Source organism: Pelecanus crispus, chromosome 10 (genome assembly GCF_030463565.1).
Source record: "Pelecanus crispus isolate bPelCri1 chromosome 10, bPelCri1.pri, whole genome shotgun sequence".
Lineage (NCBI taxonomy): Eukaryota > Metazoa > Chordata > Aves > Pelecaniformes > Pelecanidae > Pelecanus > Pelecanus crispus.
This window is the reverse complement of record NC_134652.1, coordinates 18,895,148-19,039,326: the sequence shown is the minus strand read 5'-3', so window position 1 is coordinate 19,039,326 and position 144,179 is coordinate 18,895,148. Positions and strand designations below refer to the sequence as shown.

Here is a 144,179-nt window from a genome sequence, read left to right as displayed (position 1 = left end):
TGTGCAGTTTGCCTTGGAGAAAACAGTAGTCAGGTAATACAGGTGAAAAGATCACAAAGTGCAAAAAACATTACAAGACAGACCTGCGTAATAAGGCAGAAGCCTATCCATTCATCATAGAACAGGAAACCAGAAAAATAACAGAGCAACCTTCAAAGTTGAGGAATTTTATTTCAGTTGGGTATCTTTATGCAAAAAATATGGAAGTATCATTGAGTTATTTAAAAATCCTATCCCATGTATGTTTTCATTCCTTACTATTAAAACATGCATAATACTTTTTCTCTAATATACTCATGCTTCTCCAGCAGGAAATGATACCAGGATTATGTTTTCATTTCTACAGGACAGCTCAAAACAAAACAGAAGTGCCTGCATTTGAGGGCAGCATTTTATGTATTGGATAATACAAACAGTTTCAGTGTTGTACATCCATTTTTTATTTCATCTTTCAGGTTCCCCATTTCAACACGACCCTCGGACCACAAACCTTGCATAGAGTACAATGCTTGGCAGATGATTTTACACTCTACAGAAAAGAAACAAAAGATAAAAAGAGATGACCACGTGTGCTTAGGTATTTTATAAAAATACTTATGGATATCTTGTAATTAAAAGTGAAGAGTAAGTCTTATAACAGGTGCCCAGGAATTTCTGTGAAAGACATTCATATGAAAGATTGGCCAGCTTTCAATATGGAATCTGGTTCTATTTTGTCAATGTTTTTAAGATGGCATTATGATTTATTTAGCAGCAGCTGGAGATATCATTACTAACATGTGTGCCCCTCCCAGGGTAAGTGTCAGAAACACTCAACAGGCACCTCAGATAGAATATTAATGTTTTTGGATGTTGCTACTATAGACAGAGAAAGTCTATACGTGTAAAGCAAGAGAAGCAAAAGAACTGTACCTGTGTAGACAGGAAATACAACAGAGCAGAAGGACTCAAATCTGTACAACAATTCATAAGCATTTTTCATCCAAAACCTCAGGAATTTCAGACTGTGTAGAATCCTATGTCTTTAAAGAGTTTTCCTTTAAAAAGTTGAGATAGAAACCATACATAAAGCACAGTAACTATACTAAAACTCCAGTAGTTAGGACATGAGTTGAGGATTTGAAAATCTATGTTGAAGTATGTCATTCACCAGAAGGCTGGGGCAGTTATAAACTGAAGCATGCTGAACCATGTGTGAAACAGTAATAACACCACTTACTTTCCTCGTTAAGAAAAACGCAAAGAAAATGCACTGGGACTGCAGTACTCGGGTATTACATTCATAGTGACCACACATAGGACAGACCAATTTTAAAATACATCTCAGGTGGTGCTGTTCAAGAAGCTGCTTAGTAGTTCAGGAGTGAAAATTGCAAAAGAACGCTTGAGCTCTGTATAGTCATGGCACAGAAGCACAGCCATACTGACTGAATTAATGCATCTCCACCAGGTACAGATGGCAAACGTGGAAGAGTTGCAAACCTCTCAAGAGCCTATAAAAATATTTAACTTTAGACAGTTACCAAAAAAATTATTCAAACCCTGGAAAAATGCCATCCTTTGTGCCAGAACAACATGAATAAAAAAGTTAACAGAATCGGTGAACTCTGGGTAAAATCTTTTAAAGAATAAGGAATAACTCAAGCGGACAAATACAAGGAAATGTGGTACCATTTCTTAAATGTTTTTAAATAAAAGTTAAACACCCAAGGAAGAAGGAAAAACAAATACCACTCAGAGATTTACTTTAGGGAGCTCACAGAATATATGGTAGAAATACTCAATCATTAAAGTTAATGAAGAGTAGAAGAAAAGACCAATGTGAGACAGATAATCTTTCATATATATATAAAACCACAAAGAACTAGAACATATTGTCCAGTTGATGCTACTCTGCATGCTGTCTAAAGGAAAACTCAATAAATCCTTTATTTAAAATCAGCAAAATTAGAACTGGGGGGAAAACAGGGAGAGAGAATACATTATTTCTAATGTTATTCTAAATAACACAAGGACCATCAAAACCAAACAATAATTAACATTTGTGAAAAAAGCCAAAAGTTGAATTGCAAAAAGAAGTTCTTTCTTTCCCTCTCCCGCTTCCTCAATTAAGACCAAAAGAAATTGGAGACCTGGAGATTTCTGTAAGGAAATAAGGATAAGAAACACCTTCCCAGTGCAGAAGCAATACCACGGGAAGCAATGTGGCCAATCCTGATTGCTACTGCACGTTTGGATGCATGTGCCTTGGGGAAAGCTGGCTTTCCCCTGGTCATATCTTAACATAGCTCGACTGTTGAATAGCAGCTGCTGAGTGAGTAGACTCAAAACTTTAGAGGCAACTACTGCTAAACTTTGAGAAACTCCAGATAAGTAGTGGGTTTCCTTCTCCAGCACACCTAGACTACCGTGAGTGTATTGTTAAGAGTACTTTAGACTTACATGGGATAATGAAGCTCTAAAGAAATTATATGAGACTGACCAGCTCAAACTTTTTGCTGGGGGGAAGATGACCATGAGCTGTTTTCTTCTCTTTCCCTTGGACTTACTGATTATCAACAATCTTTCTCCTTTTCACTTGTGAATGAACTGTTCATTGTTGGAAATGGATGAGAAGCAGATTTTTCTGCTATGCTGCTCGGAAGACCACCTTCAACACACCACTGCCTTTCTGTAATCTTTAATAAGCATCGTGTCACTAACACAGCCAAAATTAAGAGAGTATAGAACAATTAAAGCTGAACCTTAATCTGCTTAGATTTGGCAGGCTTCAAAGTACATAACATACCTTTCCACCCTCCCAAAGCCATGTACTGGAATATGTAAAAAAAAATAATTGGAAGAAATTTTGACAGCAGGCAGATGTTATCTTCAGTTCTGTGAAGCAATTGGATCTGTGACCTTGGAATAGTATCTATGTTTTAGGAAGACAGTCTCTCCCTTCCTGTGTAGTCAGCCTACAATTCAGATTTGAATTAGATTTTTGATGTGATATAGCTGATGAGGGCTACTACCTTCTTTTGTTGCCCACCATTTAAAGAAATGTATGGTAGTGAAGAACACATTTTTAGCTACATAACCTTGTCTTACCATGATTTCAAACCAGCAATCTTTAAAATACAACTGGAATATAATTATTCCTAGCATTTGTTCCTTATTACAGATCTCATTATAAATTATAGCTCACTTTGTAAACTGAAGAATATGTCATGTAGGCACGAAATATACTTATAGGTTTTTAATTTTAATAAATATGTTTTCGTATTTCATATTTCTTCTGCCTAAACAGCACTTTTTTACCAGAAACAAATACTTCACTCATGTAATGACAATATTTATCTATCTAGTTAACATCACTGGCATTTTATTACCGAACACAGCATAAAATATAAAAGGAGAAAGATTTTCCACTTAAATGCAAAACCCCAAGTGGAAATATGCTTTCTGTCATTTTAAAGAAGGAGCTGCAGCATTACAAAGGAACACAAATGTGTGAACTTTTTTCTTCCCTTGTCTTGCAGCTGATCTACTTAGATGGGTCATTTTGACATCCCTATGAAAGGTATGAAACTCCTGCATCAAGGAAATTGCCTATGATTAAGGGATAATGTGAAAGGATGTTTAATCTTTTTTTTTCTAGCCCACCTAACACATGTTAATGACCATCAAGAGTTTTTTACCCTTTCTTGCTAAATGAAAGACAAGACTTGCTATTGTCTTCTAAAAAAATGACCTTATCCATTGTTCCTGATGTATTTGACTCAAAACACAAATGTGTACACAAACACTAGAACAAAATAGGTAGTCTATCTGTTCGTGTTACATGAATTTACTAACTAGTCAGAAATTATTTAGCTAGCAGTGATTTGTATTTTATTGAAAGAACAATATATATGCAAAATCAAATTACTAAACATGAGATACGTACACAGCAGAGACAAAAGCTTACCGCTATATGTCTGTTGTAAGAAATAATTTGGCATTTAGTTATTTTTTCATTTCTGATTTTTACTACAAAATATTAATATGAAATTAATGGAATGTGTTAGTTTACGGGGGTGGGGGGCGTGCTACAAAAAAGGTATACTTAATTTTTTTTCATGTTTTGCACATATCCTCACTGTTGCTGACAGCTCCACTAACTTTGAATTCACTCTATTGAATTCACCCCATTATGGAACAAGTATATATAGGTTCACTTATTGTGTGATTAATGAACATGGTACATATACATAAGAGTTTAGATTATCCTATTTTTATGCCTGTGATTTAATTTCATATACCTATCACAGATCCAATTGCTTTACATTTTTAAATGACTTACAGGAAAAAATACCTTGTAAGAGTTAAAGAGGTAAGAGGACAGTAGCTCAGACTGAACTTCTAGGAATCACTGTAAAACAATTCCCCTAACAAATTTTGGTATTAATTGCTTGCATTCTAAAACATGGTAATGACTGGTTTTGGAAGATGACTTATGAGGCACATTCAGCAACATGTAACAGGAAAAGATCAATTTTCCTTTATCAAATGCCAAAGAAGAAAGCTGAGGCTTTGGTCACTGTGGAAATGGATTATGTAGTTAATCCATTAAAGGATTATGGAAAAGGAGAACTATTCCTGCACCACAGGAATAGAGATATTAAAGATTAGTATAAACAATATGCTGTTATATAAATATTTATTTTCTCAAGTAAGTCAGATGTTTAGCAGTGCTACTACAGCATTGGCATACTTCATGATTTCTTCTCCCTTCTTTTTAGAGAACATCCAGATTAAACAAAACATCCCCAAAAGCCCTCAGTTGCATTTTTTAATTATTTACATTCAGATTGGCTATGTTATTAATTGTACTGCCTTCTGGAGTACGTGAAGCTGGGTAAGGCAGGTATAAAACCTAATGACTGCTGTTTCATGTGCTTGGTTTCAAACGTCCCTGAGTTTTAGAAGCAGGACATTTTAAAGAGAATCACTCATTCAACTCCATACTGAAGGCGTAAGACTAATATTTTGAAAACCTCTAATTCAAAGACCTGTTATCTTTGCTTGACCTTATTTCCTGTCATTGGCAAGAAGTGAGTTGCTTCTATTCACTCTAATAGCCATATAGTATAACCCTTGCTGTGAACAACTGCTATTTATGCATCCCTTTGTAGAATGCTCCAATCTTGGGAAGTCATATGTCTGCCTCAGAAGGGTCATTTACAAACAGCCTCTTGTTTGACCTAAGGGATACATCACATTGCCTCGCCCTGTACTTTTCACCTTGTATACTGTTCTTCCTTCCTCTTATGTTTAGCACGGCACAGGTGGTTCTGTGGTTCAAAACCAGGTGTCTAAGTCTGAAGTCATCTGCAGAAATGCTTATCTTCTTATAAATTTGAGCTGGATTTCAGAAGTTATAAAAATGCAGTTAATTTCTTTGAGGAGGAAAAACCTACTTATCATGGCTTCTTTCCATTTTGTAAAGAAAAGATTCTTAGTGCCTTATCAGATGTATTTGTCATCTGACCAAATATGAGTCCAAACCACATATTAATAATTTTCTGGAAAAGGGAGTATGTCATTGATTAAAAAAAAAAAAAAAAAAAAAAAAAAGGAACAAACAAGTACTAGGAGTCTGTATGTGAAGAATTATAAACCTTTTCCACTATTGAAAGAATGGCTAATATACAAATGACAGGAGGTATTTTACAAGAGAGTCCAAGCATGAAAGCTTTTTGAAGCCTCTCTACTTTTCAATTCTATTTTTTTTTAATAGTATACAAATAGCTTTGTATAGGTAATTCTATCTGCTTGAGGTTGTCCATAGCAGAAAAAGAGAAAATTCCTCTTTTCCTTTCTCAATTCTGTTGTGCCTCACAAAGATCTAGATCTCAAAAGAACATAAAATCATAAAACGACACAGAAATGAAGGCATTAGTGTATACATTAAGGCATTAGTATATACCTCATCCCTACGTAATTAGGAGAATATTGATATTTCTTAAAGCATGTTCTTCTATTAGACAGATCAACTATGTCAGGTCCCTATTACAAAGATTTGATCAGTCAACAAATAAAGATGATATTTTGCACAACTGTAGCCATGAGAATTTTTTCATCAGCTTTGAAAGCATTTAATAATTTTGATTCTGAGTGGAGAAACAAACAGACAAAAAAGCAAGTCAGACAAGCATTTTTAAAAAAATACCCTGCTACTGCATTCTATCCCCTCTGTTATGGGATGAATTAACTATTGAATATTGCACTGATGTACCACAAAGCTGCACCTGTTAACAATACCATCATCCATATTTGAAATGCATACATTTTGAATTTTTCCTGACAAGTTAAGGACTGTTTCATAGGAAATTGTACAGAACTAACATATGAACCTCAGCTCTACCAGTGAGAATTCATAGTAAATATATCAGAGTGGGCGAGACATTTTATGATGGTTTGCTTTGAAAAAATAACAGAATTTCTGGGCACAGAAAAAGCCTGCAGCGGAGCACTTGATGCTATGCTTCATAAGTGGTTGTTAGTTAAGGTAGAGAAGGTAGGAGTTGAGAGGGTTGTGAGGTGGATGAGAATTTTGCTAGGGGGAAGGTGCCGAAAGGAGGAATATTTGGTCAGAGTTGGTTAGAGGAGAAATTACTACTGTAATTTCTCAATTATCAGTTTTGTGACCATCTCGTTTCACAAGATGACAAAAAGCCAGAGGGTGGTGGTGTCCAAAAGAGAATGATCAGAATGGCACAAAAGAGAAACAGCTACTTTTGAAGACTGCAGTAGCGAAAGCAGGATGAAAAGTAATATATGAAGTATAAGTATATATTTATGTCAGGATGAAAAGTAATATATGAAGTATAAGTATATATTTATGTCATGGCTTAGCCCCAGCCAGCAACTAAGCACCACGCAGCCACTTGCTCACTCCCCCTGCCCCAGTGGGATGGGGGAGAGAATCAGAGGAGTAAGAGTGAGAAAACTCCTGGGATGCGATAAGAACAGTTTAATAATTGAAATAAAGTAAAATAGTAATGATAATAACAACAATATTATAATAGTAATAGTAATACTACTAATAATAATATACAAAGCAAGTGATGCACAATGCAATTGCTCACCACCCATCGACCGATACCCAGCCAGTTCCCGAGCAGCAATCGCCCCCCACAGCCAACCCCCCCCCCAGTTTCTATACTGAGCATGACGTCATATGGTACAGAATAGCCCTTTGGGCAGTTTGGATCAACTATTCTGGCTGTGCCCCCTCCCAGTTTTCTTGTGCACCTGGCAGAGCATGGGAAGCTGAAAAGTCCTTGACTAGCATAAGCAGTACTGAGCAACAACTAAAACATCAGCATGTTATCAACATTCTTCTCCTACTAAATCCAAAACATAGCACTATGCCCTCTACTAGGAAGAATATTAACTCTATCCCAGCCAAAACCAGGACAATTTAGCAACTAATAATGAGAATTTAAATTGGACTAAGGGTCTCATCAGATGGAAATGACAGTAGGGGAAAAAAGATCAGGAGGTATTACCTGATCATGGAAAGACTGAGTCGCCAACATGATATGGCTGTGAAAAGCCAAAAGTGATCCTGGAATACAAGAGGCGAGGCATTTCCAGTGGAAATAGTCAAATATTCGTAACACTGGAGAAGGTGTTGTCCAAGCCTCATCTGGAATACTGTTCACGTTAGCCCACATTTTAAATTAATCTTTGTTCAAAATTGAATGACCGAAGAAAAGACTTGCTGCACTGACAAGATCCTGGAAAAGAGAGTGAAAAGACTTGTGTGGTGCAATAGAGTGAAGTCAGCAAGGATAGTTCTCTATAAAGAAAAGAAAAAACAAATACTCAAAATGGGAAAAACCTTTTTTAATTTTAAACCAAAATTAGTGCAAGAATAAATAGATACATTCTAGCTCTGAGCAATTTTCTTTCTGGATTTCAAAGAAGGTTTTAACTATTAGAAAAGTGACGTTCAAGATGAGCTTTCTATTAAGAATAGAGGAAGCAAAAAACATACCTGTTTTTAAGATCAGGCTTGACACATTTGGGAATGGGTTTTGTGACCAGATAGTAGTTACCTGCAACGGCAGTGTCAAATGTCTCTTCTAGTCCAGCACTATGATAACACATGTTGCTTATGATAAAAAATACTAGCTCTGATATAAAGATTACCACATTGTTGCCAAAATAAAGTTATCTGTAAAATAACAGCTGCAAGGTATTGACACATTAATATAGTTTCTCTCAGAATTAAAATCTAGAAACAACAGTTCTTTCTCTCCCCACTTCCTCCCACCACTTGCATCAGCAGATACTAAACTTGGCAAGAACCACTTCACCAAGCAATAGTAATGGTAGGAATATATTAAACAAAATGTTGGCCTGGTCATATTGAACGTTCCGTATATCGTTACTTCCAAAAGAAAACATACCGTAGGATGTGGTGAAGTGTAGAAAGATCTTTTTTACAGTCAGTGCGAATATTTTAGTTCCTAGTTTTTGTGGCACATGATGATATTATGCTAAGGAGTTATTGGTCTGTAGAGTATGACTTACTGCCTAGTCCTGCTGTTTTAACTCAGACATATCACTACTCCTTTTTAGACAAGGCTATTCTTTTACATGAATTGTGCATTTGAGTAAGGAATGCAAAATTGGATCCCCATTAACTACATTGAAATAACATGAACAAACCAAATAGGGTATGAGAGAACAAGGAATTTGTATTTTTGCATTGATTCAGTCCATAACACAGCTGTTTTCCAGATTTAACCCTCATATTCTGAATTCTCCTACTACTTGATAAATCACTCAGAAAGGTTCAGGTCTATGAATATCTTTTATTCAATTCCTCTTTCCAGGTATAGATAATAAAGTGGACAATGTTCACATTCAGGCACAGAAATATTGATAGCCCATTAGGAAATGTGAGCATTTCTGCAGTAAGCCAGTGTTGCTGCTTCTTGCCCTACTCTTGTCAGTTTTAACTACTATTCCCAGGACCACAATGAGTAAATACGCTCCCCACTGCATTGGTCTATACTGTCATCATAGGAAACAATTGAACTAAATCACGGAGGGTAAGACTTGAGCCTTTGGAACTGGGGTCCCTAGGAGCTTAGCTTTCATCCTTTGAAGTATTCTCCTCCCAAAAATCAAACTCACTCATCATTAGAAAGGTTGGGTGTTTGTTATCCAGTGCTAAGGCTGTAGATGGCAATGTAAAAAGCAGATAGAGTTGAATGCATCAACTCCACACTCATCTAGCCATCTCACCACCATGGTAGCCAAAATGACAACATCAAGCTCATCCTCAGCCTAATCAAGCTTTCTTCAAAAGACGTGCAACTTCACAAAAGGTGTAGCCAAGCCTCTCACTTTCAGACGAGCACCCCAATTCCCATGTTAGAATCCTGCTTCCTGGCCACACCAGTCACTACTTATAATCTTACTCTGGCACAATTGTTCTAGGCAAAGTCAAATTTCTCCCCCAGAGCTGAGCACTCTACCACGCTGCCAGAGGCTCTGTGGTTAGGAATGCTTTCCCAGCAAGGGGGAGAAGCATGTCACCCAGCCAAGGTATGACTTACGTTTCCTAAGTCTTGGATGACAACTTTCATTAGTAGGCAATTAGATGAAAAGGAGACACCATTGATTTTTCCCCTCTTTCAGGTGACTTTCTGAGTATATCTGGTAGAAAAACAATGCATCTATGGCCCTCAAGTCCTGTAGGTTATTGAGCATGAAGACAGAGCAGAAATTACCCTTTCAGACTCCTAGTCCATGCTACAGATTCCTAGATGCTATGACAAAATTTAAAATAGTAACAAAATAAACAAGGATATTTTTAGGACTCTTTATAGGACTCCTGCGTAAAGACTGGGTTGCTAGAGAAGTTCTGCAACAAATTTTGGCTAGATACAACCTGACTGTTCAAGTTCAGGTGGAGTTTTGCTACCAACTCAAACGAGGTTCTCTCCCATGTTATACGTTGCTTGTGTACGTAACATCACATGGTCCCTGTGTTAGACAATGCCATCTTGACATCATATCAGTATCAATTATCAATTGACTTGATTTGACTGTTTTAGCAATTTCTTATCATCAGTTTAGAATAAAATATGTAACAGGGATTGTTTGATTTTGTTGTTTTGAAAGAGTTGGGTATAATTCAGCAAAAAGGTAGAAATAATGCAGCAGGCTACAAATACCGACAAGGGCCCAGTTAGGATTCATTTCTGAATGTCCACCTAAAATTGCAACCCATCAGAAGTCAAGTTTTTCTTCCATAGTCTTCTATACACCTACATACCTCTTATCTTTTTGGTAATTCAGCCAGTACCTGAATATATCAGAATCTAGAGCTCTTAACACTTCTGGTTTTCCAACTTTTTTGTATAGACAGTTAGGTAGGGTACTGTGACATTAGGTGCAGTTGCAGTGCATTAGGTGGTGTGAACACAGTAGATGCTACTGCCTTCAGCTGAATGTTACTTATTCCTGAAGGATTCAGAAATTAAACAATCGGGTGCCAGTTTTTCTCAGTAGAACTAGGCAAGCTTTTGATCTCATTATGATCTCCAGAAGCTGCTCCTGGAAGTACACTGGATGTGAAAGCCCTCCAGAAATTGATTACCCTGCTTTCGAAGTGACATAGTTACCTTCTTAGCTTCAACTTGTGCTGCAAAGGCTTTCTGCATGGTGGAGACACTGGGCAAGGACAGGCTAGTGTGCAGAAGCTGGTCAGGAGAAAGATGCAACACCATCTATGTTCCTCAGCCTGCAATTCTCACACAGCCAATGTGTTTGGATGAATGAACTTGGCTTCTTGTAGAAACTGTCAGCCTAGGAAATAGAAGCCATATACTTTCCAGTAACTTGGAAAATAACCACTCTCTCTGTGAGGGAAAGGGTCTGATGATCAAAAATGCTTCCTATTTAGCATTCAGCTAAATTTAGCACTATTAAGTTATCAGGATGTGAGCAGATACTGTGGTCATATAAAACTAGAGGGGGTGTTTTGTGCCTCATATACCCCAAAGAAAAAAAAATGTCCTAAATGAAAAGTAATCCTTAACCAACCTTTCACATACCTACAGGTGCAGGTAGAATACACCATTTGCTTAATAACAACATGAAATTCTTCTATTGAGTGCTCAGTCACCCATAATCCTGAACATACCAGTCTGTCATAACTGGCACATACTAACCAGAATGTTCATCTGGAAAAAATATATGCCACAAATTACCTGTGACATGCTGACATTTTTCCTTACCTCATTTGCACTTTCAGTTGAAAACAATTAGCCAACTAAACTATTGTTAATAACGTTGCGCAAATACTGTGCATATTACTGGTTGCACAGAAGTCGTGAGAAAACATTCAGAGTTTTGTCTGAAAAACCTGATCCACTGATCACTTTCTGCTACCATAAAATCCTTCTGTTCTGGAATTACTAGCCAAAGTCAGATCCTGTGCCTCCACAGCTAGCAGGCAGAGCACAGCCTCCCTCCGTGGGGTGGAAAGAAGGGATATGTAATACTTCTTACACAGCTCCCCTTACAACAAGCTGATAGTTTGTGTAAGCCTAGGCACCTTCCCTTCAATGAATCCCATCTATTTCTCTTCTCACAATTGAATGGACACACTGATATTGCTACCATAATTTTACATTCAAATTAAAATAAAATACATATACACAGAGTTCTGTTTTGTTTTCTCTTTAATTTTTTTGTGAAAATATATGTAAAAGACTAACAGAAACAACAGTTTCACCTTCCCCAAAACAATTCAATGACTCCGTTTCTCTACCTGATGAGATTAAAAATGCCATGAATCCCAGACGGGTGCTAGTGTCATTGCTCAACGCACTTCTGGAAGATGCTCAAAGTGACGAGCACAGCAAGAGAACTTACACAGAACATAACAGATGAAAATCCAGCACAGAAAATAAACAGAGCTCTGGACTCAAGCAGCTAACATAAAAGAGCTGTTGGTACAGGTTTGCCTACAATGGCTTTTTGTGCACTGGCTTGGCCCGCGTGCACCCGCTCAACAGGCAGTCTCTTCCTAGTGCCAGGACTTTCTGATAACAACTTTGAACAGAGAAGGGTTAATGGTGAGGGACATGTGAACAGTGTTTAAGACATCGTTTTACTGCATCGTACACTAATGATAATAATGCCCACCATCCAGTTACATGTCTTCATAGCTCTTACGATTTCAAAGGAGAAAAGCACTTTCTGCGGGGGCAGAGAGAGATGAAGAGATATACTGAAGGCGACAAATAAGGAATCAGCAATCCCAGGAGGGGAACCAAGCCCCAGCTGAGCAGTCTGGGACCTACTCAGAATATGTGGAAACCTCTTTTCTCTGCGGTAAAGAGTGGTGAAAAGGGCACATACATTTGTCAATAGGTAGTGCTGCACTCCATGTCAAAGTGGTGCTATAATTGGCATCCAGCAGCCTCCGCATAAGGCCACATGGTTAGAAGAAATTGCTAAATTATTTGACTTGTAAACCCAGTTTGAAATGCTAACTGCAGAGTATTTGTCTGAGTGATAAACTCTTTAAGGAGAAACCTTTGATCTCCAGTCAAGTAAAGACCCTTAAAAGTCCTGAAGTCTGGAGTAGCCAGCCCTAAAGACCTTTGTTTGCAGCCATCACTGGAAGAGGGGGAGGGAAAAAGCATTTTGCACAGTGATTGCCCAGAAGTTTGGCTTTGCTTGTAAAGCTGGAAGGTGAAAGGCCGTGCAGCTCCCTTCCCTCCCCCCTACAAAAAAAGGTTATCCAGCTTTATGGTATAAGGCAGTCCTTAACTTTAAACTAATGACTTGGGCTTAGCAAAGATCTGCAAAAAAGGTTTATAGACAGTGAATTTTCTTGTCCATGAAAAAACATTTTTAAGATCAAATTTGAAGCATCCCATGGTATCCCTTAAGTACAGCATGTTGCAATACATATTTGGTTTCTAGCACTGAAATGGGAAGGAGTTCCATCTGCATGCTAGTTCTGGTAGAAACACTTATTCACTTTGTCACCGAGTTCAGACCAACAGGGCCAAAGCTTGCACGCGTGCTAACTGCCATTCTTCAGCATCACTCCAACTAAAAGCAGCAGAGCGCTGGGCTGCCACTATAGTCCTTTCAGCAGAGTAAGAGGACAGTTGAACCATATGTGAAGTCTCTCCTGCCACCGCACAGGCAACCTCTAGGGGAGAGGAGACAGGCAGGGTTACTAACCCTTTCTGCCTCCTGAGTTTATTCATGGATAATATTCTTAATTTCCAAAATTCCTTGTGGCAGAAGGAACTAGAGTTAAAAAAAAAAAAAATCTACCAGAAATTGGTAAGGCCTGAGTGTCACTCCTCCTACTTCCTCCTGTGTCCTTTCACCACCACCACCCCCCGGACAAAAGTTCACAGCTGACTAGCAATGTCTGTGAATGGCAGATCTTTTACTGCTAGCTTTAGCCTCTGCTGAGCTCCCAAATGGGATGGTGTTGCTTGATGGGGTCATCTGTTTACTTAAAACAGGACTGGGATCAAAAGTTCATTTTCATAGACCATTAAAGGACAATGATATATTAACAACTTCAGCCACTGCTGAGTCGGGCTGGATGTGACTCGTAGGTGAATGACACCATATGCCAGCCACCCTGTTTCTTAAAAGATTTATTTCAAGTACCTTCCCTATACCTCTCAGGGAATAATGAAACAACCGTCTTCTATACCAATCTAGAAGGTGTACCTGTAGGCAATCTCTGACACATTATCTTCCCCTTAGAGGTCACTAGTGATTCATTACAGCATATTTACAGGCATCCCACCGGCCACTTGGATTTGTTTCAATGTATCAGTAACACTCAATTTCTGGCCAGCAAAATCTTACTCATCTTCCACTTTTTTGGTCACAAAGAAAACTCTGAGAGACTTAAACTTGTGGAGCATTAAAGTCAGCGCTTGTGATCCAGACAGCGGGTGAGGGAGAGAGAGAAAAAAAAATAACGAGAAAGGGTGAAAATTTAAGTAATTTCCAAGTCTTCAGACAGCAGAACTGAAAAACTGAGCAACAATTCATATTGCTTCCAACAGGCAGCCCCCCTGAAAAGTGGAACAAATATAACAGTGAATGCTTTTTGGTGTGAAAGCCTGAGTTATTTAGGCTTTTAAATTATTTGACAGTGGTTTTGCCAATTAACCATAAAAGCTCTGGTCCAATCAAGAGTTAAGGCAAATTTCTACAGAAACACAAAGGAAGATTCCTTAATCAAATAGGGACACTCAGAGTATGCAGCTGACTGACACATCTGCTGAAGGCCCAGAATCTGCCTGTAAAAAATGCATTTTCTCCTGAAAAAATGTGGGGTTTTTTTTCATCATGGCATATTTAAACACTCAAGAGAAAGTAAGGGCCCAGGTCACCAAATCCCACCCTCCCACACACAGCCACCCAGCGCACAGCTAACTCCAAGAAGACATGGAGCCCTGTCTGCAGCTTCAGCATGCAGGACAGTGCTGCCCAGCTCTCCAAACCAAAGCTTCAGGTATCTAATGACAAGTTGTAAGGCCTTTGCTCAACTAGAGGGAGTTTCTCCCTCTGTAGTACAGTGTCTTTTGACTACCTCATCAAGTCCATTAGAAAACGCCAAGGAATGGTGTAGACCAGTGCCAGACCCTTCTTCAACTGGAGGAAAATCAGAAAACTGGGAAGGGAGAAGAGGGAAACCCTTGTGCCCTGGGCAGCACCAGCACAGCTTAAGGGACTTCTGCTACGGTCTGCAGATCACACAAGTGTCTGGTAGTACCCATTAACTGCTTTCAGCATAACAATGGCTCTTTCTCATCCCTGCCCATCCTCCCTGTCCCAGTTAAATGAGCTATTTCCCAGACAAATAAAGACTGGAGAGACTGCCTTCACTAGGGGTAGGAGACTGGGGAAGGGAACTCAGATGGGAGTGATGGGAGCCTACTGACAGAGGTGGGGAGACGGAGCCACCCTGCGCACTGCAATGGCAGGTGAGGGGACAAGCCTGCCACTAAGGAAAGCCTGGCACAGGGAGAGAGGTGCAGGGAGCATGAAGGGACATGAAACCACATTCAGCCTCTGTCCAGCGATCTGCAGCAGGGAAGGGAAGCCACAACACAGGGGCAGATATTAGGGATCAGGGACACGCAGGAGGTCAAAGGAGGATGGGGAAGGAGGAAGCTGACAGGGAGGTGGCCCTGGTGCCTGCACCAGCTCAGCCTACAGGACCTGCAAAGTACACAAGTGTGCCGTAAAACTAGCAGGCAAAGGGCTAGGTTTCCACTCTCCTCACTTGCTGTTTTCTCAGCATACCTACATCGTCTCCATCCAAAGAAGCTGAGCAGGCAGGAGGGCAGCCACACTGTCTTTGTCCCAAGCTGGTGGCCTGACCCTGCTCCTGCCCCTTTTCTACTTTGGCTGCAAGGACAGTGCATCTGATCCAGAAACTTCTTTTGAAATCCTTGTGCTTCCTCCAGCCTTTGGGAAAAAGCAAGCAAACAAGGGGCAGCAGCCACGTGGGGCACACACTGTGCTTTAGAGATGACAGGTCAAACTTCAATTCCACAGCATATCTGTGTTTTGTTGCCTAGTGTAGGTAATGTGACGATAAAAAACATTTTATGTATTTCTACCTGACTTTATATAGCTAGATGTATAACTATATACTTTTGTATAGTGTGGGTAAATATTTCTATGTCTAACCTGACTGCAGATAAAGCAAGCAGACAGTTTTAAGGAATTCAGGAATACAAGATTGATTTGTAATATCACTATTGCATCGCCACTTCTGCTGAAAACAACTGTTCCAAAACCACAACCAACCACAGCTCTGCTATAGCAGAGCCCAGAAGTAGGGCTTTGAAAAGTATGAAGTTCAGTATATGAAGAAAGAATAGCAAGACAAAGTCTTAATTTGTTAAAAGACATTGGGCCAAATCTTTCTCTACAGAAATGGTAATTATAAGAAAGCAATTATCAAAATAGTTCAGAAAAAAACACCTCGAGTCTGCATTGCTGTAAGCCAGCTCAAGTGTGATAGCTGTAAAGTAAAAAGCTTTGGGACCATACATAGATACTATGATGTATCTAACAGCTGTAACTCAACAGTGACATCCCAAGCATCTTTGCCAAAGCAACCACCCTGGGGATTGAACCTACTATTTTCTCCTATAAGAGTTTTGTTTACAACCCTGCTCTCCTCTTCCTGGGGGTAAGAAACAAACCTCTCTGTAAAGTGTGAGGTTGCACCTTTCTTGAAACAAGGCTGCTGGCCCTATGAAACTCTGAGTGGCAGGGCACAAGGAGAGAAACCCCTCCAGTGCTGCACAGCTGCTTGCTCGGCTGGCTGAGCTGCATTAGGGGTGAGTCCTGCAAAGGAGACTCATCTTAAGGCTCTCTTCTAACACAGAGGGTTCACTGGGAAGCAGCTGTCAGCGAGAACGCTGTAGCAATAGCATCTCTTTTGCCACCCAGAGGGCAAGGCTAGGACACGTGGTGGCAGTCTGGCACGTTCAGGGAAGTTCTCTGGTTTAGCAAGGCTGCCTGTGAGGTCTGCTGGGTTTTGTAGAAGATGAGATGTAATGTTGCATCCTGCCCAAATCTTTCACACCAATCCTTTCCCCGCCTTGTGCCTTTCCTAAACTCCCTACTGTCCCACATTCAGAGTCAAACTACAGAGTAGGATCTTTTGGCATGAAAGATAGCCTGACACTAAAAGTGTGGCCTCATGGGCCACTGCAATGCAAATCCTGTTTTAACAGAAATTGTTCATTGCCATTAATATACAGGAACTAGAAGATTAATGCACCACTGTATTGTTACAACCCAGAGAGGGCAGAGAGCCCTGGGAAAGAGAGTGAAAGTATATTTGGGAACATTTTGAGAGTAGACCTCCTCAAATGTAATCCTCTGCCGAAAGGATGAAGCTGATCAGCGCTGCAGTCAGAACGTTACTGGCAGGTGCTGACTCAGCCTTTCCCGGATATCTCCTTCCCAATCCAGCCACTCCTTAACTCCCTGTTGCACACGTACTGATGCTTCTGTACGCAGGACAAGCTTGCTTGTACATGCATCTCTGCTCACCCTTTCCACAGGCTGCAGTAGCAAGGAAGTTAGCTGAGGGCATACTCGGAGGAAGAACGCTTGCAGGAGAGAGTTTGCAGCACAGTTTCCCCCTTTTCTCCTCTAAGTGCACTCTCTTCAATACGCCCCTTCTTAACATTGCTGTGATTTTCTTTTTCCCTTCATGCTGTAATACTGGTGCTGAATTTTGATGAGACAAAACCAGGTGCAGCCTGTGGCATTTATTTATTTAGGAGGAAATGTAACATTTTGGTAAGTATTTTGGAGTTACGGAGAAGAATGCTAGTCAGCTGCTTCTCTCAATCCAGAATGAGTTCTTATATTTTTATGTGGTCAATTAAAGGAAATACTTGCCTTGAATCCACAACTGTATTTTTTCTTTAGATATTCCAGACACTTTTGGTCTTACATTAAAGTTAATGTTATCTCTTTATATAATTCATACAGTAGCCACAGACACCAAAAAAAAAGTTAATTTCTTAACTGTAGCTTTCCTCTTTTTATGTTTGCAATTTCAATTAACTGTTCTAAATAACTGACAACATGGAATATAAAACATTCCCACAACAATGTAGGTCTAACAGCAATTACGTTGATTTACTCTGGACCATGTTAAGTTCAGGGAGTAGGATAAAGAGACAAGAGTTTAAAACTTCTTTCACACTGATGTAATAAATTCAGTACATTGCTTTAAAGTTAGGGCAAAATAGCTGGTAACTGAAAGTCAAAAAAACCCTTGTTTTGTTTTCCACTGTGATAGAAAACAATAGATTATGGGAAAGTTCTTCAGAAGGTGATCAGAGGAAAAGTTCACCAGCATCTATCATGGACTGTGTCTCTGTGGCCTGCTGGGATAGGAGGGAGGGACATAAAGGTGTCAGCAGTTGAACTGATACGGTAAATCACAGTAGGGCTAGTAAAGCGCAATGGCAGCCTAGTGTAAATGCCTTCAGACTTCTATTTCTTCTCCGAGGTTGTACTCGGGACACGTCCCCTCTTTGTGACCTTATCTCTGGGGCAGTGGGTTGTGCACTGGTCTCTCCTCTTTAGTTTACGAGGGCTAATCCATTTGCAGGTTAATAAAAGGTGAAAAGAACAATCACCAAGGAGCCACCAAAATAAACAAGTAGTACCTTTGACTGTTTAAGGATTCTCGGTTTTCCTCATCAGCATGTTCAGCCGTCTCCTCTCTCTCCTTCTAAATACTTCGATAATAAGTACCTCTAAACTCTTGATTAAAAAAAAAGAGTACTAGCAGTATGCAAACCAGGAGAACAAAAAGACGATTCCATAAAAAGTGGATGGTTCCACTTTGAAGGCATGTAACTTGTCTCTGTAAAATGTACTTTTCTATGTACATCCCCATGGATGAAATTTGGAATTTTTTCTAGAAATGCTGACTGGCAATTAGTGCATTTCAGTGACCAGCATGCTTGCTGTCCCAGTTAGAGGAAAGGTTCCCTCAGAAATGTCACAAATCTGAGCCATTTCATTTCATTTCATACAATGAGCAAAAAGGTCACGACATGCCATTACTTCAAGCAATCTGTTGATAAGATTAATGAACTTTTCTCTCTAACTGCTAGATTTATAATGCATGTGCTAGCTTGCTGCAGTGCTGTAGGCAGCATCATTAACATCAATAATGTATATTTAATATAACGACACCAAAGAGCAAGAGAAGGTGGGACAAGAAGGATGACACCAGGGTGAAAATCACCTGTACGTTATGCAGCCAGGGCTGTGGTGGGGTGCTGGAGCGGTGGGGCTCTCCGCCTCGCTGGTGGTTCTCCTTTGTTCCCACCCTATCTCCTTCCATTCTTGTCAAAGTTAAGGACAATTCACAAAAGAGGAGGCTATTGCCAGGTCAGGGAGCAGTTTCCAGTTACTCTGTGGTCCCTAGGCTTCCAAGGAAAGCTTCGGAGAGAAGCAGGGTGTTTTATGAGTAGGTGTATGATGTAGACTTGTAAGTGAGAGGAAAAAAAACCCAACCCTATTCACACAGGCCGGCACTACTATAGCTAGCAGGGCACTATCCAGTCCCTTCCTTCCTTTTGCATAGGATACAGACAAGTTGTTAATTCAAAAGGGCGTAGATATAAAAGAAAGGCTATTAGGTAAAGCCTACCACAGCCCTTGCTTCTTTCAGTCAATTAAGTCAGCAAGCCAAGAAAACCAAGACCTATCATCATTCCACTGCAAATTCAGATCGAATCCCGAAAAGATGTTTGTCCTGCTGACATTTCACACAGAAAACCAGTATATTTTTGAGATACAGATATATCAAATTCATGTTGACCCTATACATCTAAAGCAGAAAAAAACCCCAAAACTAAGTTAGCGCTCTTCCCTCGAAATAGTGATTCCTGGAGGAAGCTACTTCATTTAAAGCAGCATTAACAAAGGTGACTTAACACAATCTAGGTAGATGCGTGCCTGTGTACATCTCCTCCTTAAACTGTCTCAGCTGTACCAGTGCTCAGGACCCAGACCTCCGTATTGGGATCTTTGCAGCTCCCAGCCACCTCAGAAAGTGACTGACCTGCCTCCTACCCAAAAGAGTGCAAATGGGACTGCCTTTTAGTTACTTTTATCTCTGGCGAGATTCTGCGAGGGGCCCTCAGCTCTGGAATTTATTCCCCCCTTTGCTCGAAAACAGCCTCCAACAATCTTTGACCTTCTGGGTAAGCTGTGAGGCCCAAATCCAAGGATTTGTTCTGGGAGAGGCATAAGAAAGGCTGGCATTTGTGGGTGTGGTAGGAAAGCACGTTGTCGATAGCTGATTTAGTCCTTGGTTTATAATTTTCTCGTGTTGGGGCAGTTATCCTGTATGGCAGTGTAAACTTAACCCATGGAGACTTAGGCCTTCCTAAATGGTCATAAACTGGGCGGGAGGAGCGTTGAAATCAACCAGTGTATGAATGATTGTGTGTTTGTGAACAAAATGACCTGGCAAACAAGTACATCGTAAGTCACTTTTGCTAAAATGATCCTTCTAGCCTTGCAAATCACACAAGTTCTGCCTGTCTCTCTGGGGCACTAACAGCATACACAAGCAACACAGCATTGTTGGGACTGCTGATAAAGGAACACGTAACACTTTAATTAACTGAGAATACTTAATATGTTGCCCTGCCTATGTTGCAACTGCAAGACGAGCTGTAAACACCTATTAAAACAACACTATTATGTCCTACTACCAAACTTCTCATCTGTCACCTTTTAAATATTTTAATCTGAGATTCTTTAAAAGCTGTCTCCGCTGTTCTTACTCTCTGGATGTAAACAGATTTGTTAAATATGTTTTTTCTAACCCACCCACGAAGTTACATTCATTTACATAACTTAATGAAGGCTGCATTATTCATTGAACTTCTCATATAACATTTTTCATAAGACATTACTAAACAAGTGAAGCAAGCCAGTCTAGTAATGAGCCTTCTCTAAACTTGCTGCCAGTTACGTTTCCTTTCTCCTAATCTATCACTCTAATGGTTGCAACTAATAAACTTTTTGAATCTTTGCTGCTAATCTGTATATGTTCTGCATTGCATGCTGGATGTATAACTTGACAGAGAATTTACAATACAAACCACCTGGCAAACAAAACTATCTGAATTAACAAATGCTATCCAAACCTACCGACTCTTTTTTGTTATAATAGAGAAGACAACTACATGCAACATAGTACCTTTAAGCCATAAATTAACTAATTAATTTAGGCCTGGAGCATACCCTACTGAGCAGTATGTCCCAGACACAAGATTTGTGACTGCCTTTTATAATTTCAAAAACATTGCCAAAAGTCAATAGATTGAAGTTTGGTTTACTTCAACGTTCAGCAGAGACACAGCCTTGTATAGGATCCTATAGGCTTGCATAGGATCCTGTTAGACTGTTCTAGGAAAGTTGGTATGTAATCATTTTAAGGTAAAGAAATTCTGCAAGGGGTCGCTTGCACTCGGGCTGCTTAATCTGTATGTGGGACTAAATCAAGAGTAGTTGGATTTTCAGGGAGCCTAAGCAGTGCAGCTCCCTTCAAGACAGATAGCAAATTTTGAGAATTTATACCTCATAAAAATAAATTCTAATGCTTAAAAAGAGAGAGATGGATCTAGGGGTCTAATTTTACGCATATGACTTTTAAATGACTGGGGCATAACTTTTATCAGCATCCACCCTGAACACCTCTGCCAATGTGTAGAATTAACAAAACACAGCAGTGTTCTGTTCTCAAAGATGACTAGATGCAGATTTGTAAAAACAGATTTAAAAACTTCCTATAGCTCTTAGGAAAGTACCACTTGAAAGTCAAGGATGGAATATTTTCCATATTATTAAGTATTTTTCTTGGTACCTCTCCAAAGGTTATTTGAAATCACTGACCAGAATAAAATAAGAAAACATACAATAGATTGAAATGGGGTAGAAAGAAGGGCAACCTTTTTGTTGGCCTCTCATCCTGCAAGGTCCAGGAAAAGACCCCTGTGGTAAAGGCACAAAATAAAGTAAAATGCCAGAGAGTAAGTGCACAACCTTAAGTATACAAGGCTTCAAATGATACTGTCACTTCAACAGATGCTTTTAGGAACCAAAAGAAAAAATCCTTTCCTGGCTCAGCTGCTGAAAGTGACATGAAAGTAACATATCCTAGTTTCACTAGGACAAAATAAATAAATCTGGTCATGTTATTTTTAATCAAGCAAGTGTTTTTTTTTTTTTTTTTATGTCCAATAAGTCTTCAGCATTCATTTGCACACTTTTTCCTCACTCATACAACCATTATCAAAATTCACTAGTACCCGTTCTGAACATATCTGGAAATACTATTGCCTTTCAATCAGGAATCGATTTATCATATGGCCTTCCTCAATGTCAATTTACACCAATGTCATTCTTTGATGTCATTTTTATTCAGGAATGGCTATAACTGTGGTGTTAAGAACCACACATTTAGCATTGCATAGAGACTTCAGAAATTCTAAGCACCCGAGATGCTGCTGGCTGACAGAAGCTACTCTTTACATGGGTTTAGGAGAAGCGTGGGTTGCAGCAACCCAGCTTACCCTCAGAGAAGAGCCAGCATGCTACATATAAATCATGACTTTTTACTCCAGGACCAAAGCATAGCACCTACTGAATCGTGTGCATTTTTTTTTGGAGAGAGATGTAGTCAAAGATTTTCCCCTTAAATGACAGGTTAACTAAGAGGTGGAATACGAAATACCCCAAAAAGGCCCAATTAAAAGAAGGGAGTGAGTGCTCCCCACAGAATCTGTCCCCTTAATATGTTTCAGTTTGTGAGCCTTGGAGCACCAATCACTTACCATAACACATGGTAACACTTGCAACAGGAAAGCTGGAGCAGGGCTGTAGGAGCTACCTGGTAGCAGCAGAGCAGGCTGAAGCAGCCGCTTCCCCTTCCTGCCACCTCCGCCTCCACCACAGCACCCCTGTACAAACAAGATTCATGCAGGGAGCTGGAGCGAGGACCCGGTGTGCTTGAAAAACAACAGGGGTTTTTGGTAGGTAATTTTTCAGCAAGAACAGTTCCTGGATCCAGCATAACAAAAGGAGTAGGGGCAGGAGGTGCTGGAGCTGCTCAGCCCCTAAATAGCAGCCACAGGCTTGGTGGGTGCCCACACCAGCGGCTGCTGAGCAGGCAAAGCTACATCTGATCATAGCAGAGCTCACCTGAAACTGGTCTGCAGCCAGCATCTAAGCTGTCAAGATACAGCTGCATAGAGGAGATTAGCAGGGGTTGTAAAACCTGCTCAAGAAGTTGGGCAAATATTTTAGCAATTAACCCACACTGAGCTCCGTATTACTGCAGCTACGCTGCTACCATTTCTTGGGATAGCTTGTTTAAAGCTAACTCCAAGATGCCTAAATTACACAGCAGTGACAGACCGTTTAACTACAGAGATAAATTATACAGGGGCAGTGCCTAACGTAGGTTGTGTTGTCATGATTTACAACAGCTGAGGATGTGCCCCCAGATGTCAAAATCAAATTAAGTATATGATTTTTTTTTTTCTCCAAACATAAAAGCCTTGCAAACTTGACTCAAAAAATAAAAAAGGAAACAGAGAAATTCTTGTATGACCTTAGACTTACACTGTGAAAGAGTGTTCATATTCTCCATACAGCACTTAGATTCCCATTCTTTATAAAAACAAAATGTAAATTAAAATAATATGAAGACCATGCAAAAAGTTCCCACATATACAAGTCTTCAATTAAAAATAAACAAAACATTTAAAGAGTATCAGCATCTATTTGAATTTGCAGAATGTTGTAATGTTAAGGAAGAAAATGTTAACGAGGGATACCAAGACAAGAGTCTTGCTGTTCTCCAGACTTCAGATCGCCTCCAAATCAGGATCAGGGTTTACAATTTTCCACTACTATATTGGTAATAAAGGGGTCTTAAACTGAGATTATTCATCAAATCCCTGAAAAACATAATGGTACAAGAGGTTTCCATAGTAAAAATTATTTAAGATCTTAAACATTGCCAAGAAGACTCAGGCACAATCAAAAAAGAATATCTTTCGTATTTTAAGATTACAAAAAATGGAATATGAAAAAGTCTCGATAGTTATGCTCATCTGTAGGTTGTATCTAAGGTCTTACATTAGAAGCTTATGCATTTAAAATGCTAGCTGGAAAGACATCGAATGTGTTATAGAAACACTCCTTAAAAAAAAAAAAAAAAAAAATCCAAAACCTCATAGATGCTATTAAACACCTGCAGTGATTCTGAGCAACTTAACTCCACCCTTAATTTTGACCTTGGGAGAACATAATTAAAAAGTGACTGTTTTCCAGGAGCAAACAAAAAAAATTAAATTAGTCTATATGGTCCTATAAGCATTTGTGACACTGAATTACATTGGTTTACTTTGTAGATGTTTATAGAGCCAGCCTATGTTGTTTGACTTTTGAGGGAAGACTAATAGGTGTAGTAAGGGGGTGGGGGGAGCACAAAAAACCTTATGGTTAAGCCAAAACAGGGGTCATGCCTAGGGCATTTTATCTGCCCTGCTTACACACCCCCGGGGAATTGCATCTCAACAGTTGATTCCCTGTTAATCAATTCACATTAGTGCCTGCCTTTTAGTTTTCACTTTGCTGAATTCCAGGAAAGAAGTTCTTAAACCAAATGCATGCTCTGTCACTGACCTAGTCAGAGCTGTCGCATTTCAAGAAGAAATCACAGCAGATTTTATTTGCTCTACCAGCTCGTAAGAGACACCTTAGTAAGTAAAGATTCATAGCCAGCAGACTCAACACAGAACAAGATCCAGTGGTCAGCAGTAATATGGGAGCAGAGGACCTTCATGGCATTTTTTTTTCCCCCCTCAACCTATTTTCTCTAGCTACAGGAAAAGACTCATGTTACACATTATTCTTTTGCTTCCCTTTACTTTCTTATTTACTATGGCTCAAGATTGTGTGCTTGCTAAGGAGACCTGTAGCACTTGCTATCGCTCCATAGTGTTTTCAGTGAGTGTGTATGTTTTTGCACTCCTCTTGCCACTTACAGGCTAAAACTTAAAACAATTTACTATTCACAAGTGGGAACCACATTGGGGGTAGGAGGCAGAGGAAAGTTACGAGCATAGAAATAGCAAAAAACTCATTCACAAAACTAGATCTGACTTTACATCCAGACCCATTGGTTAAGCTACTCTCTAGCATACACGCAGATCTTCATACAGCAGATCATAAAAAATAAACTTTATTATCAAACTTAAAATTCACACATTAAACATAAGATCTAGACACAAATAATACTGAAAACATCCTCAAACAATAACGATTTTAGGTAATTCGGAGGAGCAGCTAGTTATCAGTTTCAAACGTCTTTAAGAATAATTCTTAATACACACACCATGGTCAAATGTCTTCAAATGTTTAGCTGGCCAGCTTTCAGTAAGATTTTTAAATAGGGGAAGACTTATTTCTATAGAAATAACATTATCTAATTATGAATCAGAGACCCATAATTGTAGTGCTTGGGGAAAAAAATATCATAGCCTTTTGAAATATTTAGGAGACATAAATAACTATTGTACATTTACAAGTTTAAATATTTAAAGGCCTTCATTACTATAAAAAGTTGCTATGTACATTTAGATGCTATACAGAAATCCAGCCGGAGGCAAGCACTGAGCTCTCAGATTTGGCCGCTGAAACCTATGAATTTGGTAGGCAGATTGTCCACAGGGTACACTATGGGGCCTGTTTTCATCGTAGGAGGTCCATTCAGCAGCTGCCAGTCGCAGCTCCGAGCCAACTCCACTGTAAATATTTTTAGAAGGACTTTTGCAAACTCTTTGCCCACGCAGCTCCTCAAGCCCCCACCGAAAGGAATGAAACTGAACCTAGAAGAATCCTCTGGAGATGGAGACATGAAGCGATCCGGGTTAAATTCATCCTTGTTGGTAAAGAGGTCTGCCACATCATGGGTATCACAGATACTGTAAATAACATTCCAACCTTTAGGGATCTGGTAACCCTATCAAAAGAAGAGAAAGGAGACATGAAGCGCTTTGCTCTGTTAAATAAGGCGAAGCGTCAGCATGGGACATGTCGGTGCACCCCACCTCCCCTCCTGGCTTCCTGCAGGTCACTAAGGTGGATGGGCTACGTGAACGCACTAGTACTTTGCAGCTGCGCTGAGGAGTCGAGCCCAAGCCCCGCTTACATTTAGCTCAAGGGTCTTGAGCGCGATTCGAAATCCTCCAGGAACAGGAGGGCTCAGCCTGAGGGTCTCTTTGATGACACAGCCCGTGTACTTCAGCTGCTCCAAGACCTCCATGTCCAGCTGCTTCTCTTGGTTGGGACTGCACAGTAACCCCTAGAAAGGAAGATGCTGCCATGACTTTTATGGAGCAGGTGGCCAGGGCTCCTGGCACTGCAAAGCAGCTGCCCCTCAGCGAGTGGCGTTTTCCTGCCAGCCCCTAAAAGAAGGGCACCACCTGGGTCGAGGGGAGCCCTGTCTGGGACACCTCTCCTGGAGATACCTTCCCACTGCCCGCTCCTGTGAAATGGCTCCAGGGGAGACACACACCTTCACCTGCAGCTCTTTCCTCACTTTCTGCAGGACATCATGGTGCAGCCCTAGGAAGGCGATCAGCGATGTGGCAGCACTAGCAGTCGTTTCATGGCCCCCAAACAGCAGCTCTGTGGCAGACTCCTTCAGCTCCTTATGCAGAGGACAGAGGAACACAAAATAGGTTTCAAATACATTATCTCCACCAGGCCCACTCCACCACCACATCACTGTGCATCACTCCCAGGCTGGAGCAGACACCCAGGGCCCAGGATGGGGGTGCTGCTTATGCTCCCTGGAGACATGGCCCTGGTCCCGCGCTCCCCATCAACAGCCTGGTCGCAGCCTCTGCACCCCAGTGCAGTACACGAGCTGGTCTATTGCATGGGGAGAGGGGGCCGAGCCTCCTGCTCTCTCCTTCTGGCCCCACAAGATAAGCATGCTGCTGACAGAGGGGCTGGGGGAAAGGGACGGATCTGGCCCTGGGGAACCCCACCTGCATGTTGAGCTGCTCCCCGTTGCCCTGCGTGTGCTCCATCAGCAGCTGCAGTGCATCCTTGTAGCCGCCCTCAGGCTCCTTGCGGGCCATCTTGGCGCGGATGTTCTCCTCAATCTTGGCGTGGATGATGTTGCGCGCCCGCAAGCCCTGGCCAGGCGGCAGGGAGAGCAAGTGGGATTTCGGCCAATACTGCTGTCCCTCCCATCCATTCCCCGCTGCCCTGGCTGCGGGGGCACCCCTCTCCTCCCGGCCCGCCAGGAGCCTTACCCGGTAGAGCCCGCTGAAGGGCACGTCAATGGGGAGGGAGAAGAGGTTGCGGATCATCTCCTCGAAGGCCTCCACCAGCTGCTGCTCGCCGTCGGGGCTGGCCTGGCAGGGCTGGAAGCCCAGCAGGATCCTCATGGCGATGCGAAACATGAGGCGCTTCACCTCGGGGTACACCAGCAGGCAGGGCCCGGCGGCACCCAGCCACTGTGCCAGGCAGGCGCTCACCTCCTCCTGGATGACGGGCACGTAGTGCTGCAGGGCGTCCCGGGAGAAGGCCCGCATGATCACCTGCCCGGGGGGACGAGGAGGAGGAGGAGGAAGGGGACACAGGCTCAGCCGCCGCGCCTGGGGCGGCCGCGCCCGCTCCCCGCCCGCCGTCGGGGCCGTACCTTTTTGCGGTGCTTGTGCTGCCCGTTGTGGAGGTTGGAGAGGCAGCCCGAGCCCAGGATGGTGCGCACCGAGGCGGGCCACTGCACGGAGACGAGCCGGTGCTCGCCCAGCAGGATGTGCCGCACGTTCTCGGCGCCCATCACCCGCACCGTGGGCCGCCCGAAGAGGTGAGTCTTGTAGATGAAGCCGTATTTCCTGCGCTTCATCTGCAGGAATTTCCGCCTCTGGACAGGGGAGGGGAAATAACAAAATACATTTTAGAAAGGAGGAGAGGCAGGGAGAGCAGCTCTCTCCCACCTGGGCACGGGAGCCCGGCGAAGCCGCGGCTCATCCCTCTCCCCTGCAGCCAGAGGAGGAGCCGGGCGCTTCTCCGCGGCATCGCCTCCCCTTACCTGCAGCACCATCTGCAGCGTCTCCCCGAAAAAGGGGAGCCCCATGGTGCCCGGGGGCAGCGGGAGCGGGCAGCTGGCGTCGCGGCCGCTCACGCAGTACAGGTCCCAGAGCTTGACGGCGGCCAGAAAGAGCAGAAGGGGCAGCAGGAAGGTGCACAGGGCGCTGGCGACCAGGGCGGAGAAGCCCATGGCTGGGGAGCGAGTCCAGCCCGGCCCCCCGGGAGCTGCGAGTGCGCGGGCCCTGCTCGCCGCGGGCCGCCTTTTATACCCTTCCCAGGTTGCTGCCCACCCTACCTTGGTCCGATAAATTAGTTCACCCAAAGTTCATCTTTAATTGCGGATTGCGGCCTGGCTCCTCCCCCCGAAATCTTTAACCGTTTGCTCTGCGCGGCGCATCCTGCCCGCCGCCGGCGAGGGAAAGGTGCTGCCGGCCGCGGCTCGGGGCCGGCTCCGCGCTGCACCGCGCTCAGCGAGCGGGCGGCGGGACGCGGCCGACAGCCGGGGCCCGGCCGCCCCCTCGGATTTATCGCCGATGCTCGATAGAGACCAGCGGGTTGCGCCGAGGCAGAGAAACGCCCCGCTGCAGCGCCCGGCAGCCCGGAGACACCCACCCCCGGGGGCGCTCCCCGGCCGGTGCCGGCGCGCTCTGCAGGCTGCGGAGCTCCTTCGCTCGCCCGCTGCTGCCGCCGGCCGGGAACGGCGAGCGAGGGGGGCCGGGAGAAGCCGGGCCGGTGCTGGTGGGGGCCGGGCGGGCCCCCGCGCTGGGGGAGCCCGGTGGCCCGTCGGGCAGAGCCGCAGCTGTGCCGCCGCGTCGGCGGAGGAGCCTCCGCTGCCCCCTGGCTCACCTCGAAAGGCCCGGCTTGTATTTCTGCCCGGCCGCGGAGGACGGAGCCGCGGGCAGCAGTCCGTCTCAGCCTCCCGGTGCAGGTTCAGGCGCGGGTCACCGAGGGAAAGGGAGGTGAGCGCGGAAAGGAAACACCCAAGCCGCCGTGCCCGGCTCCTCTCCCCGGGACCTGCTGCCCGCCCTCGCCCGGGGCTCGCCGGCGTCCCGGGGCCGTCGGGGCTGCGCGGCCGGGAAGGGGCGCTCGGCACCGGCCGGGCACGCCGCCTGCAGCCGGGGCGCGGAGGGGCTCCCTCCCGGAGGCGGCGGGCAGGCGCCGGGGGTTGCTCTCCGGGATGGAGCGGCGGCTGCGGCCGGCGGGGCTGCGGGGAGGCTGGGCTCGCTGGGCTGCGGGAGGCGCCGTCCGGGGGACGCGGCCGCTGGGGAAGAGGCGCCGGGCGCGGCCCGCGGCTGCGGGGCGGCGGAGCGCTCCGCTGGGCACGGCTGCTACCAATAAACTATCGTGCTCGCTTTTTTTTTTTTCCCCTTTGCGTTTTTGTTTCCTTTTCCCTTCCTTGCTCCCAGATAAGCTCAATAAACGCTGGAAGTTGCGTGTGTGCGTTTGGGGGGAAGGTGTCACTTTTAATTATTATTTTCCTGCCAACGCACCACGCGGGACCCTCCCTCCCCGTACGATGCCTTGCGGGAGCGGGGCTGCCCGCCCCCGCAGCCCCTTGCCCAAGAGGGCCCCCGGGGGGCACTTCCTCGCCCCCGGAGGCGCGCAGCCCTCGGGGCTCGGCGCGGCTCCCGGCGCGGCTCCGCGGGGCCCGGGCGGCCCTGGCCGGCAGCGGCGGCCGCGCCCTGACCCGGCCCTCTCCCCTCGCCGGGCGCTGACCTGCTTGTGACCTACAACACGGACCGTGACATCTGCGTGAACCCGGCCGGCAACCGCGCCAAGTTCACTGTCTATCAAAATAACGAGATACGGTGGCCTGAGCACCGATAATTGCCACAGGAAGGCTTTATTATCTCCCCAGCTGTGTATTCCCCAGCCATCGGCTCGAAAAGAATCAAATGGTAAAGAGTGAAAGGGATAATTAAAAACATCTTGGAAGGGGGTCAGCAAATTAACAGCCTAATATGAACAAACTTCGGTTACAAGTAACAATTATTACACTTCATTTGTAAATGCTCGTGTTTATCTGCAAACAAAATCAGTTTCAAGTCTTTTTTTTTAACTAGATTCACGTTACATTTTTCGGCGGGTGGCTATGGGGCTCGTTAGCGCTCGGGGTAATTTTTAAGCGCGTTGCTGGAGGAGCCCCAGCCCTCCTGCACCCGGTGCTGGGCACCGCAGGCCCAGCCCTGCCCGCAGCCCTGCCTGCGGTGGGAGCCTGCATCGCCCACGGGTCGCAGCCACGCTGGCAGCTCCTGCTAATTAAAGTTAGTCATTGCCACTTGCAGCCACCACCTACTGATTTCACCTCTGATAGCCACAAAGATTCACCTTGCAGGACAAGGTCGGCAGGGGCAGAGGCTCTGGTTCACTACGGGGTCGACCTGCCAACAGCACTTAGCTCAGCCCTTCCAAATTCCAGATTTGACCTGTCGCGTTTGGGAGCCACATTCTGCCCCCGGGAGCGTCGTGCTTGCTGCGCAGCCCTCTGACAGCTAGCAGCAGCGCGCACCCCGCCGTAGTGCCCCAGCACAGACATGCAAGGGGGGCTAGCCGGGGCGAGGTCATTTGTAGCCTGGCATTGAAGCAGGACGATGACAGAGATGCAGGGGACAGGGGAGCACTCCAGAGCCTTTCCAAAGCGGCTCTGTCCTCGTGCCACGTTTCCGCCCTCGCAGGTCAAGCTGCTGCTGGTTCTTCACACAGAGCACCCCATGCCACCAGGCCCAGGGTGCGCTGGAGGGACAAGGTGGATCGTTTCCCCCATGGCTTTCACGCAGGACACGTGACAGCGAGGAGCAGAGATGAAGCTGAAAGGAGCTTATAAACACACTGCAGTGGAGCAAGGAGCTGGGCCCAGCTCTGTTCTCAGTGCACAAGCAACAGGACTCACTTCATTTTACATGGGTGAGAAATACCCCGTGTCTCAGTGAGGCGGGTGGTACTCAAAAACCACCCAAAAAGGTGCCCTCAGCACCCAGGCTTAGCCCCAGGGAGTACCCCTTGGATAGACCTACAGAGCTGCTCTCCTGGCACTTTCCCTGGCAGAGCTGGGCTGCAGGAGGTGACACGGTCAGTCTGGCCAGCCAGCCACCACGGAGCCTGTGTCACCTGGCAGACACCCCCTCTGCAATGTGAACAGCATCATCAGGAACAGGGGACTGTACCACAAATGAGACATAACCAGAAATGTCTGTTTTCCAAATGTTTATTCCCCAAAGCCCCCTCCCATGCTTCAGTCCAATTCCTCGGTCAGGCTGTGGAGCGCACCCTCCAGGGACCCTGGGGGGGGCTTTATGGCAGGCCCCGAGCAGCAGCACGGTGCTCAGGCACAACATACACAGCTACTACTGGGTGAACGAGACATGTCCTCTTTGTGCCAGCTCTAATGGGAAGTGCAGGAATGAGATTAAATATTTACAATAAAAACCACTTTACATCCTATTATTCTAGCTACAGCTGATGTCATGGATTGGGCAGCCCTGCCTTGTGTTTTCCTGCAGAGCCCCCGCCCCCCTATCTGCCCTCATTTTACATCTAAAAAGCTACAGAGTGCAGAATGTTCGTCCTGCCTCTCCTATAACACACCCACAGGAGATAACCCTGCGACAGAAAAGCTCTGGGAGCCTTAACTGTGGGGCTGGGAGTTTTGCTCCCCATCCCTGGTGGCTGAAAACCTGCGTGGGGCAGGGGCTGGCCGAGCCCCCGTGGGGGATGCTCCCTGCCAGCAGCTTCAGTGGCTTTTGCCCCGGGGTCAGGGCTGAGGCTCACCCAGGTGCTCAGGAGCAGGACTCTGCAGGACCCTCCCTACCAGCTTGCACACCAGGAGAGGAAAATTAAAAAGACCTTTGGGGTTTTGCTCTGCAGCGACCCAGTGCCAAACCCAGGCTGGGGCAGCAGAGACCTGCCCCCGGCAGCCGTGGAGGGGCATGAACTCCAGGATGGAGGGGGGCGGTGTACCCCTGGCTCAGGCCTTGCTGCCGCGGCTGGGCTGCAAGGGGTGGAAGTAGAGCTGCAGCCCGTCATCGACAGGGTGCACGATGGGCACGGTCTGCATGGCGGGGTAGCCGGGGGTGGCCAGCTCCCAGCGGGCAGTGCTGACCAGCTCGATGGCCAGCAGCTTGAGGATGGCCTGCGCCAGCTCCTTGCCGATGCAGCTCCGTGCCCCGCCGCCAAAGGGGATGTAGTGGAAGCGGCCCGCAGCCGCCGTCCGGGCGGCACCAAATCGGTCTGGGTCGAAGCCATCGGGGGGGCTCTGGTAGACGGCGGCTGTCTCATGCGTGTCACGGATGCTGTACATGACGCTCCAGCCTTTGGGGATCTGGTAGCCCTGGGCAGGGGAGAGAAGAGGGGAGGAGAGGAGCATTACATACCTGTGCAGCCGGCTGTGCTAGTGGAGGATGAGCAGAGGGTGCCTGGGGACAGCCCCACCACATTGCCCATCTGCTCCGCAGCTCCTTTCTCCCCAGCCCATCTGGGACCCACAGAGGTTGCTGGGTGCCACCTTCCCCCGAGCTACACTGCCAAGCACCACCATGGACGCAGGGTGCTTGCAGGCAGCGGCAGGCAGCAGCTCTCTAGCAGCCCGCCGGCATGCGAAGCACTTACATCCAGCTCAAAAGTCTGCAGTGCCGTCCTGTAGCCTCCGGAGACGGGGGGCAGCACCCGCAGCACCTCCTTAATCACACAGTCCAGGTAGCGCAGGCGGCTCAGCTTCTCCAGGCTGATGTCTGAGGGGCAGTGACAGTCCTGCCCCAGCGGCATCCGGAGCTGGGGGCCAGCGCAGGGACTGCTTTGGTGGAGGGTGGGCTCCGGCAGGGTGCAGGGCTGGGGGGGACCTTCCTCCGCTGGGCCCGGGGGCTGGCTCTGGTCCTCGTGAGCATCTTCGGCCGTGGGGCAGAGAAGTGGCTTCTCGCTGTCCCCGCTCTGGGTGGTCAGGGTGTCCGAGCAGGGTCCTGCAGAGCAGCACTCACACCACTGGGACAGCTCATGGGACATCAGCTCCTGCCTTATTTTTTCAATCACTGAGGGGTGCTTCATTAGCAGGAGGATCAGAGAGGTGCTGGCACTAGCCGTGGTGAAAAAAGCAGCAAATATGAGTTCAATCGCTGACTCCTGGGAGAGGAAGGAAGGTGACAAGTTTGAATGCCATTTTAAACTGGTTGTGATTCAGACTGTTCTCACCTTTTGCAGGTTTTGTCCCTGTGCAGAGGGCCCTGGCCCCCACCTCTGCCAAACCTGCACCCACCCTGGGTTGGCAGGGACCAAAACAAGACACCCTTTTTCTTCCATTTCTGTACGAACTGGACATCCACTTGCCAAGTGACTGATGCGGCAATACCACCGAGATGACTACACATCACCTCCAATCCAGCTCTTCTGAGCTTCCCTCCAAAGATTTACAAATTTTAAAGAAGCATTTTAACATGCCTTTTAGCATACTGAGTGAAGTTCATTTCAAGCATTATGCTTTTTACCTTCCTCTGCCAATTCGCCTTTGCGCCCAGCTTTTACCTTTCTGCCCAGCCAGGGGTTGCGAGGTGGTGCATTTATGCATAAATCCTAGATGCGCTGACAGCTACAACAGGTTGCATTTGATCCATCTCCAATTATAATCGACCATTTGCTTGTCTGGGAGGGGACTCAAACCAACAGAGTTGAAAGCAGAAAGATCTCCCTGTTACAGAAGGTCAGCCCGGGAGGTGCTGTAGCTGGCAGGGAGCTCTCCCGCAGGGATGCACACACCAGGCAAAGGACTTGCTCACTTTTCAAGCTTTACAGCCTGAAGCACAGCGGTGTTCCTGATAGCTCCGTAGCAGATGAGTCCATAACAAGTTAGGAGGTTACCCAGCTCTGATGGACCACAGCACAGTCAAATCCGCAATATGTGCCTTGTCCCGGCTCACAGATCCCCACGCAGCCTCCCAGTCTTGCTGGGACTGTCCGCAGGGTCTACATGGCACAGCACATGCCAGGTTGCTGCGGGCTGTTTGCAGCACCCTTTGATCAACTTTTGGAAATAGCGTTTGAAAAGTTAAGAGTTGCCCGGAGCTGGTTCATGGCATGTCACGTCTCTGACAGCAAACATAAAGCTCAAATTTACAGCACCATCTGAAAGTGCCAGCGGCTCCACAGCACTGGGCTGGGAGCACTGAGGCCAGAGGCCAGACCCAAAAGTCACGGGAGAAGCCCGAGGGAGGAGCACAGGGAGCTGCCACCCTGGCAGGAGCTGGGACCTGGCTGGCACTACCGAGCGCTAATCGCTCCAGCCCAGGGGCAAAGCGGAGCAAAACCCCCCAGGGAAACAGAGCAGTTTCCTTTCACACAGCTATGTGTCTGGATTTTGAATTGTTCTGACATAAGCTGTTTCTGGAGAGGTGCAGCCAAAAACACAGGGAAGGACAACTGAAGCCTGAAGGTACCTGGAGCCAAGTCTGGTAAGGTCAAGGATAACGCAACAAGGATTACTCTTTGCTACCATCCCCAGTGCCACGTATTGGCTGGACTAGAGGCTTTTGCCAAAGTGCAGCTCTCAAGGGAATCTTTCAGCCGAAATAAAACCTCTGAAATAACAGATCCCTGTCGACCCCTATCACACCTCCTGCAGGCGTTAGCAGGAATTTTTACATTCACAAGGTAGCAGACCCAGATGAAAAGCAATCTCTCAGTTCCACCACTTGCAATTAAAACCCAAGACATTTCAATAACATGCAAGGAATTTAGGGCAGGCTCTGTGATTTGAAATAACAGCCCTTATGCCTCCCTGCATCAACCTCTGACAGTGCTGCTACAGAAGTTGTGACGCTGAGCTGCTGACTTTCCCTCCCTGCTTTTACAAGGCCAACATAACCGGTGACTGGGAGGCAGCATCTTCCCACAGCTTCACCAGTGCTGTCCCCGTGGTTCGGCCCGACTCCCTGTCCTGGGAGGCAGGACTGGCGGCGTTACGGTTCCACCCAGCCAGCCAGTGACAGCACTATTACGTAGGATGGTGGTTTTTTTTTTTTTTTTTAATCCTTCCAAGGCTTTAAATGTTTTAAAGCAGTACTTTCGGCAAAGTGATTATCTTTTTAATGACCTTTATGTTCCAAGTGTTCTGCTGAGTTCACGCCAGCAGTGTAAATCACAGTGTATTTAGGAAAATTTCTGGGAAAACTGTCCTTCAGAATTCCTTGAACAAAAAGCAAATCAGCAACTAGTGCGTGCCAGTGTCTCTCAAAGTCAGATGTATCCATGATTCTGAGACAGCTTTGGACTTTTTATCCAGTTACACCATTTCACTGGATGAGAGCTCTACTACTGTTTTATTAGAGTGGAGAATATTGCCACAACTGCAAGCACAGGCAGTTTGGTTCACAAGTCATTTTGTTAAATACAGACAAGGTAGAAATTTTCTAACTGTAAAGGTACAGGACAGCATATATACTATCATTTGAATCGGCTGGCCCGAGGCCACTGCCATGCCACTCCATGTTACGTTCAATAACCCCTTATTCCATTTGTGGTCAGAGTTAGGGACATGATGAGAGATCACATAATTATTTGTGTGTAATATCCGTGTGAATACTAACAGAGATTAATCAATCTTAATCAATCACATTTTTAATCTGGCAATAATCTTTAAAAAACAATTGTATTATAATAAAAAACATTATATTAGAATAAATAATAAAATAATTATAATAAATTTACTTTAAGAATATATGCTGGTTCTAATTGTATCTAATAGTTGCCGTAAAGTTTTTCAAATTTTTTAGATTTAGAGATTACACTTTCACAAAATATTTATAAAACATTAGTCTTTAGACAGTTTTCCTTAAATACCTAAATACGTGGTAAAACTATGTATGTTCAATACTTTTAAACTATATTAAAATACTTTTAAAGTATATTCAGCTGCTGTACCCATGCAAAACTGCTTCAAAACTTGTTATATAAATGCAATGTCCTCTGTCATTCCCTGACACCAAGTGACCTGGAGCTATGAATGATGCAGTACTAATGACAATTTTTTCCTAAGATCTTTGGCAAAATACTCTGCACATTCAGTTGGTAGTTTTGGCTCAGTAAGGACTACTGGGGTCATCCCTAAGTCACAGTGATGCATCATGTTGCATCATAGCAATCCACAAGCTAGATGATCCAATTAATGACGAGGTGATAGGGAATGACCCAGAATCCATCATTCCCTCCCTGGACCCATTTTGATATATTGTCTCAGAGATTTCTGGGCTCGTAGGCCGAGGTATACGGTGACATGATCTACATGCTGCGCTACGCCAGATGCCGGGGGATGTTTGAGGAGCACATGACTAGCTCTAACTATTTCCAAGACAGTACCTTGGAGGTCACCCAGTGCACACTGACGTACAGAGCCTTAGCACAGCCACGTAACCCTACCGGCATCCTAAGTCAGGCTGAAGCCTGGTAGCCATGAAGGTGAAAGGTAGAAGAGGCATTTACTCCCTTTTTAAATACCAGCTCTCTTCTAATGCAGAGAGACACAACCCTACAAGAGCATATGAGCATGCCGAGCCCAGGCTTTCTTGCTCGTGCTGGAGATGGTGTCCTCCAGCCGGTTGGTAAGAGGAGGGCAGGAGCCGGTGGGGGGTCCCCACACAACCCTCCTCCTGCCCCTCAGCCCAGGTCTCTCAAACAGCCGCCGAGTCAGAAGGGACACCGCAAGGGGTGTTCTCCTTACCTTTAGCTCCTGCATGGTGAATTCTTTGCCATGCTCCTTGGCACTGTTTATTATGAAATCCAGAGCATCGCTGTGATCTTCTGGGTTGTTTCTCTGCAGTTTTTCCTGTATAGCCTTCTCCATAAACTCATGTAGCATGTCCCGTGCTTTGATTCCCTGCGGGAGGCAGACACAGTTCAGGAGAGCCTTAGGAACCGCCGTGCTCTCCAGAGAGACAGGGGACCCCAAGTGTGCCAATCCTTAATCCCAGGATCTGTAACAGCAAGAACTGTTGAATCTGTTGCCCAGCCCCAGAACCTTGCAAGAGGCAGCAGTTTGGGGGGAACTGCTGCAAATTCTGTTGCCTTGCTGTTGTGAATCTAATGCAACAAGTCCTAAGAAACACTCTGAGAGGAAAAGACAGCAAACCCATGGTACTGAGTCCAGAGGCATCTGTGCTGAACAAACCCATGGTCATGTCAGGTCCAAAAGAAGCTTGTCCAAAGGGACAAGAAGAGGTAACTTAGTAAAACTGAGTTCAAGCAGCAAGGCACATCTGAGACAGGAACAAACGAGTGGCTTTGACAGGGTATAGTAGATAAAGACACATTAATCACACCCAGCTCATCTCCAGTTGCATTGCACTCCTGTGTGGCAAAACATTTAGGTAAGACCTCAGCAAGTCAAGTGATCAGCAATCTCTTTGCAAAGTGGGATGGCTGGAGTCACAGAGTGTGTGGCTCTGTATCAAGATGGCTCCTGAAAAAGCCAGAAGGACAAGAGAACTGGGATGAAAAATGGCCATGACCAGATGTTGGGAAGAAGATACAAAGGCTGAGATTTGGGGTGGGAAGGATTGGACAAAGGAAACAGGGCAGGGAGCAAGGAGCAAGACAAAGGGACCTAAATGGAAGTTGAAGAGTTTGGTCTGGGGCCAGACAGGCTGTGGCTGACCTGAGAGAGGGCAAGGAGGGATAGGATGGGGGGTGAAAGCTCACACTGGTGACAACCTGCAAAGGGGAACTGGACAGGGAAAACAAGAGCTTTGAACTGGTGAAGAGCAGCAGGGAGGCTGGGGGAGAACTGGGACTGGCTGGGTAAGACGATCCGGTGAGATGAGCTCACAGTGGAAATGAAAGCTTGGACAAGACCTGGCTAAAAGGGGCAGGAGACTTGAGCTGTGGTAAGGGTGGAGAACCCCAAGCCAGAGGAGGCAAGGCAGACAGAAATGGGAGAGGAGGGGTGGGACGCAGGATGGATACCTGGAGCAGGAGTGTGGGGAGGCAGGCAAAGAGGGGCAGGGCAGCAGGGAGGAAACTGTGGGTGAAAGAGGCAGAGACTGTCCCTCTGCCATGTTCCCCTCCAGGACCCCTCGCTGTCTCTCTGCTGCTGGGGGACAAGGCACCGAGGGTCTCAAGTCCTCAGCCTGCCCTGAGGTGCACAGGGAGTGCTAACCTGAGGTGAGCTGTGCCCACGTGCCTTTGTGCTCATGCCCACAGACCCCTCTGCTGTGGGCTGGCATGAGTCCGGGACAGGACCAGACATGATGGACTAAGAGCCAACAGAGGCAACGTATGGGGTGAGGGAGGAGAGGAGCCCTGCGCTGTACAATGAGCTGGACTGGAGGTGCTGGAAGCCATCCAGGAGCAGGTGAGAAGCGCAGAGCGAAGGGGAGATGGCTGGGGTGGGCAAGACACCAGGCCCTCAGACCCGGAACGGGGTGCTGCAGATGTCCTGGCCCATCAGAAGTGCCCCTTGGTGGGCCTGGGGACAAGGGGGTCTGTGCCGCCGGGGCCCGGGGCCCTACCCCCAGGCAGAGGGAGCGGGGCAGGCGGCAGTACCTTGCGCAGCCCGCTGAAGGGTATGTTGAGGGGCAGGGAGAAGAGGTTCTCCACCAGCTGTTCAAAAGTTTTGGCCAGGTCCTTGAACTGCTTTTCCTCCAGGCGGAGCCCCAGCAGAATCCGAGCTGCAATGCGGAAAGTTAAGGTTTTAGTGGAGGAATAAACTGCGATGGAGCCCGGCTCCATGCACCAGCCCCGCAGCTCCCAGCTCACAACCTTCTGGATCCGCGGCAGGTAGCTCTCCAGGGCGGTGCGGCTGAACACTCTGGCCAGGATCTAGGAGGAGAAGGGGGGAACAGAGGCAGGTGGTTAAAGCGGGGGGGGTCCCACGTGCCACCGAGGCCCAAGCCTGGGCAGGAGGTGCCGCCTGGGCTGCGGGCCCTATCGCGAGGCTCACCTTGCGGCGCTGGCGGTGCAGGTCACCGACGGAGCCGAGCAGGGTGTGGGAGCCCAGGATGATCTGGGTGCTCTGGGGCCACTGCGTGCTGACCAGCGTGTGCTCGCCCAGCAGGATCTTGCGGATGTTCTCAGCGCCCGTCACCCGCACCACCGGGCGGCCCAGGAGGTGGGTCTTGAAGACGTTGCCGTACCTCTCCCGCCGGGAGCTGTGGAAGCGGGAGCCCTGGGGACGAGCCGCAGGTCAGCCCGGGGCTCCCGCCAGCCCCTTCCCACCCCATCCCCGTCCCCCTGCGCCTTACCTGGAGCAGCCAGTGCAGGGTCTCGCCGAAGAAGGGCCAGCCCATGGAGCCCTTGGGCAGGGGCAGGGCGCTGGCGCGGTCCCTGCTGAGGCTCCAGCGCAGCGCCCACAGGTGCCGGCACAGGGCGCCCAGCAGCGCCAGGGCCAGCAGCGCCAGCGCCGCCGCCTCGGGCCAGGAGAGCCGCGCCGGCATCCTCCTCCCGGGCGGCGGGGCGGGAGCGGGGCGGCGGGTCCCCGCCCCGGGGGCTCGGGGCCGCGGGCGGCTCGGGGGGGCGGCCCGGCGGCTGTCAGAGGCGGGGGCCGGGCGCCCCGCGACTCCGCTGCCGGCGGCGGGCGCTCCGCGGCTGGCCCTGCCGCTGCTGCCCGCCCGGCCCCGCTCGCCTCCTGCTGCCGCTTCGCCCCTCGGCCACATTTATATAGATATTGGCCACTTACGCCCGATCCACCTTCGGAGATGACGTATCCGCTGCATATTTAAGCGGCGCGGCCAAGTGCGGTGATTGGAGCGGGAGAAGCGGGGACAGGGGCTGAGGGGCGCGGGGCCGCGGCCAGGGCGAGCGGGGGCGGCGGGGGCAGCCCCGCTCCTCTGGGGCCGGGGGCCCGCCGCCCCTCTCCCGCCGCCCCGACGGCGCGGCACGGTGCTGCACGGCACGGCACGGCGCTGCCGGCCACGTTGCCGCCGCCGCCCCAGGCAGGCCGGCTCCGCGGCGGGAGGGCTGCGCCTCGGCGCGGGTGCCCCCCCTGCCCCGCCCGGAGCCCCCCAGGCACCCCCTCGGGCCAGCCCTTCCCGCCGGCCGGGGAAGGCAGCGAGCCCCGTCCCGGGCCCTCCCGACCGGGGAGCGTCCCAGCCCCGCTCCGCAGGCCCCGCCGCCCCGGACTGCAGCGGCAGCCGGGCCGGAGGGGGGATCCCGCAGCCCCCCGGGCCGCACCCCGCCGTCGGGGCCGCCCGGCCCCCCGCCCGCCTGCCCCGGGGGTGAATCACCAAAGCGCCGGGACCTGTACAGGTCCCAACGAAACCCGCTCCGAGGCGCGTCCCAGTGCGTGGAATTAAACGGCAATACGGGCGAGGTTTATATTACTGTATTTAGACCGTCAATAACTTAAAAATACAGCGAAATTGTACACTATTTTTACACGTTCCATTTGGTTTGTACTTGTTAGACATTCTCTTTGTGTCTGAGATAGCCAGGAGGGGACAGTGCGAAGAGACGAAATGCTGATCGCTGGGATGGGTCTGGCGGCAGAAAGCGCATACTGACAAACAGATGCGGCACGAAACTAACAGTGGCAAATCTATTCCTTACTGCAACCTGGGGAAAAGAACCCGGGATCTTAGAAAAGTACAGTTAGAAATAGTAACCCTGAGGAACAAAACGAAACAAAACAAAATGTCACATTATAAAGAACTCAAATGGTTATTTACATTCACAACCTCAAGATTAAACCCTTTTGGAGAACAAAGCCTATAACCCCTAATGCTAAATAAATATCAAGTCTAGTTCTCAGGTAGTTTTCAAAGGTACTAAAAATCAGAAGATCTTTTTCATACCTCCAGACTACAAAATCTGGTATACAAAATTATGTCCCATCACTTTAAGGCTAATATACATTGAATGCAGGAAAATGACAGGCGGCATCTGAAACGCAAGTATCTCAATGCTTAAAAAACATTAAATTAGGATTCATCCAGAAAACAGCAACTCAGGGATCATTTCTCGAATAATTCCTACCGGGAGCAAAATTTTGGACACCATGTCTGCAGATAGTTAAATAACGTATTTACAGTTCAGCTGTTCCATGTACAATAGGATTGAGCTGGGTTTTATTGTACAGTTTTGTTTTTTTCACCATTTGTTTACAATATACAAAATAGTATTCGATCCGTTAAAAATACGTACAAAGAATTGTTTGCTGAAGACCCCGTGTACAAACCATCTGCTGCATTTTATCTTTACTCCGTCAAATGAACGTCCTAACTGGTATCACTGTTTGCTTAGTAGAAATAGTGGCTGAGAAATACCTCTTGGCGCGATGAGATACCGTCGATTTAACAGGCCTATGTGTGCTGGGACATACCATTCACTAAACTCCTAAGTTGCTTTACTACAGTCTCTATTAGCTTCTGCTTGTCACGATCATTCTTCCTGAACTGTGCAAAAATGTTATTCTTTTTGCTGGAGTCTTTCATTCTGGAAGAATAAAAAAGCAAATGACACAGACACATTAGAAACGTAATTTGAAAAGGAGAAAACCTGACTATTTGAATAGGCTTACTTTTGTTCCTCTTTTGATCTGTCTGCTAATAAGAACTGAAAGATTACAAAACCTGTTATCTATGCATTCTTAAATTAAACTTCCACAAAGCAGAACTCATTTTAACAAATATTACTTCACAAATTGCCTGTAAGTATTAAGCAAGTATCGCTTCGGCAGGAAACTGGCCCTACCAACTGCGTTAGGAGGAAGCAAACCAGAAAACCCGCTGGTATCCCCTGCTTCCACGGTAAGCTCAGAACGGGCGTGTTTTGTTCACCGCCAAATCACCCGATACCGTTACTGCTACTCTCCCGTATCAACGGACTTAAAAACGAAATTCGGGAAGTTCAATAAATTGAAGCAACAAGATTTTGTAACAGCACAGGCGATACGTACCCTCTGTGAACTCTGCAAAATCCGCATTCATCGCAGGCAGGAGAGGAGAGAAAACACCGTTAGAAAACGCCTTTAAATCAGAGTGTATTTGGATGCCGTTTTCAAAAGCAGGTTGATGCTCGGCCGGCGGCAACGCGCCCTCCCTCAGCCCGCCCTCCCCAGCCCACTCGCCGGGCCGCCCGACACGCTCGCACCGGCTTTGCCGCGGCGGAACCCCACGCGTTTCCCTTCCCTCCCGCGGCAGCGCGGGCGGCCGCCAGCTGCCACCGGGGCTCCGGCGCGGCCCGCGGCTCCCGGCAGCGGGACGGCGACGCGCTGCCGCCGGGCTCCGCCGCTGCCGGAGGGCGGCCCCGGCCCCGGCCCCGGCCCCGGCCCCGCAGCCGCGCCGTGGGTGCCAGGCTCGGAGCGCTGCGGCGCCCGGCCCTGCCCCGCCGGCCCCGGCCCCCGGCCCCCGGCCCCGCACTTACTTCTCCAGGAGCGTGAGGGCCGTGCTCGGACTGACCCGCAGGTACTTGGAGGTGGCCTGCCCGTAGTCAGCCAGGTAGGTGGACCAGTCCCACACCATGAAGAGGTCCAGGAGCTGGCGGGGAGAGGCGGGTGAGGGAGCGGCTCTGCGGGGCGGAGGCGCCCGGGCCCGGCCGCGGCCCCGCCACCTGCCCGCGGCTCCCGTCAAGGCCTGCTCGCCGCCCTCCGTGCGCTGCGAGGCGGCGGCGCAGGTCCGGGCCGGGTGTGTGTGTGGGGGGTGTGTGTGTGGGGGGTGTGTGTGTGTGGGTGTATGCGCTAAGGGCGTCACGCTTTGCCGCTTCGGGAGCTTGCTTTACCGTGGGGAGGGAGACGAGGACACTCGTGTCTGCTGCTGCTCACAGCAATTTAAACCGGAGGTTCAGGTAGTCTCAACTGGGTTAAACGAGCCCTGCTGCGCTCTCCGTGCTGACTGATCCCCGTGACTCAGCCCCAAGCCCTGGGCACACTTCTGGCCCAAACCAACCCCAAACGCTTAAATGGGGGAACAAAAAGCCTCCAAACGCAGCCCTGCGTCTGGCCACGGTTTCGAGTCGGGCACTGGCTCACAATCTCGGAGCTGCTGCTCAGCAAACCAGCCTGCTTTCACAAGCAGACGCGACGCCTGTCCTCCAGCAGCCAGTACCCTCGCAGCCCTCAAGGCCTAATTCCCCCTCCGCCATGACGGGTGCGGGCCAGGCGCTGCCAGGCGCCCAGCCCAGGCTGCCCGGGGCCAGGGCACAGGCGGCCCCGCTCCGTGGAGCTTTTCCCACGGCTACCTGCGGGCTGGCGGGCCCCGCGCCCGTTGACATCAATGGCGGGGTGTCCCGGCTTCCCCCCGCGTCTGAGGGCCGGCCTCATCCTGCCGCAGAGGGCTAACGCGGGCTTGTCCTCGGGCCGCCCGCTGTTAGCCAAACCTACTGTTAAAATAAGCACGGGGAACCATTAGCAACACTTTGCCCTGGCTCGCAGTGCCCATGGCTGCTCCGCTGAGCTGGGTCCCGACTGTCACCTAGAGCCCCTGCTTGCCTGGAGGCCTTGCTATGCCAGTAAGCCCTGGAAAAGTGGGACGGAACAGGATTTTCTGTAAACACAAACACTTTAAGAAACATAACTGACTACTGCAGGTCGTACCATTTTACTATTTAAATAAAGAACCCTTTTCAGTTTAAATATTTGCTTCTGCTAAGCCAGACCAGAGCTGGTACAGCTGGCAGAGCTGCAGCAGGCGCCCGCTCCTCTGACTTCTCGGGGTACGCTAAGAGCAGGACTTCACCTCTGACAGCCTTGTCTTACTCAAACTTTGCAGTCTGAGAAAACATCACAGGTCTCCAGTAATACTCATCCCCAAAAGTCTAATACCAACTTAATTACAAAATAAAAGAATACACATGGACCTCACAGCTTCAAATCTATATGCTTTTTTTCCCTCCAATTTTTTCCACTTCCTAACCCCCTTCTTATTTTCAAATAAAGCATCTAATATAAATACATTATTTTCTAATTAATTACTCCTTACGTATATTTGTAGTATAGTCTTTTATGAATACACAGTAACATTTCCTGGCTTTATAATGGGCCTCTGCCACAGTTACTGCTCTGTCTTTCCAAAGTCCTCCAGGGACCATTACAACCCTCAGTGACATCTAGATTTTACATTTGGCTATCTCCTTTGGGTGCAAGGTGTATAAAAAGCAAGGAGGCTATTTCATTTGCTGCTTACTACATATTCATGATAGCTGTCAAGGTCAAATGCAAATAGTTCTTTCTCACAATGCCTTTCTCAGGATGGGCACCATCAATTCTCCTACTGAGCTGGAGAGAAGAGAACACGCCTTTAGTCACTAAGCAAACAGGCTTGGGAAGGCTCTGATAACTCAGGAATTAGTGGCATTTGTGAAACCCATGGCCTCAGTTGCTGCTGCATGTTACTCATCATTTCTTATTACCTGTGTTACAACAGTCGGTAGTGCCCAGTCCTCATAGAGGCTGTACGACATATTCAAAAGCACGATCGAAAGAGCAGCAAGACAGGACAAGCAGACACGCAACACAAGTTGGGAGGATAAAGCTGACAACCACAGGAACCCAAACTGTATAATCTGGAGACCTCACGTTCCCTCTCTCTGACAGAGAAGCAAACAGAATGCATTAATAAATTACCACTAATAACAGTGCCACTTGTCACGGGCTCCACATGGCAGATGGTCCTTAAGAAAGGACCGTGCCAATGCTCCTGCAGCAGTTGTGTTCAGTAAATCAAAGGTGAAAGATTTCATTCCTTATCCCTATTGTAACATTAAAATTGAGGATTCTGGGTAAATCCTAAACAACCCTGAAGCTCTGTATCCTGTTAGCAATGTGCAGCCCAAAGCCATCGATGACTGATACAATTACAGTGCTCACAAGTTCAAACAAACTTTCCTGCCAATATCGCACGAGCGATTTTCATACCATACTTGCACTGTTTGAATCAACGGTCTGATTGTGTCGCGGCTCTGGGACATTTCAGTGATAGCGATGGCTGGGGTGGAAGATTACACCTCATTTGTCACCTGACCAAACACAGGTAGGCATGTAGAGCTCTAAACAGACCATGGAGTCCATTGCTTTTCAACACATGAGGTGAAACAATGTCCCAAGAGAACATGAAGCACATTCTGTGCTCTCTAAGACTGTCCTGCCTCTGAAGAGTGAACACCCTGAGAGATGCTATCGGCAAGGGGGATGTACCCAGAGCCCCTTCCCTGCTCCACACTTGGTCCAAGAGCTGCAGACAACCGGCCTCATGCTAATAAATCTCCTAAGTTAAGGCAGCTGTCATGACATATGGCAGGCAACACGAAGGACCAGGGACATGCAGTCAAATGACACATGCAACCCAATCATAGCTCCCTCCCCTCCTTCTGCACACGTGTTCAGGGGCTGCAGTGTGACAAACGTGCCCTGCTGCTGGAGTAAACGCGACAGAGCTGCAGACACTGCTGGAGACCGGACTGCTGCTGTGCACAATTATGCATTGTGCGTTTTGTCCCCCTCACAGCTGCAGTTCTGCACTGTGGCATATTGCTGGACATAATGGGCTTTGACAGCACGTACTGTACGCTGTGGGTGGGCAAGAGCTGCCTGGTGTGCAGCTCTTCGGATCTGTGTCCTGGCCATTCATATCACCTGCATCTGACTTGGCACTTGGCGGATGTACAGTCAATGCAGGCACTTTGCGAGGGGAGCAGGTTGGCGAGCAGCCAACGGCAGCAAGGACAGTCTAGCAGAAATGAGCTGCTGGTCCCAGGACCATCACACATGTATGAGAAATAACTTCAATCCACCCATACAAAGCTTCCCTCAAGCGCAGCCCCAAATTCACCTTCGCTCCTGCAGCCATGCTGCAGAGGTATCGACCCTACAGTCTGCTTCAACTTCTGCTACTCTGTTCCTTCCTGATTTACACTGCCTTTTGCTAAAAAAATATGTGCCTTATTTAAATGAAGCACTTGAATTCCTCTTCCTCGTATAGAAAGACTTCTATTAAAGTGGGACTGTCTTGGCCACAGGCATATGATCTGGAAGACAGCCCATCCATTCAAAGATGCAGAAAAGTATTTGGGCTACTCATGTGATTTGAACATACTCTTGGAAAGACAAACCTGATAATGCAGCACTGGCCTATCTAATCCTTTGGTAGATTATTTTTAATACATAAAATTATTGAAAATAAGAGAAAAGCATGCAGCTGCAAGAAGTCTGTTGTTTAATTAATGCAAACAGATAGCTACATGAAATTCATCATGAAAACTTGGCCAACTCTTCCATAGAGGAGAAAAAATCCACCCCAATTTTTCCCCTATATTTTTGCTGTATTTTCATTCACAATAGATGCGTATTAAAATAATTTTATAATGTGACAGGGACTAGGTGTGTGTAAAACCACAAGGAGAGGGAACAGCCTTTGGTAATGTTACACAGTACTTAAGGTGAAGATATCATGGAAATACTTTGTGGATTTGGCTTGATGTGCTGACATGAGTCATACTACAGAGATGTAATATGTGGATTTGTTTAGTTCCACTGAAATGAAAGAAGGTTATAATTCTCTGCAGTTCTAAATACTGTGATTACTACTAATGTGGAAAAAGAAAAATTGTATCAAGGACAAGTCTAATTGTAAAAGCGTTAATTTTGCCAAACAGATTATCAGCTACAATTAAAAAAAAAAAAACAAACCCAAACACAACCAAGATTTAGGGGATTTAAGTTCAGGTGAGCTCACCCCACAGCTTCTCAGTTGTGAAGCATGAAGTACAGGAGAACTTGCTGGTTCTGTGACACTAGTTCTTATTGTGGTAATTAGAATCAACCTATTAAAGGCCAAATTAAAGCAACATTTCCCTACTACTATTTTATCCACTAAAACTGTTGCTATTACCGAGACAATAACTGAAAATCAGACATTGTCTAGCAAGGAATGGTCCACACTGACATGCGCTGTAGTAAAATACGTGCACAGAGTAGGTCCTGGCAATAAATATTTTCCTGCCTCAAAAATCAATCAAAATCCACACAGTGTAGCACCTCACACTGGTGCTGCTGGCTGTGACTTCTTCAAGGTTAGAATGTGCATCATTTGCCTTGAAATTACAATAGGGAAAGTGTTTGTTTTGCACATGCATCTTTCCAAAGTCAACATGTACGGGAAATACTTCAAACTGGACAGAAAGGCAATCTCTCATGCTACTCTCCGGGTCTGGAGGCAGTGCAGACCATTAGTTGTTGGTTAGCTGCTCAGCCCCACCTAAGGAGTCACCCGAGAGTGCTCTGTCAGAACCAGCTTATAATGTGGCTGAAACCCTGTGAAGCACCTGATAAACTAGATATATATACTCTGCTATGCAAGAACAATGGCACTGTTGTACTCCCTTTATCCCGTAACAACCATGAAAAATAAGAATAAGCTGAGACAGGCAACACCATACCTGAGAATTTCATAATGAAGCAGAGTATGTTTCCCTAGGAGCAAGGGAACAGATCTTCAAGCCCTTCTGATTAGGAATAACTACCAAAAGAGTTTGCAGAGAAGCGTGTGCATCTGCGTATGTGCATTGTTAGCAAAAAAGAAAGGAACATGGGAAAAGCTTTATCCTTTCTAGTATACCAGATGGAGTGTTCAATAGACTGTCCACTTACTTACAAGATAGATGGGGTACACACTTCGGCTTTATTTAGATTTGCCTCTTCTAAAGGTGTGATAGAAGGGAAACCTTTGTCCAACATCTTGGGACCATCAAGGCCGATGATCAGAGAGCAGCATGCTCCTTTTACTGTATATGAAACAGTGTTGTCCTCTCAAACCACCACATTATCAGTCATGTATATACTTCTAACATTATAGATAACTTGAGGCCTTTGGTTGCACTTCTACACTTGCATTGTGAATGGTGCCCTACAATACGCTGATATTCTAACTTTTTGTTCCTGTCTATTTATTTTCTAAATTCCTTTTATGTATCTAACATAAGCTCTTTCTGCTCAAAACAAGCACCACTTGGGAAAAAAAGGTGTTTATATATACTTACATAAAAGGTCACAGTCATCTCTTACATTATACAGATAACGCTGCTGTTTAGAAGCACTTTTATTTTGCTGTTAGAAGACTTTTATTTTAAACTCAACAATCTTATTGTAAAAGGTACTAACTACTTTTCAGTTAAAAGAGGTTCTACTTTAAGACCTTGATAGCTAACGGGCTTGGTTAACACAAAACATTACAATATTGATGCCACAGGGTGGGAAAAAGGTCTTAAGATTTTAGGGACAGGATTCTGGTTTCAAATAGGGCACTTGCCACCTATTCTTCAAGTTCAGAATTCTTGCCTTTGACCAATATCTAGGTGACATGACCATGTTTGGATAGAAATTAATGGCAATCATTGCTCAGTAAAGCTTTGTCTTTTATTACCTAAAGTCCTGAGTAGCTCAGCCGTTAGTCCCGTATTTAGGCCATCTTGTAATTACGTGAGAATTTTGTGCACTGGGAACCGCTGGAATCAACCATCCGGCCCTTTCAATGCTGTTTCAACCTCTTGTCACATCCTCAAATATCATACAGATGCCCCTTCCTTTTTACTTTTGGGCAACTGTCAGGAATAATCTTAGAAGAGAACGCAACTTTGGGAACTAGCTATCCATAGAGTCAACAGAGGGGCTTCACAGAAGGAAATGGGGGCAGTGTCCATTAGACAACACTAAGCATGTTGGTTATACTAGAAAAAAATGTAATTTTAAATTATCAAGGTAGCTTAGTACAAGTTGGAATAGTGCTGTTTTCCCTTCTGAAGTATCAAGAGCGTCAGCAAATAGCTTTGATTGTACAACTAGGTACAACCAAATGAGTTGTTGTACACTTAATATCCTGCTTACCTATCTGTAAAGCCAAATATTCCATCAAAAGAAAAGTAATACTTTTAACGTGCCACTGTCATTTATGTCCTTCTGGCCCACTCTCCTTGCTCACAAGCCGAATATTTCTTATGCTAAACAGTTTATTAACCCCTAATCACCCAGTTGCTTCTGGACTTGATTGCATGTGTAATTACCTTTTGTCAGGTACAATTTGCCTGATAAACATGTCAGAACACTTGCTGCTTAGTCTGTTGAAACAGATAAATGCTGTCTTTCCACAGCCTTGGGGCATAATTAACAGGGAAAAAAAAGGCAGTTATAAAAACACACAGAAGCTGATTCAGTGAGGCAGGAGCTCACAGCATGCAGCCCGCCAAGACCCACTGCCTGGCCCGCTATGCTTGCCTGAGCGCTTATTGAGTTCCAGCCTGCTGTGACAGGGCAACAGGGGCAGCCCGCAAAAATTGAGATTTAAAGTAGGTTTCCACGTGAACTTCAAAAAAAGAGTGGGATGATGCCTGTTTGGAAAAAAAAAAACCAACAAAGTGAAGCAGCAGATAATGATATCGGTAGAGTCCCTGTCATCGTTACGTGTTATACACTCAAGTAGACTCTCTGGGATAGGACCAGGAGGTGAAAAATTAGAAGGCAGAGAAAAAAAAACAGGAAAAGCAAAAAGGGCAAGATTAAAAAAAAAAATACTTTGTGGCATTCTTGGGCTCAGTTGCTTCTGATTTCTGCCCTGTAGTGTTTGCAGGTTATGTACCCATGCACTACGGGGAGTGCAAAAAAAGAAATCCTTACCTGACCTCTGGATAACCCAAACAGGAGATTAGCCCATTTCCAAGCAAAGCAGGTTGTCACACTGTTAGGCCAATTGCTTCTATTGACACTTTGCATAAACATCTTACAGAGGGTGATCAGAAAGGACTGTTATGCCATTAACGCTCTTTTTATTTTTTTATACCTAAGCCTTACAGAATAAAGGCCTTTCTGAGTAAGGGATAACAAAAGGGTCAAAAGGTCACAAACATTCTTTTAAGTACGTAAAAATCGGGGAAGTTTAGATTCATTGAAAAGTGCAAATTGGAACTTTTTTTGCATGTTGTGACATTCCAGCACGCTCAGCTTTTTCTAATTTCACTTTTAGAAATTCATTAATCTACTTAATTGCGCATTTTTACTTTTAAGCAAGAAGATGCTACAATCTTCATTTTAGGAAATAGCAAGCTGTCTAATCTTCCCAGCTAATCAGTAATCTAAATAGATTTAGACATTACCATTAAAATCCTCATGTGGAACAGTGTAAAAATATATAGAATTTTTTCTTGAGGTGGTATGACCGAACAGTCTTTCACATAGAGTTTTCACCAATAACTTACACAGCGTATGGTTTGCACTGCGTACAGCAAAATATTCTATATTTTCCTTTGTTTTGTTTTTGCTTTGATCAGAGATGGAAACAATCTCCCTTTAATAGTATAAAAGCCACCTGCTGGGCACCACAGACTACAGCTAATTGGTAAATTCTTTGAAATTTAGATATAATGGATTTTGACCTCTTTAATTAAAAAAATCCCAAGGCCTAGAATACTGGTGAAGTCTTCTGGGAAATGAACAGTGCCAAGCATATACGACTGCAAGCTATGCCGAATCTTTTCTTAGCAGAGAATACAGAAATAACATTGCAATTTTTTTCCTTGAGGATGCGTGGCTTTTGACCTAGAAAAAAAAGCCCCATGACGGTTAGCTACGTATCGTTTAAGTCATTAAGATAAAGGAATAGCAAATATATTAATATTTCAATTATTACTATTTGTATTGGGGTTTGGAGCTAAAAAGCTCCCAAGATGAAGGGGACTTCTTCATTTTAAGCACAGTAAACTCACAAAAGCCACTCACAAATGTCCCACTCCTCAACATTTTGACCCCAAGGAGCTCACGCTGTACCTATATACACCTTTTATTCAGAAGAACAAATGGGTTTGATGACCGAAGAGGAAACCTGTCAGCCAGAATCATTGTTGTTTCGTAATTTCTGACATAATGTTAATCTTTCAGTGGAGCTATAATCTCATCGGTTTGTGAACTCTGAGGCAGCGCTGTCTTCCTTTCGTTAAAACATTTATTTATACTCTGCCCAGCATAATGGGGCCATGGTCCATGACTGGGACTCACAGGCACTGCAGTAACACAGCTACACAATGACGACACTTTCTTTTTAGTCTTTGCTTATGTTTCATGCACAAGTACACATGCATATACATTACACAGGTATACACTTATTTCCAACGAATTAACAAAAAACCCCTGCACAAACACGAAGATAACACCCTGAGTCGTTCACCAAATGTTACCTCCCTGTTTATTAAAGCATGCACACCATGAAAGCACTTGCTAGATTGGAATTAAAACGTCAAGGACCAGAATCAGAACTGGACAAAGACAAGTCTTGTTCACTTTAAACACTTCCTGGTTGCAATGGAACAACAGAAGTATTTCTAATAGAGATATCTAAGTCCAGCTTACAGGGAAAAAAGACAGAGTTTGCTAACTGTAGAATAACACTGCACCAACCAAATGCAATTATCACTTCATCAGCTGGTGTTCGTTACTGCTGACAAATATCTTGTTAGCCTGGTTAGCAAGTCTGCCTGCCACTTGCCAAAATATTTTGTTTTGTTTACTCCTGGTGACTTATTTTGTGAATGTGGTGAATTTTAAAATCCCCCCTACCGATCACATAACTGGAATAACACACATTGGTCTTGTATTTCAAAGTGTAAATTGATCTCTTGATCTGTGAATGTCTCCCTATAGTTTATGCTACCCTTTTTCTGGATTGGTATAACAAATGCATTTTCAAAGTGATGTTATGGGGACTTAGCTATGCAATTCCCATTAGTGTCAATGGGGGTCGCAGGCTAAATTCCTAGGCAATGCTTTGAAAACTGAGCCCTGGATTTTCAAAGGAAGGATAGTTTGTGTTAGAAAGGCAGTGCCTTTCAGGCTTTAAGCCACTGCATTAAAACGCATTTTTTTGTTTTTTTGTTTTTTTAAAAAGCACTATGCATTTAGAAATTGTGCCTAAATTGGGGACATCTAAATGTTCACAAGAATGAAAAAGTTTTATATTTCAGTGCTTCCATCTGTTTCAAATTTATAAGTGAAAATCCTATCTGTCACTATCATGAATGTTGCGATACAATCTTTAACACATTTGTAAGTGTATAATGTATAAACTCAGAGGTTATGACAGCTGAACCACTGGGAATTGTTATGTTAAGAAAAAAACAGAAGTTATTTGTGTTCAATTAAGTCCTTTATAACCTAAGTTCTCTGAAAGGGCAGAATTCTTTCCTAAAATCTGGACTTTGAGGTATGCTCTGAGAGATGGCTGGTCGTCTTGTATTCATGAGCAAGCCCAAAGACATTTTTTTATTCTTTGGCACTTCAAATGAACTTAGGCCTGCCTTCGAAAGAAAATGCTTGCTGTTGGAGTCATGTGAACAAGCTTGTTGTTGTTACCATAACCAGAAAAACACTCACAACGTATAACTTTTACAAATCCCATTAAAACTTCAAGCAGACCACGATGTAACATCTGAATATAGTCACTGAAAAACAGTCACTGAGGCAAATATAAATAGCTAGGCCCTATGCAATGCACAATATAGCAACAAGTAATACCTCTTCAAAGAAGATTTGTTTAATTACAGTGCAAATGTTTATTATGAAGTGTGTTGTTGTTCATCATTAAAGAGTAAGCTGGACTAGTAGCAAAAGAACCGTCTTTTGAGTCTAGAAACAGGGAAGAGTTTGAAAAGCAGGAGCCTGGCAGACTGTCAGGCTCCAGAGGGCACGGGCTCGGGCCAAATTGCTCCTGTCAAGCCCGTTAGCCCGTACACGAAGTCCCTTTAGACAAAGCATAAAACTATGTCAATGGTAAAATTTGTGTGGATTAAAAATTGTGTATTATGCAATGCTCAGGTCATTCACCATTTGTTTTTGTTTTTGAGCTTCTGACACAGAGGCGTACAGGCTCAAACAGCACACAGGGGTGACAAGTGCAGCCCCCCAGAACAGGACATCTGCCTCTGACCTGAACAACACTTTGAAAATAGAGTTTCAGCTGTTAAAATTATGAAGCATTTAATATAGCACAGTTAAATTTAAGCTATCGTTTTCACTTGGCTTCCCGTTTGTTTTTTTTTTTAAACACAGGTTTGCCAGTAGTACTTAAAACATTGAAATTTACCAAAACCATTATTAACTGAAAAGACAATTTTTACAGTTTAGTTTATTTAAGATTAAATTTTCTATAAGCATTTTTTTCAACTGCACAAGACTTATAACAGGCTTGCTTTAAACTATTTGCTCATCTATGAAATAATTCCACACATGATGTGGCACAGTACCTTAAGTTTCTTAAGGATTAAAACTGTATCATTTGTCTCAATCCCTCCTGTAAAAATCCATTTGAGATGTTTCACTAAAAAGATGTATTCAAAAATTTCAAAATCTAATGTTAAAATTAGATTTTAACCACCTTCTCTGGTTTAGAGAAGGTGGCACTAATTAAAAATCATCTAACTTGGTGTAACTGGAATAATATTTAAACACAAAGCATGTTCACTTCAACTTCCATACTATGTCCTCCAATTGAACACTCTTGTCCGATCTGTCATATTTAATATTTAGCAGGATCCACATGAATAACTCTAGATGCCTGCAGTATCACCAGAGGTCGGTATATATGCTCTACCACAAAGTCATTATCTGACAAATGCTGTTTTGAACTAACTAATCCAAACTGTCCTTGTAATACAAGCACATCTAATCCATAAAGTCAGGCTGCTGCACCCTAGAACTACATATCCATAGTGGTCTGCCCAAGTATAATTACAGCTCCAAGTTTAAATTTCAGTCCGATTACTGCCAGAATTGAAAGAAGGAGTTATAGATACACAGCCCTGGCATGCGAATGTAAACTGATGCCTATGGGAAGACAAGTAAGCATGGCACAGCTCCACGGCATCAGCCTTGTGCTCACAGAGGAGGCGAAGGCTTCAGCTCTTTGTGTGAAGCTCCAGCTCACTGAATTGACCCAGGAAGCTGCCAACCTGGCCACTAGGATTTAGCGATTCAGTGGTAGAATGGGATATTTCCTTCTCCTAGCTTTCCAGTTATTTCTTGCCGTCTTCTGACTTGGACCAAAAACACCAGAGGAAATTACATTTAAGAAAAATACTGAAATTGCGGTGTTACAGAGATTGAGGCTTCCAACCTAACAGGAAGACATACATCAGGACTATAAGGTTTATGATCAACTCTTGAATATGCAGCATTTGGTCTCCACAGAGGTCCATCATCTCCACTGAGGAAACCTGGGGTCCTACAGCAGGTGGGGGCAAGTAGTTGGTTTCAACACAACAGTCTGATTATTTTTTAATCTATAACTTTTTTGTTTCGTTTGGTTTATTTTTAAGAATTGTGTGGTTCTCAAAAAGCTGCAGATCTAAAATAAAAAATCATATTCTTAGTGCTTCCAGATTCTTCTCTTAATGGTGGTCATCAAAGCCCTCAGCATTTTATATACAAGGCATCTCTCTGAAAAGCCTCTGCAGGAAGCAGATACAAATATAGCAACTGTTCAATAAAGTATCTCAGCTGATCTTATGTGCCAAGTTAGAATACATGGGAAGCCGCTAAAATCTAATACATAACAGGCCAGAAACCAGCACCATTTTGTTTGCATCCAGAAACAAAAATCCAATGCAATCCATAAGACACAGACACTTAGAGATGTGCTCATCATGAGTTTACTGTAAACAGATAGTTATTTCTTCCGAAGTAGTGCATTCAGGGTATGGCTGCATAACCACCCTTCATAGCAGATGAAGTTACATCCCTTAGGGAAAGCTATACTAGACCTGGGAACCACTGGACAAGGAATTCCACAATCAGTAGCTCAGGAATGTAAATATAGACAATTTAAAAGCAAAGCCAAAATCACTAGACAAAAGTTTCATATTCTTTCCCAGACAACCTTCACTTTCTTCTTCAGCTACTACATGATGTTTACTTCTACATTTATATCTATCAAACGACTCTAAAAACGTTTAGCAAATACCACAGCCATATAAAATCCTGGTACTTGTTTTTGTTTTTCTTGTCTAGATAACTTGGTTTAGCAAAGGCTTCTGAGCCCAGCAAGTTGCAGTAACAAGAAACCCGGATAACTCAGAACTTGTTTTTTGTTGTCTTTTTGCAAAAGATCTTTCTTCTCCTGCTGCTATGTTTGCAAACGTATCAGGATAAACCCTTTCTGCTTAATGTCAATAGTCCATTACTTCTTTTCTAAGAAATACCTCTTCAAGAAATTATTCTCCTTAGAAGTCGATCTTTTCCCTTTAGAATATGCCTTTTCTCCTCACTTCTCAGGTGACAATATTTTCTTAAAATGTTTTATCTGAAAAATTATTTGTTACAATTGCTCTGGAAGACAGAGTAATTCCAAACTACATGTCATTTGTAATAACTACTCTTCATATTTTAGCTCCAACAGATCCCAATATACATAGAACTTCTGCTGAGTAATGATGGCACAATTCAGCCTCTTAATGCCTCCTGCAATTTGAAAACCTCTTCCCCTGATTTTACTTGCCACTTTGAAATGTCATCCCTTTCTGGTGAGTAATCCTGTGCTAGATTCTTTTGCTTCTTAAACGAACATTATTCTCACCCTTTATTGACTGACTGCATCTATTATCACATGTAAGCAGTGTTAATCCTCTAGTAATTAACACCCTTATTAAAGTAATTTTAACTCAAAGAAGTTTAAATTGCATTATTGCTTTTATTTAATTAAGCTACGGGGACTGTTTTACACTGTCATTTGAGTTTTCAGCTTGTGCCTTTTCAATCTACCAGTTGCGCAGGTTCCCCCTGCCCCCCCAGTTACCTGTGTATTTCTGTCCAGGAATTGTTCAATATTCTGTTTCACTGTGAAATTTTTAAACTCCCCTCTGTATCAATGGATGCAAGACTTAGACACTATACTGAATATAGTACCATTCCCAAAACTATCATTTGGATGTGCATTTCAATGATAATATCAAATCCATCCTTCTGCAGGGCTCAACATCTTGTTAGTGCTTAAAATGAAAGAGACAGTTTCAATGTCCTTCTCATACACCCTAAGGAAGGACAAAGATTGTTATTTAAACTTTAGACTGGCAAAAAGAAAGGAGAATCTGAATGCACTGAATTGTACCACTTAAAAAGGCTGGCTCAGCACTTTTTCTGTTACTTTGAACATAAGTCAGGTTTTAAAATTGCATTTTTTGTGTGTCTCTACTGCATGTTCCTTTCTACGGGAAAATATCTGATGGCCTGCGTTCTCTTACAGACCTCAGGTAAGCTACTCAACTGGCATGTTTGACACAGGGTCAAAAGATGAAAACTATCTTCTGGTTTAACTGCATCATGTTACACTGTGCACTCTGGAAGAGTGTGGGCTAATTGTGTGTCCTCCTGGAACGATTTCCTGGAGGCACACCACTGAAACTGGGAAAGCTTGCATTCTCCTGGGAATAAGGCAACCTGATGGTTTCATGGACTTTATACACCATTAACTGTGTACTGAAAGTCCTTTCTTTCCTTTGGGTAAAAACATCTCTTAAAATTTCTACTGTTTAAAAAAGAAATGCTCTTAATGGGTCTCAGCATAAACTGTGGAAAATGATAAACATAGAAAGAAAAGGATAAGAACAGTAAAGTACATTTATAGAGAGGAACTGACTTTTTCTTTTTTTTTTTTTGTCCTTCATCCCATATCTTTAAAGTTCTTTTCTCACCATCATCCACTGCTTCCATCTACTCATCTTATGCCTTTTTTTTTTTTAATTATTTCTTTGCATTTCTGTTCTTAGTCATTCTTTTTTCTCCCACCGTCACTCTTTACGATTGCAAGGTCTTCTAAGTTGCACTGCTCCTTTGCTACTAATGCTCTAAGGAAGTTCTCTCCAAAAGTTTTTCTTTAGGTTCTAAAACATAAAACATATGTGAATCTTCTACTTAAACTTTTTTTGTTATTTCAATATTCTTTAAAACAGTGCAACTTGTAAGATGACAAATTGCTCCAAACGTGACACACCCATAAGAGCTACATATGTTAACATGGTCTAAGACAGTACGATATAAAACTGTGCCTAAGAACATGCTGGTTCAGTCATATTGCTTATAGTACAATTAGTTCACTTCATTCAGAAACCAGTTATTTACATAACAGTATGAAATTAAATAATTTCTTTTGCTACCTATGAGTATCTTTGTACTAACAGAAAGAAGATATGAGGGTTTCATCTCCCAGATTTCACTGACTGGAGGCAGAGAGTCATAGTAATTTTTTTTTTTTTTTTTTTTTTTTTTGTGTTTTTCAATTAGTATTTCTGCAGTGCTAAAACACCCAGCTGAAGATCAGTGTCACATTATGGTACACATTGTACAAACACTTTTGAAGATACTATTTTTTTTTTCTAAGACACTATGATCCAAATGAGTAAACATTCATTAACTACATTTCACTTACTCAAGTCCTTGCCATACTACATCTATGCAATTCCTTCTTTGTGTTGTTATTGTTCTGAAGCAGAGAACAATTCTTGTTTTCTTGTTGTAAAGATTGCTTTGATTTTACTGGGCTTTGCATTTGCCCTATAGTGACTTCCAAAGAAGAGATGGACTAACTTTCTTTTTCACAAAATAAACTAGCAAAAGGAAAAAAATGGGATATTCTGCCTGCTGCCTGTGATTGACAGATAATTTAGAGAAGGAATGGAACCTCAATATGTTGATTGATGCAACTGAAAAACTAGTGAAGGCAAATCTGTAAGGTTAAGGGGTTAGTAGTGTTGCCCAGTATATACTACATACCAGTGATACTGACAGCTTAGCTAAGGCAGGAGGATGTAAGCGATTTTGAGGCAGAAATTATTGAATACAGTAATGCAGCTACCAGTCCCATCGCTCCCTGATGGGAGACTAGGACTCAGAGATGTTAAGAGAACACAAATAACAAGTAATTTGACAGAAAACACTAATTTTCTTCTCTTGTGTTGTTCAATTAACAATGCTAATTCATTACTCATAGGAACCACATACCACCTGCAGGATTCAGAGGAAGTCCTGTGGAGCTGGGGGCTCCAAAATTGAACTCCATCCATCAGCTCAGGGCTACAGAAGGGCCCAGACACAATGGTAGAGATCCTGCAGCAACTGGCTGTCAGCAGGAAGACACTGGCTTGATATAATGTATTCACAAACTTCAGGAAAGTCATGCACCCAAATCTTCCTTCCTTGCATTTACATAATTTTTTACATGACAAATACAAAGGCAAGGATCAGATGGGGAGCAAAACTGCTAGCAGAAGAAAAATAGAGGAACTTCATTTCACTGAATAACTTCCACTGAATGGCATGTATGTCAGTGACTCAAAGAAAGCGTAAGTAGGAGTTTACAAATATAATAGGCACATGAATCAATTTCTTCTAATTCAAACAAGAGATTTGTTAATTGAGAAATTATCTGAAAGTGAACCTTCTGAATCTCTTCTACCAACAGGTCCTTCTGCAAAAGAATAAAACCTTCTCCAGGTAAAGCTTTCAGTGCTTCCTCTCATAATGTCCTTGGAAATGACTGCTTCATAGATAGTCTCCCAGACACATAGCATGCCAGTTATTGAAGAAATTTAGTATCTTGCCTAAGAAAACTGAAGCCTTTGGGTTCTGGCATTATGGACAGGGTATAACCAGGATATGCACTTCAACTACCAAGGATACACTTTTAGTGCCATTTAGGTCATGGTCTTACAGGAATTTCCTCTGTAACTGTGGGATGAGCTTTCTTGAACGGAAAGGTTTTCCACAGATACGAAGTTTTCATCATAACAGCAGCTCTGTAGGTTTTGAATGAATCTGTTAACTATTTCTAAACCTTGTCTTGTGAAAGTACTGATGACTAACAAGAAGAGCTGAAAGCTGATTAAATGTGACAGTTGGTAGTATTCAGATAGGGACTCAGATATGTCCATCTAAATAGTCTTGACAGCAGCTTTTCCCTACCTTTTTTTTTTCCCTTGGTAATATCTGCTTTGATCAACCTCTCCAGTGAAACTTCTAGTAATTTCTATGATGGTTGTGTTTACAAGCTGGAACTCCCCTACACTGCTCTAAGTAGTCAAATATTTCAGCTGCACATGACAAATGAGATCAATAAATGCCATTTCCTGTCTCGGTTCCAAAAATTGTAAATTCACCTAACAACAACAACCCCTCCCGCCTCCTGTTCAACTAAGGCTTATGTTCTTATGCAAAGGCTGTTATCTGCAGGTCTCTAAGTCAAACTGAGCCAGTGCTTCATGAGTTCTGTCATTTTCTAAACACATAGTACAGATTTCTTGTCAGCTCATCCAATTCTTGCATGTATCTGGTTTGGTAAACAGAGAACAAAGATAATTCTATCCCCTAAATGAACTAGTTTAAAGAAAAAATTATTTTCTTATTTTTGATAACTTCCATGGTTTAGGTACCTACAGCATTCTTTACTGTCAACTAGGAGATGACATTCAGTTTAAGCATTCAGTTTCACCAGATAGTCTTTTGTGCACGATCTACTCTACTTTCCTCTGGAGAAACTGGTACCTTTTTTTGCCATAGATGGAGGAGTGTATCTTGTAGTTAAATGGCCATATGTATATTGTTTTTCTTAAGTAAGGTATTGATAGGACTACTGAAGTGAAGTAACAGCATTTGTACACCAAGTTTTTAAAACCTGTTTTCAGGTATGCCCCCTCATTGTCAGTAAGCCAGGATCTTGAGCGAAAACTTGTACGCTATCAGCATGTTATTTGCACTTCTCTAATGAAAAAGGGGCATTCAGATGTTGAACTGGATGCAATCTGTTTGCACTGAATTTGATGAATGATTTAATGTCCCAAAGAACACACATGCACCTAATACCTGGCATGTGTGCTCTTAGTTCCTGGCAGTAACAGGGTAGGAATACCTACTGCCAGGAAATTACTTCCCTTCCTGCTTTGATTCTGCAAATCCTTATCAAGATAGTGTATCCAAAGCCATGCTTGTTTTTGACCCCCTGCTGCTAATTTCTGTGCATTTGTTTCCAAAGCTTCCTAATTCTTACCAGCTGGCAGGTAGAAATCCCATCTCAGTAATGAGCTGGCTCGTTTCTGTGTACAGAGCACTGATTGAGATCTTCCTCACAAATATCTATACACACAACTTGTGATCTGAGCCTACTGTGATTGCCTACAGGCTTCACAGACTCTAGTTGAAAAGGAGAAATCAAAAGTAAGGATTCAGTTGAGGAATATAAGTGCTTACAAACAAATCGTCATGTTTCTGTGAAGAATTCCCATTTACTGGTAAGAATATAGTACTCTGAAAAGACATAGTGTGTCACCTGCAAGCTGGATAACACCCATTTAGCATGCAGTCATACTCTAATACTGTGTCATTTTGAACACAGGGATGCATATGCATACTACCCCTGTATGATGCAAATACATGATATATTGAGCCTTGTAGCGTCCCTGTTCTGCTCACAGTGTGCCTCAAGCCCTCTTTCTGCTTTAGTGCAAGTCAGTTTATGGAGAAGGGGAAGGCCAGCAAGAGCGTTGCCTTCCTCCCTGAGCAAAGTGAGGGTCTATGGTCTGAAATCCAGAGAGGTGCAACTCATGTTTCATTGCTGTCTGAAATCTGAGCTCCTTTCTTTAGCTGAATAAGCAGCATTGCACTGAAAACTAGAGAAGCACAAATCCCATTACATAGCACCCTGAGGCTGGGCTTCATGTTACAGATGTAACATGTTCCTCTGCTTGTTCAGAGAAGCTGGGGAGTGCATGGCGGGGGGAAAGGGATCGGTAAGCATTGTGAAAGAGCCTCTGTGAAGATGAAAGTCTCAACAACGATTTTCCTCAGGAAGCAAAAAATGAAATATTCCGTACTACTTGCTAATTACAAATTCAAATTGTTGCCTTATGAAAGAGAGGCTTACTTTTATCTTTAAACTCTGAAGTTTTTAAGACTTTTAGGGATTTCTCCCTCTTGAAAAATCCTGATGTTTTTTTCAGTTCAAGACTATTCTCTGGAGTAGAGGCCAGGGGTGGGTGTTCCCTACTCATTTCAAAGCCTAGGCACTGTGTGGGCTGGCAGCCTGTAAAGGAAGCCACGGCACACCTTTAGAGCCCTCGACCTCCAAGAGTCATGGTGGATAGGTTTGTCAACAGGCTGCAACTTATTCTCTGAGGTCTACTGAAGGGCTCAAGAGCATTCTCCACAGGGAACACAGATGGTGAGAGCTTTGGCATGCTGCACGTTGGGGGAATCAGAGACAAGCCAGAGCTGAAATGCAGTTACTACCACAGGAAACGAATTTAAATTAAACACTGCAAACAAAACAGTGGGGAAGACTGAGCTGCCTTCAGTGGCAGACAATCCTGTGGCCAGGATTGAAGCCCAGTGATCTGTTACTCAGTTCCTACCTACAATGACTTACTTCTGAGTTTATCAGAAGGCCAGTATCATCTCTCAGTGATGAATGAGAAGCAAAGAAGGGAGAGGACTATATTAAGTACTAGAAAGAATTTTCTCCTTCAAATAAACTTACATCTCTTGCGTGCAACACTACAGTCCAGAAGGTTAGCAACGTTTCTCACCAACAATACGCCAGAAAATGCATTACGAAGTAAACGTACAAGGAACCCAAGAAACTATCAATGTAATTTCCATTATGCTTTGGAATCAAAAGAAAATGTATTATACTTTTAAATATCAGTTATCAGTTTTTAGAAGGAATACATATTGTGTATTACCAATAACTGCAGCTCATAGAATTGCTTATCCACATGCCTATTTACACACATCATGAACGAAAGTCTGACAAAATATATTTTCTAATGTTTCCATAGGACATTATTCTGTGTATTAATCACATCGATTGCATTATGACTTTATGTCTAATTTGTCTCTAATGTTAGCAAAATGTTAACAGAAATTGCTGAAAATCTTCCTAGAATCTTCTCCCATACCTATACAGAATTTACGGACCTTGTCATTCACAGCCCTTGGTCTTCCAGACTGGGGGACACCACTACCACACTGTAAACTCTGTGTTACCATGTGGGTCGAGATACTGCTATGGTGGTTGCTTAACTCCAGGGTTACCAACAGCATATGATTTTATTCACTTGAGACGGCTGCCCCATTGCACGACCAGCACTGACAGCAACTGGAGGGTATTAACAACATGTACTTAGGGCCAAAAGAACACAGATGAGACAGAGTTCTCCTCACCCCTGGCAAAATAAGGAAATTCCACAATCGTCAAGCTAGCTGAGTACTTGTCTGAGTTCAGACAGTAGAGGAAGAAGGCCTGTTTGAAACTGAAATAGTGTTCATGGCGGAGAGAAATACTAGAAGCAACTTGTGAAGTCAGAAGTGGAAAAAAGTCAACCTACATTTGCAGCTTAGGTTATAGCTCTGCAGGCAATGATTTGATTTCAAGAATAGGCATCTGTTACCACCCAGTTGGTTAAGAATCTGGAAACTTGCACTAGCAACTGTTGACCTCTCAGGCTACCAGGAGGTTATCGTTCCTGTCCACCACACACTACACTGGCTCACCAAGTAACGCACAAATTGTAAGATTCAGGCCTTTTCCTCACAGTATTTAAGTGTCCAGGACATCCAAGAAACTGCCTCACATTCCAGAACTGTAACCCTAATCTCTTTAGGCAAAAAAGAATGGATCATAACCAGGACAAAACTAATTCATGTCAGAGGCTGAGCTTCCTCAGAGACTAATTCAAGCAGGACAAACTAAGACCTGTTTACTTTTGAAGGTTAATTCCAATTGACCTAGGATCTGAATTGGTTGCAAATTTCCCTGAGTTCATTCCACCTCACTTTGGCCCACTGCACTATTTACCCAGGCTCCCTATATAGACAGTAGCAAGAGATTATCTTCAGAGTGTGATGCAGGTCGCAGGAGAGCTGGGTCATCTTCATGAGATGCCAGAGACCATTCTCTTTAAAGGAGCACATGCCACTTTGATAATCACCTTGCTGAGCTGGCCTGCCCCTCAATGGCTTTACCTAAGTGGGGTGAAAGGGTGCACATAGGTATGACCTCAGGTTATACGCTAAGACAAGTGGCACGAGGCATGACACAATTACTGCAGCTGTACCGAATGATGAAATCTATCCCAATTTTCTTAGCAGCTGCTTGCTGCTTTAGGAGCTGCTAAACTAGCTAGAGCTGCAAGTTTCTAGATGATCATGGCCATGTGATTCTCTATTACCATGCACTATGTGTGATTAGCCAAGCACACCAAGTCACCTCTGTAAGATGCTGAGATACTATGGTTATGGGAATAGCACAAAAATCTTTACTGACTAGGGTTTCTACAGATTACTAAGATCTTTAAGGAGCATGTTAAGTATGACAAGAGCATAAGAGAGGATAGTATAAGGAGAAAGAGGTGGCTTATCATAGGGGACAGTGGTATGTGCCTGCCCCTTCCTGATTCCTGGCCTTGGAGCTTCCTGCTACTACCTACTGTTCTCTTCTTCGAAGCCACTCTTTCTCATGCCAACTGTTTCGCTTTCCGTTTGCTCTTCTACTTCTGTGGATGGAAGAAGGAAAGAAGTGGGCTTGCTGGGGACAACATGCTGTCCATACATTGTCTTCAGGGAAAGACGGAGGATCAGGAACAGTTAGGATGAAAATACCTATGGCAATTCTTTTCAGAGCTGCTCCTCCCCCTGTGGTAATCATCCAAGTGTAGCTCTTCCCTCTCTGTCTTCCAAGCTGGCTCCTTGTGACTTGACTTCTTTAGTAAAATGTGCTACAATATTCTACTGCCCAATCCTCATTAATCTTACACACTGCCCGAGTACAACAGAGAGAGAGAGAAAGCTGTTGTTGAGATAACTGGCTTCCATTAGCAACCATGTGATTGGCAGGACGATAAAGTCTTTTCCCTTGCAGGTCAGCTGCTTTTTAAGAAGAGGGCAATCCTGCTGATCCATCTTTTAGCTACAGTCTCTCACTGAGTCCCAAATCCCCTGCCTTTTAGCTTTGATACGGTTCAAGCTTTCCCCCTTGTATCAGCCCCTACCTGTCATCAGCTCCTCTGTACCAAACAGCCAATATCAGGAGTTTGACCTCAGGGCACAGTCCGGGTGGGCAGGTAAAACCTGACCACTGGACCTACTTCCTTATCTTTCATATCCTGCAATTCATGAAGAAGTATCAAATTCAAACTAAAAAACAGAAGCATGACCTTTTATAAGAACTTTCTGAAAAAGGCTCTGTTGCCTTTCTAAGTATTCTTGAAAAGAACTGTCATCCACCCTATTAAGATAGAAATGGATCACAAATAAGGAAGAGAGGGAAAACACCGCAAATCCTTACTAAACGGTAAATGTTTTTAATGTGTGCTTGCAATAACCTTTTGGTGAGACACGCAAAAATATAGTAAAAACCAAAACAAAACAAATGTACTAGAACTATTCTACATCTATAAGCTCCAACTGCAACCCAATAGAGTTCCCCAGACTTTTGCTGTTTATAAAGTATCTGAGATTGATTAGATTCCCACAGCATACAGAGCATCCTCTATAAAGCATTACTTGCATCAAGAGAATTCTAAATACAAGTTGCTAACATAAACTGAGAGCTATCATAAGCAACATAATCCCTATTTATGTGACATGCTTGACAGTTGGTGCTTAAAACATACAAAAATATTATTTATTTCCTGTAGCAAGTATGTACACACCCTGCCCTCCTGCATAGCTGGAAATCATGTTTTCCCTTGAAACAAACATAGGCTCTGCAAGGATTTATACCACTTAGGTAGATGACAGAAATGGTGCCAAAATCTCTCAACATCCTTTCCCTTCAACTGAACTGACTTTGTACAAATTGGAAGATGTTTAGTCATTTCTAACATTGATAATAAAAGGAGAATAAAAAAGAATCCAAAAGAGGAAGGCTGCTAGTCTAGGCAAGACTTGTGGTATTTGAAGTCTGGCAGAGTACCTCTTTACATACTGAATTCTGGAACTCCTAATGTACAAGTATCACATGAACAAATCTTATGGCCACAATCCTATATCCTCCTCACGTAGTCCACGCTCATCCCATTGTAGATATTGTTCATTGTTATATTACTGTGAGAATGTAACAGACAACTCTACCTTTTAACTTCTTCATTTAAAAAGACACTTCAATGAAGTCCTTTCTAACTATTTGGAGAAACTGGAATACTTTTGCCTCAGGAATTTTCCCTTCTGAAATGCCTTTTCGTTATCTTGCTGTGAAAAACCTACTAAACTATTAAAAGCAAAAATATTCTTACTATATAGATAATTTGGTATGGAATTCTTTCTACATTTCTGATGACTTTGACAGGCTCATAATGGTGCTGAAAAACATCACCAATATCCGCAGAAAGCTAAAGACCCTCCATGTGCAGTTAATGATTCATTTTACTATTTAAATGACACTTATACTCACAATTTTGTGACATAATAAATCCTTTCTAAAAGCTTACTTCAAGTATGAAAAGTTTTTGAAAATTAATTGCTATGGGTGGATATAGTATCAGAATTTACAGAGAGCAGGGACTAGAAATAACTACATGAAATTAAGATAAGTAGATTTTAGTCTGGAAAAACCTTCCTTTTGGCAAGAACTGTGGAAAGGTGCTTCCACTATTAAGGCATTTAAAATTAAATCTGATATAGAATAAAGATCAGCCAGTTGGAATAAAGCTGCTTTCTAACAGTTTAAAAGAATTCTATGTAACAAATTAGGAAAGGAAATGCTAAATAATACCATGCCCGATTCTGCTCTCCAGGGAGTAGTTTTGTAGACAGGAGCAATTGCTCAGAATGGAATCAGGCCAGCACACACCAGAGTAACATGTACAGTCTTGCAAAAAGGCATCACAGGATCTTTAGAAAATTGTCAGGACCAAAATTCAATCTCATATCCATGTAACAGTACCACCAGTAGCACAGTGCCCCCTAACAACACATTGGAGAAACAGTTTTCTACTAAATTACAGGGAATAGTGCCACTAATAACACTTCAAATAACCGCTTTTCAAAACTAATTACATGGGAATGCAAAAACATGAAAGGTTCTTGAATTTAATAACTTCAGCACTGGTCAAAAAGGGGAAATTAGTAGGATAAAAAACAACAACTAGTGTCTTACTTGTCTGAGGTCGATGAAAGCTAACTGCAGGGTGTCTCCCTGGAATCCTGGCACAGGCTCAGAACTAGCAAACACTGCAAAGAAAAGTTAAAAATATTACGAAAGTAGATTTTTTAAAAAATCTAACAGAAAACCAAGCTCTATGCAATATAAATGCTAGCTAGCATTAAAATGAGACTAATTTGATAGAAATAGATTAAACTAATAACTCACAGTGATTAAAACCAAACCAACCAACAAACAACTTTCCCATAATTTTTCCGATAATCCCAAAGAATAATAACTTTAGGAGTATTATTAGGAATTTTACTTAAAATTCTAACCCAGTAGCAATGCTACAACCATAGAAGCCAACATCTTTTTTGGCCCGAGGTGAACGATTACTGAAGAATTTCTAAATAATACCAATTCCATGGCTGTCAACATGTTTTCAAACGTCTGCTTTTGTTACAGCATCCGCACTGTAAAAACCCCACCTCTAGCCAAACAGCAATAAAAGACAAACACTACGGTGGGAGTTTAATGTGTAGACAACAGGTGGAAAGCTCTACGTGCCACAGTCAGAGCAGAGCTGAAATGCCTGTTCACGCCTTTCAGCCAGCTCATCAGTAACGAACTTACACTTTTTGAACCCAAAAACAGGCTCTCAAAATTGTAAGGCAAAACTATATTCAAAATACAAAATATGGTAACACTTACAGTAATGAAAAAAAAGTCAGCCATTTGTTTAAATTAGGAAACGATTGATAATTGTCACACTGAAAAATAAATATACTTTTTGTTCTTATCCCAGTCACATTTTAATAACACAGACACTTGCAGAAACACCCACTGCCTCACATCCCCCCTCAGGTTAGACATCTTACTTCAAAAGAGCTTAAGACAATTTTTCTTATGCTGTTCAGTTAGGGCCCTTAACAAAACAAAGTAGATATTACTGTAATAGTTTTAGAGAGGTATCATCTGAGGTAGTGGAAGGTAATATTTTTTTCCAAGTTTGAGGAACGGGTCATTCAGTGGTAGAGGAAAAAGAACATACGTATCCAAAAAATTTCCAGATCCAGTGCTTAACTCTACTGTGCCACATGGACTCCTACTAACTTTTAAAACTAATATGAAATACTTAACAGACTTTTTTTTTTTAATGGCTAATTAGAAAATTTGGATCATCAAGTAAAAGTAAACCATCCAGAAAGACATTGGTGCCCGAGCTGACATGATGGTAAAATAATGGGCTCAGTCATTTACTTCTGAATGTATGGTTTCAACTTAAAGCAGACTAATGAATTCAGATAGACTATTCACAAGTCTGAAAATTATTCTATGGAATGCAATTGTAAATGAAAGGAATAAAGATCCTTACTTAAGTGGTACAAGAAGCTACTAAGACCATCGCAGACTATCTAAGAATAGCTTAGTGATAGATGCATATGGTATCAGAGTAGCAGCCTTACCAGTAGAGGCAGAATTTATTACTTCTATTAAAGTAGTGCAAAAATTTTTATGGACAGTCATGTCAAAGGAGAATGAATTAAACTGGAATATGACTTGATTCTTCATCAACTAAAGGAATAAAAAACAGCTATCAAATGCCTTATGGAGAACACTGTAACATCACAGACAAGTATTAGTAACAGCTGGCAAATGCTCACTGATTACTGTATTCAAATCTGAATTTTAAATTGTCTGTTTTTCCTACTTTATAAGTAACAGCAACTTTCTAGGGGAGTTTTCAGGGAGTTTCAATCTACCACAAAGATGCTTTTTAAATGAAAAAGAAGATAGATAAGAAAGAGTAGAAAAAGCATATCCTAAACCCAGCATTTTCTATAGAGAGAGTTTGCTTAATGATAAACTCTTTAAAAGCAGCAAAGAGAAAACAGTCTGTACAACCACCAACCTACAGAACAACAAAAGATCTCCAGGCCTGTGAAAGCACCCTTCTGAACACCCTAGGCTAAAGGGTTGGGTGTCTTCATGGCTGTCTTCTGCAGGTATTTCATGGCCACTGGGACCACCCTTTCTTCAGGGACAGACAGGCCTATGATGCTGGCCCCTGTGGTCAGTCAAACATAGCGTTTAAAATGGGAACACCATACTATAGCAGGGAATTCTTAGCAGCGCTCCATAGCAAACAGCCAAAAAGAGATACATGGGCTGTGAGCTATGGCAGCACACTAATGAGGAGGACAAGCGTGATGGTCAGAAGGGGTCTTTTCTACAACCCCAAAACAAGGAAGGAGAACCTGTACTACTCTTGAAAGATAAGGCCCATCTGTATAACTTTCTGTTCTTACACTGTACACTGAGACCAACTTCCTCCACCAGAATCTGAGCTCCTCCAGCCACTCCACAATAGTAGCACTGGGAGAAGGAAGCTCCACGGCAAAGGAATAACTACAGAACTGAGAAGTGAATGTAACTGAAAAGTGTGACCTGCAGCAAAACTTTTCAGTTAGCTATTGGCATTTTATGCTTTGGAGGTACCGTCCTATAGTGGGATACTTTTACTTGCCACAGGGCATATATTTGCATCCTTTCTGCAGCTCATCAGGCTAACATAGTTTGGAATTCATCCTTAATGCATTAAATAATGCAGTATGATTTAGTTTCCCTACATAGTACCTACTACCCTTGCAGCTATAGAACATGCAGCACACAAGATATGAAACAATTATTCTATAAGCTGTGTTCTCTTTGACTACAATTTTATATTATGAATGCATTTACAACACCAGGGACACTCATTATAGCACAAGCATTTATTCTCACATTTGGGTCATTTTTGACAGGTGACTACAGCAGAGTTTGTTTCATTATTACAATTTCATGAGTTCAAAGGGCAAAAAGATAATCTACTTATGGTAACGGTCAGACAGCTCCCCCTCCGCCCTCAGCTCAGGGCTTTTAAGTTTTGCTAACAATTTTACAAAGCTAATTAAATATTTTCTACTGCACAGCGTTTCAGGAAGATATTATAAGAACAGGATTAACATTCTTAATGTCTTTGTCCTAAGGGTCCTTTTCCAGATAGTAGTGAAACATTGTCATATATATATCTTTTAAAATATTCACCCCCTACATTCATTCTAGGCTTAAAGAGGATTTGGAGGGGTAGGGGGCTGGTTGGTTAGTTGTTTTAGTGTGCATGAGAGCATTCTGGAATTTTATAATATGAATGAAATGCAAGATCACCACGAAACTGTCACATACAGGGGCAAACAACTGGCTGCTTGGCAGTTTGAATCAGAAACTTCAATGTTTTCAGGAAAATAAGCTGAAAATATGCATTACATTAATCTGGTATTCACAAGGTTTTCATTAACATCTTCTTTCCCTCCACTTTGCTGAAACTGTGTAGACCTTTCCTGTGTTTATAGAACAGGATCTTTGGCACAATTTGTGTCCACAATATGTACAATCTCAACGTACTCCTACAATGGCCAGTTTGGGAATTTACAGGAGGTAGGACCTAATGAAAAAAGTATGTCATAATACAAAAACAGGCTGGGAGGCAACACATACACGAGAATGGTAAATTTAAATATTGTAAAGATGACTTCAGTCCACTTTCCTTCAAATACTTTGGTTCTTTTCATTACATTTTATATACAAGATATATGTGAATTGATGGATACATGTATTAATGGATATCTTAAGAAAAAGGCTGTGTCTGCTAAAATGGAATTTAAGACATCTTTAACTGTAAATTGTACTGAATTTCTACGCACTTCTAGATTTATTAACAGGGCTCTTCATTTTATTCTCTCAAAACTCCATCTTTTAGCCATCATCTGGTTGTGCTTCTCTGTTGGTCTTGGAATTTGGTACCTAATTCCTGACAATTAGTTTTGCTGCTCAATGGCAGAAAGTAAAAATCAGGGTCCAGACTTTGGATCAAAAGCTAGATTAGGACAGTTTTACTTCAGTCTCATTGCATCGATTCACAGGCAGGACAGCAAAGCTACAAATGTATTTTTAAAGGAGAAGCAGAGAATCAGGTGACTCTCTCAGCAGCCGCCAGCCACTTTGCAGCCCTGTTGGATGCTCCAGCTGTTCAAACACGCCTGGAGGGAAGCCTCGCTGAGGGAGCTGCCAGCTGGCCAGGCAACAGCCCCCAGCCCTGCCCCCAGCACCAGCGAGATCTCGCTGCTCCCCTCACTCCCAGGCTGCCATATGTGACCTGCAGATGAAGGATGGTCTCAAGTGAGTGAAGTTAACCTGACTTCCCAGATGGGAGAGGAGACAGGTAAAGTGAGGGGCCTCCACAGGAGAATATAGTGCCTTGTCAAGGGAAAACAGCATTTGGGTTCCTCAGCTTCTGGCACCCACCTGGAGATTTACCTTTGTGTACGCTCAACAGAGAGCACTTGGGTCAAGATCTCTTTTGCTCTTGGATACTGCAGCTCTCCACAGTCGGTGAAAAAGGAGGGACTGGCAGGAAGCCCTACATAGGACTGGTTAGGATGGTATATCGCATCCTATTTGCTCTAATTCTCCACTAACCCATGCTCGTTTATAGGCAGGACCCAAAACCTTTTCATCCTCACACAGATTCATGTCTGGGTGAAGAAGTACGCCCACTCAACCATACCTCCTTCTGCCAATTAATCCGGTCTCACAATTCAGCTATGTTAAAACACATAAATTATAAAAATTACATTTAACTCTTCCAGCAATTGGAATTTCTGACAAGTTCTAATTCCTTAATGAAAAGCTGATGTAAGGTATCTAGATCTGGATGGTGTCTCTGAAAAGCTCATTTCCTATTATGTACAACTTGTTTCTCATAAAGTGAGATACAGAAAGCCACGTTTGATTTTCATCTTCAAGAAACAGTAATAAACGCCTCCCCTCCCCAAACCATTTCCCTCCTCAGGGCACTGAAATGCAATGTCCAAGCAAAAGACTATTCTTTGGGTTTTATTCAATGGGACCTAGTATGTTCTGTTTTTCTGAATACTGCTGTAAGAATCCCAATCATCCTAGTGGAAGATCACCACTGAGAAAGAATGGGATAAAATACAGAGGTAAAACACTGCTCTGAGTTATAAAATATGTAGAGAGAGTGGAGAAATACTTCAATTAGAACAAGACAAACTGAAACCAAACTGAAAGCTTTTGAAATGTTTGGAAGGAAAACAAAAAAAACTTACTACAGGCAGAGCAAGAAGATCATAACTTTTTTAAAATAAATCATCAGAGAAGACCACCTGATACTATTGCTATTCTTGAGCAAAAGTATCAGATACTTCCAGATTTTCTGCTCTGCTTTTTAAAGTTAGGTACTTTGCATAGGTATGCAGTGCAGGATAATGAAATCCCAGAGTTCACCACAAGATCACCTCCCTCCCTTCCACCTTCCTTTCTTGGAAGTCCACTTATCATTCTACCTATTTGCTGTGACTAAGAACTTCAGCACTTACTGACTTAAACAGATTGCTTCTCATTAACAGATTGTTGGGTGGTTGTTTGGGCTGTTTTTGGATTGTTTTTTAATGGAAAAGAAAAAAATATTACACAATCGCATTTTCCTGCTTTTATTTAGATCTCCTCCAGTTCATATTCGGGAGAATAAAAATGCAATGTTAAGATCCGAATAAATATCTAGAATATTGCCAAGAATTTAAAAAAATGTATCTTCAGATATTCATAACTTTCTACATCTCACATAAGTTCTTAGTTCAAAATGCATCTGAGTATACTCCACCATGTCTACAAGTAAAATGTCAAACCCACATATACAATACAGTAGGAAACTACCCAAGAGTTGTGAATTACTCGCACACTCTAAGCACTAATTGAAATGTCACTGTTGTATCCATTAATCCCAAAGTGTCAAAGAATAAAGCTGGGGGAGGGTGATGAGCAAGAACATAAATCACAGGCACCACAGTGAGGCCTGGAATGTGCCTGTGATGGACCTTATGAATGAAACCACAACAGCAAAGCAGTCTTAGCAAAATCTTGCGTCAATCCCTTATTCGACAGATTGTAAGGTGTCATTTGTTGCAACATACTATTCTGACAAGCTTCCTTAATTATATTTAAACTACTCAAAGGGTTTCTGTGTAAAACCAATTTTTTTCTAATGTGCTTTAAAAGCTTTGCAGAAAGGAAGAATGAAAGTTTATTCCATTTGCATCTGAACAGCCCATGCTAGAAGTTACGCAATGGTGGAAAGAATGCATTTTTCAGTCTTTAAGTTACTAGTTATCTGAAACGTTTTCATTTTGGCCCAAGGTTTCCCATGTCCTGTCCATGCCATATGCTCAGTGTAACAGCTACATATAACAGAACATGTTGTCTTAAGGTTATATTTTAATCTTAAAATAATTAAATGTTATGTTAGCTTAAATAAAACTCTACTAAGATCTCTTCACTGATTGAAGTTTCCACTGTGCAGCAACCAAAGATGGTAGAAAGAGTGGTAACAGAAATTAGGATGGTACATAACAGGGTAAAGGCTGAGGAGAAAAAGGTCTGAAAACAACCCAGAGACCAGGCAACAACCGGACTCAATGGGACTTCTCATTACTTTGCTGTGAACATACTGTTCATACTGTGAAAGTCACCTGCAAGGCATACATTTTATCCCCTATACTGCTAGAAATCCCCAAGTGAAACAGTGAATTGGTTAATCTATACAGAGCAGTGAAGTCCTGCATTGTTCACAGATGATATTTTAAATACAGAAAACAGAATAATACAATAGTAGGCAAGCTTTCTTCACTGTTACACTGTTTGTTCAGAAGGCAGATGACTGTGTAGTGGGTATACCAATTCAGCTTGTCTAGGTGAATGATTTTAGTGTCAGTATTATGAATACTATGGAATGTTTGTTTTTACAGCTGGGATCTTTTTTACACCTAGGAAACTACACACATGCACATACATATACCCCTATTCACCTAATGGAAAAGAACATTATTAAGTTTGCAACATCAAGTGTACTAAAAGTAAAAAAAAGTCAAACCATCATCTGTTTGGCCAACTTGTGCAATCACGAGACAAACTTCAATGTCATGATCACAAAAATTTTTTCAATCGGACCCTGATATTCCCGTCAGTTCATTCATAGAATCATAGAATCATTTAGGTTGGAAAAGACCTTTAAGATCATCCAGTCCAACCATTAACCTAACATTACCAAGTCCACACTAAACCAATTAAGGGTAGACTAGGCTAAACCATGTCCCAAAGTGCCACGTCTACCCATTTTTTGAACACTTCCAGGGATGGTGACTCCACTACCTCTCTGGGCAGCCTGTTCTAGTGCTTGACTACCCTTTCCGTGAAGAAATTTTTCCTAACACCCAATCTAAACCTCCCCTGGTGCAGCTTGAGCCCATTTCCTCTCAGCCTATCGCTAACTACTTGGGAGAAGAGACCAACACCCACCTCACTACTACCTCCTTTCAGGTAGTTGTAGAGAGCGATAAGGTCTCCCCTCAGCCTCTTCTCCAGACTAAATAACCCCAGTTCCCTCAGCCGCTCCTCATAAGGCCTGTGCTCCAGACCCTTCACCAGCTTCGTTGCCCTTCTCTGAACACGCTCCAGCACCTCAATGTCTTTCTTGTATTGAGGGGCCCAAAACTGGACGCAGTATTCCAGGTGCGGCCTCACCAGTGCCGAGTACAGGGGGACAATCACCTCCCTGCTCCTGCTGGCCACACTATTCCTGATACAAGCCAGGATGCTGTTGGCCTTCTTGGCCACCTGGGCACACTGCTGGCTCATGTTCAGCCGGCTGTCAACCAGCACCCCCAGGTCCTTTTCGGCCAGGCAGCTTTCCAGCCACTCTTCCCCAAGCCTGTAGCGTTGCATGGGGTTGTTGTGACCCAAGTGCAGGACCCGGCACTTGGCCTTGTTGAACCTCATACAGTTGGCCTTGGCCCATCGGTCCAGCCTGTCCAGGTCCCTCTGCAGGGCCATCCTACCCTCGAGCAGATCGACACTCCCACCCAGTTCGGTGTCATCTACAAACTTACTGAGGGCGCACTCAATCCCCTCATCTAGATCATTGATAAAGATATTAAACAAGACTGGCCCCAAAAAATTCCACACACTGAAAGGCCTTAAGGCTGTATAATGAAGGACTGTCAGAAAGATGCCTGCTCTACCTGCTAGAGAGTTTAGCTGGAATGTAACAAATAAGGCAGGAGAAGGAAAGACAAGCGTACGGTTAAAACCTCAAAAATGTTCCTTAATTCTGTCCCTGGACACACTGCTGGCTCATGTTCAGCCGGCTGTCAACCAGCACCCCCAGGTCCTTTTCGGCCAGGCAGCTTTCCAGCCACTCTTCCCCAAGCCTGTAGCGTTGCAGGGACAAGAACCCTTTGTGATGCTAACCAAATTGCTTGAAATCAAATTTCCAGTTTCCCATAGGTTGCTGCCGAGTAGTAGTCATCAATTTTTTCACATGTCCAAACTAAAAAGCTCAGGATATGACCTGCAGAACTGCCCCATTTTACAGCTGTCACCAAAATCATTGAGATCCATGCTTCAAACACATAAGAGGGAACATACTTTGAAAAAACAGAGCATAAGAATCTAAAAATATGCATTGAAAAAAACACTAGTGAGCTTTTTCACTGTATCTGAGTCATGAACTATAAAACCAGACCTAAAACCTATTCATAACACAACGATGTTATGGAAGTAACTTCCTTCATACAGATTAACAGCTCACCCTCAGCGGTGAGCTGCATGCAAAACATGAGGAAATTAATCCTACCCTCCATGGTGGATTGAACCAGTTTTATAAAAGAATTCTGATGTGATATTTTGAACAGTAAGAATAAATCAACATCTGATGTTTACTAAATGAGTACTACTATTCTGCACAGTGAGTAAGGCAGTAGTAGTTCTAGGAGGGAGGAAACCCTATATAACGGCACATTTAAAATCAGTCTGATAATAAACAAACTCAAGAGGGAAAACTAAAATTTCACAGACATTTGACCTTTTTTTCTCAACTATAAAAGCATAATAGTTATGTAGTGATTTTGGGCAATTTTGTACTAGACCATAGTCTTTTTACTGGATATAGCGATCATGATCCCATTAGGAATAACAACAGATGTACGTTTCAATCAGATACTGGAGTTAAAAAAAAAAAAGAAGTTTCATTAAAAAATTTCCCTGAAATGTTATCACACTTATGCATACTTTTACAAGAAGCTGTACTGTAATAGTTTTTTTTAAAAGACAGAGCTTTAGTAGATTATGGAAAAAGATCACTATATGGCTTAAAGAACTTTTTTGCAGTGTTAAGACAGATATAGATAGGAATTCTGGAACATCTACTTACATTCACACTGTATCACATCTAAATTAAACTGCTGAATTGCTCCCATGCTTATTTGTTTCAATTCACTGTCCAGTAGCATCTGCATTAGGGACGTTGAAAGATGCTGGCAGGCTGACATGCAAGCTGTCTGGGCCACTTTTCCCTAGTAGAAAGAAAAACAGGTTTTAAGATAGAAACAAATGATATGTCAACTAAAGAACTGCTTATCTGATTTGATTTTAATATTCACTCAAAGTCTTAGTGATGCAGGACTTAGATTAGAAGGAGGAAAATCACACTTGCTGTTATTTCCTTGACCTGTTAACTTTGTTTCTGGTAAATTAAATATATGTTTATGCAATTATTGATATTTCTTCTGGAAATCCAACAGTCTTCACAAATACAAGGACATTTCCAAAATAATAACAACATAAGTTGCTGAAGCATATGAACAGCTTTGTGCATTTATTTCAATCTTTTTTACCCAAACAGAACGAAAGCAAGAATGTAATGAAAATCAACATGCTGCATATTTTTAACAACAGTCAGTAAAAAAACCCCAAACTTTATATAAACCAAAATCATTGCTTTCAGTTGGGGTATTTCTCATAATAGCTTGTGCTAATTATTGGCACTTTAATTGTTTGAATTCCATCTCAAAGCCTGTTGCTAAATTATTTAAAATATTCATGCTTATTCATCATCTTTTCAGGTGCTTAATAAATCAGTGCTGTCAGTAATCAACTGCATACAAAATGAAATGTAGCCCTCTGCTGTACAAAATAGAAATAATTTTCCAATCACAGTCTAATTAGTAACATTTCTCTTTACGATGCATATGTAATTGAGGTAAATAGTTTTCCAAACATGAGACCAAAAAACAAAGCCAGGCATTAATTTGATAAATTATTATAAATTTAGTACAGAAAAACTGAAAGATATGGAAATTCTGCCTTAGAATTAAGAAAACCAATTAAGACCAGATACCAGATCAGATGGCACCGTTCTATTCATAGCACTGCAATCTTTTAGAGCAGAGTGATCGTGGCTTTCAAATGCAACATATGAATCTCTGCAGTATAATGTACTTACTAAACCATGCTTTTCAACTGACGTCTATGTTACAATACATACTGAAACAAAGGTAACTATCAACACACTTACATCAAAGAAATCATAATTACGTAATACACCTACTGGAGCACACACCACTATTGTTTTACTTATATCCATGAGTAAACGCATGACACCTATTCTCTAAAGCAATGGTTCCCCAGCTGTTTTCTGCAAAGTCAGGTTGATCAATTCACTGTTGACTCAAAGAAACACATATAAGCAATGAAAAATGGTAAGGATAGACAGCAGTTCACTGTCCCAGAAAGTGTGGAAAGTTCTGCTCCAACATCTGAAGAACCAGATCTTGTCCTTAATAAGACAACTTGCTCATACCATTGAATTTTCATGTATACATATAACAGAAAGCAAATTTAGTCCTAAATATTTTGTACTTTAAAAATCCATTCTTTGTTAAAACATAATTAAAATGCAGACAATACAATGGAAAACGTTCACTCTCCTCACATGTCACACTGAAACATTAAATGGCTTTTGCTAATACCTCTTTAGCATTAGGATACCTTGAAGTGTTAGGAGCTTTATATCTAAAATGAGATGTCAGTTTCTTAATTGAAAATCTCAGAAAAGCAAATAACATTTTTGACAAAAATAGATGAACTGACAACGAGGAATGTAAGAAACAATGCAAGAACAGCATGCTTAAAAGTCTCCCAAACCCAATGGTAATTACACTGGGAGACATGCAGCTCTATTCCCCAAGCAGAACAACATCAGTATGAATGGGGGGAAAAAAAAAAAAAAAAAAAAGGAGAGAAAAAGGGGAAAAAAAGAAGGAAAAAAGGACGTGAGAAGGAGAATCAATGGGCCACAGTTCATTTAATTACAGTGTAGTAGGTTTGAAATACTTAATGGAAATGTCATTTTGATTTAATGGAACAACTAGTGCATCTCTGTTTAATGTACTGCTCCATCAAATCAGCTCCACGTCCTATTTATGGTGCCACTATAATGTAATAAAAGTTCAACCAGATTAATAGGTTGTCAAGAAAAATTTTAACATTCAATTTATTTTATATGCAAACAATGTGTACTCCTCTATTATTTTAAATAAAAGACAGAATTTTATATTTCTAACAAGCATCTGTAGTTAATTGTTACAATCTGGCAAATACCAATAGTACTGGAGCACAAAATAATGGTTACAATACAGAAATGACATGGTAAAAGCCACTTGGACTTCAAATAAGTATCGATACATGTACATTTAACGTTTATTTTAAAATTTCATAAAATGGAAACATCCTAACATTTAAACTATTTCCAACTATGTAACTTGAACTACAGGCTTATTGTTCACATGACATGTCAACAAGTAACAGAATTTTACTATACACAGTTTATACTTACTCAATACAATCCCTCGATTTTCTTAAATCTAGAGAAAAAATGAAGCTACATATATCAATCAAAATGCTGAATTTTAACTGAGAGAAATGTGAACTTCACTGTTATCCTCTTCAAAATTCCGTGTTTCCCAGTTCAAAATAAGTTGGATGTATGATATTCAGAAAAGAATGAAATTGAAATTTGCATTTGACAGATGAGATCCAGTTAAAATCTCTCTCCAAATTTCTACCATCCACCAATTAATCAATTCCTCACCATTTTTTCATAATGCATTTTGAAGAGGAAATGTAAGTATTCGTGAACGTAACAATAACACATTTCTTTTCCAGAATTAAACAAATCTCAGTTAGTTTTAAAACATTCTTAATGTTTATTAATTGTCAGTTTGGGTTTTTTTAATTACTATTATTTTTTTAAGGCGGGGTGGCCATGGTTACTGTATCTAGCAATTAAATACCTATATTCAATAGCATGCAGAGATTCAGCAGGCTTTTCACATTCACTCCAGTTGCCTCCTGTTTGGAGGCACCACTATTATCTCTGCTGTGCCTAGGCTATTTGCTGCTATCTACAAAACCTATTCTTCCACTCAACCAATGTAAAGTTTAAGAAACAAGGACCCTATTCTATAAGCAAACACCTGCTAACAGTGTTAAAGGCAACTGTTTTTTCACCCAGCCTTCACATTTTGCTGAAATACAAGTTTGTAAAAAGAGAAAACCCTTAGACAAACTTCTTATATTTCAAAGGAGCTTGTAAAGAGAATCTGCTGACATATTAAATCCTTTTTTATAGGACCCAAAAGCTTTTCTCCTAAGAACAATTGCCGTAGAGAGACATTTGGCTCCTAGGAAATTCCCAAAGGGTCAGCCATATGCATCCTTCCACGGCACCTTCGTGGTACTGCTAAGACCCATGCTAGCTGCCTCAAAAGCAGCTTTCATCATTCACTATGGTGTCAGTCAATATGATTTATGGACTGCATTCAACGAAGTCAAAGCATATAGAATGAGAAATATGACTACAATCTGCTAATTTGTTTTGTATTGAGCCACTTAGGAGTCAAAGACCTGATGTCAGGCTGAGACCAGCAACACAATTAACCAGCCAGTGACAGATTCATCCATCCTCCCTGCCAGGCTGTGCCAATCAAAGACAGCATGAAGCAGCATTTGGAGAAATCCGTAAGAAAACCCATTCTCTAAGCAGCCTGTGGAGGCTGCTGATTGACAGTTTTTGAATATAGCTGCAGAAAGCCACCACCCCTTCGCCCTCACTGCAAGCTGTGAAATTAGGCTTTTGCTGCCAATCACAGAAACAATAAAATAACGCAAACTGCCATCCTCAGCATAAAAGGAAATAACAAAACTTATCTGTTAAATCTAAGACATTAAGCTGAATAATTAATGTAACAATATGAAATGACATAATGAAAAACTTTCTGAACATGCAAAGAAACTAAACATACAGATTTTATCAGTCATAATAACTAAAGCATTATATTACTTAACATCAGGACTAAAATCCAACTTTTGAACTATTGATAAAATACAAGTATACTAAAAAACACTAATGGAATTTTTAAGAATCAATTTTGCTTCCAGTCTCTGCCCCAAATTTTACTGAAATAAAAAAAACCTACTTGAAAGTAATTTGTAACTGTTACTTTTCAATAGTCATTCTTTTCTAAAGAGTTGTCCAATGCTAACTTCGTACTGACAAAGCACATATCTAGAATAAAACTTCAGCTAATTCTAAATTTAGATTAAAAACACCTCTACAATTTCAAATTAACTGATCTGAAAATAAAAGCTATGATTTTTCTTTAACTGTTCAAAATAAAAACTAAAAAATGTAGGCCCTTAATAACAAATTTGATCATCCAATTGATTTAATGAGATTAATGGCTGTATAATGAAATTTTAACTTGCTTTTTGATTCAAAGTATCTAATGGCACTATGAACTGCAATATGAACTTAAAATGGGATGTAAAAGAACCTGAAAACAGCAATAATCTCAAAAGACTAAATTCTTGTGTCTTTAGAAAACAGAACGTTAAAAACTGCATGACTCTCAAATTATAACCTTTTGAAAGCAATGCAGCCTCTGTGCTCTGCGTCTCTGAAATTCTGCTAGTGCTTGGTCATGCCATAACCAGCACACTGACACTTATTCAACATTAACGGGAAATATTTCTACACAAAATAGTCAATATTCCTAGTGCTCATGACACCTATTAGCTTGACAGTTCAACATGCGGCTGAGTATTCAAATCATAGAAACGTTCATTGGAATGAACCACCAATGTCATCTAGTCCAGCCTCCTACTTGGAGTAGGACTATTGCCAACACTAGTTCAGGTCCATTGTCCTTTTTTCTGGCTGAGCCTTCAAAACAACTGAGGATGGGAATTCAACAGCCTCTCTGGGTAACCTCCTCCAACACCACACTACTCTCTTCAAGAAAACTTTTTCCCTAATGTCAAAGCTTCATCTCCCAAGCGTATACTTGTGACCATAGCCACATGTGAATTTGTCAGTCCTACCAAGAAGAGTTTGGCTTCATCACCTTTGTATCTGCCCTTCGAGACGTTGTAGGCTGCCACTAGATCTCCCCAGCCTTCTCTTTAACTGACTAAATAATCCACCTCCCTAAACCTCCATTTGTTAGTCATGTGCTCTAGGCTCCTAATGACTTGTAAACCCACTGCTAGATCCTCTCTCCAGATCCACAGAGCTACTACTCAGCCAATTGCTTTCCAGTTTGTACCAATGAACAGGGTTATTCCCACACTGTGTACCCTAAGTGCCTTACACATTTGTTTACTTCAACAGCAAACAGCACAGTGTACGTTTGTTGCTGTACACTGCTTAAGTGAATAAGATTCAACCACATTATTAGAGAAAATTAGTAAAAGTGAGTTCAGAAATTCAGTATTCAGAAGCCACTCTTAACAGAGTAATACTAATTTCAACACTTTCATTATCATAGAAATGCTTATGCCAAATCAAAATAAATTCCTTATACAAAAATTGATGAGCTGAAAATAATCAGGGCTTGGAAGAATACTTAAATGCAACCCATCATCTTCTTAGCACAGAAACAATGGAACTTTCACTGGTTCTTTATTCTGTTACATCACTCTACCCTTATTCTGTATGCATGTCTCATAGCTGCATTTTGATACCTGACCTCTCTTCCAAAAAGTCTCATAGTGTCCTCTAAATTGTCTCATTTGGGATGCAAGGCACACCCCACCAACATTCTGCAAGGTTTTTAGAGCTCCTGCTGTCCCAGTGTATGAAAGCCCAATTTTAGTCATTAACCTGATCCCTGCATGCAACCACACAAGGTAAACAGCAAGTAATCAGCAACACAGAAGGGTCTTTTTATTAAATGATTAAAAATGGAAGCAATAAGCCTGCAGGCAGTTCATAGTTTTTTCAGGTCACATGCTTTTTCTTCATCTTGCATCTACTTACCGACATAGCTGCATGGTCATTGTTGTTATTCTGAGAAGGAAACCAGTAATGCAATCAAAACAAAAAAATTAAGATGTACTGTCAACATCAAAACAAAACAAAAAAAAAAGAATAAAAAATTGGTAGCAATAAAAGGTAGGAAAAGCTTCCAAAAAGAACAATTACAGTTACATAATTTCTTAAATTATTATTTTTTTTAAACCTGTGAACTTATACAGTATTTTGTTGAGGCATAATAAAGAGATTATAATTTAAATAATACTAATTCAGCAATAACATGTTTTTCTGTAATAAGAAACTGTATGCCAAAATATCAAAGTAGCAAACTTCAAATGACGAAGCGTCTGTTGATATGCTTTTCCAGAAAGTTTTCATGATAAGAAATAATATATTCCAAAATACTTAGGTTGAAAAATAAATGCCATGTTTACCATCGTAACTTACAGAGGCTATCTGTATGTCATTAACACACTTTGTTCAAGCAAGACTTAGAATCACTCAGGACAGTAAGAATCTAAATGTAACACAACTCATTAATAAATTTTAACATAAATCTAATGGTAATATAACTGCAGGGTGGAATAAAGCTATGTTCTTTTCCAAAACTGCTTCTTAAGTACAGTAAACAAATGCAGAGGAGAAAACTAAGATGTAAAACTTAAAAGGGGAAAAAAAAAGCTTCAGAGATGCAAGACATTTCCAGTGATTCAACAGAGAGCTCAGACCCCAACTAAGCTGTGCCACGAAGTGTGCAGGTTCAGTAAAATTGACATCATGGTCTACCTGATTTAGATATTGAATGTTCCAATAGAAGTAAGACAAATTGCATAAAACCAATATGTAACATAAGATGTGTTTTTTAAAAGTGATGTCTACATTGGTACAGAAATAATTCAGTGTAGCCCCACATGGAAGCACAAAAGGAGACACATTCCTTTGCATTTACAGAGCTTACACATACAGCTAAAATAAAGCAAGACTCTAACGACAGGAACTCAACGACTGCACCAAAAAACTGTTAAAGAACAACATGTCATAGGACTTCTACAGGAAGACTGGAGTTTGAAACAGTATCACAGAGGAAGTCAGTGACCTTTGAACGAGACTGGAGAACTAGTGTGGCCAACTAGTGCCCCTAGCCCTAGCACAATGCCCTTCAACATGATCGGATACGCTACGGTAGGAAGAGAAGAGATTCCTCTACTTGTCCTGCTCTTTTCCTTACTAGAATTATGGCCAGTGGCTAGAACTTTTGTTCTTTGATTTCTAATTACAGAAAAAGGTTCTGAGAAACTATTTTGAGCAGTGGAATGTTTCTGCCAGTCATGCAGAAATTATTATGGAAATGACACTGTGACATTAATGGAATAATCCATTAATGAAAATGAATACTAAAACTATTCCAAATCTTAACTATGGCATATGAGAATCTAGCTTAGTTTAGCACTCCAAAGCACTTACTATTTTAATGAGCTATAGAACCTAGTTCTGGGCTTTTCTTTGAAAATGTTTTTACTATAAATTTTCTCTTAATGAAAATAACTGACAATTACAAATCTAACCAGAATCACCATAATGAAACCGTATACACATTTTCATATAACCTCCACAGCTCATGCACAGCAACATTCAGAGGACTGTATGTTTCTACAATTGGCCAAGCCAGAATAGGGAGCAATACACAGGGTAAGTCAAAAATTACAAGAACCCTCTTGCCAGACCAGACTAGTCATCCATATAGTTCTACATCCTGCCTGTTACCTGACCAGAGTTTGAAATTACCAAATAACCTCTTCACAGAAACTAGCTTTCTCCATAGGTTGACTTGTGCCCCCAGACACATATTTCTATTCCTTTCACACTTTTCAAGTCCTAATGCCACAGCTGCTTCTTTCCATCCCTCTTAATACATTACTTCGTTCTGTCTGTGGCTCATTTCCAAACAGCGATATCGCAACATACATCCATGACAGACTTCTGTACATCCTTCTCTAGAAGTTGCACATCTCTTAACTGTTATATGCATATGACTATTGAGGGGCAGTGCCATTTGTTCGCGCTGCTTTGCGTGTTAAGTTACAATGAACGTAACTAACGAACTTGCTATTCTTTATTAAAAAATGCTCAACTGATTTGGCATAGAAGCACATGCCTCATACGTCACATTCACATCAATATTACATGATACACTTTGAGTGGGTTATGTCTTTGAGTCAATAAAAAAAAAAAAAAAAGAGACTGAAGAATCACAGCCTCTTCACATGTGATTTGGCAGACCAGATAAGCCCACTATGCCAGCAACTTCAATACCTTGTTGTGCATGTAAGGAAATTATCTTTTACTTCCAGTCAGGAGCCTCAAAACATTCTATGCATTGAGGACTTATTCTTTATAGGCATTGCATGTGGGTAAAACACTCAGACATCAATGTGACAGTAGCAACCAAGGACAAGCTCATGAAAAGCAGACGTAGCTTGAAAGACTTACTGAAGTTACCCCAGACCTATAAAGCTATTAACTATTATGATGATAAATCAAACTAGAAACAGTCTTTTTTGTCTTAAAGCAAGGGGGAATCAGACAATGGCATGTAACAATTAGTACATAAACCAGGTTAACAGTACCTTTTTACCTGAGACAAATTTACGCAGGATATATTTGAATATGAACAAGGATTCATTTCAGTGAAGCTCAGTTAACTAGAATCAAATGACTTTTTATGATCAAAACTATTTAGCTAAAAACAACCTTGGAGAATCCAAGACCTCCATAATCTTACGCACAAATGCAGGATTAGCACCAGTTCTGCATTGGTTGAATCTATGCATGTGTACACAGAACCAATACAGTTAATTAAAAAGGCCTTCTCATGCTCTAGAAAACTGCATGAGTTCTTACACTATTTGTAAATTAGCTACTGTTAACAATATTACTAAAGTATTTGAAAGTATTTTCTACGTATTACCATGGGTAAGTATCACCAACATACTGAAACACATCTGAAAATACATCTGTACTGAAGAAAATTTAAAAATACATCTGCCAGCATGTGCACAATTCAAAAATCACATCTATCTTCAAAATCTTAGTATTTTAAAATAAAATAATGCTTCAATAGTTTGAAATTAAACTTAATTTTGAACACTTACAGGTAAATGAGTAAAAACTTGAAACGTGCTTCTTAAAAAGTTAATAAGGTCCATTAAGTACCCACTGGCTCTTCCATCTGATTCAGACATGGTCCAATCATAATCAGCAATCTGAATGAATTCATCTATTTTTTGGTTAAGTTTTGTGTATATTTCTCCTTCTGCAGCATGCCTTGCATCCTGAAAAAAAATTGTGTGCAATTGTCATAATTCTAAAATATTATTAGAATGCAGATAAAATTATTTTCATCGATGAGACTATTTTGGTTTTCTTAGATTCAAAAAATATTTTATTTAAATCAATATTTTAACTTCTGTCTTAAAATAAATCTGAGGCTGTGTTTTTTAAAATACTCCCATAATGTGTACCATAAAGAGTGTTTACAACAGAATATGCCTACAGAATAATCTAAGTTCTCAGAGACAAATAAAATTAATTTGAATTTGGAAACAAAGCAACTGCTTTACTCTCTTCACAACAATCATCACCTTTAATTCAGCCTTACACATTTGTCAACACTGACACAAGTTTATTTGCCCTCTTTGACAAAGAAAATAATGAAAGAACCTAATTATTTTATCTGCTATGGCTAGAGGTCCAGCAATCATATGATTTTTATGTAATTAATGTCTTAAAGCTGCACATCTGAATAATACCATTTTTCATTCTCCTTTAAATATCCCAGTCATCACACACCATGATTCAGAGCACTCCCCTACTTCCTCCCACCCCTACTTTTTGTTCTGCCACCACCCAGATTGTACTTTTTGGAACAGTAAAGAGGTAAAGTCTAGCATTTACTGTGAAGTGAGTTTATGATGCTATCTATCTGCCTTATTTGTTTATGGGACACCCTCACAGATGCAATGGGATCTATGTACAGATGCTTGATGAGGTGTATCTTGCTGGAAAGGTGTGCTTTTGCCAGCCTGGAGTTTAAAGATACTCAATAAATTCTGTATTCTAATTTGGACTCAACATGAAACTTTCTTCACAGATCTTGAGAAATAATTCAAGAAAGACATTTGATTTAAAGTGAACTGGTCAGTTGCTGAAGGTTTTTAGAGGCTGGATATACTGGAGCAACATAAAAGTGGATGAAACACCTATTGCTAGTTTCCTCTGGAAGAAAGCAGTCCAAAAACATGGCACTTCAGAAAGGTGTAAACAAGAAAGGCGAAATGAAAAAAGAAAAAAAATCAAAACAATCTGATCTTAAAGGTGGTATCATATTGAGTGTGTCAAACTCAGTCTGCAGTCAGGCCCCAGGCTGGAAAGCACTTCAGGAGGAAGCAAGAAAGCACGTGGCCCTGCCATGTATAAATATTAAAGTACAATTCCCTAAAAATAGTATTTTTACTGACAAACCAACTTGTAAAAGCCTCCACTGAACAGCTTTCCCAAACCAACACAAAAGAATCTGGCAACCCATTAACATCTCAAGTAAAGGAATATGCTGACATCCACAACTTTTATATGGCTATAACTATAAAAGCTTCAACTGAAGTCAAGTCTATATTTAAAGTTTCTAATTAACAATGAGACATCAGTTTCAACAACCTATAATGATGAGACTTGCAAATATATCTGCTTAGGTTTAGTGTAATTGCTTGGATTTTTTTTTTTGTTTGGGTTTGGGGTTTTTTGTTTAAAAACTAAGTCATTCATGGAGTGGTTGTATCATCTTTACCAGTTAAGATGATTTACCAGCAACGGCAAGACTAGTCCTTCAGGTTTTGTTTTGGAAGCCTGTTTTTGGCTACCTTTTATTTTGCTTTGGTTATTAGTTTACAATTGGAGCAGCACGCTGCCAGTGCTTTAAGCAAGGAGTGTTGCTCTGTTCCCTGAGAAAACTCTGAACAGCAGAGCAACTGGATTTCAAACCCAGAAGTTACTTCTGAGAAGCAGCACTGTGAATCCCATGCACAAGTCAAGAAAGAGTGAGTTAGCAGTATGCAGATTTGAGATGACTCCTAGAGGCAGATGGATTAACTCCATCTCCTCTTTTAACACGGTGACAGAATTCCATCAAAACCTTTTGAAAGCTCACCATATTTCCCCCCATTATAAAGTGAAAAGGGCAAATGATGTGGTTTTGTTAAATGGCTTTTCTCTCAGATGTCCTGAAGCCCTGCACAGGATTTGTTGCTGCGTATCTGGCTCTCCAAATGCCATTACACAGCTTAATGCCAAGACCCTGGGCTCAAAAACTTCTATCAGCTAGATCTGCAAATACATCTATTTATGCTTAGTGCAACGGCCGATTTAAACAAAGGAAAACAATGGTCACCCAAAGCTGGAAAATGTGGCTATAAATACTGAAAGTGACACAATTTTTTAGTATGATAAAATGAAACAAGTTTTGGTGGTGGTGTGTTTTTTTAATTTCTACCCATGTGAAACAATGCTTGGAGCATCTGAAGGACATCTTAAAATGAGATCTTATATACAAAAATAAAATGAGAAAAATAGCCCTCTAAAATAGTAGCCATGAAAGAGGTCTGAAGGCTTCTATTAAAAAAAATGCAGTGTAGATGTACTTATTAGATCATCTCATGGAATGTAAATGTTATCAATGCTGCTAATAAAAGGAGATTTTTGACCACTCAGAAAGAATGGAGGTGACATGATTTGCCACCAGGAGATGAATTTAATAACAGTAGAACATACCAAACTCTGTGAGGGTTCAGTTGGGGAACTGCAAGCAGTTTTTCATTAAAATAGAGAGAGGAAAAAAAAGAGGGATTAACGAGAAAAGAATTTTCTACTATAAGTGGAGAACATTGTGCTAACAAGTTCTCCAGGGAAAGAGACAGGAGAGAAACCATAAAAAAATTCTTATGTGTTTGCCAGTGTTCATTCTGTATTTTTCCAAAGTGCATAGATACTAAGCTCACTAAACACACATGTAATATTCTGTGATCCCTCCAAGAGAACTTACATAGTTTATAGGATACTTAAACATAACTTACAGCATAAGCAATCAGCACAAAATACAATGCAAACTTTCAACTGCATTTATTAAATTAAATTCAAGGATAAAGAACATCTAACCTCTTAATGAAATCAAAGACTATGGCTGCATTAAGTGTTTTGTTTGAATGTTAAAAGATTATGGATTGACCTTACGAGAAAATATCTATAGATATCCAAATTCAAAGACACACATGCTCTATCAGCACACAACAAGCAAACTGGGCAGCCTAGATCCTAAGGACAGGGCAAAATTAGTAAAACTACTGGTAGGGCAATGGTAACCTAACTACAGTTGCTAGGCCAGAACCTTTCTGTCTTGCCTTATTCATTAAATCCTTAGCAAAACAGATGACAGTTAATGGGAAAATTGTTGGCAATCAACTGGAAATATGAAGTGTCTTGCAATGATGGTGTCTTATTCCACCTCACCCACCTTTTAACATCTATGCCAGAGGGGATACTATAAAAGGATAGGCTATATATTGCATCAAGAGAAAGAATGAAGTACAGAAAACAGAACTACTCTCAATAGGATTAGTCCTCTTTATCCCATAAATACAAGAAATCACCGTCCTTTGTTTCAGTGTACACTGAAAAAAACCCAAATACCTCAAGTTCAAGTTGCAGCTGCTTTGGAATCCCTGATGACTTTTTGTTTTATTTTGTTTCTGCAAAAAGTTCTGTAGAAAAGCCCCAAGTGACTAAGAAGGCAATGCACTCACTGAATTAACGGCACAAGGTAACCTATAAAAGATTATTCTTCTGTGAGAATGTTTTTTTCAGAAAGTGTATTGGGTTTGCATGGCAAGGTTTCGGTAGTGGGGGGGCTACAGGGGTGGCTTCTGTGAGAACCTGCTAGAAGCTTACCCTAGACAGAGCCAATGCCAGCCGGCTCCAAGACGGACCCACCGCTGGCCAAGGCCAAGCCGCCAATCAGCAGCAGTGGTAGCACCTCCGGGATAACATATTTAAGAAACAGGGCGGGGGGGGAAACCAAACTGCACGACTGCAGCTGGACAGAAGAGTGAGAACTTAGGAGAGGAGCAACTCTGCAGACACCAAGGTCAGTGAAGAAGGAGGGGAGGAGGTGCTCCAGGCACCGGAGCAGAGATTCCCCTGCAGCCCGCGGTGAAGACCCTGGGGAGGCAGCTGTGCCCCTGCAGCTCATGGAGGTATCCACCTCCAGATATCCACCTGCAGCACGGGAGGGACCCCATGCCAGAGCATGTGGATTTGCCTGAAGGAGGCTGTGATCCCGTGGGAAGCCCATGCTGGAGCAGGCTCCTGGCAGGACCTGTGGCTCCGTGGAGAGAGGAGCCCAGGCTGGAGCAGGTTTGCTGGCAGGACTTGTGACCCTGTGGGGGACCCACCCTGGAGCAGTCTGCTCCTGAAGGACTGCACCCCATGGAAGGGACCCATGCTGGAGCAGCTTGTGAAGAACTGCAGCCCATGGGAAAGACTCACGTTGAAGTTTGTGGAGGACTGTCTTCCATGGGAGGGACCCCACGCTGGAGCAGGGAAAGAGTGTGAGGAGCCCCCCCCTGAGGAGGAAGGAGCAGCAGACACAACGTGTGATGAACTGACCGCAAACCCCATTCCTCATCCCCCTGTGCTGCTGGGCAGGAGGAGGTAGAGAAATCAGGAGTAAAGTGGAGCCCAGGAAGAAGGGAGGGGTGGAGAGAAGGTGGTTTAAGATCTGATTTCTCATTATCCTGCTCTGATTTGACTGGTAATAAATTAAACTGATTTCCCCAGGTTGAAACTTGTTTTGCCCATGACAGTAATTGGTGAATGATCTTTCCCTGCCCTTATCTCAATCCACAAGCCTTTCATTATATTTTCTCTCCCCTGTCCAGCTGAGGAGGGGAGTGATAGAGTGGCTTTGGTGGGTACTTGGCATCTAGCCAGGGTCAACCCACCACAGAAAGAAAACCCCAAACCATCCCCCAAGCACACACACATGCTTCTATTCTAAACAAAAAAAACCCTACTCAGCCAGACTCAGTCAATGAAATAATTTCTGCCATATTTTACATATATGAATACCAAAACTTGGTTCTTCGATGTACACAACCATCTGGTGCTTGAAAGAAGTACCTGGCATTCAACCACCACGAGAGCATGAAGGATCTCTAAGCATCTCTACACCTTATCCCAGTGCTACAGCACAGGATGGTTTCTGGTGTAGGGACATTTGGTCTGAGACCAAACCATCTTTGCACTCAGCATAGCTAGTCCAGCTGTTGCAGCCTTGGTTTAGAGCTTACTACAGTCATTATGACATAAAACAGCCTGAGCAAGGATCACAATTTTGACTAATTTCTCTAAGGGATAAATCTCAGCCATCTCGAGTTACCTGACATTACGTGTATAAGTTGCCTTCAGCAATTTCATTTTTACGTGCAGGTTTCTCATTAACAACACGTGTCTGCCTTACAACTGAAAAAGGACTAAGGCCTTTTGAGTAATATTGTGGAGAGGGACTTCACAGATGAGGGTATGGTTTTTGCTCTGCCAAGGACATCAGATGTGACTATACAAATCACTTGGTGTTTTTGCTTTTGCCTCCCCTTTTCAAAACCCTTCAGAATTTTTGTATAGACAAATGTAAGAACAACTAGGAGAACTTCCTCTACTAATGAGATGAGGAGCCATATACAGAAATAAAATTACAACATTTTTCATTTTAGGATTATTTTATACTCTGCTTATAAATGTTGCCATGCTAACTGTTGAAATTACAATTGTCTATGCTGAGTATGCATCACCTATGATTTAATTTTTTGAGATGTAAGCTTAAGTACTTCTGCCATTTCTGAAAAATGTCAGAGAAAAATACAGCTTGTACAGGTAAGCAGTTGCCATACATTAGAAACAGTCAAGTTCCCGGTGATCATTTTAACAAGTATTATTGTGTATATAAAGGATATGTAAGTAAAACACAAATTCTAAAAAGATAATTGAATAATTTATGTTTTGTAGCACATTCTTAATACTGCTTTTATATTACTAAATTACACAATTTGAAAATATACCACAAAATATTTCTATTGTAGAAAAAAAACAAATAAACAATACAAACATTTCAGATTAAACTAGCTGTTTTGCTCGATTCCATTCAGAAAGGGAAGATGTTACACAAACTGGAGCTTAAACTATTGAAAGCTTCTAGTGCAGTTAAGCTTAGCTTGTAATTTCACAACCTAATAAAAGATGTGTCTGAAAGAACATTAATACTTCTCACATACTGACATACTTCACATCATACCGATAACATAAAAAAAGTGTTTATCTGCTCAGTGTTACAATTTAATTCATAGCAGTTCAGAATTGGCTTAGAGTCAAAAACAAGAAAGTGTGCAGCTTTGCCCTCACCCCCTTTTGTTTTAAAATGCTTCATTTATAGTGATTTTAATGTAACTTTTCAGACATAGTCATACAGCAGATGACACATACCATACCTTAAATGTAGAAAGTCCATAAAGTCTTGCAGTGTGAACAGTCACTTGTGAAATATTTGTAATATTAGATATAAAATCCTCAAGGTATTTACAGGCTTGTTCTAGGTGTGTCGTGTTTATGATGATTTGAACAAGCTACAAGAGACAAAAAAATCTTGTAAAAATCCTGACTGTATCACCCATTGTCATTTGATTTTGTAAATGGTTACTTTTTTCAGCAACAATGCTACTAGAAATTAATTACAGTATTTCAGGTGACCGCCTATTACCTCTTAGTTTTCTAGTTTGCTTTCAAATACCACTAAGGAGTAATACTACAGTTTACATACTAATGATGCCATTTTAAAAATAAAGACTGCAGACACCTACGCAGTGAAATAAATCCAACTGATATTTTAGAATTTAAAAAGGGAAAACAAAGGAAAATATATTGCCAAAAGCAAATAACTAATTTGTACTATAAAAATATTTTTTTTTTAAAAATTACTGCTATAAAAGAAATATTTCACAATATTGTCTGCAAAATGATGCATTCTGAAGTTAGGGAATTTCAAAAATAAAGTTGTCAATTCCTCCTCCCCAGCAATGGTAACAATCTGCTTGTATATGATATAAATGTTTTTATCAGCAAGACCTGCATTCCCATTCAGTTCACAAACTAGACAATGTACATAATGCATAATAACTGAATTATCAGTATATTGTATCTTAATTCTCACTGCATATTGTCTGTTTTAGTGAACACTAATCTAATGCTTGGTAAAATAAGTTTTCTCTTTTTAACATTTTTCTCATAAAATGTATTGATAATGAAACACCTCAAAAAATACTAGTGCATTTATTTTCATATCCTTGAAAATATTCCTGTACTGATTTCAAGAACACAGAAAACAACATCTCAGAAAAATTGTATGGCTTGTCTTACTAACATGGCAATGTATGATTTACAGAACTCCTTCCTCATCTTCTTCTTCTTCTTGATTTAATTTATACAAGAGGTCCTTGCAGTTTAAAAACAACGTTCAGTATGACATAACACTGCTCTAATGGCAACAGCGTAAGTCCTTCTCAGCATGTTTCAGTAGGTACCTGCTGCCTCCTGACACTGCATGTACCTGCAGTGAATGTTCAGAGTGATTCACTGTCTCACTCTGTCTTATTCTGTCCAATAAACAAATTAAACCAAGAGTCCTGATGAAGAAACAACGTGCACAAGCCTACTAAAATATTTTAGTTGCAATTACTATGGAAAAAGTTTCATGTGTTAGAATGAACTTGAGATTTTAGATTCCTTGTTCTGGTAGGTTTACTCTGAAACTTTACACAGTTCATGTGAGAGAGATTTTCTTCGCCTCCCCCCCCCCCCCCCTTTTTTTCATAGGAAGGAAAAGAAACTCAACAATGTGCTACTAATTGTTAAACAGAAGCAGAACACGCGAACCATGCTCCGTATGCAACCAAAGTAGTAAGAGTCTTCGGCTTACTTCTTGCAAATCTCTGTTAATCATACAGAAGACAGAACTCTTTCACTGTCATCTCTGTCTCTCAAAAGGCATCCCTGTGCAAATATACTTCCAACTAGACCCAACACTGTATTGTTATTATTTATGTAACACATATTGATGCTTTTTTATACTTCATCTTTCACCTCTTCAAATTTTCAATTTGAAAGCAAACATTACTTGTTTTTCTTACACAAACCTTAATACCACAGTATATCTACATTTACACGAATAGTTTTAGCACTAATTGTCTTAAAAAACATGGGTTTGAGTATGTGTTTTAAAACTTACCTCGGTTAAACCTATATGAGGTTTTTTAATTAGGTTTTGTAAACAACTACTTAGAGTTCTTGTAAGCAGCAAATTTGTAGATTTTCTGAGCATATCATCTATTTCTGTTGAGCTGAAAAAAAAATGTTTATTTTTATAACTACGATGTACATGACAATACTTTGACAGTAATACTTAATATTTTTATTTTTTCCCTGCAAAGAGAACTTTTCACGTTAAGAATTCCCTACGTGCATTTAATTTCTGGTTGCTCCAAGTCTTCTGTGCTCCGACACACAGAACACCTCTTTCACTTACCAAATTATCCATTAACTGACTTTCAACACTGAAGCAAAACATTTTTTTTTTTTTTTTTTTAGATTTTGGACATGTTTATTGACACAGCAGTTCGGGAAAGAGTCATTAGTGGGTTTTAATGAGTTACTGAGGAGGTCAACATGTGCTCATTAGTACGTGCAAATTATAAACAGTATCAATTAAGAATGTGTGAAAGCGAGTCATTTACATCTTTAACAGTGCAGAAGCGGGTGACCAGCCACGAATTCATAGATTCCAGATCTATGAATGTTATTTTATGTAATTAAAACTAAGCTTTTGAAGGCCACAAGAGGAAAGGAAATGGGAGAATTGTGACGTTTTCCATCAGAAAAAGGTGGGATGGAAGAGAGAATAAGGATGCAGACAGCACATTTTGTTGCAGGAATCACTGCTAAGGAAACTCAAAGCACTGAGAAGGGAAAGACCATTTGAAGTAATCGTGGATGCTACACAACTATTTCTGAAATGGTCAGTACCAAAGTATATTTTTCAAACCTTACATGCTTTGTTAAATAAATAAATAAAATCTCTAGATTATTCAAACCAGTCATTACTGTTTAAAAAAACCCAGCAGTATTTCAGACTGCTTACCATGCTAAGCTGCTTTCACCCATACAGACATGCACATGTTGTATACAATACATATATATACACACATGTGAAATATATGCAATAGCATTGTGAATCATGATTAAATATAATGAATTATATATAATGAATTATATATGTAAATTATATGTAAATTACAAAACAAGCACAGCTAACAAACAAGAAAATATATTTTCAATTTAATATATATTTTTAGGTCATCTGGAAGTTACAGGTTACTTTACAGTCACACTCCTGACACTTTAAGCTTACCTGCGGTGAAGTGACTCTGAAAACTTAAGGCTTGCATAAATAAATTCCTTAACCTGGATATAAATCTGAGGCACTGACTGAGACATTGGAAGCTTCTTTGGAAAGGATTGCTGTGAAAATAAAAGATAATAATATCTTACACTTGAAACTGATTCTAAGGAGAGCTTGGTATTAAACGCAACAATTAGAAAGCCACTTAACAGTATCAATATTTTAAGCTATCTTAAGCTTTTCTATTTTTCATCAAACAGTGGTATGCGTTGGGCTGACTGCTTAAATAGCTTATAAGCAAAACAGAACTTTATAATGTATTTAAATTACAATAAACTTTGTAGACTTTATGTAATTTAAGATCCCTCTGTAGAAAGCAATTTACAAACACACATTAAAAAACAGGTCTCAAACCACTTTTAATCTGAATGAACAAGACAGATGTAAGTGGGACGAGACGTTCAAAAATGCAAACACTTTTTTGCCAAAGAAAGCTGTGCAAAAAAAAAAAAAGGTTTGAGATGTTCAATAGATCTGTGATTTTCAAAGCTTCTTGAGTATGTTTAGGCATGTACATTTACTGTCATATATTTACTTTCTCTCAATGTCTCACAAAACCAGAGCAATTTGAATTCATTTCAACAATTTGGATTAACATGTGGGAAATACTAGGAATAAAATCATGCTTCTTACTTCATGGACATTGTATTTGGGAGGACAAAATGAAATAAATCTACACATACCAAACAGATATTTCTGCACTGAATACATAATTTTTTAAATCTGTAAAACAAATAATTTTCTGTTTATGATTAATGCATGAGAAAAATAATTAACAACTGGTATCATCCCTGGAGAATTCCATTTCTCTAAAAAAAAAAAAAGCATTAATCAACAGCAGCTTAACATCTGTGTATTAAAAAACCAAGACAAAACAGATTACCTTGACATTCTCCTAATCATACCTCTTTATTTAATATTAGGTGGTGTGACAATTATGTGGTGCAAGTGCCAGGCTTTCGTGTCATTCAACAGTGAGAGCAAACTTTTTTTTAACAGTAAAATTTACTTCAAATGCATGTTCATCTGATTTAAGCAATTAATTTTTACAGATAAAACAAGTGCTATTACATACAACTATTTTGGATCATTACAATATATTGTCAGCAGGGCTTGAATCTCAACCTTCATATATTCAACAATCTAAGAGAAGTAATTCTGTATCCTTTACAGTGTCTGACCAATACAGGAGGACACAGACACTTTCTGTCTGCTTATTAGAGCAGGCAGCAAGAAAAAAAAACCCCACCACCACAGATACAAGCCAACTGTTTCACTTCTGAATACAGAAAGGGAGTAAAATTACATGATATAATCAAACCATGAAAGTCTGGCATATTCAATCTAAACAGCAGAGTGCAGACAAGACTGTTTTGTCCAGTCAGACTGGATTTGCTGTGTTAAACATCTAGTAGGTTCTGGTCATAATTCTGCCTAATGTGCTGCAAGCAACTCCTATGATAAACTTACCTGTAAAATGTGAGGGTGATTCATCCTAACCTACAGTTAAAAATGAGACACTCACTTACGTCTGTCTCTTTCTATACTAAATGGAGAGAAACAGACATTTTCAAAGGTGAAATTCCCCTTAACCTGTAAAAGGCATCAGAGATGCATCAAATGGAATTAGCCCTCTGGGGTGTCTATTCCTCTCCATCAACTACACAGGCTCCTTCAGCGACTAGCCTGAACTTACACATCTTTTTTTTTTAAATTTTTTGTTTTAAACATCGAAATGTAGATTAAATTAACCTACCCAATAGGATGTCCCAGTGCCTTATAGCCTGAGGCAGCAACAGAGAGAAGTGGATGAGATTATAAACAGCAATCAACAGAAGTGATGTTGGCGCATTTATAAAGTTTCCCCTCCACATGGATTCTCTGCTATCTAATAATATATAAGGTAACACTGCAGTCTTTCTTTCAACAAGGATACTTAATGGTTCTTTTCCTCCTCTATCCCCCTGCCTAGTTGACAAAACTTCAGGAACTCAATTATCTTTGAGACTTCTGCCCCTTTGCTAAATTTAGTTGAAGTCAACTAAACTGCTTCAAAAATTGCCAGGACACAAGAAAAAAAACCCTCAGACTGCCTTACTTCTAATTATGTCCTTCTGCTTTATACAGAGATTTCAAAGCCCTTTTCAGAGATACGTAAACAAACGTTATCCCTGCTTTACAGATGAATTAACAGGGACAGAGAGATGTGAAGTGACTTACCAGCACCACGCAGCTGGTCAATGATAGTTAGGAACAGAATCCAGCCTGATTCCTGGTTTTACTCTCAAACTCACCAGCCCAAAAACTAAGCATCAGTGAGGTTCTACCCATAAAATATCTACAAAAAGTGCTGCTCACTATGAAACAGATATCCCTCTGTGTGTCATAAACCAAAATGAAAATTGTTGGGTACAGAGAATACATCTTCCTTCTGGTGAAATAAGAGCCAAGGTTTTGTATGAATCATACATATGTGTAACTACACGTGCCTACACAAGTAACATCCACACATGCATGCTGATACATCAGAGAGTGAGAGAGGCTAGCAGATAAAATAATTTAGTTCAAGTTGAAAATCTCCGCAATTTATTAGCAAAATATGTCATGCTAAAAAATAGCCGGGGTGTGGTGTAATTCCAACACTGTAAGGGATTTCTATTCTGTTTATCTTATTTTAGTATTATAATGGCTACATAAATGAATTTGATGGAGGAAAGCATCCAGCAAGCACTCTGGAGTCTTATTAAAAAATCAGCATAAACCCCACCTTTAGTTTTTCCACCTTCACTGCAATACTGTATTAATGACATGCAGCTGTTACATTTGCCTGGTAAACCCCTGCTGAATCATAGAATTGGAGTATCTTTTTACTTTTGCAGATACCTGTAGTGATGGATCGTGTATAAACCAGCTTCTCTCTACAACAGTTACTCCCGCTGTCATGTGGTTCTTAGATTTAGCTCCCCTCTACAGACTCCATCATGGGCCTGTTATTTCATCATCGGTATTACCAAAACCATATTTGAAGAGCAGAACACATTAATCACCTTTTGTGAAAGGAGTTTGTAGTGAAAGAATGGCTAAGGCTATGAAAGAATATCCCATTGGAATACTATTACAGCAGAATTATTTACAGTCTCTTCATGTTTATTTTGCCCCACATGCTCAAACAGAAATAATTAATTTTAAAAGTGAAATACAAAAGTTGCTGCCTCTAACAGATCCCCGTTTTACATGTATTTTTGCAATACTACAGCATATAATATCCTACGAGTTACCAAACCCAATGAGTTGCAACAAAATTTAAAGACAGACTGTATTATAAGTACATAAAGAATAGATCAATTACAGTGTATTATTAATTTGTTTACAAAACAATGGGTTTCATTATTCACTCAAACATCAGAGCAAATGACTAAAGCTTTAATTTTCATATTTATTTATGACTAGATAATTACACACAAAGAAGGTGATTTAGCCTCTTAATCTACCTAGCTTTTCAAATTTTAATTGCTTTTTAATTAAAAAAAACGATTCCTGTCCCAAGTGTCCTTAATTGGATTTCAGCAAACTTTAATAGAATCATAGAATGCTTTGGGTTGGAAGGGACCTGTAGAGATCATCGAGCCCAACCCCCCTGCAGTGAGCAGGGACAGCTTTAACCAGATCAGGTTGCTCAGAGCCCCATCCAGCCTGACCTTGAATGTTTCTAGGGGATGGGGCCTCCACTACCTCTCTGGGCAACCTGTTCCAGTGCTTCACTGCCCTCTTTGTAAAAAATTTCTTCCTTATATCCAGTCTAAACCTGTCCTCCTTTAGTTTAAAACCATCACTCCTTGTCCTGTCACAACAGGCCTTGCTAAAAAGATTGTCCCCATCTTTCCTGTAGGCCCCCTTTAAGTACTGAAAGGCCGCAATAGGGTCTGCCCGCAGCCTCCTCTTCTCCAGGCTGAACAACCCCAACTCCCTCAGCCTGGCCTCATAGGAGAGGTGCTCCAGCCCTCAGATTATTTTTGGGGCCCTCCTCTGGACCCTCTCCAGCAGTTCCATGTCCTTCTTGTGCTGATGGCTCCAGAGCTGGACGCAGTGCTCCAGGTGGGGTCTCACCAGAGCAGAGCAGAGGGGCAGAATCACCTCCCTCGACCTGCTGGCCACGCTTCTTTTGATGCAGCCCAGGATTCGGTTGGCTTTCTGAGCCGCAAGTGCACATTATTGACTCATGTCCAGCTTTTCATCCACCAGTACCCCCGAGTCCTTCTCTACAGGGTTGCTCTCAATCCCTTCATCCCCCAGACGGTGTTGATATCAGGGGTTGCCCCATCCAAGGTGCAGGACCTTGCACTTGGCCTTGTTGAACCTCATGAGGTTCACACAGGCCCACCTCTCCAGCTTGTCCAGGTCCCTCTGGATGACATCTCATCCTTCTGGCATGTCAACTGTACCACTCAGCTTGGTGTCATCTACAAATTTGCTGAGGGTGCTCTCAATCCCACTGTCTATGTCATTGATGAAGATATTAAACAGCACTGGTCCCAGTACAGACCCCTGAGGGACACCACTTGTCACCGGTCTCCATTTGGACATCGAGCCGTTGACTGCTACCCTCTGGATGTGACCATCCAGCCAATTCCTCATCCACCGAACAGTCCACCCATCAAATCTGTATCCCCCAATTTAGAGAGAAGGATGTCATGGGGGACTGTGTTGAATGCTTTACAGAAGCCCAAATAGATGACATCTGTTGCTTTTCCCTTGTCCACTGATGCAGTCACTGGACAGTCAGGCAGGACTTGCCCTTGGTGAATCTGTGCTGGCTGTCTTGAATCACCTCCCTGTCTTCCATGTGCCTTAGCATAGCTTCTAGGAGGATCTGTTCCATGATCTTCCCAGGCACAGAGGTGAGGCTGACAGATCAGTAGTTCCCAGGGTCCTCCTTTCTTCCCTTTTTAAAAATGGGCACAACGTTTCCCTTCTTCCAGTTACCAGGGACGTCACCTGGCTGCCATGACTTTTCAAGTATTATGGAGAGTGGCTTGGCAACTACGTCAGCCAATTCCCTCAGGACTCTGGGGTGCATCAGGTCCCATAGACTTATATACATTCAGGTTCCTCAGGTGGTCTTGAACCTGATCTTCCCTTACAGTGGGAGGGGCTTTACCCCCCTGGTCCCCATCTCGCAGACCATTGACTTGGGAGGGGTGAGGAGAGAGGTTGCCAGTGAAGACTGAGGCAAAAAAGTTGTTGAGTACCTCAGCCTTCTCCTCGTCTGTTGATACTAGGTCATTTCAATAACACACTATAACTAGGTAGTTTTAATAACATAAAAAAACTTTTCCTTACCTTATCAAGTTCTGGATCTTGAAAAGGAAATTTGCTTATAACTATTTTGTATTCCTCTTCATTTGCTACAGGAATAGGGCTGTAGTTATCTGCTTCAAAAATATCCCTGGTGAATTAGTAAAGTGAAAAAAAATTTAGGACATGTAACTTCTTTACAGTATTTCCCAGTGTTAAAACATGTAAATGAATATAAATTTTACTACCACACTTAGGTGTGCAGCTTCAAAAAGTTATGAGCTGCAGTCATCATAATTTCAGATACCCAAAACATTTTTAGATTAATTTGAAAGTACCTTATATATGCTAACTCTTTATACTGTGTTTAGTCACAGAGGAAAAAATAGCTGAAAGCATTTTAATACGTATGACTTGAAGTGTAATACAGCAAAGGAACTTTAGATCAACTAGTCTATTCCAGGGTAAACCATAATAAGATACTTATTAATTATGGTAGCCTGCACGTTGCCTCCACTAAAGCAGATATTCAGTGTTTCACTTAGGTACCACAGCTACATATCGTCAATAGAGATGATTCGGAAAACTTCAACTAGGCACACGGCCACAGCGTTAAGTATCCTCTGGACTTTTCTACTAGTGAAACGACCACACTAGGAGTCTAGAGAGCTTGAGAACCTTAAGCAGTCAATTTAATTTTAAGGTTTTCTGTAGTACAGTGTAACATATTTTACAGTAAACAATTTCTGCACATTTAGACATCACACCCTATCTGCAGAAAGGCTTTGGAGTACAGTCCCAGGCTGCTGTATTCCTAGGTTTACAATTTACTCAATCAAATTATTCCAAAGAATAGGTGGAAACCAACCTGCATTAAAAAAAACCATGAAGACATACTGGCAATGTCAGTAGTCTGTCAGGGAGATATGCATATCAGCTAACTGTAAACATTAAAGGCAACCTAAATTAGGAACCTAATGCCCTCTCGCAATAGCCTAGAGTTATTAGGTTCCTAATGAAGAAAACCAGACTCCTCTCTCCTGCATGTTTCTCCAATGATGTCCCTTTGGAGACCTTCCTTCTCTCCATTAACTACAGAAGCAGTACTCGATGGCTCTTCTCCTAAATATTAGTTAAGTGTGATGAATATCTTAGTCCTATCCGACCCAAAATTCATACACAATACTGAGTTAATCAATTCTTCCAGAATTACAACTCTATCAAAAAACCTTGAAGTTAGACAAAAACAATAGATGCAATACAAAAAGCACAATTATTTTGAAATACTAACCTGAACAGTCCAGACCACTTTTTAAGAAGCGTTTCATTGTACTGGTCTCTTATCTCAAATAAAAGATCAAAGAGTCGGTTCACAGGAAAACCATAGCCCTAAGGTATAAAAATGAAAAGGGTGGACAATTCAGGAACGAATACACTCAGTTCCTATCACATCACTTCAGGACTCTGAGATGAGACTTAGCAGTTACTCAGTCTTATCACTTCTATAAAACAAATCATAGAAGATTATATATTCAATTCTTACCAAATACTTTATCCTATGCTTTCAGTTTTCAAGCAGAAATTTGTCCCATTTCTCTGTAACATTTGAACTTGCGATTTATGCATATAACTAATCTTTTTCATCAGTCTGTTAAACATTGCAAGAATACTTGCCAATGATGTTAATTTGGTCTTTCAGCTAGAGAGTTAATGATAACTAGAATGCTATTCTTGCTAAAGATCAGAAGTAAAGCATTTATAGAAGACAAAGACACACACAAATTACAAAGCTAACATTAATTTTGCACAGATATGAATAACTGGATGCTAGCCCAGAATGTATACATTAAATTGATAATATTGAAAAGGAGGAACCAAGGCAAGAAATACATATACTTTTAAAATATTGCATAATTTTCTTCTTGATTTGTACATATGATCCAGGAAAACACAAAGCATTGGACTTACTCACCTAAAGGAAAAATTTGACTCTAGGAATTTCAGTTAGATTACTAATATAATATGTACCTGCAAAGTATCAGCAAATACTACAATGAGATTCTTCAGTTCCAGAACAAGGTCGGGATCACTGCAATATGACTGAAAGTGAGAAATTCGGGGTTTGTTAAAAGGATTTGAAATATGGGACATACGTTTTCAAAGAATTTTAAACTCTCCAGCCTTATCCCTCTACCTTACTGACTGCCTTAGTAAAAAACAACTTAGACTCACTTGTCTTCAGTTAGTCCAGGTACATAAAAGTATTTGTTAAATTTTTATATGAACTATCAGTAGTATAAAAGCTCAGAAAAAGTAAACTAAAATGAGATTCAGTAAATACCAGTATGTTGTACTGGGATTCAAAATCAGCAAATTACATTTATTTCAGTGGAACATAAGCGCACATCAAAATGCTTTGCTAAATCAACATCAGAGAACTTTCCACAGGATGTTCTTTTGAACACTAAGCCTGGGTCTAACTAGTGCTAACTGTGCCACCTCAGACAGTTTCCCAGCTGTATGGGGAAAACACTATAAAACACTTTCTAAATATTCTAAATAATTGAAATTACAAATTTGATGGTAAAAAGTCAAGACATTAAGTTATTTACTAAATGACTGAAATTTGATTTTCAGAGGTATGGAGTCACACAACTAAGGCTTTCACCTCAGCTTCACTATTTGCAATACTGGATAAAGTGAAAAAAATTGTATTAAAATAATTTAAAGCAGCATGAGAATATAGTATTGGTTAGAGACTATATATGCCTGTTTCACCTTTCTTTAATTTTTGCTCTTAGCTTACTTTATTAAAGTAAGGGGTTTGTTTACAATACCTCATAAGACAACATACACTTATCTAACATTAGTCTGTACTAGGATGATGTTAGAAAGAGATTGTGATAGAACTGGTTTTGATGGGAGTTAGGCATTTTGAGAAGAAATGGTGATCAAGTACATGACAAGACATTGAAGAGTTCTTTAGATATTACATTACTCTTACTCCTTAAATTACCATATTCTCACATAGGTGTATAAATCCATAAGCAGCCAATTAACTTGCAAAGTATTTAGCCTAAAAAATGCTGAATATATCTCAATTTATCCCAATCCTCTAAAATTAATTAAAAAGTATGAGAACATCTCATGTACCACTGATCAGTAAAGAGGCTATGATAAAACTATAGTTGCAATCTGAACTTTTTCCCCATTTTTCCTCAGTATATATGAAATGCAAAATATTCCTCGAATTAAAGATCAATCATAATAAAAATAACATTGCATAAAGGAACTGCTTCTAGCAAACATTAAAAAAGGAAAGATAAAACTCTTCTATTCTTTCCCCAATAGTAAAAGTTGTACCAATAATAAACTCTTAAGCAATTTACTATCAGTCAGAGTGAACAGTGGTACTCCGTTGGTTTTCACAGAGGAATCAGAAATAGCATGCAGCTATTCAGCATCATTGGAGCTACGGCAGAAATGTAACTTTAGGAGACACACTTTGAATGTACTGAAATACTCAGTTGATACAGAACTACATTCTAACATCTGTGAAGATTTTTCTAATACCTTTACTTCAACATAAACATATTACTACTATAGCATTGAAGAGATAGCTCCAAGGGTTTTTCTGGTGGAGTTTATTTTGGAAACACAGCATTTGGAATGATAATTAGGAACTATTTCCTGGTGGTGCTTTCAGTGCTGAACTATTCAATCTGATCTAATGAAGAGGTCAGTTGAGACTAATGAGGAAGGATTGCAATAATAACAGCAGATTAACTCTGCATATTCTAAACTGCTGGACTAAGAGAAGGTTTGGAAGACCCAGTGAGTTGTAAATCAGTGGAGGATTATGCAAATAGCCCATGGCTGTGGATCACAGCCTGATACTGTTGGGAAAAACAAAAGCTTGGCAGGCTCCCTCCCAAATCTGAGCAATTTTTAATCACAGGGAAAAGAAAACATGAGAGGGGTGTAATTTTTCACTTTGTTACTATCCCAGCTTTACATATACAGAGCTCTGAAGTAAGAGGATTTAAACTGCAATACTGGTAAGACTTCTCACTTACTGAATGTGTTCTAAGAACAGCAATGATCTTGGAAAGGGCCATATTCCAGAGTTCATCGGTATATGTTCTAGTTACCAATCCTTGGGTTACATGTAAAATGTGGTCTTCTACTACAAAGAAACTAAAACAAAATAATGCTTAAATTATTAAGTTGTTTTCTGATATTAGAGCAAATTATACCCTTTCACACACAAGCATAGTCAAACCCTTCCCCACTGAAGCAGTGACGCTTTGGTAGGTTTGGTGTTCTGCTTTGCCCAGCATGAAGTCAAAATGTGAAAAGTTTGTTTCACACCAGCTGGAGCCCAGGCTGCTGGAGGGTCCTTGTGGGGCACCGTACTGCTGGGATCTGGATGCTCTTCCCCACTCAGATCCAGCAACAACCATCTGCATGACTTGTGCAGAAACTGAATCTTGTAGAAGAAAGTTTTTGGACAATGGGAGAACAGAGGGTGAATTAAGAATCAATATAGTAAAACTGAAATAAATCTCTGTTTAGAAAACTTACCCTACAATTTGACTGAAGTATCTTCTATAGCCTTCTACTGTTTCATGCTTTCAGTGAAAAAGAAAACAAGTTTAGGAATAAAAATACCACTAAGTATTAGGTACAACCCAAGTCAATGCAAAAACAAGAGTATTGGTTACCATGCTTGACTGCGGCTGCAGAACTAATCTTGCTTGTTTCCTTCTTTGTTTTCTGTAGTAATTTTCAAATATTTCTCCATCACCCTAAAACAAGAAAAAGTAGTTAGAACAAGAACATTGTCTCAGTATGAAAAAGACACTTCTTAAATTAAGTGTAAAATTCTCTTAAAACTAAGCCACATATTTTGCATTTATTCCACACGTAGACCGCCAGCTGACACCAGCAAAGTTCTGCATGCATGAAATATGCAGAAATTATCTCTTTTTTTAAGTAGCCTACAGAACGTAAACAAAAATTTTGCTCATGTGCCTACATTTTGTCAAACAATGTTACGCATTTTAAGCAATATTTATGTCTTTAAACTACAGCTTGCAGGGTATATTAATATTTATAGACAAGGCATATTACCTATTACTCTATAACTGAAACTCATTGTCTCCTGAAGTGTTTGTCATTCAAGAAACTAACTGCATTATGAAGTTAAGTTACAAAAATGTTTTTGTGAGTATATGATACGTCTGAACACTGCTTGCATTAGCTTTGCCTGAGAAAAAAAAACACACATGAGATTTATTCAGTATTTGCTTATTCTCTTTGGAATTGGTAAATATAATGACTGTGGATTTGGACTTTTCTCCTATCACAGTCCTCAAAGATACAATAACCTCTGTGCCTAATGATTATATTGTGAAGAATTCAAGTGACATCCTACCCGTCTCATTAAGATGACCATTCAGTAGAAACCATCTGTCCATTTGAAATCAGTGCTACATTGACTCATCTATCTAATGAACGCAATGTGATTTGTATGCAAGCAGAATAAAGCAGCTTAGCATTTTTAAGGTTTGTTTTTACCTCGTGATCCTATTATTAGGCCAGTGCTACTTAGAATTCCATTACTTGGGCTTCCAAAAATCTTCAAATCAAGTTATTACAAAGATTGTATATTACTAAGTCAGCACTACTTACCTAACTCCTTTATAAGATATAACAAAAAAAGTTGAAATTTAGTATTTTAAGTTCATAATGAATATTTCATCATATTTAGAAATACTGCTAACCTACCAAAATCTAAAAGTAAGAGAGACTTGTCTTAAAAACAAAAACCCACTTGAAACTGAGATGCAAATTTACTAGAACACTTTCAGTTGCAGCAGAACTTTACACAGTGTGCTATAATTCGTACTAACACATACTGATCAGACATACTAACCATTCACCTCCAGCCCAAATATTCAATGCAGTTTTCAGATGCACAAAGCCATTATTGAATTCTACTCCTAATGCTGACTCTCTACTCAGTCCTGAAACAAGCTTCTCCAGTGAAAAAGAGTAGCTGTTCTTCTCAAGTCCACACCAAAAATGGAGACGTAAAATCTCATGATTATTTATAGACCATGCTATCCTATGCAATCAAGATCAGCAATTCAGGCATAACAACTAGTTTAAACAGATGTTCTAAAGCAATCAGTAGAATACAGCAACAACCTTGACGATTCACTCGCTGAATAAGCAAAGGCAAGATAAAATATACCCAACCAATGCATTTGTTTTGCCCAGCTTCCAAAAGTTTGTGAGTTTATATCAATAGCAATAATAAATCAGTTCACATTGGGTTATAACTTCTAGGAATATTGCTCATATAGCAAGTGTTGTTTCACACCATAGTTACATTTATTTCATACTGCTATATAGCATTTAGTTAAAAAGTAACATTACATGCCAAAGGGATCAAGGGTGCTTTCAGCAGAATTTAACCATACAGCAGCTCACATAATATATGGGCTAAAAAAAGCCCTTTATATATATTGCCAAGAAGTTTCTAATCTAAAGAAAGGTTACTGAACAATAAATACGGTCTGTGTTTGGTACATATGTATCTTGTAATCACCAGGTTGCAATCACAAGCTATGTAGTATTCTGAGGTACATAAATCCTGCTTTCTTCTTCAATATGAAGAAGCAGAGTAGAAAACATTTGTCTTGCATAAAAATAGAATATTTTCTACAGCTTTGTAGCAGACAGAGAATTCACTAAGCAGGTGACATTTGCTGTGAGAAAAGTCCTTGGTATAGAAAAGTAATGAATAGCCACCTGGTATCAACTCCCCTCCTTTGTTGTCTCATGGTTATCTAAACTCCAAAAAAGATGGTTTACAACAGGAGGCAAAGGAGGAGGACTCCAAGAAGTGGTTAATGCACAACTCTTGATAATGCTACCATGGCTTATTAATTAGATGATGTTGGCAGGAAAGACAGAAGCCCTATCCTGAAGATATCAACAACCTTTTTTTCTAAGGGGCTAAGGGCCTTTGATATCAGAGAGCACTCTAAGTTGGTTTCTGTCTCCAGGCAAACTTTCTGTGCAAACCTGAAGAGCATATCCTTGGATCAAGGATCCAACATCAGGAACCTTGTCAAAATGAAAAACATAATCACATATTACTTTTAAATGCCATCTATTAATTTTACTTCCTGTTCTTTTATTATACTACAGGAAGAATAAGCAGATATTGTCAACTGGTGTATTTAACTTTACACATTATTTTTTGTATGTTATTTCACACTTATTTCCTCTGTAAAAAGAAGCAGTCCACTCTTTTTTTAATAGTTCTGGCAGCCTGTCTTTCTGTCCATCCTGTTCTTTTCATTGAGATGAATAATTGCTGATGTAATTATTGATGCTTTTGTTTGGATTCCTTCTTAAAAAAAAAAAAGTAACAGTGAAATAACACTTTCAACATTATTTCAAGATACAAGCTTTCATGTTACACAGCTACAAGGATTCCACAGAACAAAGATAACCCAGCCTGAATGCTTGAAGCCAGGTCCAGCTGAGATTGTAGGATTAGCAATACGTAAAAGTACTTCATCTATATGCCTGATACTTATTCTATAAGTAATCTGACTTCAAAAGTAACTGAGACGTAGGAAAGATGAGAAAACAATAAATAATTTGTTACCAAGTTTCCCAAAAAAAGTTTTCAACCTTCTTAGCCTGTGCATTGTATCTCTTTTACAGCGGCTAAAATGGGCTATCGTGTCTCTGCCATTGAATCCAATCTAATCTGCCTGAGCACAGTTTGTCACAGTGTCCAGTTTTTGCTTGCTATTTTCCTCTACTACTCTGATTTCCATGAAATTCAGACTGAATATTCCTGTGTTCTGTAATATTGATCACATCCCCCCAAACATTTGGGTAACATGGAACACTTGGGGGAACTGCAAAAGTGCCAATACCACTATTGAGGGAAACATGCATATTTTACATATATTCTTAAGAACACATATGTAATTAATGTCTTGCTGTGTGACCTTTATTATGCATATAAAATAAAATATGCAGTTGTGCCCTCAGTATCCATAATCTACCCATTTCAGCTGGTTCATCGAGAACTACTACTACTAGAAGCAATATGTTTGCTTGGGAACTATTAGAGTATGAAAAACACAAAAATGAACATTCAACTTCAAAAAGTAAGATACCTTTTTGAAGTCACCTTAATACATACCAAAACGGAGTAGATGTGCAAACACCTATAGACTGGAGAAAAGTCTACAAGATCTTGAGCAGTTAAAATCTGAAGAAGGAAAGGAAAAAGAAAAGTATATAAAATATAGGAGCCATATAATCTACAAAATGTGATACATTACCAGCAGAACTTGTCCACTTAATGAATACTTCATAAGACATCTTACTGGTAAGTAATTCTCCCTTCCTTTCAAATTATGTTTTAGTGCTCTTAATGTAACAACTGCTCAACTTGGTTTCTTAAAATTTGGAGATTTTGGGGAGAATTAGTAGTTTAGTAGAGTGTGAAGTTAGTAGACTTGATGAATCTAAAGTTCAGATGAATATGGAAATATATTGTTGTTGAATACAAAAGCATGACCAAAACTGGGACCAGCAAAAGCCAACTTTGTTGACAGGTTTTATGGCTACTAAAACTACTGTTTTCATAGAACGTGGTAGACGGAGTTTGCTTTAATGACTTGAAGAGTAACTGCATCAGTCTTTTTGCCAGTAATTTCAGGACCCATAAATGGATGGGTTCTACCACACAAGACTAAACAAATTGCTCAACTCTCCCCTCCCTTTGTATTGCAGTACTAGATTTTATTTGTGTTACGAGACCAGACTCCTTTCACTGTGTCTTCAGAGCACCAGATTTAAGCATCTAAATACTTGCTGGTTTATTCAATTTATGAATACCTAGTATTTGATAACTGAAGGAGTTGTAACACAAGCTGAAGTCCTCAACACAGAAATGCTGGCTTTAGCAACAGCAGAACATTCCAGTGGGCCACATATCATTTACAGTGGGCAGGTACTGTATAATGTAAATTGCAACCGAATTCCAGAATAATTGCAAGTTTTAACGTCCCCAAACATGATGCTAAAGCTAGCATTAACACAACTAATATTTTGACACTATTTTCTCCCCCTAAAATGCTGATCTGGGCTGGCATCCCTTGCAAGTGTTCTCTGGTCCTTCCTAACTAATGTTGACCATCTACAGACAGCATACTGCAAGTTCTGCTCAGTAAACCTAGAAAATCACTTCAAACAAGATGTACTGATTAGTGTAAAGTTACCTCTTCTTCATGTTCATCATCTTCTTCAAATGTCCGCTTCAATGTAATTTCATTCTTGGATTCCAAAATTCTGCTTCTACCTAAATGCATATTCCGACCATAGTTTACACTATTCTGCTTCTGAAGAGCGGTACTAAAGGTTTTCTGCTGCTGTGCCTGTTTTAAAAGTAGTACCAATAAAGAGGGATGTAATGCAAATTTCATCACTAATGAGTATATGCTATGACATGAAAAACAGGTGATGCTATTGAATTCATATCAGTATAACTGCAAGATGTGCGTTCTCAGCCTACACCAATGATTTTGTCCTTAATGTATTTGGGATGATAAAGTAGTTCAATAGCTAATTTCTGCATAACTTCTCCCTAATGCCCAGAAGGCAATTTTAAAGAAAAAAATCCAGAAAATATTTTAAAAGTAATCTGTAATTTTCCTGATTATAAATTGCAAACAGAGAATCAATATTTAAATGAGGTACAGTTATCACAGTTTCCAGCTATTTGTTTGCTGTCTTCAGTTAAGCCTTAGTGAGCAGTCAGCTGCAGAAGCCCAATACATTACATTGTCCTTACTGTTGAAAGAAATGCAACAAGGTAGCACAGTATAAGCTTGCAATTAAGTTTTATTTCTAATAATCAATGCTGCGTTTTACAAAAACCTTAGATGAGAAAATGGCAACCCAACCTGAACTCTGCCCAACAAAAAGTCAAATGAACAATTTACTTGCTCTCCAAATAAATTTTAAAAGCATTAACTGCTTTAAAGTCGGCCCAGGACCAGTGCTTGGAAGCGGCAGATTATTTTGTGATGGAACAGTCAAAGGCACCAGCTGTCCCAATCTCATCCTGGCTCTCACCTCAGTCCTCTGCCCTCTCTTCTCTGCCGGGTGCCCTCTCTGGAGGATAATATACCAATGCCATGCCCTGTATTAGTAGTACTTTAGAAAGAACTAGGCAGTTATCTCAACATTTCTTTTAGTCTTGCTCATCTTTGCCAGCTGGCCAGATGGGCTGCTCTTTGTTTTGGTGTAGTAGCTGCCAAGTTACAGACTGTCTAGGAGTTCACTACTCAAAGTCTTTCATAATTTTTTGCAGCTTGAGATATACAGCATTTCTCCTTCCTTTCCCAGGGAGGAAACTACTTCGTGTCTAGGACACAGATACAAATTTGGAAGGAAAGCTTGATGCTACTGATGTGTCATGCTGCTGCTTCATGTGTTAGCCAGGGACCGCTAGAATTGACAACTTCATGTCCAGGAGAAGAAACTACCCAAGACGTTAGCAAGCATTTCACAGCTCTCCATCTTTACTCAAAGGTCTATGTGACGTCTATAATCCTTAGACAAATCTTTTGGGCTAACCTGACACTATCGACACTGATACTTTCAGAAGATAACAGGACTGAAGTCATCCTGTTAGGTCAGCTTACCTGCTTCATGGCAGTTTCCCCAATTCTGTCAGAATGTTTTCGAATACTCTCCAAGAAATCCTTGAGATCTGACATGGATATTTCTTTTATTTCTTCACGCAGTTTTGGAAGATTTTCTATCATTATCTGGCAAAACCGGTATTGGCTAACTCTAGGAAGATACAGATTTTCAAGCTGTTCCATTGTTTTTAAAGCAGAATAGTATCTACAAAGAGATTAAAATCAAATTATGTAGCTTATCAAATTTTAATAAATAGTTTTGCTTATCAACTATAGGATATAAATATCATACACGCAATCAATATATATCTAATGAAATCACTCTGTTCTTAGAAAAATTAAGAAACAAAAGGTCATCCATATAATGCTTTAGTTTGGGGGGGAAAAAAAAAAAACCAGCAAACTGTCAGAGTGACTAAAGTAAAAACTTTAAGTAGGCTCCTATGGTATTAGCTCTTCATCAATAGATTCCTAACACCACATGGGGCATCTCGCAGAATGGAGGCACTAAAGTCATAACAATTATCTTCCCTTCTAGATTGAATTTATTAGGGTTTTTTATGAGTTCTTTTTTCTGAAACACAAATTGCCAATAATGCAACATCATAGTATACGCACCAAACAATGAAAAAAGTCTTGGAAAAATGTGCCTGTATGTATCTGCCTTCTTTAGGTATATGTGAAGATATACACACACACCCACTCTCCTTCCACCATCCTTAGCTGGAAAAGACGTGTATACACTTATCTCAAGCAATATTATTTTCCAGCAGTATATCATGTTTTGCTGTATATCACAAATCTATTTACCTTTCTGACAAAACACAGTATACCCCACCAAGAAAACAACTACTTTGAGCAAGCATTAAGGTCAGAGGGTTTTAAAAAAACCAAAAGAACAAAGACTCCATAATTTTCTCTATTCCATGTTCTGTTAGCCTACAGACTATTTGTAGCAGAAATATGGAAGATATGGCCTGAGAGGGGGGAAAAAACAAAACACCAAGAAATACTTCCTCTCCTGTCCATACACTATGCAGATGTATAGTACATTCATAACTATGTTGTGAAATTTCACATAAGGGACAATGAATTTAGAGAAATAAATCAAGTTAAATGAACTTAAAACTAAGCTTAAAAAGCAATTTGATTGCAAAATAAATAAAAAAATAGAGACTCAAACAATTTTGACAACAGAAAGCTACCAAATACTGAGACATCAACTCTATCTATTACTACAGTTATTTACCTGTCTTCGCTCTCAGTTCTCTCATAGATTACAGGGGTTATGGGGCCAAGACTTACTTGCTAAAACCATTTATCAGCTTCAGGCCTGTAGCATATAAGTAAAATTTTCATGCTCTCAGCTGATTTAGGGAAACATTTAGAAAATTTTAATTGAGGAGAATTGTTTTTCCAAGCTTCCTCTTATAATCAGCAGACAGATGAGCACCACAAGGAGGTGATTCAGAGCTGAGCCAAGCTCCTATGCGCCTGCTCCTAAGTCAACACCCTTCTCTATTTTATTTTCAAATGTCACACAGGCTCCTAAGGCAGAATGCTTGTGAAAATTTTTATTTTATTGGAAAGATGAAGCAAAATAGAAGTGGACCAATTCTGGGATAGACAGCTAAACTAAGAAGGCAACAAAAGAAACACCATGATCAACAAATGTGTGATGTCAACAACTTTAAAGAGAGATGCAGCAAACAGGTTAAACATGAATAGGAGAGCAATTAGTTGTAGATGTAACAATCATTTTCCTTTATGCAGTATTCTTACCAGCCACTTAGCCCAGGAGGCTTTTGGAAAATGCATTTAGTTTGGCCTATTATAACAGAGTAAGGTGAACCGATGCCTTCTATCTTGGTCTTGAATGGGAAAAGTAGAAAAACTGAGATCAGACTGAGTTAGCTTGCTGTTAGTTCCAACCCTTTCTTTCCACAAATACAGAATAATATCCTTAGCCCCTTTTTAACTTTTCATATTATAACCTTAGTTCTTTTTAATTCCTGGAAGTCCTACACAATCAGTATTGGAAAAATTACCAAATAATTTTGAAAGGGAAAAGCTGAATATGAGCAAGTCCCTTCAAATGTTCAAGAAAACCTAGGAAAGCATCCTTTCCAGTTCTTTTGCTTCTGGATATTACTTTGTAGATATAATGAGTAAACATTTTCAAACTGAAATACAGTTCAAGCTGCTGGCTCCCCTTCTGTAGACAAGCAATACTTCAGTCATAATTTCTTGTTCTATTCTGAAATAAACACATTGTTTTGAATTTGCTCAATCAAGATATTTCTAAACTAACAGTTCACCACAGCTGGAGGATGGGAAAAACCTTCTCTCTTATTCCAGAACACAACTGCTTTCAGGAGACTGCAAATAAAGAGGTTTCAAGTGTAAATTAGGAGCTTTGATTATTATATACTTGGTTTATATAAAATATACATAAGGCAACAGGAATGTTGCAGATAAGAAAGGGTCTGGGGGTTTTATGTGTGTGGTTTTTGGTTTTTTAAATAGTAAATGACCAAGAGTGCCACATGGTGAGACTTCTGGGGAATAAAACCACAGTAGCATCAAAATCGTATAAAAGGTTTTTATTTAAATTATACGGATCAGCTTATCAGAACACTGTTAGCTCATCTGGAAGGTTTTTGACTGCTGTCTCTAAGATCAGAATTAACATAATGCATTGTAAATCCATTCTAGAGTCCCTTACTGATTTTTTTTTAAATTTTTTTTTATATATATATATATATTTATATATATATGGAGCTCAGGACCTTGCCCTTTTAACATCTGTTCTGATGAAGCACTGAAGTCTTATTAATTTGAAGGTTACCTGCAAGTCAGGATTTAAACTAAAAAGTTTTGCGTATCATTTCATGGAATTATGTATTTGTATATTTTACTCTAAAAACATTCCATACATTTAACTCAATGCTGAAGATTTTGACAACAATATTATTAGTTCCCATCATATATTATCAATCATATAAGGTAGATTAACTCATTTAGCTATAAATGAGTTAAAGAAGTATCTTCAGTGTTAGTTTTTTCATATAAATATAGCAGTCCTCTGTCTATTCTTCTGAGCTAATCTTCTAGGAATATGTTCCCCAATGCAAAATTTATAATGTAAGCTTTGAAATTGAAGGCACAAGTTTGAAACACCAATAGGCATCATATGACAAGACTGTCCAGAATTGATCCATCTTGTCATCAGAACCAGAAAACTGTAAGATGGATTTTACTAACATCTCCAAACTATGAAAATGGAAACTTCTAAAACCAGCAAGAAGCAGGACTGGGGGGAGAAAAAAAAAAAACAACAAAAAAACCACAAACAAAAAACCCCACCAAAAACCCCCAGAAGATTAGCATTAGTGGTTTGCATCATCATAGTCTAAAATTGAGCTGGCTTTTTACAAAATGTCCATGTCCCAGGCACAAAGTAGTCAGGTCTGTATTAGAATTTGAAATGTCAACACACAAAAAATCCAAAAGAAAAAGAAAGTGACCATTACTTTAGTGTACACAAAGTATTAAGTTATGTTTTAAATGACAGAGAGAACTTTTAAGATTTTTATGAACGCAATGTCATTTGGATGCAGTTAAGAGAAATATTGTAACTTACTAAAAAAGCCCCATCAAGTTAAACTAGACCAGTCAAGAAGCTACATAGGACAGGAACAAGTTGAACTCAAAGGCTGTGAATTTTACTGCGAATAATGCATTTGTACACAAGCCTTTTGAATAAAGAAACATGTAGTCATGTCCCAAAATTTCCTGCTGAAAAAAATAAGAGGAGAGACAATAACCTTAAAATTCTCATTTTATTTTAATTAAGGAAACAAACTTAATTTACAAAGAAAAATTAGTGGTGTTCTCCAACTTTTGTGCTTCCCTCAGAGGCAAATACTGTATATTCCTGCTTACTACATTTCCATTAAGTAAATATGAAAAACTTTTTGTACTCTACCAAACAAATTTAAGGGACCTTATTGGAATTCTTCAATAATACTATAGAAAAGTCACATTCACAGAGTTCTTGAAGATGATGTATTGAAATTGCAATTGAAAACTTTTCACCACAGTAACAATTATTTATTTATTTTGTTTTTAAATCTAGTTACCTTAACAATTCTAAACCTAATTTTTAAACTTCCCCAGCACACCAATTTTATCAGTTGCCCCAAAGGACTATGAACTGAGATCAAGGCACTACTAACTCTGAAACTTCTGTAAAGTGAGTCCAAAGCGCAGTATTTCTGAAAATCAGATTAAAGAGTTGCTGTGCAAAAACCCCAAGATCTGTGGAATACCTTTTTCATCCATAATGACATGATAGATTTTTTTTAAAAAATAGAAATTATCACACAAATAGGGTTGTGAGAACAGTGAGAAAGCAAGCAGCTGACAGTTCAGTAGCAAATATATGTTTTGATGGGGTTTTTTTTACAGACATGGGTAGAACCAAATTGTATAAATTATGAAGCTTTCCTATTTGCATCCTTTATGTCCTCAGGTTTGTTTGAATGCTTGGAAGGTTTATGCAGAGAAAGGCTGCATGACTGTCTCAGTGAGACTTAGTAACCTAAATAACTAATCAACTCTGTCTTTCCCACAGTTTGGAAGAAAGCTTATAGTAACTTCAGAAAACAAATCTAAGTCTTTCAGGGCAAAAAGCTCACCCTGAAAGACCATACTCTTTCTTTAGTCCTTCTCAAAGTAGATTCAAGAAGATTCAGCAACAACCTTAGCAGATTGATTTCTTCAATTATTTTCATTGTATGGCGAGTTTGGGGTTTTTTTTGTAATACTCATTGTGGAAGAAGACTTGCAAAAACACCAGTTCTAACAATTCCCAATTAGACCACAATCTCTTGAAGCAGCTGGGAGCTTTCTCCAGAGACACATACCAAGATCTAAACGCAAAGGCCATGGTATCAGAGCTGTATAAAATATGTGATGATCTTATCTCTGACTTAAAATTAAAGATCTAGGTAGTTCGGTCTACATGCATAGCCCCCGCTAGGTGTTTTGGAGAGCAGTGGAGAAACCACGCCTCTCCCTTGTGCTTCCTCAGCTAAGACATTAAACCCTCCATAACTCTTTCCAGCCAATTGTGTCTGTTTAGAGCAGATTCTGCAGTTACTTCCTCTCACAACTATAGTTCTTGTCAACTTGTGTTATGCATGGCTCAGGAAACAGATAAATAGGATACAGAGCCTTTCACCTCTAGGTCATCAGTTCAAACGTAGCCCATGTTCACAGGGACCAAAAGTTGCTATCAATAGATGGCTTTTTAGACTCCTCAGTAAACCTCCATTCTATCTGCATAAACCAGTATGTATTCCAGCCCCAAAATCCTGCATTATCTTAAAAGGTGTCTGCCATGGAGAAAAGGAAACGGAATTCCAATCTTTATCCTAAAACAACTATCCCCCAGAAGTATAGAATATCCACACTTTCTTCTACCCTTCCTTTAAAGATTAGAAATTCATAGTGCAAGACTGTAAGACAATGGAATAATGAAAATATATTCTAAAAGGCTGCAAGCAGAAAAAGTCAAAAGAAGAGGTCTTTTTTTAAAAGACCAATGAAAGCTTTGCTGCATTAACAACCTCAGTGAAGGTTTATGAGAAAAATTATCTTTGCCTCAAATAAACATCCCTCGTTGTTTTTTTTAAGTGAGGGATTACAAATGCTCCTCTTTCTGACTCTTCCAGGAAAGCTTCACAGCAAAACTTAGGAAGGTCAGTTTTGAAATTCTTTGTACCTGCACGTATCAGCTATCAGGTCTCTGCACTGTCCTTGCTATTGCTCAATCACTTAGTGATAAAGGCCAGGATACACTCACTCTTTGGATTTGTTGCCTGCTAAGCCACAAGGAAATTACCATTCGAATTACCTGCAAGTTCCACAGGATACCCACCTCTAGGTTGTATTATAGGGAATTGTAAGTCATAGGCAAAGTAGTAACTGTAGTGTAGCTAATGAAAGAGATTTCTGAGCTGGAGCAGTAGCCTGCAGCAGAGTCTAAACCTTCTGCACTCCATGTGATTTCAAGGTATAGTACATCAAAACTATGGCATCTCCTCTCTCCCTTAGATCTTTTTATGGTATGACAACGACATGTCCAAACCCTTCAATTCAGTGTATCGTCCTTTGACTTTTAAGACTTCCTGTCTGGCAACTCCTTCCACAGGAAAATTCTCAGATCTGAATCTCTTAATAGAAATTTAGTTTTAAAGAGTACTGATGATTTCTTAGAAAGCACATCAGCCATCAGTGGACTCCACAAAACTACTAGTGAACATGGAGTCAAAATGCTAAAAGCCATCTGCAATTTTGTCTCACCTAAGTGATCTCTCCATGATGACATCAGGAACTGTAACGTCCCTTGCAGTTCTAAAACTGGGATGCTGCTTGTCTTGCCTGACAGAGCAAGGGAATGGTAGAATGCAGGCCTTGATCCCAGTGTTTCCATATTTTCAACACACTAAACATAGCACACTCTACGGACCACTTTGCAGACGGAAGCGGTGCGATTCACACAGCACACCCTGCAGTCTGTTCTCTGACCAGAGTAGCAAGGGCGCCAGACTGTTTACATCTTTCTGCTGAGCTGCTCCAAGAGCACTGCAACAACATGCTGCCAGCTACTCTAAGCAGATGTCGAACCAGTGTCCTGTTCAGAGGAAATAGTGTATAGCAGTCAAGCTGATAAGATCTACCACACTGCTTCACATTTAGCAAGTTTTGATTGCAGTAAGAGACAGCATAATGCCATAGCTATTATGTTATTCTTAAAGCTCTTATATTTCTGCAGAAGACCTCCCAGACAGCATGTGTGCACAGGTATCATGTAGCACATATACCACTGCTGAAGATGCATCAGATTTGCGGCAGTGCTGATTGATCCGATGTGTACGCTAGATCTGATGCATTTTGGACATGTCTGCACACAGGCTTTAGAGATGATTTACTCATACACAGTGGCCGTTGTTGAGGGTTTTCAGATGTTCAGCGGTATGGCAGGAGGTGTTGGCTAGCCAGACAACAGAAATCCAGACAAACAGTCCAAAAGTAAATCTAGATGACACAGTAGCCCTGTAGACACTTGACTATGCATAGCTAGTGCCAAATGGAAACAGTCAGGTCCAGACAGACTTGTTAGCAGGAGCTCCCTGCAGTGGTGCCAGGCACGCAAAGAGGCAATGACAATGATCATGAATCCATAAGGGAAGACAGAGCAATTGGTGTGACTGAGGTTGTATGAAAAGCAGGCAGGGATGAAGGTGGCAATGATGCTGTAGAAATCAGGAGGAAGAAAACAGCGGCAGTAGTATTCCTCGGGTGGGTGGGTGTGAGGTGCAAGGCAGCAGCATCAGCCCCGGCGGGACAGGATGACAGCTACGGGGGGCAGAGGCAGCCAAGCTGCCACAGAGAGAGAACTGGGGATACTGGGATTACAGCAGCAGAGAGTGGCACTCTGAGAAGATGGAAAAGTGAAGATACAACAGAGGAAGGAGCAACTGGTCACGTACCAGCTAGAAACCATTATTCTAGAAATTTATTTTTAATTACAATTTTAATTTGTTTTTAACAAGTCAATTTGTCACAGAGAGAGAAAAAACCAAACCACAATACGTTTTCTGCACTTCATTCTCATAGTCCCATATACACAAAAGATTAGCATAGAGATACCAGATAGGTCTAAAGAAAGGCATGTGGAGTGAAATGTTCCTTTTTCTTGGATTATGATTTTGATTTAAATACATTATGATATATTAATCAGGTATTAACGTACTCTGAAAGATCTTTACTCCCTAAGGATCTTATTGTTCTTGCTTCTTAAACTTTTTTAAGTATTAAAAAATAATACACTTTACTTCACACTTTATAATCATAATTTCACTGCATGTCATGCTTATTTAAGTAAGCATTATTTTTCATATCAATCGCTAAGCTTCTAAAAGTCTTTATATTTAATATAACATTTGTTCACTTACAATGACATTCCTGAAGCACAGACAAGGTGTTATGAAAAGAAGACTACACATACCAAGCTACAGAACTTGGAATATTTACTTCTCTACATTAGTGTTTGCTATTCTATCAGTTTACTTACAAATGTTGTATTTTACTCACAGAAATAAGTTCACTCACCTTTTTACATTCATCTGTTCTTTTAGTTTGCTGTACATTTCCAGCACTGCATAAAAACAAGCAGATTAACCCATGGATCTTACTGTGGCTTTAGTTAATCAAAGAGGAAAACATACTGTAAAGGACAAAATAAACTCTAGAAAAGGATACGCTAAACTTACCTTATTTAATTCCTACTGTAACATAAATCTGATAAAACTAGCAAAAAATACTCTAGAAAGCAACTAAGAAAAAAACCCTGAGCTCTTAACAGCTTTTAAACGAAAAAGAATTAAGATTAAACAAAACAGTAGACACTGTATCTATATCAAGCATATTCATTCACTTACTACATACCGTAACTTTATCTGCATTTCCAGTCTATGACCTGTCTCCATTAAATGGCAACAGTACCACCTACTGTACTCATAAGAAGTCGACAGCAAGACTTTACAAAGCAAAATTCTCTAATCTGTTTTACACCAATATCACAAACAGGATAAAACCCTTATAGAGCCGTGTGCAATCCTATTCTATTACCTTTCTGATACATCACTTAGAGCCCTTATGTTTTACGAAAAAAAAAAAAAAAAGCCTGTAATGACACAGAGCTAGAAGTACAATGTTGAAATAATCATTAGTATTTTCCCAAGAATTCAAACAGTAAAATCCACCCTCTTAAGCAACAAATTCATTGTTTATCATATTCAAAATATTACTTCATTTAAAGCTGTATGTGGCTACATTGTTTGCATCATTTGTATGTCTCACTGTCTTCTCAAAAAGTGGCATAATTGCTCTACGTCAAATATTATAAAAGACATGGAACTTACATGTTGACATCTTTTTAAAACCCATTAATTTTTTTATTAAACTGGATGTTACAGGACAACAACTTAAAAAATAAATTCTTTTCAGTTTTGGCTGTTGTGTAGTACTTTAATTTGCCATCATATTTAGCTACAGGTCACTCACCTGGAAGACACAACTGTAGTTTTTCCACAACTGTTGTAATATTCCGTTGCTGAACTCTGCATCGGATGATTTCCTCTGTTTGGGCTATCACCTTAGAGATTTAAAAAAAAAAAAAAAAAAAAAAAAAAGACAATAACAATTGAATTATGCAAATAAATTTAATCTGCTACAAATATTCATAATGCCCATATAGGAAGCACCATTTTCTCACCTCTTTCCCAGCATCCTGAAGCCTTCGGTTGGTATCAGTAACTTGGACCTTAAAAATAATTTCACCTTTGTTAGACAAATATGCATATATTGCCCTGATGTGACTGCTCACCCTTGTAATCAGATCATGCTTCATGAGAAACTTAGAACAAAGAAATGCAAATTCAAATTAACTCTACAGCTTGAACTTGAACTTTTGATCGCAAAGGGCTTTTGTTAACTTCAATTACTTATGACAGTTCTTTCTAACAGATTCTGTGGCAAACTTCTCAAATTTACTTGGGATTTTTGAACTTTCCTTGTTTCTGTAGGTCTGTCAAACAATTCAAATCATTGACCCAATTGACCACTGGTCCCTTTTTGATAACCTCAATGAGCTCTATGGGCCATTCATTGTCTGTAAGAAATGGTGATTGCATTTTATGGTAATTAAACATTCATACTTTGCTGAATGCAAACACCGGGTGGTTGATTAACATCAAACGTGGAAATCTCCAAACCACAGCAACATTTTAATGCTGCAGGTGCAGGCAAAGCTCGACCTCAGATTTTCCCACATAGTAAGTGACTCATTAGGTCATCATAATAAGGAAGCACATTCTAGTTTATTAAAAATCTCATTAATTTCTGAACAAAGATGCTCAATGACCTCATTGACGCTGTATTTGGTCTCTTGTTATCTGAATATCCTTTATATAATGCTCTTCTAATCATAACCTCTGATGAACTATGCTCATTCTGTCTGGTGTGCATATTTTGCTCTCAAAAGTGTAAAGAGAGCTAAAAGGGAGGGATCTCATGATTCACTATTCTGCGTTCTGATTTGGGAGTAAATCTTAGTTCTCATGAAAACTACTAACTCTACCTACTCTCCTACTCATTACAGAGTAAATAAAATGTATTTTTCATGCATAATTGCAGTATTTTTATTTTTCTAATCAAGAATTTAAATTTTTCTAAGGTCTGATATATAAATGCATAAGTAGAAAAAGACTTATGTAAGAAATACTGGCTTTACCATTTGTTGTTGTTTACCTTCTGAGAAAGCCTTTAAAAAGGGCAAAATAATTTTGGTAATGTTTTCTGAAAACATACATTAAAAAAAATAAAATCAGAATTAGATCTAATAAAATATTCAGCTTCGTAAATGTAAATTACTGGATCAGGCAACACAGCTCTAGTCACAAATCCTAAATAATCCACTTTTAAAAAATTGTTGCAAACATCAGAGTGTACGTGATAATCACTAAATTCTTATTCTTCAGTAAAAGAGCCAAGTTCCTTCTTTCAAATTCAACGATATATTCAATGGCATATAAAACTCTGAAAAACTTCCTTACCTTTAATTTTTCTGCATCAGCCCTAACTTTAAGAAGTTCTGTAATAGCATCCACAAAGCCCTGATGGTGAAAATTGCACATCTTTTCTATCTCCCTGTCATGGTTACGTATGCAGGCATCTAGTTTTTCCATAAACCTCTGATGTGCATTTGGTTGGTCATCATATACAGACCTGTTAAATACAAATAAGAAAATAAAAGTTTACTTTTTCCCCCAGTTAAAAACAGTATGCAAGGATCTTTATTGAAATCTCTCTCTCTCAAAAAAAAAAAAAAAAAAAAAAGCACACAAACTTGATGTTACGGTGGCATCATTTGTGATCCATTCCACCAAAATCAGCATTAAAAGAAAGAGATGGTGCAAAACTGAGAATTGAACCCAGCCCTTATGGCATTAATCCAGGTGCTTAACCAGTTACATCACGGTTGACCTGAGCCTCACTGGTCTGTTATTTATGCCCTAATGCTCAAATACGGGTACAAAAGAATCGGTTTCTCTGACCACCTCAAATAGCATGGATCGCTTTTCCATCAAATTCCACTCTTTGCTAAATATAAAGAAGTGCAAACATACAAATTTGCATTTCTGGTATTCCTAACATCAGAGTTATCCAACTAAATCAGGGTTGGATGCTTCCAGCCAGAACAGCCGGAGCACTGTGCGGCAGCAGCCAGACCCCTGGCGGAAGGCAATCCCCACTGCTCCCTGCCTCCTCCTGCCCGCGCTCAACGTCTCCTAAAGCAAAACCATGACGTGCACATGTCTAAGGCTGCTACCTCAGTGGGATCTAACTTTCAGGAATGGTTAGCATCAAGTCTTCCGGTTTATTTTACTAATTAGTTCAATAGTACACATATAAACCTCAAGCAGGAAACATGGCTCCAGGAGAAATTACCGGCGTAGCTTGTTGAGCCGCATCAGAAATAGAAAGCTGCGTGGAAAAATGCTCAAGCACGAGAGTGAGCAAAGGAGATGGGGGCAATTTAAAGCTTTAGACTTTAGTAGTGGAAGCAAGAAAGGAGGTATTACAGAGAACTGCACTGGAAATCAAAGGTATGAATTCTCCCAAAAAAGGAAAGGCAAAGGCAGTTCCAAAATTTCATTAATTAACTTGATATAGCAACAATAGCAAAGACAGGTAATTTTTGAAGCAGCTGTTCAGATAGAGTAAGAGCGACAATACAAGGATGATATAGTCATACATATACAAACATGTTTGTACTGCAAACAAGCAGCATTTGAAAAAGCAGGAGATCAAAAATCTTTAAATTGCTTTTTTTAGCCTCTAACTTCCTTTCATAATTACAAAGTGTTCTCCAGAAATCTGTAAGGAAAAGCTGCTTTAAAAAAAATTAAAATTTAAAAAATCTTAAGGGGGGGGGGGGGGGGGGGGGCTGAAGTTCCAATGGTCTCAATGTTGCTTGTAGAAGTACAGTCTTAAGTTCAAGACCCAGGCAACAGTCAGTCAAAGCCTCTAAAACTCTTGAGTAGAGAGAAAGTACTTCCCTACTAGCCTTCTTGGAGAAGTATGACTTCCCATATTCTTCAAGATCCTCTTTTCTAACCAGACAGCTGGGCTCTGCCAAGATCTGGGGTCATCACCACCTGTTCAACAAACCTACAGTTGAGTGTCTGAGAAGAACTTGACCTTTCAAGGAAGAAAAGGGTATAGAAGAGATTGAAAAGACTCTTGTAAGAAGATGCTTCATCCTTTTTGAGTTCCTTCGACCTTAGAGAATATACTCAGAGAAGCAACTGAAGTTAGAGAAATGAGAAAGGTAATAAGCTGTCTTGAAGAAAGCCAATATCTGATAGCCTGCTTGCTATAGATATTTACCTATTCAATACAATGTTCCTAGAATATCCCCCTTTTGCTTATGATTGACAGGAAAATCAGGCTATGGTACTGAAAGGCAATCTCCTTCCTCCCAATTGCACCAGGGGAAAATCCAAGGTTGTTGACGCATTACATGGTTTAGAAAGAGGAAGAAAAGCCCTCACCCTTTCTACCCATCACAGTTTGAAATGACAGCTGGAAGGAGCAAATGTGTGACAGTCAGACTCTCCTCTTGAGGCTCCTGTCGGACTGCCTGAAAGGGATCCCTCAAGGCTGCCCAGGACAACTGAGGTTTAAAGGGCTGAGTGACCCACACCTGCCAGTGGGAAACACTTGCTCCCAGAACCTGGTACTGGCTGGAGGGAGAAGCAGCAACCTGGCCTGGGAGGAAAGAAGGGTGCAAGACGCATAGTCAGCATTGTGAGCTCTCATTAGGCAACATAATGTTCTGTATCTGAGGACATGGGAGGAAGCATGTACATCATATCACTGCTACCTGTAAATAAATGGGGAAGGATTGAGAAAAAGGCTCAACAACTGATGTTGTAGTGCTCCAAAATATACAGTACAGGCTGGTTACATGAGTGCTGCTCCGTCTCTATAAGAGAAGGGTTAGCAATGTTGGAACCTATAGGGTGGTCATAAGAGGGACATCCACCTGTCTCCAGAGTACCGTTGCTCAAGAAGAAATAAAAAGATTAGGAGGACCAGAGGCATCATATAGTGCCTTCACAGATATGAGGCATGCAGCAGCTTCCCCTGAATGGGCTGGACTCACCATATATACTGCACTGGATGCTAAAGCGAAAATCAGCAAAAAGTTCCAATTTATTATTGCTTCCTTGAGCCTTTCATTTAAGGGTGGAAGGAGTCTCCAAGTTTAGGTCTCCTTCCAATGTTCTCAAAGGGAAGTGAGAAAGGAGTATCACTATCACAAAGACAGGAGACTTCCATCTATTGCTGTGAACTCGTAACTGTAAGTGGTGTAACATAACTGTAAGTGAAAACAGTAGTAAAACACAGTAGACCAAATATACTAAAATGAGAACAAGACTGTAAAAAGATGGTGCAAGAGGAACTCCATACTTGTGTTCATACCACCAAACTTTCTTTGGTGGTAGCAATGCACTGTTTTTTTGGACTTAGTTATTGCCTGATGATTTTGGGGTATCCAGTAGCTGCAGTTCAGCTTGGCTGTCTTGATACCTTTTTATCCATTTCAGATCTGCCAACACTGGCAGACATGCTGTTAAAATACCGAAAGAGGGAAATAGTTTGCAATCAGAAGATTTCTCTTTAAAATGTTATCAAACAATTCCAGACAACGCCAGAAATTCTGGAAGCACATATGATGTAGCATAGGCAATACAGTACTCACTGTTATAAGAATCAGTATTTATTATTTTTTTCTCAGTATTGAAGCTACTTACACTTCAGTTTAATGATGATAAACAAAGTACTGACTGATATTTCTCATGCGTACTATCGCAATATTTAATTCAAAATCATACAGGGAATAAATGTTTAAAATTGAGGAGGAAGAAATCAATACTGTGTATGTCCCAACACACTGCCTTAACCACAAGAGTAGCCTACCTCATTAAAATAAGAGTTACTACTTTATGTTCTATATTACACTGTTTTCTGCAGGGATACTAATAAAATGGTGATCTGTGATCTAAAACAGTATTTTGACAGATCCTTAAGATTCACTAGCAGTAGAAATTCCGTATTAATTACATATGTATATAGCTCCATCTTGTGGGAACAACAACAAATCAACCCTCTTCAGCACACTAGTGAAGAAACTCCTGAGACAGAACTGCTTACCATTATAGAAATAAATCATCACAGTATTTAAAAGAAATTCACACTTTGTATCACAACTCTCTGATCTAGGTGTGAAATAAGACGACAAACAAGTTTACTAACTCTCTTAAGACACCGTACTCTTAGGACATTACAGACATGCTATTTCAGAGGCTTCCGAAGGAAGTCTGTCCTAAAGCACTGGTCTTTTTGAAAGTGTACATCGAGAGCGCCACGCCATCTCTGGCCAAGGACAGAAGTTAGGCTTTTTCTCAAAACTGCAAACGCAACTGAGGTGATGCACACCTGATTTACCCACTATGGAACATGACACATAGTACAGCATGGTTCACTCCTGTTACTGAAGCTTCTTTTCCATACATACGTTTCAAAAATTACCTACATGTATCTAAACAAAGTAATTGCCACCTTTGAATAATTATCTGAAGGCGTACATTTCAACAGATTATGGCACTGCAAGCAATCCTGATAACAATTCTGCACTTTTGAGTTAAACTATCAGGCAGACAAATAACCATATTGCAGTACCTTGGAGAGAAACATGGAATCCTGAAAGCATCCTATAGCAAATTCTTTTAAATTACAAGACAAAATTAACAGACTTTACAACACACACATGCACACACACACGGAGATTTCTGTTGGGAAGAGAGCAAGGTAGTGGTAACCCTTCCAGATGCATTTCTTCAGGAGACTACTACTACATGCAACTATGCCTACCCTAAAAATCTGTCTCACTTTAAGTCGTTTCACAGATGTCAGTGGGAAGTGTCATAAAAAGGGGCAAACACACCTAGGCTATCAAGAAAACTTTTACATGTGTAATATATAGTTCTTTCATTTTGTTTACATTATACACTTCTGAATGAAGAACCCCAAGGATCCTCTTCAGCTTTATGGGCCCTATATTGGGTTCGCATGGCAAGGTTTCGGTAGCAGGGGGGCTACAGGGGTGGCTTCTGTGAGAACCTGCTAGAAGCTTACCCTAGACAGAGCCAATGCCAGCCGGCTCCAAGACGGACCCACCGCTGGCCAAGGCCAAGCCGCCAATCAGCAGCAGTGGTAGCACCTCCGGGATAACATATTTAAGAAACGGAGCCGGGGGGGAAACCAAACTGCACGACTGCAGCTGGAGAGAAGAGTGAGAACTTAGGAGAGGAGCAACTCTGCAGACACCAAGGTCAGTGAAGAAGGAGGGGAGGAGGTGCTCCAGGCACCGGAGCAGAGATTCCCCTGCAGCCCGCGGTGAAGACCCTGGGGAGGCAGCTGTGCCCCTGCAGCTCATGGAGGTATCCACCTCCAGATATCCACCTGCAGCCCGGGGAGGACCCCATGCCAGAGCATGTGGATGTGCCTGAAGGAGGCTGTGATCCCGTGGGAAGCCCATGCTGGAGCAGGCTCCTGGCAGGACCTGTGGCTCCATGGAGAGAGGAGCCCACGCTGGAGCAGGTTTGCTGGCAGGACTTGTGACCCCGTGGGGGAAGTTTGTGGAGGACTGTCTCCCATGGGAGGGACCCCACGCTGGAGCAGGGGAGGAATGTGAGGAGTCCCCCCCTGAGGAGGAAGGAGCAGCAGAGACAGCGTGTGATGAACTGAGCGTGTGATGAACTGACTGCAAACCCCATTCCCCGTCCCCCTGTGCTGCTGGGCGGGAGGAGGTAGAGAAAATCAGGAGTGAAGTTGAGCCCGGGAAGAAGGGAGGGGTGGGGGGAAGGTGTTTTAAGATTCAGATTTTATTTCTCATTATCCTGCTCCGATTTGACTAGTAATAAATTACACTGATTTTCCCCAAGTCGAGTCTGTTTTGCCCGCGATGGTAATTGCTGAGTGATTTCTCCCTGTCCTTATCTGGACCCACGAGCTTTTCGTTACATCTTTTTCTCTCCCCTGTCCAGCTGAGGAGGGGAGTGATAAAGCAGCTTTGGTGGGCACCTGGCATCCAGCCAGGGTCAGCCCACCACAGGCCCCCAGTGATCTGAAATACAGCACAAATCTGAACTGAGCAAAACTGAAAGACATGGTCAGTTTGTATTACAATTGCTTTCAACCCGTGATATATACAGCTATAGGAACCTATAGATAACTAGTGGTTGATTCACACCATGAACCTCTGAAGAGTAAGCTTTTTCTCAGTATGAGTCTTCAAACTGGAAAAAAAAAAGAGAAAATCACTGATGTCGGAGACAGAAGTTTGTTACTTGATTTTGGCACAAAAAAAACCCCAAACCCTCGCAACATACCATCTTAATTTTCAATATGGAATGAGAGAACATTAACTTGAGAGATGAGTTAGACATCAATATTGCGAATCAGTGGCAGGGCAGGTACTATTTTCATTCCTGATTGATGGGGCGAGTAGGGCACCCATGAAGAACAGGAGCAGAGCTGAAGGATTTTTCTGGTAATGTGTAGCAGGTTATTTGTTTATATTTCCCAGAACTCTGCATATAGACACAAAGACTTTTTTTTCTGAGTCATCCCAACAACTGGATGATATGAGTCATATTAATGTCAGTCTAGGTAAATACAAGGTAGTGCAGAAAGTACTTGAAAGAGGAAAAAAGAGAACTAGGAATAGTCAGAGACAGCTTAACCTAGAGAAAGACATCTCAGTCACTGGCTCAATTTTATTGCAATAGGGATATTCTTCCCTTGATCTTTTCTTACCAGCTGAGCTGAAGGGAGAAAGACAAGCATAAACAGATTTGAATTCAGATCTCAACAAAAAATGAAGGAGAATTTTCAGATATGCAACCATTTTCCAACTGAAGAAAATCAAACAAGGTTACTTTATACCATAAAAAACCTCCCTAAAATTTTTATTTTCAAAACTGAGACACAGTATGAAAAATATGTATTTAATAGGTCTTACTGACAATTTTTTTGTGTTTACATGCAAGAATCTATTGAAGCACCAGAGGGCACCATTCTATGCACAAAAATACCAGCAGTTGAGGAAGCAAAAAGGCTAATCTCCAGAGAGCTAAAATTCAGCCAAGAATCGTAAAACCTAACCTGCCATGAATTCCACCTGACACTTTACAAAATAATAATAATTTTTTTAAAAAATCAATTATCCTCAAATCATCTGATCCATTCTATAACAACTCCACACATATGCATTATCACTCTAAGCCACTATCACAGATGTCTTCACAAATGGTTACAGTACAGCTTCAAAAATATATTTCTGCTATGATTTCATAGAAATATTATCTGTGCATGCAACCAGAACACATGTAATCAAACACTTGAGTGCAAATGAGATTAAAAGAGGATCAGCATTTCACTAAGGAGGAGGGAAATAAAAAGTTACAGGCCAAAAAAAAAAAAATCATAAGCCCAGAAATTAATTTAATATATTGCCCAGACTACTGGAAAGGTAGGCAAAGAAAGTGCATATAGGTTATTAAGTGTAAAAGGAAAGGATCCTGAAAATATTTTTTGAGAGTCCAGCAAACACCCCAAATTTGCTTTTTCCCTCCTCATCCCCAGTCTTCACATCTATGTCATCTTCCCACTAGAAAATGAGAATAATCAGAAACCTGAATACAGCTTCCACTGTAATCTACTTGGTGAGTGTTTAGCATGGAAGAATAATCAGAATGAGAACTAAAGTAATTTTGCCCCTTATATCTATGGCAATAGCTGTAACTTTTCAATGGTAAGCAGAACTGCTCAGGTACTCAGGCTTCAGGTAAAAATTAACTTGAAGAGTTTATTTTATTAAAAATAAAAGCTCCGTACTTTCATAAGAAAATAATGATTCAGAAGAGAATATGAATTCCTGCTTGGTGATAAATAACTCTGTCAGTTAAAAATCATTACTAAAATGGTCTACTAGATAAAGGAAAAAAAATAGTATTTAACAAATCCCTTTTGGGTTTTAAAAAAATCTATTATTTCTTGAAGGTTTTGGGATTTGGGGTTTTTTGTGTGTGTTTAGTTTTTTAAATGGGCAATGATTTGATTTTTAATTGCAACCCGTATTCAGGAGAAACATCTCTAAGCTTATGGAGCATTACTGTAAATTTTTAGGGTGAACAATTCTCTTTCTAGTAATCATTTACAATAATAGGTTCTAACAACAACAAAGACTCTTAAAACAGATGATCTATTTGAAAAATAGCAAAAAAGAATTGTCACAAAATATAGAAAAAATACTGATCTCTTTAGAGGACTCCTCACTAAGGACTTGCCCCCTTCCACCATTTTCACACACACCCAGCCCATCCAGTTCGGTCCCATTTCAAGGACAAATTGCAGGTTCCCCACCCCTGCCTACATTGCCACAAAGTCTTTCATTTCCTGATTACACAAGACATATGAAGCAATTAAAAACTCTCTACACACATTCCTTTCGGGGTACTGATAACCACTTAGTAAGTGCCAATCAGGTGACAATGATGGGAATTACACATATCTGCACAACAGCTGTACAAGTTTGACATGGAACGTAAGCCTGACCATGCAACTTCTGAACTGTAAGGGATGCAGGAGAAAAAGATTCATTTGTAGAGCTTCAGATTTAGCATTGTCGGGGAAAAAAAAAAATTTTAGCTGATCACTTTGATCAGTTATACCAAGTCGCAAAAGAAGAAACTCAGACATACAATTTTTATTCCATTTTTCAAAGTAATACTTAAAGCAAAACAAAACACACACAAATAAAGCCAACTCTCAAATGAAGAAACTGTGCTTGTGGAAAATCGTGGGTTTAGAATTCATATCTTGCTACCAAAGCCAATTTTGTACTGAGGCTAGAGATGCTCTCAACTAACTCCCACACACACTCTGCAAGAAGTGGCCCAGTAGATGTTTGTTCTCTCCGTTTCTCATTTGATTTAAAAAAAAAAAAAAACAACAACAAAACAAAAGACCGAGAAAGATTAAATAAAATTATAAAAGGAGATTTACAATTCAAATTTGCATGATGAGTTCAGTGGGATCAATGCAAGCACAAAACACTGACCATGCAAATTAAGATTCTGCCCTTAAAACAGACCTGTCATTGTGACTATAACCATGGCATCCCTAACCACGATACTGTATCACACACTCCATTTAAGCTGCAATTTCACAGGAAACACTGCAGAAACTTCCTTTGTCCTACAATATACAAAGATATTTTCTGTTTACACAAACTGCAAACTTTGTAGGGATTTTTCCATGGAGTAATTTCATATAGGTTGCTGCGTACACCCTAAAAAGCTTTATAAAATAATGTCCAGGTGTTTCCTGTAATTCAACTGGAGTTATGGTAATAAGCACATTTCTTAAAACCTAAGCCGCCTTTCTATGCCAGGCACTACCTAGGGTCCAGTTCTGCCATCCTTATTCATAATTACATCTCGCCGCTCTATTTAAAAGACCACATTACATGCCAGAAAAACGTAGAACTCAAGCTATGGCCTAATCAGAGAAAAGATTTTATTAATCTTAGTTTAGCTGTTATGCTTTACTTGCCTGGTTTTCCTGGATGTGCAATTTCTGTGAATTGTTCTCACTAATAGTATCCTGTTTCTATGAGCAGGAAAGGGCCGAGTACAGTTTGTTAGTTAACATTACTTCCTATAAGCAGGGTCCATATTCTGTAGTAGCAGCACTACAGCCATCATTGTTCATGCTGGATAAGCAATGGATCACGCTGATGGCTGTTAATGGACATCCTCTGCAGCGAAACATGAACTGATAATCAGCAAACCCAGATTTGCAATAGACTTCCTCCTTCCTGTTTTTACACTGCTGACCAAGGAGATGCCTCTTCCTGCTAAGCCTTTGTGCGACTTACTGATGTATGAAGCAAGAAACTGAAAAACAAGTGCTGCACTACTATTTTTTTTTCTAATTTTGTGTTGTAATAGCAGAGAAAAAAGATAGCAAAGAAAACACTAGCTTCGCTCACTTTAGTACTAGCTATCACCACGTAACCAAATGCCAAGTTTGGCCATCTGTTTCATATACCTAAAAGGCTACAGTGGACGTAGTTGGAACCTATGTTATTTCATAGAAAATAAAATAAGAAAATGAAGTCCACATAGCAATATTCTTATCTTCCCTTAATATTTCCACAGACTTTAACATACCTTGTTCCACTTTAGGAGCAATGGATTCATCCATAAATGAAATTGTGAACTTCTGACGGTTTTTTTTAAAGATTTCATCAGATTTCTATTACATATATCCCAGAAATAACTAGCCATCTATTACAACCTATAGCTAATCTGTCGTCTTTATCTGGGGCACTTTAGACATAATCTTCAAGATAAATATGTACCAATCATTTTGGTAGAGCCTTCATGAGACATATGAAATAGAACAGAGCATTCAATGTCACTAAGGTCTAAGTTACTTATTTCAACAGGCTTTGAATACCAACACTACACAGCGGTAAATATATTATTTTAGAAATCAAGACATCCCAGATTAAATAAAATATCCAATAATTAAAAAGTTTCAAAACCAAAAGAATTAAGAATTTATTCTATTCAATACAGATCAAACCAGCAAATTCTTTGATGTGTCACATTCCTCTGCAAACATATAACCAAAGCATATATTATCCAGCAATTTTATATTATTGATTTTTGTTAACTCTGTGAGCTCACACAGCCTATACATAGGCTGTTTTTAATTCAAAAGGAGGTAGCACACATTGGCTACCTGATTATAGTTTCCTAACTGTATGAAACAAAACAGAACTAACATACAGTATAAAACAATGTCAACTACATTGCTTTTATGTTGAAATTAACTAAAAACAAAACTCGGAAGAAAATGCTGCCTCGCTGAAATCAATGGGGTAGAGATCCTTCAAAGTCACTCTATGCATACAAAGTGTGCAAACTGTGAAAGTCCCAGTGAGAGCTGCTACCAACACAAACATCTAAGTGCCTGTAATAGAAAGGAGAGTGTATTAAAATTGAAGTATGTGATACTTGAATGTTTAAACACTTCTTTTTGAAGTTGAAATGTCTCAAAAGTATCCCCCTAGGTACACATACTACGGTACATGCATTATTAATTTTGTATTACTCTGATTCATGGGAGAATTGCAAGTTATGCTCACTCCAGTTTTGCAAGCAAGTCATTTTCTCTGAGACATAGTGAAAATCCCACCTTTCTCATGCTATATCAAAAAAAAAAAAAAAAAAAAAAAAAAAAAAAAAAAAAAAAAGAGTCCCAGCCCTCTCTGCAGGTCCCTAGTGCAGAACTTTTCAAAGACATCTTTTAGGTCCTCTCTGTCAAACCCCAAGTATTTCCATCAAGGCTGATGCACTCTAAAACCTGCTTCTCTCCTTCTTAATACCTCCATCAGTGATTAAGTTCCCTACTAGTTTGGCATTACTGGCAAAGGTTGAGGTACAGGAAGGGCTTCAGCCAGGCTCCAGGAGAGATCGTTAACTCCTTCCTGCATAGGACACCATTTGTCAGGCATATAAATAATTCCTTAGTAGACATGGACAAGATGAGGAAGAGACGCATTGTTGAGCATACTTTATGCTAAACATCAAATTGAACATGATGTCATTGTTTTACCAAGGTCTGCGGTGACAGGGATTAGGTTTGGGCATTTCAACCATTGCCAGGTAATAGCCAGAAACACTGGCAACAGCTAGATTTTGTAACTAGCCATAGCAAGCCCTTCAGTAAGATAAAATCTAATGAGATAACTTGATGCTGATGCAAAGCTAGGTTGATGTTTTTGAACGAGTTAGTACTTAATAGTTTACTACAACCCATAGAAATAGTTTCCTATTTGCGAACCTATTCCTGGCATTATCTTAGAAGCATTATTTAAGAAATATCAATCCTCATAGATTTTTATGAGCTCATTTTAGTAGTATAATCCATAAAATGCAACATGACAAAACTCGCTTAACTGCAGTTGCTGTCATTTCAGCCTTGTATGTGCAAACTCTCTAGCACTTACAGGTCAAAAACAGGCTTATATTTAATTGAATTATGCTAAGGCTCCTCAGGCAGACATCTGTATTGAGGAAAGTGCAAAGTCTCAGAGCAATGGTTCAGCAACACATAGAGAAAGCCAGAGTACAGCGTATGCTGTTGGCTTCCCCAAAAAATCTGCAAGAAAGTCAGTACCCACGTGACTGGCATTTGTGAAGGATGTAAAATTATGCATTTCCTATGCATATGGCAGGTCCAAAATCTGGGTCAACAGACACTAAATAAAATCAGCTTGAGGAATAAGTCAATGAAGAAATGACATGAATAAGAATTGGCTTTCCTGAATTTAACTGATGTAACAGTGAATAAGCCATTCATATGATGAGAAGGTTAAATTTAGATGACACACAATGACACAAACTGCATGAACCACCTATCAAGTACATTATTCTGGATCTATCTGCAGATGATCCCTCTCTTTTAAAAGCTTGAATATATTTTGAAACATGTTTCCTAAACATGGGAACAATTTCAAGCTCTTTGGTAATGCTTGTGAAATTGGAGAGAGCTATTTCAGAAGTATTCTTCACATAGGTTACTAGTTAGGTTAAAGCTTCACTTGGCAGTTGTCCATTTGGAAAACACTGCAAGAACTGAGTCAGAAGCTGATGCATGAACACCTAAAAAGATCAAGATAACCTGATTTGCAGATACATATTTCATGACAAACTTAATCAGCATTGAACCTAAAGATTTTTTGCATAGCAGAAAAATGCAATGCAGGTATGATTATCCACAGTTTCAGGAGTAGTATGTTGAAACTTGCAGGAATGGAAGCAAATCCTCACCTTCTTCTAAAATATTTTTTGCCACCAATGGCAAATCTGCCTTAAATATCAGGCTAGCCCACAGAAAAATCAGAACTGCAGTTCTGCCACTGAATAAATAAATGCCAGATTAATCAGTCTACAGCATGCACTCTTCTTATGCTGTTTTGACTCTATGTAATGGACTAGTGAGAAAAAAACCATTGCTCCTTCCTAACAATATACACGGTGATAGACCTGCTCACAGAGCCAGTTGCTTTATCTGACTGTTGCCTTTCAACTTAACACTCGGAATATCAAATCCTGCACCAAGTAACAAAACCTGCAACCAACACTACAAGCCAGCCACCGGTTTTTCGGGATACACTGTTCTCAGTCAGCAGGCCATTCTCCTTACTCTGTAGCAACCCAGTTGCAAAACAGGAGCTAGCTATCATAATAAAGATAAACTGATATTTAAATATACAATCAAAGTACACTCTGTGACCTCATCCAAAAAAGACCACAGCTAACACACAAGGAATTTCTAGTTCCTTTGGGCTACTTTGTAACTTCAGTTTGAAAGGGAACCAGGAATGAAACACATTAACTTGAAAACTGAGCAGGGCTTGAAGACAGACCGTTAATGAAGATACAGACTACTGATTTTCAAACCATAAAAATAGCTTACAATGTTGTAAAACATTATCATACTATTTGAAATTGAAATACATGACCAAATAATTTCAATTCTGATTCAAAGCATTGGTTGATCATCTCAGAGTCCTCTTATGTTTGCTCTGTATTTAAAACGAGACTAAGCTATAGACAAAAGTGTGAACTGCTGGCTCAGAATCCAAAACCAAAATAACAAAAACACAGAAAAATGCCTTTAGACAATCATACCTGACAAGTAAGACCACAGGGCAAAAATGGAGGGCAACCACATTTTGTCATTGGATAAGCACATCACAAATCCCAACAGCCCATCCGCACAAAAAAAAGTGCTCAGAAAAAGTACTTCCCAGCCTGCAACTGTGTTAATGCTGTACTATCTTCCCACTTCTAGAGAAGTCATTCATACTGCCTATGCTACTGCTTACTAACTATTCCGCTAAGGACACCGAATCATATAACTAAATCATGCCTGCTAGTAATAATAGCATATACTTTCACTAAAACAAGTTACATTGAGCCTTCAGAGCATCCTGTCATACTCCAAAAGGTATTTTAGGCGCTTTGTTCACTTGGCTTTGGACAGGCCCCCTCAACGGACACAGGAATATCTCCAAAATACAAATTATGGCCCCTGGTTTGGGCAAAGCACCTGCAGTTGCAAAGGGTACCACAACTGAGTAAAAGCAGCAGAATTAGACTCTCACTTCATATTTCTACCTCTAATTTTCTTAGAAACCTTGATCAGGAAAGGACAAAACAGTCTTGCTTGGACCACTATTGCTACCTTCGCTTCCTCAGTTTATGCCTCTAGCAATGCCTCACTGAAGCATGCCTTTTACCTTCAGCTTTTCTGCAACACAAGGACAGAAGTTCAGAATGAACAGTTACCAATCACTTCTAACACTTCACCCATACTCATTTATGAGGCTCACAACAAATCTGCAGCCTACCTCCAAACCCTGTTCAGCCTAAATGAGAAAAAAAGCAGCACCATGCAGAAGTGATTTTGTTTTGCAGCTGGGTGGCTCAGTACTGCTTTTTCCCGTGCAATGCAGTCCTAGGTCAGTGGAAGGTCACCGCAGCATATTGCGGCATCAACAGAAACGCATCAACCTAACAGCCTTTGGTGGTGTGATTCCTGTAGCCAGAGACAACATGCCAGTGTGATGTCTTCCTAGGAGGCTCTCCAATAACTCTGCAAAGGAGTTTCATGGCCAGCACAACTTACAGCAACCTAGAAGATGCTCTAACATCTACCAGGCAACAGCTTGGCGATGACAGATTTCAGGAGCAGAGGAACAGAGAAGTTGCTTAAAACCATTTTTACACTGACTTTTGAGGAGCACTTTCTGAGCTGCAATTGTGGGTCAAAGCCACACAGTACATCCCACTTACAGACACATCAATAGACATAGCACCTCCTTGTCAACCTCGCCTTAGCTATGACACTGCCATCATCGATCCCCCCATAAATTTTAAATTTGATTTTACTTTTGTATTAGTTGCTTAGTCAACTGATTGTGGGCACAGAGGTACTCCTCTGACAGGCTGTGCCTGGGGATCACAGAACACTGCAGACTCAGTGATGCGAAGCTCATGAGATGAAGCGTTCAGAAAAAGTCTACCGTATGCTTACACAATACATTGCCAAGCTGGAGTTTAAGAGTCAATTCATTTATTTTTAAAAAAGGGCTTTGAAATATTACATATTACCACAAGCTCAAAGAGACTCATAAGTATAGTATACCAGGACACCGGCAGAACATCATCTTCTACTCTGTTGAGCTCTACTTTGACCTATTTTGACCAACACAAAACTAACTAACCAGCAGATAAGGTCAATTATTTTCTTCTTAATAAAATTCATCTTATTAATTACCCTGGCATGTCCAACAGAGTATTCAAGAAGTGCGAAGACACTCTTAAAAATTGACTCTTGAAATTCTCTTAATATGTATTTATATGGAGTTCAGTGAGGGCCTGAAAGTTTGTTGTTATTAACTTTTTAATATATTTATCTTTTTTTTGGAGAGGGATATGGGAATTGCCTTTCTTTCTTTTTGCCTTTTCCCTTTTCCTTTACAAAGATTAGAAATGCACTGACAACTCTCCCTGGTTTTGCAAAGCCCAACAGTATGTATATAACATGAATTATAAGATATTAACACATTATATAAAAAGGTGAGAGTGACGAGCCTTTAACAGGTGTTGTCATTAATCTCATTTAGTTAGCCATTAAAGCTAGAAAGATGTTGATAAAAGTTTCACAGTCTGCTGAAAAAAAAATTAATCCTGGCCTGCTATATACACAGTCTGCCTATTTAATGAAAGGCATGTTATACAGTTGATTTAAGTCTCATTCATAATGATTCAGTGTCTGTCACTAAATTTAGAGATGCAAGTTAAATACCAGCAATTTTAAATCAAGAAATTCATCCACTTAAAATTTAAAAAGAAAACTAATCAAACACAATCTCTTCATTTTCTATTTCTTGAGATGCAGAGCAATCTTTAGGAGCTAACTTACTCTCCTAAATAGTAAATAAACCCAATTGTACTAGCTATACCTTGATTCCTCCTATAAAGGACCTGCGTTTCACATTCCTATACATGGGTGGATCTCAGCACTAGAAAATCACCTGCAGGATCAGTCTATATGTTGTTTCTTATCTGTAAATTACATACAAAAATGTTGTATATCAATCTATGCTATTATTTTTTTTATATCATAAGCGCAAGTGCTGCCACTCTTCTAGTGGGGTAGGAAACAGCAGCCTGGCAGAGACAGCCATACCAAACTAGCAAACAAAACACTGAAGAAAAACAAGAGCAGAAATGTGTTTCCATGGAATCTACATACAGCCTACAAAAAAAATTACGCTTCCTTTGTGAAGCATGGATGCATTAGGCAGATATTAAGATCTCGATATGAACAATTAAGGATAAGTCGGATCTTGCATATCCTACGATCTTCAGCATTTAGTGTTACCTCATGCTACTTATCCAAACCGCTCACCTCAAGCCCCTTCTTTTGTTCTGCTATTTCAGTAGGTATGTTGGTACTTTATCTCATACCATGATGCTATAAATATTGCCCCAGCATTACAGACCACAGATTACAAAAACAGTCCATTTCACGTAATGAAATGAATGTAATTTCAGTCATTACATAAGACAACTGGCATCAATGGCTTCCACGACTGGAAACGGATCACTTTATGCTGTAGCCTTATATGGAACCACACATAGAATTACTCAACTCATTTCTTTGATTTATATTGTTTAGCAAGTAAAACCTTGATCTGGTGCAGAAAATAATGCTCCATTTCACGTTCACCGCTTTTGTTCATTGAAATAGATCTTGAAATGAGATGTGGGATTTTACACTTTTCAGTTTCACACAGCGATTCACAAATTTTAATGGGTACAGCTGAACAGATAGCTACAGTTTTGATTTTAATCATCGCTGTTCTTATAAAGTAGCAGCATATTTCTGTGATGTTGGCTGGACTTCTTTCAAAACACTCAGCCAGGTGTAACCATTCTTTAGCCTCATTTTTTTTTTTATTTGTAAATGAACACTAGAAGTTAAATCAGACCAACAGGCACGCACTTCTTTTCCAAAAATTCTGAAAGTCAGCAATGCAAAACTCCCCTTCTGAAAAGTCAATAAGATAACAAGATAGATAAGATAGATGAGACACAAATAAAAAAAGGACAGGACCATGCAAAGAAATTAGGAAACTAAACATTCTTATTTATAAAAACTTTGACCCATTTTAAATGTTTAATGTGACTAAGAGATTCATATCGTCCCATCCCCCTTTTACATCCCTCCCTCATCCACACTTGTCATTCCCAAACATGCCTTCTTCCACTGTGCAGCCTAATTCTCTGTATGTCCTTTACATAGGTTCCTCTGATATAAGCTCTATACTGGAGATGGCAGCAAAACTGCAATTATATTCAATATTTTGTTGCTAATTTTTTTTGTTTTGGTGTGTTTTTTGCAGACATCAGTTCCAACCTGCCTGGGCTTGTTAGCTGAAACATGGCTAAACTGCCTCCAGGGACAACTCAAGTCTGAAAGCATCTCAGCTACTTTCTCTCAACCTGAGCTCACGAACTCTCACAGGTGAAGCTCCTCGTGATGCTCAGCTTCAACACTTCCACACTGTATTCCCAATACTGGCTGTGTTTAAGGAATAGTAAGGGGAGATCAGAGCACAGTTTGCTCCGAGCTGGCCTCTAAGACCAGGCTGACCCCACAAGCAGCCCCTGGGTGATTTGGGCTCTTTGAGGACTGATTAGCCCCAGCCTGGCACAAAGCCTCAGACTGCCACCTCCCACACAGCCCTCAGCGCTGGGGGACCCACTGCAGACACATGCAGCCAACCACAAAATCATTCACTGCAAAGTGCAAAAAGACCCATTTCACGTGCAATGCGCATTTCTCTTCCACCAGTACTCGGCCCCGGGTTCCCCATCCACGTACCCCGTGTTCACCCCTCCTCAGCCCTGCCCACGCTCTCCAGCAGGCACCATCCCCTTTCGGGGACAGCCAGCAGCACCGTGCTCACCGCCCTGCGGCATGCTGCCACACAACCCGCTTCTTCCAGTTCCCTGCACCCAGGTTCCCCATACCTTCCCGAAGAGATAATGTGCAAATTCGCAGTTCTTTCTTCCCAGTTTGGGTAGCATCCGTGCTCTCTCACTTCTTTCAGATGTCTCTAATCAGGGAAGCACCAGCACAGCTCCAGGATGAAGATCCCCTTTCCCCCTGCGCCCCCTCCGTACCCCGACTCACTCCCTCCAGGCCCTGTCCTTCTCTCCCCCGCTCAAACTGAAGAGCACTGACATGCTCCTCTCCAACAGGAAAGATTAAGCAAAACCTTTTCTTCAACATACAGGCTACGCCATTTAGCGCTATGTGGATTCGGAGGGAAAAGAAAAAAAAAAAAAACCACAAAACCCACCACAACATTGAAGTCACGGCGTCTCAGGAATGCTCTGAACACTGTCACGCTCCCAGAGGGAACCTGACCGGGCAGGAGATTTCAGGCTGCATTAGGAAAGGTTGCGCACAGAGGAGCCCTGCAGTTACCGATGCAAACACCCACCCGCAATACGGTTCCCGTCCCGTTCTCAGCACAGACCGGGGGTACCGGCACACGCCAGGGAGATGCCCCGTGTCCCAGCGCGGGGCAGGAGCCCTCCCTGCCCGGGCGCCGCGGAGGCCGCCACCGGGTTACGGCGGGCCCAGCCCCGCCGCCCCGTCCCGAGGCCCCGCGCCGGCCCCGCCGCGCCCGGCCCCGCCGGAAGCCGGGCAGCGCCCCGCTTCCCCGCACACAATGACAGAGGGAGGCCAGCCCGGCGGCCGGGGCACGGCCGCAGCCTCCGCTCGGCCGCCGGCCCGGGGGTGACAGCCGCCCGCGGCCGCGCCGGCCCCGCTCCCTGCCCGCACCGCGGCGGCCCCTTCTCCCTCCGCCGCCCTGGCGGGGGCCGGGGCGCGGCGCCCCCGCAGGGCCCGGGACGGGAGGCGGCGGTCGGGCCTCCGCAGGGCGCCCCCGGGGGGCTGCGCGTCCCCCCCGGGCCCGGAGCGGCTGCTCCCGCCGGAGGCGCTGCGGGCGGCCCCGCGGTGTCTCTGGGGAGGAGCTGTCAGAAAGCGCGGCCGGGCCGGGCCGGGCCGCGGCTCCCCGGGCGGGCAGTGCGGGGCGGAGGACCCTCGCCCGCCGTTGGCGCCGCGGCCCCCGCCGCCCCTCACCTCAGGGTGGGTCCCACGCAGGCCGTGTCGGTGCTCTCGATCTCCTGCAGGATCCGATCATGCTCGGGGAGACTCTCCGCCATCTTGGATGGGAGGGACCCGGCGGCCGCGCCGCTGCGGGAGGCGCCGGGGAGGGCCCGAGGGCGGAGGCGGCCGCGGAGCCGGGCGAGGGGCAGCGGCAGCCGCCGGGGAGGGCTTCGCGGCGCCGAGCGGGGCAGGCGGCCCCGGCGGGGGCGAGGAGGGAGGGGAAGGGGCGGGCGAGGAGGAGCAGGTCGCACCGGGCCGCGCCCGCCCGGTTCGCCCCAGCGCGGCGCTGCCCCGCGGCCCGTGTCGGGGGAAGGGCAGCGCCGCGGGCGCCCTGGGAGTCCGGCAAAGCCCCTCCGTCCCCTGGGCATCTCCGGGGGAGAGCGCGGGCAGCTGCCCCTGCCTGCCGTCTGCCCGCTGCTGCTCTTCTGTGACAGAAGAGGGACACCCAAAACCCGACCCCGCTGCCGGCTACCCCACGGACGGACCAGCTGCCCTTCCCGCGCTGCAGAGACGCCTTGAAAGGCTTATAGGGTCAAACCCGGCCTTTTCCTCTGGGCTAGTTCTGGGTTGTTTCTTGGGGTGGTTTGGTTTTTCTTTAAATCCGTTTGTTTTGCTTTTAGCTGCCCCGCTCAGGCGCAGGCGGCCGTGCCAGGCCCGGCGGGGCGGAGCGCGCTGCCGGCGGCACCGGGCCGTCCGCGGCCAAGTTCGGTCACCGGCTTGTTTCCTTCCTGTCTTGAGGTGATAGTAAGTCGGGGGTCGGGGTAAAAATAGCACAACCAAAAGCACCTTTGTGTGCGTTGGCTTGCTGCGTTTCGCTAGAAACTGGCGTTTGTTTCCTCGTGCCCTCGAGCGTGCGTACAGCAAAGCTTCATTTTTCAATAAAGGAGGAATAGCCCATGTTCTGTTTAAATGATGCACTTTGTGGTTTGTGGCCAAAGATGAGCTAGTCCTTGAGTTCTGCATGCTCGGGAGGCAGGATACACCTGCTTTCCGGGCAAAGTTATCTGCGCGCGAGTGAAAGCCAACGTAAAGAAATGGGCCTGAACTGCAAACCTTCAGGGTGTCGCGAGGCTGCTTTTCCAGTGAGGAACTGGCAGCAGTTTGCAACTGTGAATGCATCAAAGTCTAGACACCAGCCAGCTACAATTGCGTTTGGCACCTCTCCACTTACCGTAATCAAACTCATCATCTCTCTGGCCCTCGTGCAACTACACCTGGACGCTAGTTAATAAATGGCGCTGAAGACTCCGCGCATCTTGTCTATGCTTGTGGTTTTATCATACTCGGTGTTAATTCAGATTAATTCATTGATGACGCCTACCAAATCAACAAGAACTATTCCAAATGTAGACAAGTGCATACCAAGTGTATGCTGCAGAAAGAAAATAGGAAAAATCCTACAGGCTACTGCTGCAGCAGTATTTCCTTCAAGAAATCACGCAAATGCAGTAACAAGCTTCCTATGTTCCTTTTTTTTTTTCCCCATCACCAAATTACTTAAGTAATAGATTGACACATTTTTCAGGGTAAATTAAATTTTCTTTCTTTAGCCTGATGGTCACTGCAACCTGATGCCTACAGTGCCAGCGAGGCTATTTTTAAAACTCTTTTACAGATACTGACAACATAACATCATCATCTTTTCTGTATTACTTTTTTGCAGGGATGAATATGCAGAGGAAATTTTTTTCAGTTGCACTTTTACCATTAAACAATTTCCATAAGCTGCAAATGAAAAAAAATACTAAAATCTTCAGATATTTAGGAATATCAATAGTAAAACCTTAAGTAGTTGTGTCTTTAGTGATTAAAAAAGAAAGTTGCATTTATTAAAAATCTAAAGCAGCAATTGATTCTTTAAAAATGTAGCCGTTAACAGCAAACTGAAAACACTGCTACACAAAAGAGCAAGTTTCCCCCTGTTTTCATGTTTAAGAGTAGTTTTCTTCTACACAGAGAATCTGCAGCCAGCCTCCAGTAACAGATAGCTTTGTCCTGGTGAAAAGAAAGAGCTGAGTAGGTGACCTTGGTTTGCATTTTTTCATTTAGGGCCAATCACATTGAAATTAAATTCAACTTTCCTGTAGATTTCAAGGTCAGGAAAACAAAGCTTCTAATATATTCAGCTGACTGAAAGAACAGAGATAGAATGGAACAAATCCATCATGAACAATGTAATATTATCTAAAAGATGCATACCTTAGGGTGGTTCCAAGAGGCAGCTCAAAGGACTGGATCTCAGCAAGGGCATTTTCATATATTTGATCTTTGTTTTCTTCTATATACAGTTCTGACAGATTTGACTTACTTTTCCTTGCCATAGATTAGCATAAAACTAGTCTAACTTTAGGAGAGGACTTTTATTCTGATTATTATCGTTGACTAAGCGACTCTGTAGTCAGCAAAACCAGGCATGAAAAAACAGATCCTGCGCTAACCTCGTGACTCCTGAGGACTTTGTGTCCAAGAATGGTGCACAGCTGCTGTTTTCCTGTCTCTGCTGGTAACATTTGCCTCGCATGCAGTACCCAGGCCTGCACAGTTTTGTGTGTGTGTGTCCAATTTATTTATCTTAACAGGAAATTTACTGGCAAAAATGTTATTTTTACAGCCTTGTAATAGTTCAGCAGCAATAAACATTGTCTGAAATTTAGTCAGTTTGAAAACACAATTTTAAAGTCATTTCAGACACTAGACATCAATGCTCAATTTCTCTGTTAAGTTTTATGAGATTAAAAATAATATTTTTTTAAATACTGTATTTTTCATTTTGCTGTATAAAAAGCCTGCACACACAAGAAATGAGCTGGGTTTATGAGGCAGGTTTATGGACCTTGTAAAGCAGACTGGAAAAGCAGATAAACTTTTATGTTCTTGTCTTTTTCCTTTTCCGCATTAGTAGATGTTACTTATAATTACAGAGTGTAAAAAATGCTCTAACTCTATGAGTGTGCAATAAACAAAACTTACTAATTCATTACCTGTGTAGAAGAAAAAAAAAATGGATAAAAACTCCTACAAATGTTGAGAGTGGTGCTGCTGTCAAGTCATTGTCATTATGGTGATGGAAAAAAAAAGTACTTTGCACAACTGCCACCAATTACTTTAATCTCAGGCAGTTATTTCAAACAAGAGACTGGAGTTTTAGATCTTCCAATTTAAACGACTTTTTAGAAGCCTAATTCAATATTATGTAGTGTAGTCAATCTTATGCTATTTGGTTATTTTGGATGTTTCAAAGGTTTTAATCAAAAAATCCTATCTCAGTACTGCTCCTGACAAAATTGCTGAGAGTTTTGGCGCTCATGGTGCAGTCAACAGTTAAATGCAGGAAAACAGAAATTATTCATTTCTGACCAGGCTGATAGATTGTTTATTCACTTCTCCGAGCCCAGCGGGAGCACTGAGGAGATGAGTTCACATCAGTAGCAGTGGGAAAGAGCTCTAAAGGCTACAACGAGTTACACACCTACAAGTCTGTGACACGTTCCCTTGAACAAGCTGCTTTAATCACCTGGTTATTTTTAAGCCAAAATGAAGCAACTGGTCTGTTAGCATGAATATCCAATAAGTTTCCTGCTTTTGTGTTCTAAACAGTTGTGAGCCGTTTTTACCCCTTTCACAAGAAATGGGAGCATGTGATTGAGCCATCCAGCCACTGGATGTCACACAAATGCAGATAAAAGGATATCGTAACTACTCGTTCTAATCTTCACAGACACCAGATTCACTTTTAGTCCATCAATTATGAGGCGACGCTGTGAAAGTAAACTGCAAAAATTATTACGCTGAATAAGCTGAAGCTTAAGCTTATTCACGTGATGGAAGAAAGTACATCTGCTGCCACTGTGGCAGAGCACAGGAAGGCCAGGTAAATCGGAGACGCTTTGCACATCTACACCCAGCCATCACACGCTGTGGCGTGCAAGAAAAGTAGGATGCAGCAGTGGGAGCATGACGCTTTATACAGCGTGCTTTTGTGAATGTTTTTATGTGGTTTTAAGTGAGTTTGATACTTACAGAGGCTTTGGGCACAATTTCTTCTTCCTTCTTTCCCAAGAATTCACACAGAAGCTTGCTTTAGGACTAAATCAACCAAAATAAGCAGTACTCCGAATCTGTCGTGCAAATGTTGTTGTAGGTATCACAGCTGCCTGGAAATAAATAAGTTTAATAACAAAGCAAAACAATGTAAAAAGAAGCAACCAAATACAAAAGTGAACGACCAAGAAATAGGCAGGTGTTGTAGTCTGTCCAGTTGTGGAAGCGGGTGTTGAGGTACCTTGGTCCTCTGCATGGGGTTAGACCAAATTGCACCAGGCCCAGCTGCTTGGCTCTCCAGAGTGGTTTACACCCGTGCAGAACCTGTGCAAGACCATGACATGTGGAGAAGGATCTAACGTACAGTGGTGGGTCTGTACCTGACCCCACATCGGTGGGCAAGAGTCTGTTAATACCTGCCAAAAGCCCTTTCTGCTGCAGGTGATCCTGTTTCTTCCCCATGCTGTCTGTCCAGCCTGTGCTCCCCCTCTCCATTTCTGTCTTCTGCTCCTCCCCACCATAATCCCGGTGCTGATTAGACATGCCCAAAGTCTACGTCTTTCAGGCATACACGAGCTTTTCCTTTTCCCAGCTGAGTTCAGGGCCACTCTCAAAAGGCTTTAGGGAGCTGCCTTTTCCAAGGAAATTAAATTTTTTGGCAAAAAGACAAACGGACAGATTCAGTACTGTGACATGACACAAGCAGACACATTCATCAGCTTCTGGCAGGACAGTGTATCTTCACAACTATACATAACATGCTCAGAGGCCGCAGCTAAATAGACCAACACCAAGGACAGTGCTAAGTATGTAATTTTTTTTTTTTTTTTTATATTTATGGTACCCCCCATGCTGAAAGGGAGCATAGGAATTATCATTTCTGAGGC

At 41.2% G+C, this 144,179-nt stretch overlaps 3 protein-coding genes across 5 annotated transcripts; all 3 read right to left on the bottom strand.

Annotated features, from left to right (window-relative positions):
* Positions 1 to 25,300: 25,300 nt before the first annotated feature.
* On the bottom strand, positions 25,301 to 27,916 carry CYP26A1 (cytochrome P450 family 26 subfamily A member 1). Its single transcript, XM_075717680.1, has 7 exons — positions 27,728 to 27,916; positions 27,335 to 27,559; positions 26,946 to 27,233; positions 26,676 to 26,825; positions 26,198 to 26,332; positions 25,832 to 25,984; positions 25,301 to 25,642 (listed from the first exon to the last, which is right to left on the bottom strand). Exons 1-7 carry the CDS (start codon positions 27,914 to 27,916, stop codon positions 25,301 to 25,303), a joined length of 1,482 nt encoding a protein of 493 aa, XP_075573795.1.
* Positions 27,917 to 31,690: 3,774 nt separating this feature from the next.
* Positions 31,691 to 39,134, bottom strand: LOC104031649 (cytochrome P450 26C1). Its single transcript, XM_075717687.1, has 6 exons — positions 38,943 to 39,134; positions 38,642 to 38,866; positions 38,245 to 38,520; positions 36,425 to 36,580; positions 32,332 to 32,838; positions 31,691 to 32,053 (listed from the first exon to the last, which is right to left on the bottom strand). The coding sequence occupies exons 1-6, from the start codon at positions 39,132 to 39,134 to the stop codon at positions 31,691 to 31,693; spliced, it is 1,719 nt and encodes a 572-aa protein (XP_075573802.1).
* Positions 39,135 to 40,005: 871 nt separating this feature from the next.
* Positions 40,006 to 139,313, bottom strand: EXOC6 (exocyst complex component 6). 3 transcript variants are annotated; one of them, XM_075718026.1, is made up of 23 exons: positions 139,225 to 139,307; positions 120,402 to 120,573; positions 119,063 to 119,110; positions 118,852 to 118,942; positions 117,898 to 117,943; positions 109,717 to 109,921; positions 108,289 to 108,444; positions 107,205 to 107,273; positions 103,693 to 103,776; positions 103,553 to 103,599; positions 103,045 to 103,165; positions 100,997 to 101,068; positions 100,260 to 100,357; positions 99,014 to 99,119; positions 93,623 to 93,732; positions 92,444 to 92,555; positions 90,651 to 90,785; positions 84,213 to 84,392; positions 75,118 to 75,259; positions 65,805 to 65,878; positions 42,061 to 42,173; positions 41,594 to 41,605; positions 40,006 to 41,130 (listed from the first exon to the last, which is right to left on the bottom strand). In XM_075718026.1, exons 1-23 carry the CDS (start codon positions 139,305 to 139,307, stop codon positions 40,998 to 41,000), a joined length of 2,409 nt encoding a protein of 802 aa, XP_075574141.1. In that variant the 3' UTR covers positions 40,006 to 40,997. The 3 variants fall into 3 exon arrangements, with proteins under 3 accessions (XP_075574141.1, XP_075574142.1, XP_075574143.1); XM_075718027.1 differs by lacking the exon at positions 41,594 to 41,605 and having other exon boundaries at positions 139,225 to 139,313; XM_075718028.1 differs by lacking the exons at positions 41,594 to 41,605; positions 100,997 to 101,068; positions 103,045 to 103,165; positions 103,553 to 103,599; positions 107,205 to 107,273 and having other exon boundaries at positions 139,225 to 139,297.
* Between the last annotated feature and the right edge of the window lie 4,866 nt (positions 139,314 to 144,179).

Excerpts from the sequence above, each read along its gene's own strand:
- CYP26A1 (XM_075717680.1), bottom strand. The coding sequence starts at position 27,916 with ATGGGCTTCTCCGCCCTGGTCGCCAGCGCCCTGTGCACCTTCCTGCTG. Across the intron at positions 27,560-27,727 it reads CGCTGCAGATGGTGCTGCAG|AGGCGGAAATTCCTGCAGAT; the intron begins GTAAGGGGAGGC and ends TCCCCTGTCCAG. Across the intron at positions 26,333-26,675 it reads GGGAGCAGCTCAACATGCAG|GAGCTGAAGGAGTCTGCCAC; the intron begins GTGGGGTTCCCC and ends CCTCTGCATAAG.
- LOC104031649 (XM_075717687.1), bottom strand. The coding sequence starts at position 39,134 with ATGCCGGCGCGGCTCTCCTGGCCCGAGGCGGCGGCGCTGGCGCTGCTG. Across the intron at positions 38,521-38,641 it reads TGCACCGCCAGCGCCGCAAG|ATCCTGGCCAGAGTGTTCAG; the intron begins GTGAGCCTCGCG and ends TTCTCCTCCTAG. Across the intron at positions 32,054-32,331 it reads TGCAGACTTTTGAGCTGGAT|GGCTACCAGATCCCCAAAGG; the intron begins GTAAGTGCTTCG and ends TCCCCTGCCCAG.
- EXOC6 (XM_075718026.1), bottom strand. The coding sequence starts at position 139,307 with ATGGCGGAGAGTCTCCCCGAGCATGATCGGATCCTGCAGGAGATCGAG. Across the intron at positions 100,358-100,996 it reads TATTTGCTGATACTTTGCAG|GGCTATGGTTTTCCTGTGAA; the intron begins GTACATATTATA and ends TTTATACCTTAG. Across the intron at positions 75,260-84,212 it reads AAGTTTTTACTCATTTACCT|GGAAAAGTGGCCCAGACAGC; the intron begins GTAAGTGTTCAA and ends TCTTTCTACTAG.